At 37.7% G+C, this 124,955-nt stretch overlaps 11 protein-coding genes across 14 annotated transcripts in view; 7 read left to right on the top strand and 4 right to left on the bottom strand.

Annotated features, from left to right (window-relative positions):
* The first annotated feature begins 4,641 nt into the window (after nt 1-4,641).
* On the top strand, nt 4,642-8,550 carry limd1b (LIM domains containing 1b). Of its 4 annotated transcripts, XM_079259170.1 has the most exons (8): nt 4,642-4,764; nt 4,873-4,974; nt 5,723-5,774; nt 7,672-7,739; nt 7,827-7,889; nt 7,972-8,102; nt 8,249-8,300; nt 8,407-8,550. In XM_079259170.1, exons 2-8 carry the CDS (start codon nt 4,966-4,968, stop codon nt 8,488-8,490), a joined length of 459 nt encoding a protein of 152 aa, XP_079115296.1. In that variant the 5' UTR covers nt 4,642-4,764; nt 4,873-4,965; the 3' UTR covers nt 8,491-8,550. The 4 variants fall into 4 exon arrangements, with proteins under 4 accessions (XP_079115296.1, XP_079115295.1, XP_079115298.1 ...); XM_079259169.1 differs by lacking the exon at nt 5,723-5,774; XM_079259172.1 differs by lacking the exon at nt 7,672-7,739 and having other exon boundaries at nt 7,851-7,889; nt 8,031-8,102.
* A 462-nt stretch (nt 8,551-9,012) lies between these two features.
* On the top strand, nt 9,013-13,135 carry nrm (nurim; the record flags this gene model as incomplete). Its single annotated transcript, XM_079258452.1, has 4 exons — nt 9,013-9,163; nt 10,066-10,259; nt 11,031-11,207; nt 11,507-13,135. The coding sequence occupies 4 exons, from the start codon at nt 9,013-9,015 to the stop codon at nt 11,825-11,827; spliced, it is 843 nt and encodes a 280-aa protein (XP_079114578.1). The 3' UTR covers nt 11,828-13,135.
* A 1,152-nt stretch (nt 13,136-14,287) lies between these two features.
* Nucleotides 14,288-23,688, top strand: ppp1r18 (protein phosphatase 1, regulatory subunit 18; the record flags this gene model as incomplete). Its single annotated transcript, XM_079258691.1, has 3 exons — nt 14,288-18,160; nt 21,147-21,362; nt 22,903-23,688. 3 exons carry the CDS (start codon nt 14,288-14,290, stop codon nt 22,954-22,956), a joined length of 4,143 nt encoding a protein of 1,380 aa, XP_079114817.1. The 3' UTR covers nt 22,957-23,688.
* Nucleotides 23,689-25,328: 1,640 nt separating this feature from the next.
* On the top strand, nt 25,329-44,247 carry cratb (carnitine O-acetyltransferase b). The gene is made up of 15 exons (XM_079259146.1): nt 25,329-25,665; nt 26,052-26,276; nt 27,553-27,671; nt 28,234-28,287; nt 30,041-30,206; nt 32,779-32,953; nt 33,304-33,394; nt 33,566-33,653; nt 33,739-33,839; nt 35,609-35,728; nt 38,521-38,643; nt 41,045-41,180; nt 41,279-41,341; nt 41,448-41,585; nt 43,409-44,247. The coding sequence occupies exons 1-15, from the start codon at nt 25,615-25,617 to the stop codon at nt 43,610-43,612; spliced, it is 1,854 nt and encodes a 617-aa protein (XP_079115272.1). The 5' UTR covers nt 25,329-25,614; the 3' UTR covers nt 43,613-44,247.
* A 1,135-nt stretch (nt 44,248-45,382) lies between these two features.
* On the top strand, nt 45,383-53,183 carry ppt2b (palmitoyl-protein thioesterase 2b). Its single transcript, XM_079258438.1, has 8 exons — nt 45,383-45,774; nt 46,777-46,930; nt 48,086-48,181; nt 48,487-48,594; nt 48,783-48,866; nt 49,065-49,149; nt 49,570-49,624; nt 49,936-53,183. Exons 1-8 carry the CDS (start codon nt 45,592-45,594, stop codon nt 50,077-50,079), a joined length of 909 nt encoding a protein of 302 aa, XP_079114564.1. The 5' UTR covers nt 45,383-45,591; the 3' UTR covers nt 50,080-53,183.
* A 1,051-nt stretch (nt 53,184-54,234) lies between these two features.
* rps5 (ribosomal protein S5) lies at nt 54,235-57,468 on the top strand. The gene is made up of 6 exons (XM_079258270.1): nt 54,235-54,317; nt 55,034-55,137; nt 55,391-55,600; nt 56,543-56,671; nt 57,123-57,221; nt 57,354-57,468. Coding segments are annotated over exons 1-6 (612 nt in total). The 5' UTR covers nt 54,235-54,316; the 3' UTR covers nt 57,423-57,468.
* Nucleotides 57,469-57,576: 108 nt separating this feature from the next.
* On the bottom strand, nt 57,577-66,423 carry ddah2 (DDAH family member 2, ADMA-independent). The gene is made up of 6 exons (XM_079258269.1): nt 66,309-66,423; nt 64,920-65,479; nt 63,678-63,866; nt 62,454-62,573; nt 61,803-61,946; nt 57,577-58,446 (listed from the first exon to the last, which is right to left on the bottom strand). The coding sequence occupies exons 2-6, from the start codon at nt 65,217-65,219 to the stop codon at nt 58,327-58,329; spliced, it is 873 nt and encodes a 290-aa protein (XP_079114395.1). The 5' UTR covers nt 65,220-65,479; nt 66,309-66,423; the 3' UTR covers nt 57,577-58,326.
* Nucleotides 66,424-75,061: 8,638 nt separating this feature from the next.
* LOC306769923 (uncharacterized protein) lies at nt 75,062-77,260 on the top strand (the record flags this gene model as incomplete). The annotated part of the gene is made up of 3 exons (XM_079258690.1): nt 75,062-75,065; nt 75,612-75,731; nt 77,049-77,260. 3 exons carry the CDS (start codon nt 75,062-75,064, stop codon nt 77,258-77,260), a joined length of 336 nt encoding a protein of 111 aa, XP_079114816.1.
* Nucleotides 77,261-77,799: 539 nt separating this feature from the next.
* On the bottom strand, nt 77,800-89,329 carry clic1 (chloride intracellular channel 1). The gene is made up of 7 exons (XM_079258382.1): nt 89,076-89,329; nt 88,767-88,824; nt 84,505-84,614; nt 84,060-84,185; nt 83,496-83,602; nt 80,683-80,864; nt 77,800-80,597 (listed from the first exon to the last, which is right to left on the bottom strand). The coding sequence occupies exons 2-7, from the start codon at nt 88,806-88,808 to the stop codon at nt 80,436-80,438; spliced, it is 729 nt and encodes a 242-aa protein (XP_079114508.1). The 5' UTR covers nt 88,809-88,824; nt 89,076-89,329; the 3' UTR covers nt 77,800-80,435.
* Nucleotides 89,330-101,802: 12,473 nt separating this feature from the next.
* Nucleotides 101,803-103,592, bottom strand: LOC306769922 (uncharacterized protein; the record flags this gene model as incomplete). The annotated part of the gene is made up of 3 exons (XM_079258689.1): nt 101,803-102,026; nt 102,802-102,912; nt 103,541-103,592. The coding sequence occupies 3 exons, from the start codon at nt 103,590-103,592 to the stop codon at nt 101,803-101,805; spliced, it is 387 nt and encodes a 128-aa protein (XP_079114815.1).
* An 18,168-nt stretch (nt 103,593-121,760) lies between these two features.
* Nucleotides 121,761-124,955, bottom strand: part of LOC306769620 (prostate stem cell antigen-like) — a 12,278-nt gene continuing 9,083 nt past the window's right edge. Inside the window, exon 3 of the mRNA XM_079258292.1 lies at nt 121,761-122,621. Coding sequence (XP_079114418.1) covers nt 122,392-122,621 — 230 coding nt within the window. The 3' untranslated portion in view covers nt 121,761-122,391. The remainder of the gene's footprint in view (nt 122,622-124,955) is intronic.

The following is a 124,955-nucleotide window of genomic DNA, read 5'->3' as shown; positions in this document are numbered from 1 at the left end:
ATGACACTCCCAAAACAAATAGCAACATTGGCTTCAGCAACTGCCATAACTCCTCACTTCTCTTCCAGTCTTGACTGAAAACATCTTGATCAACTTAATTCATCTGTACAGGATGTGGAAATCTGAATGTGGAAAAGGTTTATTGCAACAAGAAGGATTAATGGCTTTTGCCCAACATGAAACAATGGGTTTGGAAAGGTTCCAAAAGAGCCACAGGTGAAATAAACACAAATTATGTTAAATAAAAATCTCATTAAATAAATCTACCACGTTCACGCAAACTGAGATCAAGTTGAAAATAAATTTAAATCTCGTGTAAATTGTGATAAAAATGCCCGCCATGTTGAAAGCTCAGCAGCAGATTGCTGGTCAATCATTAATGAAGTGGAGATGAATTCATGCCTCCAGGAAGCTCAATAAACGCCTCAGATCCATGTGAAAATGGAGGACTGGAAGTCAGAAATGATGGTTCGTTTAAGACTGACAATGAGCATCAGCCTCCATTTGTCCAATCAAATCAATCAGAATTAATATTTCCTTCCATTATCTTCTAAGACCCTCATACGACCATGTAAGCACGGTTCCTTGTGTGCATCTTTGCGTAAGTGTTCATATGAGGTCATCTTGCTGATTTCTGTGCAGACTGACCCACAACAGTCAAACAAACCCTCCTTACAAACTTGTTTCCAATCATTTTAAAATCTGTTCACCCCCGAAAAAGAGCCAGAAGGAGTGGAAAAAAGACAACAAACATAAGATAGTTTTATCCGACAGTAATTACTGACTTACCTGATGTGTCCAAAGCTGCCAAAAATATCAACTCCAGGAGCGCGCGTATCACCCAAACACGCAAATTCCCAACAAGTACCATTTTAAGTGATTTTGGAAAAAGGTTTTTTTTTTATTTAAAAAGTTCTAAAAGCCTAATTTATAGCGTTACTTTTTCTCTTTTAATACAGTCGGTTACATTTTCAGGGACTTTACGACACCAGCGTCGACGCTGACAGGCACTTCCTCCTTCCCATTACCTGTACGCAGCGCAGAGGGCGTGGACCATACTACCTGTTCCAACTTGAAACGGAATATCAAACTGTGCCGTTGTGCCTCTGAGCCAAAACGCCACCACAGCCACTGGTTTAATAAGATTGGAGTCGTTGTGTGACAACCCAAGCTGTGCGGCACAATGGGCGCCCTATTTATAAGCAGCCAAACATGCCAAAGATTGTTGGCATCGTGCTGTGTAAATCCAAAATGAAGCAGGAAAAGGGTGTGGAAAGAGCCGGGAGCGTACATTTCATTGCGTTTGAATGGTACACACAGAATTAATATAATGTTTATGTATAAATACAGAAAGCACAGGGGTGACAGGAATGGTAGGCTCTGATGGAAATAATAGTCAGAAAAGTATCTGGGTAAATCCACAGGGATGTGTGAGTCCTGATTTTAAAGAGCCTATAGGAAGTTATGACTAAAATAAGCAAGATATGTTTACAAAATCTAGTTGCTGCTAGCTGCATTTTTGAGCATTTTTTTAATATTAAATTAGCAGAGCAGATCTACATTGTGAAAGTGTTTCCCAGTGTTGCAGAGGCTCCCTCCTGCCACCACATGCCTCATGACGTAGACATTCCTGAACAAAACACACCTGAGAGCAAGTCCACTCACAAACACACACATTGCTGCTGTTACTTTATCTTTTTTTCCTCAGCTGCAAATGCTCTCCCACATATCAGTTCTCATTTATATCCAGATTTCACACAGATGAACCTAAAATGTAGTTAAAGTTTTAACCCAAGTCTGTTTCAGCCTCTCAACCGAAGTCCACTTTGTAGGAAAATACAGAATAATGTAGATGCATTTAAAAAAAAACTAAAAAAAAAAAAACTAAGAGAAATCATTTTAAAGAAAGTTTTGGGTCAAGAAATATCCAACAGACACACCTATAAAAATCAAACATACATCCATGTTTTTGTGAAACCAGTCAGACTGCGGGCAAAGTGGGCGGTGAACTGGGCTGAGACAGCTTCAGTGTATCCTCCTAAACAAGGGACCTCAGTGAAGAATCAGCAGCTGTCAGTCCTCCCCTCCCCTCCCATGTAACTGTAGATTCAAGACAGCCAAACATTTGCTGCAGGGGGTTTCACAGCCAAACCTTGTCGCCTGGATCCTTCATAGAGGAACGGAAATGAGACCTAACCTCTGAGTCGATGCATGCAGGGACATCCTAGACTTGTATGACAAAGATGGGGAACGTTTTTAATCAGACACTGAAAGTACTAAAGTAAATTCTTTTTTATTTCTGTCATGATCTAGCATATTCAGACATTTAACACTAGGTAGAGTTAGAAAGCAGTAACAAAACAAAGTGTAAATAACACATTTCAGTTTTGCACAGATGACCTTCTTTATATGGAAACATATGGGACTGTTCAGCTATAACTGATATGTTGCATGATATACTATCTTATGTTATATGGATGAGTCTGACTTTAGTTCATGACTAATAAGATGAAGAGCCTGAACAATCCACCAGGAGGCACATGAGAGGATCACAACAGGGTTTACCTTCCCCCATTCAGTGTTTTCTGACATTCACAGAGAAGCAGGAAAGCCTGTTCTGTGTGTGAACAGGGGATGACAAGACTAATTCCAGCACTTTAAATTAATTTAATTGGATAAAATTAATTTATATGTTTCTTTTATATTTGGCACTGTAGAGCTCATTTCCCAGGCATACCAGTAACATCTGGTGAAGTAATAAATAAATGAATGAATAGGTACACACTGATGACATGATTAAATATAACACAATGACTCATTAATGTGAATGTATTTTAGTTTAAGTTGAGTGATTCTCACGGTGTGCTGACAGAAAAATGAACCTGTTTTGTAATATTTATTTTTTTTATGATTCAAAGCTATTTTGTTGCAGAGCTTTCCATTGACCCACTGCTCCACTGCAGGAGAATCTCAATGTCATATTTAATGTTACCAAAGCTGATAAAGCGACTACATGTACACATGAAATGAAAGTCAAGAATAAACAGTCCATGTTTGAAGGTTAGTGATGATAATAAGGTATGAGCTGTCCTGTCCCTATACGACAGGTGTCAGAGCCTGGTCTGCATTGCCGGTAGTAACTCGGATTCGTTTCCGGTGAGGGTTGGACTCCGCCAAGGCTGCCCTTTATCACCGATTCTGTTCATAACTTATATGGACAGAATTTCTAGGCGCAGCCGAGGTGTTGAGGGGATCCGGTTTGGTGGCCTCAGGATTGGGGCTCTGATTTTTGCGGATAATGTGGTCCTGTTGGCTTCATCTGGCTGTGATCTCCAGGATCTCTGTGATCATTTGAGCGATTCGCAGCCGTGTGTGAAGTGGCTGGGATGGGAATCAGCACCTCCAAATCTGAGACCATGGTCCTCAGCTGGAGGGTGGATTTTCTTCTCTGTGTCGGGAGTCAGGTCCTGCCTCAAGTGCAGGAGTTAAAATATCTCGGGGTCTTGTTCACAAGCGAGGGAAGGATGGAGCGTGAGATCGACAGATGGATCAGTGCGGCGTCTGCAGTAATGCAGACTCTGTGCCGGTCTGTCGTGGTGAAGAAATAGATCAATTTACCAGTCGGTCTACGTTCCTACCCTCACCTATGGTCATGAGCTGTGGGTCGTGACCGAAAGAACGAGATCTCGTATACAGGCGGCTGAAATGAGTTTCCTCCGCAGGGTGACCGGGCTCACCCTTAGAGATAGGGTGAGGAGCTCGGTCATCCGGGAGGGGCTCAGAGTAGAGCCACTGCTTCTCCACATCGAGAGGAACCAGTTGAGGTGGCTCGGGCATCTGGTCAGTATGCCTCCTGGACGTCTCCCTGGGGAGGGGTACTGGGCATGTCCCTCTGGGAGGAGACCACAAGGAAGACCCTGGACACGCTGGAGGGATTATATGTCTCGACAGGCCTGGGAACGCCTTGGGATCCCCCCCTGCAGAGTTGACAAATGTGGCTGGGGAGAGGGAAGTCTGGACTTCCTGCTTAGCCTGCTGCCCCCGCGACCCGACCCCGGATAAGCTACAGAAGATGGATGGATGGATAATTCAAGCAAGAAAAAAGAAACAAAAACCAAATTAACTGTAAACTTAAAGTTAATATATAAAAAATCAGAAAATGTTTAATATACAGTTTGATTAAAGATATCCCACATGTGTTCTGCTTCTGGTTTGTTAACTATAGTTAGCTCACGTGTGTCCTAAACAAAAGAACAGAGTTTTGGCAGCATAAATTTGACACTTTTCAGACAAATATTTGACATAAAGATGCGATGATGAGTAAGTATTTAACCAGTTCTGTTTAACTGAGTAAATACTAGGAAATTCCAGTGGTGCATAAATTTATAAAACTCATAAAATAGTTGCAATCATTTATTTTTTTAAACTGAAGTTAGAATTAGAAACAGTTCTCCACAGATCCAGAGCTTCCCCCCAATGTAAAATTATAACTTTGTCGCTCTAATCCCAGCCGTATTTTAACACTGTTCTGACTTCATATCACTTGACAGTTGCCACCCACAGGGCAGCCACCGCGGAGGAGTCAGGAGGTCTCAACATTTTCTGCCCTCTAAGAAGAACTCTAAGAAGTAACACCCATAAACTCAGTAAGCAGCTCCCCTTACAGCTGTCTGCATGGAGCATAAAATTAGACCCTCAGATGGTTCTTCTGCTCCAGACAACTGAGGGAAAACTAGATGGATCCCAGTCCGAGTCTTTTCTTTGGTAAGAATGAGACAAAAGCAGGTTTTTATTCAGCCTGTAGATTTCAGAGACGGAAGGCCTTGCTGCTCTTTGTGTTTCTTCTTCATCTTGTGTATTGTTTGCTTTCAGGAATGTGCACAAGATGCAGTGAAGCGGTGTACGCCTCGGAAGGAGCCTGTCAGGCGATGGGACATATATTTCACAACACATGCTTCACCTGCAATGTTTGCAGTGAGTATCTCACAATATCTCAGTGGATGTTCGAGAAATCAATTTCATAAAGGTGCACCTTTCATAACAAATCCATTCTCAGGATGTTGTAATGTTGCAGAGCTTACTTCCTCATATACATATATATATATATATATATATATATATATATATATATATATATATATATATATATATATATATATATATATATATATATATATATATATATATATATATATATATATATATATATATATATATATATATATATATATATATATATATATATATATATGTACTTTGACTTGATTTTGTAGCTCAACTATTGTTTAACAGTATGTTTAGTAAAGACGCTTTAATTACTGAATAAAAGCAGATTTATCAGAAACAGATTTATATCCCTAAATGATCTTTTTACTTCACAATATGTTTTGTTTTCACTTGCTGTAACACAAACACCAATCTATGTTACACAACTACACTACTGTGTGTTCTTTGTTTGTTGTTGTTGTTGTCGTCAGATAATTGCAATACTTAAACGTCTCCATGTGTAAAACTTTGTTATCATTTAAGAAATGTTCACATTGCAAATATTAATATCAGTCATAAAATTCCATGTTAGTTTTGTAATGAATAGTATTATGATAAACTTTGCACAAAATGTAAGGACATTTGTGTTTGGTTGATTATTTCTCCCTGTTGATAATACAAATTGGTGTTGTGTCATATATGATTGGAAAGCCTGATTAGTTGCCTTTAAACCAAGGTATGTACTGCAACACTTGGGTTTCCAGAGAAAAAGCAACACAGCCAAACACGTGAGTAGTGTCTCCAAAAATGTGCAAAAATTCCCTGGAAAATTCTTCTGTTGGGGTTCACTCTTATTTTCATTTTCAAGTGCTGCCAGGAGTGCCAGATATGACTGGCCCGCAAAAGAGCCACATATCACAACACAATAACTGGAGCCAGAAGCAATACCATATCTCCATAAGCCGGGACCTCGCTCCATTCTCCAGGATTACAATTTTCTCCCCACAGAGCCGGGGTCATCACAGAGCATCAGAAAATAACAGATAGCTTTAGAAATTTAGAAGTGAATAAGCTGGAATAGTCTTCAGTGCATCCATACTTATACCCAAAATGATAACTGTTTCTTCATATCTGAGGGAAAATTCCACCATCCAATCCACCAAACATCCCAAAATAAGATTAAATAAAAATGGGACAGCACTACAGGGAATTTTGAATACCTATATTCTTTGCTATGTTGATCATTTTACCTCATTGTAAAGGTGATTTATCAAGGTTCCAACTATGTATAGCAGAACACATACTGGTATTTTTAAAGGAAAAAAAAAAGATCATTAAAACAAGAGATGGCCTTACTTTGTGCTAAGTTCTAAATTTGCTGGAACTACATGTAAATGCGATGTCTGCGATGGACTGGCAAGCTGTCCAGGGTGTACCCTGCCTGTCGCCCAAAGCCAGCTTCCCCGTGACCCTGAATTGGATTAAGCGGTTCAGTAAATGAATGAATGAATACATGTAAATGCTTGAAATTACAATGCAATCAGTAACATGAAGTTTGCTATTTTAGTGAACTTGCAAATTGACACGAAGATGTAAGTAAATTTGAAGATGCCAGGAAAAGTAAGTTTAATTTGACAATCGCTACACCAGGATATGCAGACTGTTTGAGATCTGTATCCCTTTCATGCATGGTCAATGGTGGACACCTATTTAAAAGCTTATTTCTTGCATATTTATAAATTTGTAAATGAACCACGTTGGTGGATGTTGGGGAGTCATCTAATACATCACCACTCAATGATGAATAGATACATATGTGATAGAAGAGAATATAAATGCATTACATAAGTTTGTCTTTATGATAAATAGGAAATGAAAATGATACAGCTGTATTTTATAAAATATTTACATCATAAAAATATGATATTATGTTATTTTATAAATATTTTATAGAATACTTTAAAATAAATCAAATAAGTTCAAAATATACTAGTAAACAAAGAAGTATAGTTGCATATGTCTGTAGAAGTAAAATACTGTATTAGAAAAATATTTTATTGTGCATGCATAAAAGAGATATTGCATAAACACTACATATGTTTTTCTGACAATTTCTGGTGGGAAAATGTTCTTATATTAGTTTGATACTAATGTCAGTATGGCAAGAAAAGATTGGTTCAAACTGACATATTGTTATAAAAACAGTTCGCTTGTATTCTCTTGAAGGCAAATTGTGTAATCTGTTAATCTACTGACATTTCTTCTTGCATCTGCTGCCATATAACACAGTCAGTACAGATATATCAGCTCATGTCAGCTGTTGCCTGATGTATTTATTATTACTCTCAAATAGAACTCTGTTTTATTAAGTCTAGATGTGTCATCTGACCGCTGCTAAGACACTAAACACACTGCAGATCATTGGACCTCAGGATATTATATGATGCAAAGATTACAGGCAGTTGGTAGTTACACTATAGATAGACACTGAAGAGGATCGGTTATGACTGTGTGTTTGGGTTTGTCGTCATGGCACCTATCAGACCCCTCCCTGATGGTGCAGTGTGATTGAATAAGAGTTTCAAAAGCTGATTAAGAACTTTATTTCATTTTTATATGGTGAAAAGAAACACTTACCTCACATATTTCCTCATATTTGTGCCTTTTTCATTCATTTTATGTCAGATAAACAACTCTGTGGGAAGCCATATTTTACTGTATCAGGACTAATCTATTGTGAGGATGACTTTTTGGTGAGTGTTTCTCCTCATAAGCACCATTGTAAAAGATAGGTTGTAATTGCATACATTTATGTGAAATTTGTTTGACATATTTTACAGTTCTCTGGTGTTCATCCATCTCAGGAAGTGTGTAACGGCTGTGGGAGTTCAATCTCTGACTATGTGAGTGTTTACTAAATTTTTATGTATGTCAATGAGGTCATATGTGTAATATCAGACAGAGAATCTCATGCTGCTTGATCAGGTTCTGCAGGCTTGTGGGAAATCATACCACCCGTCCTGCTTTCGCTGTGTTGTCTGCAGACAAGAGCTGGAAGGCCAAACATTCACTGTTGATTCAGACTCCAGGGTTTACTGTGTCAGCGACTACCACAGGTGAATTCACAACAATGGGCCAAGCCCTTTTACTTGCACTTGGGAAAATAAGGGGAAACCCTGCTGAACAGGCCACACAAGAGATAATCACACCTGAATGACTGACTCCATGTCTGAGTTTCACTGGGAATTCTTTGTGGTTTCAGAGTCCAGGCTCCCAGCTGTGCTGCCTGTAGCAAGCCAATACTTCCAACAGATGCAAGTTTGAGCTTGCAACATGCATCATTTCAGATTAAATTATTTCACGTTTTAATTTTATGAGGAACATGTCTAACCATTTCTTTCTCTTCTTTAATTGTTTCAGGGGTCTACAGAATCTATTCAAGTGGTTTCATCTAACAAGTATTACCACATAGAGTGCTACAGTGGTGAAGTCAATCTAATTTAAAGAAATTTGTTAAGGTTAAGTTTATTACTGGGACATTTTGCACAATATTTAATAAAGTCACTGCAGTTCTGAGAATAGTGTTTTTCTGTTCATTTAATCTTGATATTGCATCCTGTTACACATTATCATTGCCATGACCAGTTTGTTTGCATGCAGAACTGAACTTGGTCTGAAGAACTGTCATGATGAGGAAAACTATTTAGGAATGTGTGATGAATCTAAGAGCAGACGAGAGAAGGACAAGCCTTAAGAGTAATTTCTCAGTTTCACAACTTGAACTCTGGGAGATGCAACCAGCAGTAACACATCATAACATGATCTCTTCTTCTATACATTAAACACAGATGTTTAGTGTAAACATTTATCATTGTAGTGGATGGCCAAAGTTGGCGATCTCACTTGAAACACCACTATTCGACCGCTTTGAACGGACGACAGCGCCGCCATGTGTTAATAATTGGTACTACCAAAAAGTCCTGTCCCGGAACTGTGGAGATGAAATGAACCTCAACGCTGTTGGAAATGGCGTCAGTCACAGTACGGCGCTGGGTGCTTGGAACGGTGTCGCTGCTAAATTTATTTTTTGTGTTTGTATCAGGTGCAGACTTCATACGGTTTGTATCATTTAGAGCAATTTACCATAATATCACAGGAGAGACGTTACTCTGTCAAGGTAAGTTCTCGTAACTGTGAGTAGCTGGAGGAAAGTTTTAAGTGAACTTTAGGAGAGAAGTTTTCAATTACATTTATAAGTAACACTATATTTTAAAGAAAAGAGTAAGTTTTCGGTAACGTTCGGAAAATAGGAACTTATCGACAAAAGAACAGGAATCATTCATGTTTTTGATCTGACCGACATACTACTCACACTGGTGTCACCGCCCGGCTAGCTCAGTCGGTAGAGCATGAGACTCTTAATCTCAGGGTCGTGGGTTCGAGCCCCACGTTGGGCGCAAGATTCTTTTCTATTTTCTGTGATATTACCACAAGTTTTTTTTGTATATCTTTTGGATCTGGTGCGTAATTTGGCTCATAATTATATTGGGTATCAGGCGTAATGATGGAGTATGTATATTAGTAAGCACAGGTAATAATTGTGAATGATTTGTGTTGCGAAGAGGCGGCCTGGCGACGTGAGAACCGTATATTTCTTTATGGCTATTGCAATGAGTAAATTACATTTTTCAAAACCTTTTCCTTTGTGTGAAGCCCTTAAAGTTGTATTTGTGCTTCAAAGACACTATATGAATAAAGGAATGACTAAATTGCTTATTTGCTAAATTCTGGAGGACATTAAGGGACACGAGGAGTATAAACAACAGTTTTGTGTTCCCAGTGCTCCATGGAAGCTACTGGTTGTCTTTTAGTACTCTACGATGTGTAGCACAGCCTTTTTTTCTTTTCTTTTTTTAAATGTGGATTTAATGTAGGAGTCCCACTACCAACAAGATTACACTGTCAATGCAGTTTCAAAACTTAAAAAGTGCAATTTAATTTTGTTAGAAGCATAATTAAAATTAAAATGCTTATTTTTAAATTAACCTCTTAACTTCTTCCTCATTTGTCTTTATGTAGACTCCATACCGTGGTCAGTGGCCTTGAACGACACCTCTGTCCTCAAATCTCTTGCAGTAGATCTGTGCCTGTTGGGTCTCTTCATTACACAGCACAGTTTGCTGGCCTGGTCACCTGTCAAACAGGCCCTTCAGTCTGCGCTGGGGGCCCTCAACAGGACTGCGTACTGCTTCACTACTGCACTGGTCCTTCAGGTACAGCAGCTTGCACTCTCCAAGTATGTAAAATCTAGACTTTATTCTCACAGAACCATAAATAATTTAGATACAATCTTGGATGGATTATAAATTAATGGGCCCCTGGGCATAGACCTGTAAAACAGCTGTTCATCCTCTAACATAGAAGAGACACATTCAGAGTCAGAGACATTAACCTGACTACAAATGACTCAGCTATTTTGTGAGAGATTAATGTTTTGATAAATCTTTTTATTAGTTTGGGTCTAATTTATTTAATAGGTGTACCATGTCCATACACATGCACTCACTTGATAATTTGTAGTGTTTTTAGATTAGTTTAACTTATCTTTCAAGTTATTGATTAAAAAAAATAGTGATTTTGAGGTTATATGAAGTAGTTTAGAAATACTTTGTGACTACTATGTCTTGTTGTATTTGTTATGTGTGTCTTTGTCATTTCCAGTTGTAATTTTGTCTGTTGATTAGTTTTACAGCATATTGTAGTTGTTTTGAGTCATATAAGTGTTTTGTAGTATGAGTAATTTTTCCTGTCTTTGCAAATTTCTTTGCTCTTCGTCCTCTTCTCTCACTATATTTTCTTTCCGTTCTTTCGGTGATTTAATTACCTAACAAGATCAGTAAAGAGTAAGTAGTGACAGTAATCCTTTTAATGGGTGCAATTGTGATGTAAGCTGCTGCCCTTCAGGTGCTCCTCAAAAACTATTTTCCCCAAACACCTCACACAGTGTGTCTTAGTGTGCTATTGTCTTATTTTTCCTATGACAGATCTTGATGCGTTACTGGCAACCTGTGACCAGTGCCCCATGTCTGTGGTCTGTACGTCATGCCCCATGGAGTACCTGGTTTCCTTTGCTCTGTTTTGCACTGCACTTCCTCTGCTGGTCCATCATTTGCAGCATCCTCATGATATTTGATTATCCAGAACTACTGGGAATCAAGCAGGTAAGGAACAAGTGATGACATGCAGTTTTATTTTCGGAGATGGGAAAGCCCAGGGCTATTTAGCTAATCAAATGTGCGTACAAATATAGACACAGTTCTTGGTCAAGTATTGGGACTTTTCAATTATTACTTAATTATTACTTTAATTTGAATTCAAGACATAAGTCGTAAGTCTTCTTTGGATTTTGGGAATATTTTTCCCATTCTTCCCAGCCTCTTTTCAGTTTATTTTGAAGCAAATTAGTTTAAGTAGTCATATAACTTATAAAATAATTCTCTCCACCTGCATCTCCTCACAGGTGTATTATGAGTGTCTTGGTTTAGGAGACCCTCCGTGTCATAAGTCACCACATGGCCAGCGACTCCTGTCCCACCTTCGCCACCCAGTGTTCCTGGAGCTGGGTGTCGTCCTGTGGGTCCTGCCGGCCTTATCACTTGACAGGCTCCTGTTTGCAGGGACTATGTCGACCTACCTAGCGCTGGCGCACTCCCTGGACAAGCAGGATTTATCTTTCCTCTGTGTGCAGTTTAAAAGCAAGATGCAGCTCTTTGTTGAGCCACAGCAGGGCAGTACTGGCACCACAACTAACCAGGGAAACAGCAACCAGAAGGAGAACTGAGGTCAAGGTTTCCCCACTGCCACAATCTGAAGCCATCTAGTTATAAACAAGAAATATTGTTTCACGGTTGGTTGGTTGTTTTGGCATCTTTTAATGTGGTATTTTTTAAAAAGGGCTATTTTCATTGCAATTTTTTTTTCTTATCTTCTGGTTTTTATTGACACAAGATGACAGGAAATATACAATAACACCCTTTGAAATGTTCCTTTTTACACTGCAATATACACTGGAATATAAAGCTCCCTCACTGTTTGATATTTGACTTGCACCTAGAAAGCAGCTAAAATACCTCAGGAAATAATGACCACTGATAATTGCTGATAATTTTTTTTAAATCAATGTGATGAACAAAGATACACTACTCACAAATACTTCTAGTCAACCTTGGGGAATGTACAGGAAAAGTGGAAAGTTGATGACACACTGATGTTATATAATGATATTATAGACCTGCATTCAGAACTTTTGAGAAAATCAAATTAATTTGATCTATCAAGGTTATATGCTTGTTTTCAACAAGCTGAACATCCAGAATATTTGTATAAACAGTCAGTTGTCATTTATTAGATTCATGCAGTCTGTCCTTACAAAGCTTATGAAACTCAGTTTTTAGAGCCTCACTGATTTTGGATGAGTTTAAGTCCTTCAGCACCTCTGAACAGGAAGAGATATAAACAAACATTTCAGCACTTTAAAACAGATTTTTTTCTGAATAAGTACAGGAAAATACAGACATGTCCAAATTCATTTGAATTCAAGGTTGAAAATGTATGCTTTGTTAAACAGTAAGGTGTTGTCAATATATCTGGAATTTTTTTTCACAATCTGGGATTTGAAGTTTTGTTTTTATAAAAGTCTTGTATGTGATTAAAAACAATCTAGCATTAACAGAAACCCGTGAAAAATGTCTCACAAAACATTTTAAAAGATTTCAATTTAATTGAAGAAAGCACATTTTCAGCCTTACCACACATCCACACACTGAATCAAAGACAAAAAAAAACCATAAGGTAGAGCCGTTTGGTAGTGTTAGAATAAATTCTGTTAATAAGCAATCTAATGAGAAATTCATAAGAAAAAAGACCACCACCATAATTAAGCTTGGTGGGGTTTTATGTGGGACTGCTTTGCCTCTGCTACTGGATGCACCCAGTGTATCAAATAAAGGATTAAATCAGAAGATTAGCAGGGTTTAAAGTGCAATGTTATCCAGTGTCAGAAAACTGAAGGATCCCCCAGCAAGACAAGAAACACATTCAACATCTCAAAACAAGGCTTTCGTCTGACTGAAACCCTGACCTGGACTGTTGCCTATTCCCTAAATTTGTCTGACAGCAATAAATGTGTATAAGCAATTTATAAATTCATTTGTTTTGTATTAAGTACATGTCTAGTCATTGATCTGCTACATTAACATGTGACCACTCAATAACACTGCACATCCCACTTTGTTATACTTTTCTTTCTCAGTTGGGATCGTTTTAGTCCACACTGTAATATTTCTGTCTTAACTTCAGAAAGTATTTTAATCCACTTCCTTCAGCAGCTATAAAGAAAATAATTAAGACTGAGAAAATCAAGGTAGCCTATTTTTAAATGCATGGCACAGCAGTGAAGCTGATCACGCCCTGTCCTGCTGCAGCTTTGCGCGTTGGCAAATCTGGCACCGGCTTTATCGCCGCACCCCCTCCACCTACATCTCCACCCCCACCACCAATCAGCTCTGCTCGACAGAGAGATGGGCCGAGGGGGGGTTGGTAGTTGGGCAGACTGCTATGCACTTTAAACGCCTTTTCTTAGGTCCGACAATATGGTGTGTGCCACTAAACTCTCCTGACGGAATTGAATGTAATTATCGGATTACAGCCTTGCAGCCCTGAAAGCTGGAAATATTTACTACCACGCGGACGACAGAGAAGTTTTATGCCTTGATGCACAGTTAGGTCTTGGGAAATATCTGACTGAGTTGCATAGAGTTGTTAAACGTTCCGTTTTGCTTAGCATTTATTCTCACTATTGTTTTTATTGCTATTATTTTTGTTCATAGAGAAAATAGATTTTGCGTCTTTGAGAGGAGCATTACGCAACTGGAGATGTAACGCAGAGGATTTTCATTTTTTTTTTAAAAAGTTTGGTAAGTTTGGGGTTTTTTTCAGCCTATGGGGATAAATCTCAAAAACAGAGAATGAATTCATTTGAAGAAGATTTAGTTAACCAATTCATTTGTTTGGTTGTTAAACAAAAGTTAAACTTGACTTCAGATTTTCCAAGAGAGATTTAAAAGGTCTTTTTTTTTTAAAATAGGTGTATAATTTAGTTAAGTCTTTTCCATATTTCTGAGTGAAAACAGGCTTTATTCTCTGCCTCTTTTTTTTTTTCTTTCTGTTTTTGCAGGCTATTCTTGGAGGCTCAGAGGAGAAACGTTGACCATTTTGTCCAGAGACGAGCACATTTTCTGTTATGTCTATCTCCTCTCTGCCAGAATGGAAGCAACTCCTTCTGGAGAAGAAGAGGAGAGAGGAAGAGGAGCGAGAAAGGAGAGAAAAAGAAGAGGAAAAAAAGTTAGCCAGCATGCCTGCCTGGAAGCGGGGAATCATCCAGCGGAGGAAAGCAAAGCAGGAAAATTATGGGGACAGGGAGAAGGACATCTGCTTGCTGCAGCCAGATGTCAGATCACCTTTGGATTGCCTGAGTGACATGGATAGCTCTGTCACAGTCAATCTGGGAAGTGATGTGTCGCTCAGTCCAGATCCAGGGCAGTGGCTGGATGCAGAGCCCAAACTAGTAAGCCAGGTGTCCATGGAAACCATAGTTCCAGTGCATGAAAACCCATTTATCCGCACACAAAGTGCTTGGAGGAAGAGCAGAGATTCAGATGTAGGGAATGACCTAGAAGTTAAGGAGAGGGAGAGGCACAGTCCCAGGGGTCAAGATGTGGATTCAAGCAGAGGACGCGATATAGAGCTGAAGAGGTTTAGGGATATTAATGTAAAAGACAAGAGCAGAGACATGAGTCAAGTAAGAGAACGGGAGAACAGCAGGGAGTCATGTGAAAAAGACAAAAACCAGTTGAGAGAGTCTAATAAAGATGCAGTTAAGGAGCAGGAATTATTTCAAGTAAAAAAAGACGCAGAAGAAAAGGAAACCCATTCCCCATCGGGTCCATTTTCTCCTCTGATACCTTGTCTTCGGACAATTCGGGCTGACAACATCATCATTATTGAACAGGACAGGAAAGGGAGTGATGAGAGGAGGGGCAGATGGAGGGAGGTAGAGAGGGAGAGGCCTCAAGAGGACCAGCAAGGAAAAAGAGGGATGAAGATGGACCTTAGGGAGATCTTGGCTGGAGGAGGTTGCGTTACCGAGATCCGAGCCTCCGAAGTTCTGATCATAAAGCCTTTAGTCAGCCCTGAAGAGAGGAGTGCAGAAGGCATGGAGGATGGAGAGATGAAGAAGAGTGTGGATTTAAGGAGGGAGAGTATAGGCAGGGAGCTGAAAACAGACATGTCTTGGCTAAGAGAAAAGGAGAAAGAGAGGCCCTGGGGTCAGGCGACAGTTATAAATAAAGATGACAGGAAGGACAGTTTGGATGACAGTGTGTTTGTTGACAGGGGAGGAAGGGTCAGCCAGCTACTGAGTAAATTTGGGCAGCATCCTAAGCTTCCATCTCGATCCAAAAGCTCTGATAATTTTCTTCAGCCCGGGAGGAGAACATTTTCAGAAGATCAAGATGACCCACAGACTGAAGATAGGAAAGCGGATGGAAAAAATATGTTGGTGAAAAGTATACCAAAACGCTCCTTTAGTTTCTCAGATCGAGTCATCAGTGCTGAGGAGAATGGGCTAGGCAATGAAGGATGCTATGAAAGGGTACATTCAAACAGGAATGTGCCCCAGTGGGTTGATGTAACAAGCATGGGGAAGGAAACTACGTCAAAACTCAAGCTGGGGTGTGCAAGACTTTTAGATAAAGAGCGCTTTGGAAAGCATAGAGACGTAAAAAATGATGATGAAAAGGGGGGAACAGTGCAAAGGACATATGAGGCAGAAATGTGGAGAAAAAACAGGGGTGAAGTTAAGAGAGCTGAGTCCGTTGATCAGAGGATGGCAGAGAAAGTAGGTGATACAGATGGAGACAAAGGGTTCACAGTGGCATCAGTTAAAACCATAGAGGGAATATCGTTTGCTAGAAGAGTACCCATCAGACAGGACGGGAGAACAAGAGGTGAAAGAGAAGTGAAACAAATGACAGAGGAGAAGAGTCTAGAAAGTATGAACAAAGATCCTGAAGTAGGAGGGCAGACCGAGGAACAAGTTTGTGACAAAGACAATGTTCAGAGAGAAGATGGATTCAAAAACACAATCCAACCTGAAGCTAGCAAAGCCATTGCAGCTCCAGCTGAAGAGACGCTCAGTCAGTCCAGTTACAATTCAGCTTTTTCAGAGTGTTCCAGTCTGCTCTGCACAGTCACAGATAGGGCTGCTCATAGAGGGCCAGAGTGGAGTGGTACAGGACCACAAGGACCTTACCTCACCCATTCTGTTTTGTCGCCACAAACCGAGGATCTTATCAGCAAAATTGAAAAAGTAGGAGACACAACAGTTTATATGAATGAGAGAGGTGCAAAGGCTCACAGGGCACATGAAATGACCAAAGAGAACAAACTGGAGATGCAAACTGGAAGCAGCAGTGGATCAGAGAGTCTGATTTACGATACAACTCCCAAATCCCCAAAAAGGATCTCACCCATTGGGACTCCACCAGGCCCCCTCGAAATACAAATTCCTCGGACTGTGTTTTATGTAGCTGAAGAAATTTTGGGGAAAAAAAAGACTGAGAGTGGAAGTAGCGATGGACAAGCTTGGGAGGGAGGACGAGGGGTTGAAAGGAGGGATAGCTGGAGGATTGGAAAACCCTTGAGCCGTATTGAGTCCCTACGAGAGAAAATCAGACAGAGAGAGCTGGAAAAGCTGAGACAACAAGAAGCACAAGGTCGAGATGGCGGTGAAGCTGCAGAAACCAGTGATGGTCATGCAGGTGATGATAAGCAGGGAGAGAAAGGAAGTGAAAAAGAGAAAGATTGGGAAGCTCTGGCCCTTATGCAGAAGAGACCGGCTGAAGCTCAGAGGGGACAGGAAGAGGCAGCGCAGCAGATATCCATCACTGCATTTGACGTCACACGGGAAGTCGACATGATGAAAACCTGCCCACAGCTTCCTGTTTCTGTCCTCGACTCGAAAGCCGACATAGCAGAGGAAGTGACAAGCGAGTGCGCCACGGCTGCTACCGAAGTTATCTCTGATAGCTCCCAGATATCTGAGGACGAAGATGGCCCCCTTAAACATGTAGAGGAGAAGCTGAGGCGACCCAGGGGCCGTCACAGGAACAGAGAAGAGGAGGACGACGAGGAAGAAGAGGAGCTCTCTGAGGAAGAAGTGAAAGAATACTCATCTTCTGTTGACTCTGTCCAGTCTCTCTCCCCTTCACCGCCTCATCCAAACTCTCTTGCAGCCATGAGCCGGATCTACAACCTGGACACTGTGGGTTCAAGGTCGGGCTTATGTTTGAGGGAGAGGGCAGTAGATATTTCATCACCTGTGCACCTTGTTAAGGTGAAGCCTCTCATTTCAAGCTCGCAGCAGGGGGATAGCAAAGCCCTGTCAGGTGACAACAGCTGTGGGGTTCAGAAAGTACAGCGGCAGATAGAGCAGTTTCAGTTAAAAGAGCAGGAAGTGCAGAAGTCTTCCTCTTCACCAAATTCTTCTCTGAAGGACAGAGAGATAAAAGGCCAACAAAGCCCAAAAGGAGTATTAAAGCATCAGAGAAAGGATAATGACGAAAAGCAAGACCTGAACCCCAAAGTGTCCCCTCAGCGTATTAGCTCTCCAACATCTCAGCTCAAGAAAACTATCACCGTCACCCCCTCATTTCTCAGGAACCAATCTCCAGACAACTCTTTAAAAGCGTCAAATTGTGCCCCGACTCCAGCATCCTCCCCAAGCTCACCTTCTCCTTCCCTCTCCCCCTGCATCTCCCCTTCACCCACCCCATCGCCAACACCTTTCTCCATCAGGAGTGCCTCTGGTGGGCAAGTGAAAAGAGGGGCCACTATCACAATTACCCCCAAAAAGGCTGCCACTGGGGGACCAACAGGGTCTACAGCCCGGCCTGTGACAATTGGGTCTGCAAAGGCCCCATCAGAACAGACTACCCCCACAACGGCTGATCCAGTGAAGAAGAAGTACCCAACAGCGGAGGAAATCGAGGTGATAGGTGGATATCAAAATTTGGAGAAGTCCTGTCTGATCAAGAATAAAGGGACCCCGAAGAAGGTGAGTTGTTTTTGTCTTTCATGCACGTGAAAGTAACCCAAATGTGCAATGGTCCAAAGATGGTCCAAATCATGCCAAAACAGCGATGAAACTAACACAGATATCAGTGGAAGGTGAGTTTGCTGACTCCTGCATGTTCGCACCTGTATTTTTACCCGTTTCTCTGTCTGGCCGAATCCCCTTTCCTTTGGAGAACATCCCTTTTGATTGAGAAGTGCAATCAGAGAGAACGAGTTAAGCCTGTTAAAGCCTTATCAAGCACGACATCTTGATTCTTACCCATAAAATCCTGGCGTGAGCTTCTTTGCCATTTGCTCCCACACTAATTCTATGCAGACTTTTGACTTTTGCCCTGTGATGATGACCTACAGCACAGCTCTGTACATCTTTTAGTGGCATTCTTATAAAGAGACACACTAAACCACAAAAAGTCTGAAGCGTCTGCTTCTGTTGATAGGGCTTCATTGCGGTGGTTTGTTTGTTTAAGCTTCAGCGAAAGGAGGTAGTTAACAGTGATGTTAATGTTAGGCTTCTGTGGAGACAGAAGAGTTGTGTAGGAAAATACACTGATGGGCAGCCAACTTCTTCCTGCTTTTGTGCACATTTTGTCTGCCTACTTAACATCTCATGTTTGTCTGTGTGGAAACAAGCAGCACCACTCTGGTATTTACAGTAATTTTGTCTGAGCAAGCTCAATTTGTGCTGTTAACGAATCTCACTGGTGCCAAGGTTCATTTTACACTTTGTGTTTCTTATTTTTCCATTCCTTTTCAATCCAGTGTAGATGAGCTCTTATGTAATAAAAGACAAAGTTGCTCAGCACAGAAATACACTTTGTTCTTACATTTCCCATAAAGAAAAATGAAACACCATTTAGGACTTTCACTACCTCTCAGAAGAATCAAACTGCTGTTTTGAGAGGTTAACCTGCTTTTAATTTTCCCTCAGAGTGCATCTTTTTTCAGACTAGTTCCTCGTTCCCTTGTACCAATTCTCCTATTTCTGTTGACTCAGCCCCTACGCCTCTCAGACAAATCACTCTTTGTATCTTCTTGGCTCTCTATTGACAGGGTTTGGGTTGTTAGACCTCAGTTTTGGCAGACAGTTTCTGACCTTCAACTGAACATTACTGACAGCGGGGCCACCAGCTTTAGTCTGTTGTAGATGGGATGGAGAGACAGAAAGAAAAAGCACTTTAGTATCAGATCAGCAAACAGCTTGATGGCCGAGCAGAGGAGAAGAAAGGCAGACAAAAAAGTAGCAGTTTGTTGATAGTTAAACTGAGAGGATTAAAGACTTGTCATTTGGGCTGACAGAAAACTCCCTGTCACGCTGCATGTTTTTGCTCACTTCCTCTTTCAGAAGTCTGAGCTTCCTCCAAAAATATAGCTCAGTATAGACAGGGAAGTGACGTGGTGTCCACTTTTAAATCCATGAACACTTGTCTTACAGGACCATCTGTTGCTCAAGGCTCTGCATAAGAATAAAACTGGAACTTGTAAGAAAAAAAATCACAAAAGATGTCATGGAGCCACAAGCATTTCTTCCAATACCATTCTGCGAATGTTTTGCTACTTCCACAATCTTATTCATGCAATTCTGTCTAAAGGCAAGCTTATGTTTAGCAAGCAATGATCACAAAGCGATTCTCTAACCACCTGTTGCTCTCACGTTGACGCCCTTCAGACTGTTTGACGTCAGGCTGCCTCCTCCCCCCGATAAACCATTATGTCCCAGTAAGGGGATGACCTGATGTTTCTCCTCAAATACTCCATAATTTGACTTGACTTAGATGTATATAACAAAACAATGTGATGGTCTTTTCCACTTTTTTCAGAGTTTGCTCAACAGGTTTTGCAGTACATATGCTTTTTTCCTACTTTTTTTGCCCTGGAATCCTCTCCATATTCTATAAAGAATGTCTTTTTGTAAGAAAGGACCTAAAAGAGCATCTGTTATTTCTTGTTATTGCAGTTTTGATCTTCCGAAGGTGTGTGAGGTCAAATTTTACCGGTTCCCTCCATTTTACTCCTTTTCTTGTACTGCCCTTATGCCAATATCTCCCTGGGTCCTTCTGCTGTCCTGCAGTGTTAGCCAGGGTTAATCAGGGTCAGGCAGGCTGGGGATTAGTGTCCTGTGCCTTAGCATGGTTCTGCCAGCCTCTCTCGACCAAAGCTATTATCTGAACTCCTCCACAGACAGCGAGTTTAAAGTGAAGCAGACTCCACGCACTTCACGTCTGCACCTTCAAGTGTATTTACCACCTGTCTAAGTCTCGGAGATCAGCTGTTGTCATTACGAGACTGTAGATGTGAAGCTGCTTCCTGTCGCATTTAGGTTGTGTATTTACACCATGCTTACTGCTGGATAAACAACCTCCACAAGGCCTCGTTCTCTTTATTAACAGAATCAGAAATTGACTGTCTGCTTCTGAATACACATTCTAGTCTAAAGTTAATTCATGCATGAAGTGTACAACCGGTAATGCTTCTGGGAGTATTTCTGCTGTGTTAAGCCTCACACTGTCAGTCGACATTACAGTGACAGCATGCAACACCTCACAAATTCTGACTGAAACATGTTTGGGTCTTCCATCCTGTGTTTAGATGACCACATAAGCACTTTTAAGAAGAAGTAAATAGAATCCTTGACCCATAAAAATCATTTTATAGTGTGTATAATTCTCTGAATGAAAAGTGTGTTGAAACAGCTTCATGGTTCATCAGATTTTCAATGGCGAAACAGTCTATTTTTAGTAATATGGGTCTTTAACTTTGAATTTTAAATTAATTTAAAATGAGTTTTATTTATTTATATGACGTCACAAGATTTAATTATTTTGTCTGATTGACCTTTGGAGTCTTAACTAATGTTATCATCTATATTAAAATGGGACGCTTCAACCATGAAAGTCAAATCAAACTTAATATAAAAGCAAATGAAGATATTTCATTGCATGATATCTTTTTTTTTTTTAAATCAGCAGGTAAATGTATGCTTTGATGAGAACCAACTGGAGCAGGTGTGTGAGTACCCATCAGAGACCTGCATGCTGACATTAAGCGTCCTCCCTAATGACCTGGTGAAGATGGAGAGACTGCAGGGAGAGGATGCACAGGAGGATGAAGGTGAAGTAGAGGAAGGACCTGTCATTTTGAAGAGCACAAGGAGCCTGGGGATTGCTACGGGACCACGTTTAAGAGTGGGTCAGTGTCACCCCCTTCTGAGAAAACATAAAGTGTAGTGGGATCATTTCAGCACATTTGTTTTCTCTTCATACACTCTATAGCTTTTGATTTAAATTGGTTTGAAGAGGTTTCATTTTATTCAAAGCAAGGAACTTTTGCATGTAACTTTTTTTAAATCGATAAATCCAGTGAAGAGAACTAGTGTAGCCACTTCCTTATTTCTGACTTGTAATATGTCAGGCAGATAGTTGCATTGTGTGACATGTTTCTACATTATGAAGAAAATACATCTAGTTTTTCCTGGTTTAACTCCATGAATGGTGCTGCATGATGTGTACTAATCCACAGTATAGTAAACATAACATCAACTCAACCAGTAAATGTGACATCAACTCATTATAATAATGCATTTCTCAACTAATGTGCCATTACCTCTTTTAAGAAATTAGCATTTAATGTTGCATTTTAGGAATTTTTTGTGCATTTTTAAATATAACAGTAAATAAACATTTGGTTGTGTGTAGCTGTTAGCTAAATGCTACATTGATGCAGAAAGACCTGAGATGCCGGCTAAAGTTACATTGGTCACAACTCCTTCAGCACTATAAAGTGGCTCATTCCCTTCTGGAGTTGCTTTTTCTATGTAGTTCTTGTTTGGCTCAACAGGAACAACTCAAGTGACAGAAATATCTATTCATGCTAGCAAGAGAGCTGTCAGCTAGCATACTTACTGGCTTGGTTGCTTTTCATCTAAATTATTTCCCTTTAAACCAATTTGAATCAAACATGTAATGTTATATTATGGATTTTGGTGTAAAACAATGAACAAACTGGGATCTTACAAATTTTTTATTGTGCTCAGCAACAGTATCAACACTTTGCTTACTGATACAAAAACAACTGAATGTGCAAATATCCTGTGGGCAAAAGATATTTACTAGTCCTGCAGTTGCCTTAAAGTCTTTATAGCTATACATGACAGTTATTAAATTATGTTAATAGTTAAAGTATTTGACATCAATTTGGGAAAATTCCAGCTAATAATATTAACTAAAGATCTATTAATGTTTTTTCTTTGATTTTGACATTTTCTGCATGTTTTTTTCTCTTTTTATTTGATAGCAACTGTATTATGGTTTGAATGTCTGTTTAACAAGCTCATTTGACATAAAGTTATCATATTTATGACAAGACTACTTTATGCTTCACCACATTTTACAGAAATAACATCTGGAAACAAACTGTATAAGACATGTGAAGGGTTTGGCATTTTCCTGTGATTTTCAGAGATGAACTAAGGATATCCTTGTTATTAAGTTTTAAAATATATCAAATATTCACCATTTTATAGCAATTAATCAAAATGGGCAAGTTCAGTAAAATGATGAAGATTATAACTTAACCTGTGAAAACTTTAAATTTATTCCTGCTGGAGAGTAAATGGAAAGGTGTGGTTATATTTGTCACCACTGGTGAATGGGAAGATCCTTAAAATCAGATTAAAACTACTAAATTCACCATATTTAATTTCCACCTCCATTCTCTGTCTTCCAGATGAGTCTTGCCCTCGATAGACACCAGTCACCTTCGCCAAAATTGCCCATGTGATGAGATCATCGACCTTTTATTGCAAAATATTATGAATTTTAATATGTTTTGATTAATTTGTGTTTGTAATGTATAGTATTTTGTTTATTCTAGCATCAGGAGTTCATTTAGGTTTATGCACTTGATAAAAGGGAGATAACTGTGTTTACTGTGGAAGAAATATACCCAGTTTTTCTTTTTTCAGGGAACTGAGGGACAGCTATGAATGTATAAGTATGGTACATAAGTTAAAATGAAACTCAACTGTGCACTGCTGAGCAATTATGTATCACTTGTCTATGCAATATAAAGAAAGGGATAGGATTTTATTTTGTAGATAATATATCTTTTTGTGTCCTCTATGTTCATGTCTTTTGACATTTAAGTCCGCACTGCCTCAGCACAAAAGACAGACTTGTTGAAATGATTTTTATGTCATCTGGTTTCATGTGCCTGCTGGATTTGTCCACACAGATGACACAAAATCTTTTAACATAGTAACTTAGTCTGAAGCCTAATAGATACTGCAAACCTCCTCTCTTTCTTCATAAATGTTGTATTGTGTGCAACAGGTTTTTTGTGCAAAGTGTGATGCAAGTTGTTTCCTTTGGGGTTTAATGGAGCCTTACTGTTCACAGAAACAACTGCTAACTATTCAGATTATGAGCATTGATTTGAACAAAGGTTGTAGTCTTTGTCATTGTCATCACGTGGAAGTGGCGAGCTGATGGAAGTTCCTGAGAGGAAGAGGATTTTATCACAATTCTCTTAATCAATTTACATAGAACTTTGGCATAATAAAGCTGATGCTGGACTTTTAGCTACGTTGATAATATTATACAGGAGTTGTTTTTGAACTAATATTTTAATTGGTAAAATCCAATGCAGATTCTGTGCATATAACAAAATTTTCTATGACAGTTTGAAGAAGCTGGCTTCACGAAAAAAGTAAATAAAGAGTTTCAAAAACAATTTTGTATCCCCTTTTCCTTGGTTAACCTGAAATGTTCTTTTGTATCTTTGAGCAAAAAAATTTCTTCAGAAAATGTCATTTTTAATTATAAGATATTGTAAGACTGTAGTTTAACTGCAGAGAATCTCTCCACACGGAAAACATTAAGTTTATTCTTGTGATCCAAATTCACATTATGCATACACAGCTCCACATTTTTGTTTGTTTGGAAATTCTAAACACATGCAATATCACTTTTTGTATGCTAGATATGTGCTTTATAATATATGCTTGCCAACTACTAATCCATTTTTGTATTGCAAGACAAACATATATGTAATGTTTTAGCATTTTCTCTGAGACAGCAAGTGAAATAATTATTTTTGGCTAATGCCAACATATTACAATAATTTGCCATGGGTCTATTAAATTAATTTGACATATTTAATGAAAAATCACACAGGAAACCCTTGAAACCAAGTAGATATGATGAGCACTAATAGGGAGCAACTACTAGGTCATATGCTGAAGTTTTTTCACTGAAGTGAGGGAAGAGGTGTGAGTAGTTAGAAACAAGTGTAACATTTCTAGGACAGAATACTTTAAAAAAAAAAAACAGAAATTAGTAACAAATTGTAAAGTATGTAAGTATTCATGCAACTTAAACTTCTTTATGAAGCTAAAATAAGTTAAATTAATTATATGACACCTTCAAAAGTAACTTGTAGTTTTAGAAAAACATTTTATTTACTTAAATTATGTAACACCCCCCCCCCCCACACACACACACACACACACACACACACACACAAAAAACAAAAAAAAAACATGAAGACGTCCCTTAATTATAATTAAGATTTTTTTAAATTTATTTATTTATTTATTTTAATGTTTTGGTCACTCGATCACCAAACAATTCATATTGACACGATTTAGAAAGCCTTCTCCACATGTAAAGGATTTTTCTTTAATTACCATTTTCTCAGATGTATTCAGTTTGCTCTAACGCAGCTGACTCAAATGAATGAGTTTTTGTACAGAACCTAATAGGCTGTTAGATCCATTTAATTTGATTCAGATGTGGCTCTCGTAGGACAGAATTCAACAGACTACTCATGTTAAATATTACCTGTGATGGACTGGCGACCTATCTGGGGTTTACACTGCTTCTCGCTCAGTGATTACTGGTTTAGGCTCCAACTTCTTCGCGACCCTTCATTTGCCTATAGGGGGTTAAAAAAAATGGACGGAAGGATGGATGTTTGGATGTAAATGTTACATTTAAAAAACGTCCCTCTCTCTATATTAATGCACTCTTCACGAATAATAGCGACACCCTGCGGGTAAATGGGGCACTGCATGCTGAGTCCGCTTCTCCATCACGTCGCTGTTTACGGAAACACTTTACGTCAGCACGTGTGCAGCAGTGCTGTAGCTACTGTCCTGTACGTGAGTTAATGCATGCTCGCTGTCCAAAGGAGCACACCTCTAAGGGGGCGGCGTGTTGTTTTTCTGCATTTCGCTCCAGAGTATTTCTTATTTCAAACTTTTCTTTGTCGAGCGATGAGGGCCCTGCTGGGCGTCCATCGTGGAGAAGTAGGAGGAGGTCAGGGCTTCATTTTGGCGATCTGACGCTAAGTAGAGGGCAAAACTTCTCGGATCATAAAGGCGAAGGTGCCTTTTGTGCCACACATTCAACACGGAGCGGATTTTTTAATTGAGAAAACATGATTTTCTGGAGTCTTCACTCGAGAACCTGCAGAGCATGGCTGTCTCGGGTGAGTCTTTTGTTTGTAGCTTCTTTTTTTTTTTTTTTTTTTTTGACACGCCTGAAAAAAGCTGCAAGTGTTGACCCACTGGCCTCCTTTCTCGCTCACAAACAGCGTGTTTCCTACAGCAAAGAGGCTCTTGTTGAACAGGAAAAAGCGGATCTAATATCCACCATCGCATCCTCTTCACTTCCTATTTTTATATGCCCCGTGGTCTCGTCCTGTTTTTTTTTTTTTGTTTTTTTTGTTTTGTTTTGTTTTTTTTAATTGACGTTTGGTCAAACTCCATTAGGAGTAAATGGAGCACAAACAGTTGGATTTAGTCATGTCTGTTGTCGACTTTCCAGAGCCATTTCACTCTGCAGACATCTCTCATCTGTCCCTTCCTGTTGCAGGTTTCTTTGAGGCAGGAGCCTTGTTTCTTCTCCTCAGTGCCACCTCAGCCAGTGCCCCCTTTGGCCCAGACCCTACAAGGCTATCTGAGGGCCCTGGAGCCCCTGCTGCCCCCAGAGGAGCTCAACCACACCCGGAGGATGGTGCATGAGTTCGGAAGGCCTGGTGGTCTGGGACCAAAGTTACAAGAAGGATTGGAGAGGAGAGCCAGACACACCAGGAACTGGGTGTGTGTCTGTTGTCAGTGTGTGAAAGACACAGATGTTTGAGGTGGATATGGCTGCCGTTGGTGGACATACAGTAATAGTACAGTTGATAATACACAAAGTGTTTCCCCCTCAAAAGAAGACTTTTTTTTATTATTTTGAAAAAGCAAAATATTAAAAATGAATCCACTGTTTTATAGCAGATTATCATACTATACTGTAAGTCTGAAAAAAGATGATTGATCTGTTTTATTTGTATGAACATGTAACAAAAAATGCTCTTAAAACTTTGATATCAAATCCTAATGGCTTGGGTGTTTTGGCCATCAGGGATGATAATAAACTTTAGGAAGAACATGTTTTTCTACTCATCCACAATGTAAAAAAAAAAACAAAAAAAAAACTTTAGGCTTTAATGTGCAACAGTTTACAATTTCAGCATTCAACAGACTGAGGAATAAAGAAACAAACAAAAAAAACCAATTTGATTCTTAAAACTAGTTGAGTGTTATTACTTGTAAGTTTGTAAAATGTAAATTATTCTTAGTTCTGTTGAATTTTATTCAAGAAAATCCCAAAAATAATAAATTGCCTTTATTTATTAAATTTTAATCAGAAGTATGAAAAAACAATATCACTGGTTAAATAATGGCGTGTTCAGGTAGGATTTCTTTTTTTTAATCACCCATTTAAATTGAATTCAACCTTCAAAAAACCTAAACCTGTGCCTTTATGTATATGAAGAGTTTTAAAGGTTAAGATGGATGTAGCGAAAATGTAGATCTGCATGTGTTGCGACAGGTTTGAAAGGTAAAACGAGGCATTTTTCCCTTCAGGTCACAAAGTTAAATAGACCTTGTGATGTTTTAAAGTTAAAGTGACTGAAAATCAGATTAACAATATTATTTGCTTTTGGTTTAAGATTCCAGTTTGTAATTTGTTAAATGATTTAATGTACATTTTATTTTAATAACAACCTTATTTAACCTGTGTGAAGTGCTTTACATGGCAACAAAGGCATAAAGAATCAAGTAAAAAGATTTTTTGCTGGAGAAGCCAAGAAACAAAGCAGTGTAAACATTAAATATAATCACTACAACAGAGGGGGAAAAAGATAAACCCAAGACCAAAGATAAGTCATATCTTACTTTTTCTTAGTTTTACTTTTCTGCAAGATTTCTCAGATATTTTAGTAAAACAAAAAAGCTGGACTTTAGTGGTGCATTTATTAAACATAATAGCACTTGTGTGTCTTAGAAGTTCAGAACTGATTTGTACGTCTCTGTGTCTCCTGCAGATCACAGACTGGTGGGTTCAGTGGGCGTACCTAGAGAGCAGACAGCCTCTGCCCGTGCACTCCAGCCCGGCCATCTCTCTGCCCAGGAGAGATTATAACGACTGGAAGAGCCAGTTGGTGTGAGTCCACGTGCTCTGATACTGAAACAGAGGAGACAATGTTACATTGTGAAATGATGTGGAAGTTGAGTTGCAATAGCATCAAGATAACACTTTGACTTTCTGTTTGAGAACAGCTGATGATTGGTGATTTTGTTTGGATAAAACAGATGAGATGTCCATCACAACTTCAAACTTTCTGATCACCTCCATTCAGAACCCTCCCAACTCAATAATCCTATAAATTTATTATCTTTGTTGAATTTACAGCTGTCAGTAAAGATTTGTTTTGTTCTGGAAAAAAGCGTCAGTTCATGACAGTGATGCATCAGTGGCCACATGCTGACTGATAAAAACAGTGATGTCATGGTCCGAACATCAACATCATCGTCCAGTCCAGATGTTTTCCAATAAAGACTAGTGGGTGGTAGTGGGTCTGCCCACTGAGCATAAATGATTAAAGCTCAATTTCACACATTTTTTCATTTGGATGTCAAACTCGGAGTGTGAAATTTTAGATTTTATTGATCCTTGAAAGAAGAAATCTTTCCATGTTAACAAAAATATGTTTGTTTCTTCCCAGGTTTGCTTCTAGACTGATAGCAGCAGTTCTGGACTTTAAGGACAGAATGCACCAGTGAGTTTATTTTATTTTATTAAGAAGTAATAAAATAAAAAAAACTTTTTTTTTTTTAAATTGAATTCTTACAACTTAATTTTCCATTTCATTATTTATTAATGAAAAACTGTTTACAAAAGAACAGATATTTAGACACTGCTTGGCCACCACACTCACACCCCAAACCTGTATGCATATTTGATAAAAGGCACATATTTATCTTATTTTCTTTTTGTCAAATAGCCACTATTTTATAATTTTCTCCACCTAACAACTGAAATGACAGCCTGGCTTGTCAGACATACTCAATTTAGTATGTTTTGTCCGCTTTCGTTGATGGTGCATTCGTAGTCTTCCAGTGTGACGCAGCCTGGAGAATAACAGAAGCTCAGTCTGCTCCTGTTTTGGTGTGAACTTTTACATTTATATTCTGAGCACACAGTAGCGTCCAGTGTTGTGGCACACAGGAACGATGGCAGCACCATGCCATTTGTTCAGATGCATAATTTCTCCTCCAGAAGCGTTTCTGCAACTTGCTGCTATTTTTGTGTTGTTGAATTTCACCCAGCTGGTGTCACTTGGTGTTTCTCTGCAGCATTAGGTTAATCTGAGTCTAAATATATTTTCTCCGATGGTAACAGTATCTGCAGCTGACTACTGGGACCTGATCAGGAATTTTTTTTAGGGGGGGGTTTGGTGTCAGACATGAACATACTGGAGAATAATACTACATCAGGTTTTATAATGGTTTGTTAAACTACTTCTATGAAGTGTTTTGGCCTGAGTTTCACTCCTGCATCAAAGACTTTCATTCTCTACTTTTGTTGTTGTTTCTCTGTTTAGTTTCTTACTGTACTGAACTAAATAATGTTTTATATGCAGGGGGATTACTTGTGATTAAACATTTTGGTAGACAGAGGAGATTTTAATCAGCAGACAGCAGTGCAGTTATAGAAGGAGAAGTGTAACAGATAGGTTTTAGGACTTTTTATAGATAAAAAACAACAAACTTTTATTGATTTATATTTTTATCTAGTATCAAATGTTTTTTTCTCTTTCCAGTAAAAGGCCAATATCTTTCCACACACCTCAGAATGAAATGCTTGTACAAACAGCTGTTGCACTAATAATTTAACCCTCAAACACCATGTTTGTCGTGTCATTTAAGACTGTCCATAGAAATACAGATTCAGTTCTCGGTGTTGCCCCCTTTTTAAATGTCCCCTCTGTCTGAGGCCTTATTTCAGACCAACTGCAAGAATACTAAACTGAAATTTTTGGAAAAACTGTTATAACAGCCTGAAGTCATGGTTCAATGAATGTTTTTCTTGATTTTAACATTTTTTAACCCTTTGTTGCATTATGTCCACTACAGTGGAAACCTATTTAAAGTCTGTTTTCTCGTATATTCGTGAGAATGGAGAGTCGCTCAACACACCGAAGAATTAAGTTGCAGCTTAAACCGTCACCTTTTAATGTTTTTTAAATTATGGAGTCATTAGCTTTTACCACTGCTGTGTACAGCACTTCGGTCGACATGGTTGTTTTACAAATAAAATATGGTTTGATTGGATAATGTTAATGATACATATTTTTTTTTACAAATTAGACACTTTTTAGGAGCTGTGATTAACATATTTTTGTATTAATATGAGATTAGATATGATTAACAGGTCTCATCTTTTTTTCTTCTTCATTAAAGGACTTTCTTTTGTAAAAGTCATGTAAATATTAACAAGGATGGATGTTTTCCTCTCTTTGGTTCTGTCAGCGGGCAGCTGCAGGTTGAGTATATGCGAGGGAAGCCTCTGTGTATGGAGCTCTACCCGCTCCTCTTCTCCTCCTGCAGGATCCCCGGTCCCAAACATGACTATGTTGCCCACTATGGCAACTCGCGCCGCTCGCCAACACACATCACAGTGGTCCGGAACTACCAGGTGGGTTGGGCTGTCAGCAGACAGCCTTTGTTTTTTCCCTTTTCTTTATTTTAATGATTTTATTTTACCAAATATTCATAGATTTTTTTTTCATTAGTTTTTAGCCCACAGATCAAAATTTAAATATATGAAATATTAGTTGATGCTTTGTATGAATAGGCTTTAATCAGCTGATGTCTAAGGATGCATTTCTTAAACAAACTGGACCTTTTTAAAAATGTGTTTCATTCTCCAACAGACGGAAAATAAATGGAGCTGCATCACATCATAGTGGGCTGGTTGATCAGATTTCTATCAGAATTTTGACCAAATATTGCATGTTTTCCCTGCGAGTTATTTTTCATGTCCAGAGCCACCTATTATCCCAAACGCGCAAGTTTTGGTTGTGTTTACCCACGTTTCTGTGCTCTGAACCCACAGTGCTCTTTGTTTTATAGTTCACTTCCTGTATTTAGTCCTCTTGAAACAGACAGAGACCTAAGATAATTCTTCCATTGTATCACTCACCCAAAACTTAATGTAAGTGGAACTAGTGGGCAGGAGATTTTTGTTATATTTGCATTGTTATGATGCAAACTCTACTCTTTACAAAGAGACTATATGGGGAATCCTTAATGTTTGTTTTTAGACAGAGCATCCTTGACCCAGTGGGCAAGGGATGAAGAAGCATGTTGCTTCTGTTTCAGGATCAAATGTCTTGCCTGGAGTGTAATGAACTCTGACAGCTTCGGTTTTATTTGCTAAGAGAGAATGAGGTTTCTTTGATGTAAAAAAAAAAAAAAAAAAAAAAAAAAAAAAAAGGAGGTCACCAACAGGGTCAGGGGCGAATTGAATTCCAGACATCTCACTCAGAGCTTTAAAAATACTTATTCGGAAGGTGGAGATACTGCTGCACCACTGGGACATTAATGCTCTTGACTTGCCTCTGTGCTCAGCGCTTTGCTGGCCGCTAAGCGTCCGGGTGAATCTTTGCCAGTCGGACTTTAGTGAAGTGAACTCAGTGCCCCAGTGTCATCCATGTTAAGCCATGTTGAGAGGATAAAGATGAAGCACGTACAAAGTAGTCAGTGCCGTTGGTTATCTGTCCAAACTATCCTAAGGTCAGACTGCTCGTATTTCCAGTGGTGTTTATATTGACATTAGTAATAAGCTCCTATTGGAGGATATGATGACATGATTTTCTAAGTTTATCAGGACAGGAACTAAATACATTCTTGCATCTCAGTGGTCAATGTCTTTATTTTTTTTTTTATAAATACAGTGTATGTATATGTGTGTGTTTGTGTATATATATATATATATATATATATATATATATATATAAATAAAATTATTAGGCAAGTCATAGATTTGTAATGATTGAGGGACCACAATGCTGAAATCGTTTGTGCATACATTGAAAGGTGGTTGTGTTGCTATGAACATATAGTAATATTGTCTCACATTGAAATACCTCTACTTCATTTTTGTTAGGTGTGACAAATAATAAAAATAAAAAGCTAATAATAAAAATGATTTTAACATATAATCCTTATTAGATGCCTCCTAGTGATCTGGTGACAATCTGATAAAGGGCAGTTACACACTACAGGATAATTGAGACGGTTTTTGTCCTGATCTCTCCTTTCCGATCAAAGCTTGCAAATCCTTGATTGTCAGATGCTTGCAAACATCATGTCTGGTTTTCCTGAGGTGTGTGAAGTGTTTAATATTTACGGCTAGAAGGCTGGAGAATGTGGTGCTCCTAGTGAAGCAGAGCACACACGGTGTGTAATGTAATAAACACTGGTAGTTTGCAATAATTGCGGTAACATTACAAGTATTTTTAACATGCATTTAGCACATTCATTTCCCAAAGACTGGTCCCAACCCACAGGAAGGACATTTTATGTGGGTTGCCAAATAAAGTACTTTCCCTTCAGTCCACTGTACTGATCAAGATTTGAACGTGGCGTTAACCTATAAGCCACACAAGAAAGCGTATTCATTTTTCACTACCCTCGGTTTCCGATTTTCTTCAAGTTTCATCCCCAAATGTTTTGAGTCTGACCCCAGCAGGATGGAGAGTCGGATCCACACAAGTTACTGGGTGTCAGGTTAAAGCAGGCTTTCCCAAACTGGGGAGTCCCAGTTCTCACGGTAACCCCCAAGATCATTGTGGGGTGTTCCCAGTTCAGTGTAAAATAAAATATAGCCTACATTTATCAAATAGATTTGCGTTTTTAATCAAAACTGTCAAACTGTCAAATGCAAAAATGAATCTGTGGAATAAATGCTATAATTTTTTTTCTTTAAACACAAAGTTAGTACTCCCGCCATAATAAAATCTGTATTTGGCATAATTTTGGCAAAAGAAGCTGATTTTGAGCAACAAGAACAACAAAAAAAAAAACTTATTTATGAAGATTCTTAGTACTTTCAAGCTTCTCACTACAAAAAGTTACTAAACACAACAATGATTAGACGGTGGTTTTACTGTTCATATTCACCTTAAAAACTTTTCTTTCAAACTTTTTTCCACTTGTTTGTTCTGCTGATATCTCATCCTCGAACCCTTTTCCCCCGCTTCTAGTTCTTCCAGCTGGAAGTCTATAACAGCGACGGCTCGCGGATGACAGAGAGTCAGATTCACGGGCAGCTGCTGAGGATCAGGTCTCAGTCCTGGAAGACTGACAAGGAGCCGATGGGCATTCTGACCAGCGAGCACCGCCATACCTGGGGAGAGGCTTACAACCGCCTGCTAAGAGGTAAATCGCAACCACACATTCACCTACAAAATTTGTTGATGTGGGATTTAATGTTGTTTTGGTTTTTTGGAATATTAGCTTTACATGGTTTTCGCCATTGATTACAAGCAAGCAATTACAGGTAAAGCAGAGAAGCTTTGTCTGTGAGGGCGAGGTTGTGCACACGTCAAATCCGATGGTTGATGTGTTTTTTACAAATGTCCTTTGCAGTCAAATATGTACATATTGATAAAGTTGTTTAATATTCATGGTGCTTTCCTGAAGAAAGAGCTGTGTTGGTGCCTTGAGTGTGAACTTATGAACACTTGTTTTTTTTTATTGCCTTTTTGTTTCTTTCCATTTCTCCGTAGACAAGCTCAACCAGGAGTCAGTGCGGATGATAGAGACGGGACTTTTCTCCTTGTGTCTGGACTCTCCAGTCATGAGGATATCAGATGAGAAGTACATACACTCACACACACATACACACCCTCAGGTATTTCTGTGTTTGCTAAATTTGTTGAGCAACACTCCCTCTGTAGATATCATTGTGTCATCTGTTGACATTTGACAGCAGTGAACGATTGCCACTTCCTGTATTTGAGCAGTGACGACAGTATCTGTGATTGACAGGTATGCCAGCCGGAAGGCAGCCCAGGTGCTTCATGGGGGCGGGACTTTCTCCAACAGTGGAAACCGCTGGTTTGACAAAACGCTGCAGGTGGGAATAATTGCATTTGATAAGCTTTGGTTCGACTGGCGGATGCAGCATTCGCAGTGATCTGACTAATGTGTTTATTGAACAGTTTGTGGTGGGCGAGGATGGTTCATGGGGACTCCTGTATGAACAGGCCACAGCTGAGGGTCCGCCCATCACAAACCTGCTACATCACATCCTGGAGTATTGGTAAGATTAAAAAGTCAGTCTTTGGGTGATTATATGCTGAACAAGCACTGATGTTAGTGGGATTTGTGTTTTCGGAAAACCAACATCAGTTGGAGCTAATTAGGAAGTTAGATCATTAGTTACATAATGTTTGTTCAAATTGTAGTAATGGAGAAAACTCTTCCTTTTTACAATATAAAAGCATATTATAGACAATTTCACTGATCAGAAATTGACCAGTTTGCCAGAAAGCCACAAAAGTTCTTTTCACATGACAACTAAGGTCAGTGATGATGCGAACACAGACTGAAGGCCTTCACATACCGGGACCGATGTGAATAAACAACACAAATTTGCGAATAACAGAGGTAAATTATGAACGTTCCTGTCTATGCAAACTAAGAGCGATGCAAAATTGTGACTAAATTATGAAAATTTTAAAACAAACTTGCATGGTGGCAAGGTGGATTCTGCATAAAGCCCCAACAATAGTGCACTACTGCTTCATCTCATTAAGGAAAAGACAGTAGAACTTGGAGTTTCATTGTTTAATCCAGAAGCTGAAGCTGGAGCACGATCGCGTCAGGACCGACTTTAGGAGGGACAGTAGCTTTAGCCGCTTGCTCCTTGCTTTAAGACGCAGAGAAGAAATGATAAATGCTCGGTCATGATGATACAAAGTTTGAATGAAATAGCAGCGACAAAGTGACACCTTCATAGCTCACAACTAACAATCTAACAGTCAATATGCCTTCTCTGATTGGTTGATTTATATATCTGTTGGATGCGAATATTAAGAAAATCTACACTAGTTTAAGAAAAAAAAAAAAAAACTTGAAAAATCTCTGTACGGAATTTCGTCACTTATGTGAATGTTCACATTAACTTGACACTGATCGGATAAAAAAAACAACTGAATTATTCAGACAAAATATTCAGAGTAGGTGTGTAAAGGCCTCATGTTAGGTTATTTTTACAGTCAGAGAGAAAAGTTAATTAAAAACACAAAACACTTGTACTGCTACAAGTGATTAAATGACTCTGCTTGTTGATCAGCTTTTATTGAAGCTGGATCTTTCATTTGTTTGCTGCCTTGGTTGTGTATAGTCTCTAGAATTAACGCCATGTCTGCGCTGGATGCAACATGAATACAACCAGGAAACTTTACCAGTCTTGGTTTATTGGCCTTATACACATATACATTAGCACAGCTTTTACAATGAGACAGTTCAGTTGTTTTATTTCCATCAATAATAAAACTTGCTAATTTAAGAAGTTCTGTATGGTCTGCTGCCTACTGGTATCCTCAGGCAACAATATTGGTACACAAACAAGTATCACTCTTGAAATGAAAAGAAATGAACCATTTTGACAACAACAAAGCCGGTTGTTAGATCTGCAGCTAAACGTCTCATTGCAAAGCAGTTGTAAACAGATTTGGCTAAATCACAGTGCTCTTTGAGAGACACGGTGGAATAGTGGTTAGCGCTGTGGCTTCACAGCAAGAAGGTTGTTGGTACAAGCCTTGGCTAAGGGGAGGTTTGAATAGTGCCCTTTCTGTGTGGAGTTTGCATGTTCTCCCTTCGTGTATGTGTGGGTTCTCTCCGGGTACTCCGGCTTCCTCCCACACCACATGACTTTGGATAAAAGCGTTTGTGTTCTATTCTACAGTCATTTGTCAAAGGGCTTGTTAAAATTGCAATAATATAGATATAGAAAATAGTCTCCACTTGGACACAATTTCTGATTAATCCCGCCTATTAATATTTATGTTTTTCTCTGGACCACAGTGAAAAACCAGACCCAAAAAGAGCACCGATGGTTCCTCTACCAATGCCGAAGAAGCTTTACTTCCACATAGACAGAGAGATCAAGCGGGACATAGAGCAAGCCAAGCAGAACCTGGACATGTAAGGCTTCTGTTTACTCACTCTGTACATGTTTTGGCATGATGAGGGTGGGGCAAATGTTTAACACTGACCTCAATGCACCACTTCAGCTTGCTTTAAAATGAGAAAATATGGCAAGAACTCTCTGTGAGGTAAAGCCCTTAGACTGTAAACACATCCATCCTGTCTTTGTCTCTGTTTAACGTCATATCTTTATTCATTCAGTGTGTTCATGACCACAACCTAAACAAAAATGTTCATACAATTCTGTATAATCTTGTGGGGCTCAAATCATTCAGCTGCTCACTTTTAAGTGTGTTTAAGCTTTTTTCTCTGTGGACATAAACAAACATGGACTCTGCTTCCAGAATTAAGTTGAACACAGCAATGTAGCTGTAAACAGACAATTACTTATTAGTATATTTCTTGTATGAAATAAAATAATCTGTTGTTTTTAGTAAAAGGTATTGCGATGTCAATACATAAAAAAAAAAATCTATTTGCTTACAACTGCATTTAAACTTGTGCAGAAACCTGTACACGCTTCTCATTATTGTTCCGGTTGTTCTACTGAAAGGAAATGTCATAATTAGACCCTAGAAATGATACTTTTGTTCAATCTACTTTAAAGTTTACTCAATCACTCCAGCTGCTTGCAATTCATCTAAAATCTCTATAATTTTGTACTTTAATAAATAAAATGTACCTGAAGTGAAGCATGTTGTGTGGGTTTCCGCAGGACATGACAAGTTAAAATCATCATAATCAGATGATTTAAAGACACAGCAAGCAAGCACCTTTTGTGGTAAAGATAATATCAAATATAGCTGTGAATGGATGGTAGCCATCAGTGGCCAAAATTATTCCAGAGAAAAACTTTTCATCTTTGAATGGATCCAGTTGCCTCAGATGCAGAAACTTCTTGAAAAGAGTACTTATGTACACAATTTTCATCTATGCACCTTTCAAAGCATCACTTATTTCAAATGGTTTTTTTATATATATATATATATATGTATACACTACTCACAAAAAGTTAGGGATATTTGGCTTTCAGGTGAAATTTATGGAAAATGCAATATGTTCATGCTACAGTGATATAATATCATAAAAGTAAGACATTTAAGTAGAAGGATGCACTACTGATTTCCTCATCTCAAAAAATTCATTCAACACAAAAGGTAACAACAATGGTAGTTACACCACAACAAAAATTTGAACGTCTCAATATCTCGTCATGTGACCTTGAGCATCAATTACAGCTTGACAATGACGTCTCATGCTGTTCACAAGGCAACTTATTGCCTGCTGAGGCATGGCATCCCACTCTTCTTGAAGGGCAGCCCTCAGGTCATTGAGGTTCTGGGGTGCAGGGTTTCGAGCCTCTACACGATGGCTCAGCTGATCCCACAGGTTTTCAATGGGATTCAGGTCTGGAGAGAGTGCAGGCCATTCCATTTGAGGTACACCAGTCTCCAACAGCCATTCCCTGATGATGCGGCCTCGATGAGCAGGAGCATTGTCGTCCATGAAGATGAAATTAGGCCTGTGCTGTTCATGTAGGGGCACAATCACTGGATTAATGATGTTATTCAGGTAGTATGGGCTTGTCACTGTACCATTCACAAAGTATAGGGCAGTTCTGTACCAAGTGGACACCCCTGCCCACACTGTAACACCGCCACCACCAAAAGCTCGCCTGGTGACAACAGTGGCTGATGCATAGCGCTCTCCCTGACGTCTCCAACATCGTTGCCGGCCATCATTTCTGCTCAGTTTGAATCGACTATCATCAGAGAACAGCACTGAGGCCCACTGGTTCCTCGTCCAGCGTAAATGCTCCCTGGCCCATGCAAGACGATGATGCCTGTGCCTGGTGGTGTGGTCAGGTACCCGTGCAGGTCGTCTAGCACGCAGACCACGCTGATGGAAACGGTTTCGAATGGTCTGACGTGACACTTGGGTGCCTCTCACCTCTCTTAAACGTGCCTGGAGTTGAGTGGCATTCATCATCCGGTTTCTCAGGGCAGTGTTCACAATGTAGCGGTCATCAGCACGGGATGTGGCCAAAGGACGTCCACTTCTAGGCCTTTCTGTGACTCTTCCAGTCTCTCCATATCTCTGTTGCAACCTGCTGATGACACTCTGTGACACTCCAAGCTCAGTGGCCACTTCTGTCTGAGAACGTCCTGTTTGAAGCATCGCAATGGCAAGGGACTGTTGTTCCATTGTTAGGTGTCGTCTTGGTCTCATGATGTCAAAATGTGAACAGCATGATGAGGACAACTGTTTAAACACCAGCTCTAATTGAACCAGGACATTTATTAGTCAATTCAAGGATCACACACCTGCCGTGATTTTTGCCGTTAAGCTCCTTGTTAGAGAACAGCAACTTGTGCAAAATTTATTGAAGCATTTAACAGTTGGACATGTGCATTTAAAAGCTTAGAGAAGATCACATTAAGTTCACCTGTACAGGTTTGAATGCATTTTAGGCTTGTTGTAAAATTTCACCCAAAAGCTGAATATCCCTAACTTTTTGTGAATAGTGTATATATATATATATATATATATATATATATATATATATATATATATATATATATATGTATGTATGTATGAGAGAGCAGCTGCCGTGTAGTATATGAATTCATGGCAAGTAAAGGTGTATAACTCGTTAATTTAGTCAAGTGATTTAGATGTCAATAGAAACCTAGATTTGAATTATGTATTCATTATTTTCTATTTTTATGAACTATGACTCTAGAATTATGAAATCATAAATCCACATGTATGTTTGACATTTCTTGCAGACTGATTAATGACCTTGATGTCAATGTCTTCAACTTCAAGAGGTTTGGCAAAGAGCTTCCCAAGAAGCACAACATGAGTCCAAACTCCTTCATCCAGGTCGCCCTGCAGCTTGCCTACTACAGGTCAGGACCAGGACATGTCTAGAACAAACCCAAACAGGTTTAAAATCTGAAGTCATTTTAAGAAGAAAATGAGCTATAATGTGCATTTTGAGGGTTATCCTAAATTATATTCATTTCGTTAGAAACTTTTAATAATTTTTTTTTTTTTCCTGTTTTTGGTCTTTTGTTTTTTTTAACTGTACATATTTTGTTTGTGTATTAGGGTTCAGATCTATATAACAAATAAGAACATAGGGCTTTTCTTTTGTAGTATTTATTACTTACTTGTTCTCATAGTCCATCCCTCTTGTTAGGGTAGTTGGTTCTTTCCAGCGGTAGTGCTGCTAACTGCTCAGCTAACACTTAGCTGAGCGCAGCCAGCCAAAGGTCAGCTATGAAATTGCTGCTAATTTTGATGTTGATTGCCATGTAAGGTATTATTTGGTTTCAGATACTATATTGAAAACATGGTGGTAGTTTATTTTTTAAAACACAAAGAATTGTAGAATTTCTGGATTTTATATTTCTTCACTGGTTATTAAAGTAAAGGACATAAATTGTTCTCCCACTCTTGACTTTTTGTTCTTCACAATATCATTATAGAATGAAACTGAGTCCTTCTCATTACATGTAACATGAAATCCCCTTCAGTTATATCCTTCTTTCTTCAGTCTGTCTCTTTAGATTGGGATTTCCTCAAGCGGCGACCTCCAGCTTTTAAAAGTGAAACTGATGCAAAAGTGACAAAAATAGCAGTTCATCCTTCATCCGACTTTCTTTTATAGATTAGCCGTTTAGATGTTTTTTAATCTCAAAATTTGGCATACCGGTAATTATGGTTGTGTACTTTGACAGGTATCCAATGTCAAGAGGACAAATTGTAGCACAACTATGGTTTTTAGCTTTTCTACCACTGTTAGCTCATGTTAGCTCCCATTAGCTCCAGGTTAGCTTGGCTGACTCTTAGCTACAGGCAGCTCAGAATTCGATAGGTGTCAGTCATCCAACCCCACACTCACAGCCCCCCTAAGCTCCTCCTCTTTGCCCATTTTTTTATTTCCTAGAGTGACGATACCAAGCGGCAACCTCCAGCAGTTAGAAGTGAAGCCGATGCGGAAGTGCATAAAACTGCAGTTCCCCCTTCATCCACGAGGGGCTGGCTGCAAAACAGAGCAAATCCCCATAGACTCCCATGTCAAAAAGGCCAACTTCACAGCAGAAAAAAACAAGTTTAAAGCCTGGTTGAAAAATCCATTTTTGGTTTATAGGTCAGGTTTACTTTCATGACAACTGTGGGGGGAGTGGATTCTTTTCTAACTTGCCCATTTAAAAGTAATTTAATCTCAAAGTTCGGCATATTTAGGGGCGTGTCCTTTTGATCGACAGGTACCCGATCTCCCGCTTCAAGTAAGTAGAACGTAAAACAACCGCGATTTTTAGCCGATCAACAACGTGACTTAGCATTAGCCCGCTTATCTCCGTTAGCTGGTTATTTCCTGTTATCTCCAGGTTAGCTCGGTTAGCTCTTAGCTACAGAAAGCTCGGAGTTTGCTCGATGTCAATCATCCACCATGACACTCACAGCCCCCCTCTCAGCTCCACCTCTGCCCATATTTGTATTTTCCGGGTGAGATGACGTGCATGCCCATGCCAAGATGGCAATGGTAGGAACCGCCCACCGAGCTTCAATTCAGCCCTTCAGAAACCTATGGGTGATGTCATGGAGGCTACGTCCATCTCTATATACAGTCTATGGATGATACGCGGGTTGCTGCCAAAATGGTAACAGTAGGAACTGCCCACCGAGCCCACGTGATTCAGCTCTTCGGAAACCTGCGGGTGAAATCATGGAGGCTCTCTCCATCTTTTTCTATACAGTCTACAAATTTCCTACACTTCCCAGAATGAACTTAAATTTAGCACAGAGCTATGTAACTTTTTTGTTGACAAGAGAGCTCAGCAGATTTTTGTACATATAAATGTGTTCCTCTGGTCTGGAAATTGTCATTCATTTTTTCCTTCACATTGCACACAGCACTCTTGTTTGAACATTCATATTTTTTTCCTGCTCATTCATGCGGACGTTGTATTGGCTCCGCATCCAGCCACTTACTGGACACGCTTAGAAAACTCTAGTGGAAGTCCAATCCTGTAAAGTATCTTTTTATCCAATCTCCCTCTCTGTGTCTGAGCTCCTCTAACGTTAAACCGTGACTCCTTGTAGTTGTTCGTATTTGTAAGCTCATTCTTTACTTCACTGCTCCAAATTAAAGGTGCAGGTTAGAATGTAGGTTGAGGGGTCAGAAACATTGCCTTCAGGCTCGGCTACTGAAAACCCACAACTGTCCTGTCTTGTTTTTCTATAACATGACCATTAAGATGTGGTTGAATCTCTTTTGAACCTTTTAATTTAATCTTGCAGAGTTCACAATGAGGTCTGTCCAGCCTGTGATATTGCCTCCCAGAGGATGTTTCGTGCAGGAAGGACAGAGTACATCCGCTCGCCCACAAGTCAGACGCTGAAATTCATCCTGGCCTTTGATAATCCGTCTGTATCGGTGAGGCTTTGTAGTCATTAAACACGTTTTATCGCTTGTTCATGTTATACAGGTGTGAGATGTGGTCATTGTGCTTTGGTTTTATTTTTGTGTTGCAGCGGGAAGCAAAACTCCAGCTGTTCAGGGAAGCTGTGGATGCCTATACAACTCTGACTGCACAGGTAAGCAGCAAATGAACCTTAATGAACTGCTTTTGTCTGCTGTTTTTTTTTTTTTTTTTCATGATAAACAATCATTTTGCATTTTTCACTTTGTGTTGCTGCCCAGGCACTAAATGGATGCGGCATTGATCGCCATCTGCTGGGGCTCAAGCTGCAGGCCATTGAGGAGGGACTCAGCATACCTAAAATCTTCATGGACACGGCTTACGGTCTGGCAACGCACTGGAAGCTGCGAACAGGACAGGTGCGTTTGCATATTTGTTGGACAACTTTCATACAAGCGATATCTACACTGCGTTTAAAAAGGAAGGGGGAATTTTCTTTAGTTATTTTATGAAGTAGTAAATATAACTATGGAAATTCTCTTATCTGATGTTTTGTTCCTGTGATGTTCTCCAAATGTGGCACATTTACTGCAAGTACGTTCATGTGGGGTATTTCCATTCGTCGTTCAGGTGACGTCGATTGGACTTGATGTTTATTTGGACTTGATGTTTATTAAAGTCCTGATTTAGCTTCCCTAGTTCTCATGTGATTTTTATGACACACTCCCAGAGTTTGTTGCTGAAAACACTTTTTACAATGTAGTTAAATACTTGTGAGCTTTTCTTAATCTAACGAGTCACTCTTGTTTGAACTTGGCACTTCTCCTTGCACTTTTTTACATATTCATATTGAAACCATGTCAAGGTACTAATTCTGTTGATCTTGGTGAAATAGGACAAGATATCAGCCAAATAGAGGTAAACCTTTACACAAAACTGATGGCTGCTTCCTCAGGAGAAAAATTTGACAAGAAGTCGCCATTTGTGTTTACAAATTATGCTGTCAGTCTTGATTTTCTTCTTCAAGCGCAAGAGCAGCAGTTATGCTGAAACTGTCAAATATATTTAACTTTTTTACTTAGAGAAGTATTCTTATATTTCTGTCTACAGTTTTTAACTCCAATCCATGTGAACTTGGACTTCATGGATTGAACTATTTTTAAGTGCTTTTTACAAAGGAGGTTACAAACTTAAAAGGTGTTTACGTCTCTCAAAGTTGCACAGAATTTTTAATAAACTTTTTTGATATGGGAAAAATAGATAGCAATCTTAAAATAGCTCAACTGTTTGGCTGTGGGAGCCAGACAAATGTTTGTTTTTGAGTTGTTGGCAGGATTTCCACAGACACAAGGCTGGCAAAGGTACTTATTAAACTAGTAGGATTGCACTTTGCATGGCTCCACACAGTTTATTTTGGTTTTGTTTTGGGGTTTCCACAGTAAGAAAAACTTTCAAACTAATTCTACTTTCAGTTCAGTCAAAACTATCAAGTGTGATGGAAATGTATAGGGTTGTTAGAATAATCTCTTTATCACTAAAAATTCCATGAGCATATTGGAAGTTTTTATTAACATTGATCGTGTTGTCCTTTGTAGCGCACAATTGGGATTCCCTAAAGATACTGAAACTCCTCTGTACTTTAAGACTTTCGGAAAACTCGCTGGTTTTGGTAGTTCTTTGTCATTGTAGTTCAATAAAAAGAGTGATGATTTAGCCGACTGTTTGCAGTGGAAAAGAAGGCAAGTAAGAGTCATGTTGTGTTAACCTGTGCTGTGCAATGGAAAATGCCATAATGAATACATGGCACTGTTTGGCCCCTGAGATGTCAACATGGAGGGGAGGGTTCTGGTATGAGCTCTTATCACGAGCTGGTTGTGCCTTTTCTCTAAATCAGCCCATTTACCGATGCTAGTGTATCTCTCATAAGACAAAAATGTTTGGGGTTTTTTTTTGTGTGTGTTGCTAATTTGTTACACTTGTATAAAATGAGGATGGGTTGGATTGGGGGAATACACACACACACACACACACACACACACACACACACACACACACACACACACACACACACACACACACACACACACACACACACACACAGAGCTTGACATAAAATTTCCTGTCCAAACTCAAGAGTAGAATTTGTTTGAAACTGTAACTTTGATTTTATCTTCCTTACAAAAGTTTTTATATTTTCATTTCTTCTTTTCATTCATCAATATTCTCCTTTTCCCTCCTCCAGGTGCCTGCAAACACTGACAGCGTGATGTGTTTTGGGCCACTCGTTCCCGACGGTTACGCTGTGTGTTACAACCCCCAGGCAGATCATGTCCACTTTTCTGTCACCGCCTTCAACTGCTGCGAGGACACTAATGCAGAGACGTTAGCCCGCACTCTGAAGGACACCCTGTGTGATCTGCAGGAGATGCTGCAGCCTACCGTGTAGAGCTCCAGCATCATCTTCATCTTGAAGGGGAAAAAAAGTTTGTGTAAAAACATTTTGTACAGCTTTTGTTGAGGCTTGTTGTCATGTACACTTCTCAATATGCCTCATTAGAGCTTTTGACTGAACTCAGTGGGTCTGAGGTGCTTTTGATACTCTTCTTAAAGGTTTTCATAAAGTAGTAAATCTTTCTGCATGATGAAGTTGTTTAATGGCTGTCTGAGTAGATTCATGTGGAGGTGTTTCAGATTAAAGTGAAAGCAAAAACAAGGTTCAAGTTAACCTGACACTCCAGCATTAATCAGCCAAAGGACTAATAGCACTCCTTGTACACCTCAGGACATCACCATCAGCCTTCTGGTACCTTCCACTGAGAATAAATGTTTGATATTTTACTCAGTTAATCGACTAATTTTGGATAATTTGATTTTGTAGATTAACAAGTGTTTAAATTGGACCAAAGGACATAGAGCAGGTGCTTGTGTGTTGGTGTTAGCCAAAAGAAATTACAGGGGTTTTTGTCTCTCTGAGCTCATACCTCCTGAATTTCAAGACATATTTTCAGTACAGGTTTGGCTCCTCAGAGCGATGTGTAGTTTTTCTGTCAAACCTGCAGGACTGGTTAATAAAGCCTGTGATCACAAGTCCATGTATCAGAGCTTTTTGTGGGGGTGGGGGTCGGGGTGGGGGTGGGGCATTCCTTGTTTTTGCTCATCTGGCTCTTTATTTGGTTAAGATGTTAGAGGGCTGGAGCATCTATTAGACATAAAGGAGGGACACAGATGATGTTCAAAACCCCCAAAAAATATATTGGACATCCCGAAGCATAAATCCATTATTAATGACGATATGAATACATTTTCAGCAACTTTATTTGGCATGGTATTTTATATTAAAGTACATCTGCATTTCAGAGAAGCCAAATGCTGAAGTGTTTGTCACTTCTTTAATTTATTCAGAAGAGCTAACCTTTTCAGCTTTATTATTTTTCTTTGCAATTCTGTTGCTTAATTCACTTTAGTTTGCGTGTGGTAATCTTGCATCATCCAAACTCTCATAAGCTTCAGAAAATTTTCTGCTACCTAAGAATGACCTGTGAAATATGGATAAGATTTTCACTTTTTGTCATTGATTAGATGCCGTTTTTAAGCTCTTGTTAAAGTTGTAATTAAGTTTAGTTCACATCAATATGCTATTTAGTCATTAAACCCTATCAATCTCATTTTATACTTTTTTATATATAATGAAGTTAATTGCCTTTTTTGTCAAGAAACCCAAACAGTAAATTTAAAAGATTTACTGATAGCCCTACTCCAAAAAATAGAGCAACTGTTACAAATTTGTAATTACATTTTTTTGTCCTTTTTTTTTTTTAATCGTTTTACCTGTCTGGCTCTGATTTATGTGGTAAAACCTGTATTAACTTTAATGACACGTTTGATTTTTAAATATCCATGGTTACATGTGTTTTTTAAATATTCTAAACAAATGTACTGAAAATAAACTAATGAAAAGAAGTTAAATATGGAAAAATTGGACAACTGAGAAGTGAGTTATGAAAATGTTTCTTTAATGTTTATTTCTTCATATGTCACATCGACTCCACATTTTGCGGTGAAAGAGGAGGGAGCGTGCTGCGCCACCCTGATTGGACGCGCGGACACCGGAAGTAGCGTCACCAGCGGTCGTTTCACCTCTAATTTAAAACCGGAACAAACAAAAGCAGAAAGTGGAGCAGCTGTAAGGTGTATTATCAGGATAGTTGGTGGGAGAAAAACACACAAGGACTGCGGTGTGTGTGAGACAGAAATATTGAAGGGACGCTGACGAACTGTTCACCTGTATTGCAGCTGGAAGCTGAAATTCAGCTGAAGATGATACCACAATATTAGCAAAGCATATTTTTTTGTTAATTTATTTGTTTTAAGTGTATTTTTGTATTTAAAAAGTTTCATTTAGGGTTTAAATACTTCTAAGGTAAGATGAGGGAGTTACACTCTCCCTGTCGGGGGAGGAGTAGAAGCAGCGGGGCGGCTGGGCTGCTGTGTCCGCTGCTTGCTGCGTGTCTTTGGGCTGCGGTGGTCGCTTACAAGCCGGTGATCATTGTCCATGGCTTGTTCGACAGCTCTGGGGATTTTAAGAATTTACAGCGTTTCATCAATGAGGTGAGTGTAGATGTAAAATAACCATAGTAATTGTTTATAGATTTATTCAGCGCAGGAAGTTAACATAAATCTAATGTAATATCCCACAGGCCTTCCAACTTACATCACCATGTGTTATCAACAAAACACGGATTTCAACCATGTAATATGTACTGTACTGCATTGGTCAGCTGATATCAGCATGATAGGAGTCTGTAAATAACATTTTAGAGTGACATGAACTTGCTCCTGGATTATTCCTTCAGAAATACACTATAATATAGAAAAACACATATGTGTGGTTACTGTGGTATTAATATGCTATTTTGGTTTAATACAACAATATTAACAAAGCATCTGTTTTTTGTTAATTTATTTTTGTTTTACTAAGTGTATTTTTATATTTAAAAGTTTTATTTAGAGTTTTAAATACTTCTAAGGTAAAAATGAGGGAGGGAGTATTGCATTATTCTTAGTCACTTGTATCTAGAACATAAACTATTTATCAAGCGCTGCTATTGATGTTAACAGGCTTTTTGTGTTATCAATAAAGTGATGATAGTTTACACTGTTAAGGCAGTGCAGCGTGCGTAGTGCTGCTCATCCTGTTCTTCAGTCTGTTTACATACCTTTTAGAAATATTCACACTATGCTGAATATGTGGTACAAAAAGGGAAGCTTTGGTGGGGTCTCGAGAGAGATTGATGAGGTTAACCAAATGCAGTATTAGGAAGTTTTAGATTGAAACTTTATATTTCTGGAAGGGAAGAAGTGAAACTGCAATCTAAGCTTTGGATTTTTCTGTTTCAGTTAGTTTGAGCTCATAACAGCTGAATAAATCATTGATGTTTAAAGCCCATCTGGAGCAATTAGATGCCAAATGCTCCGGAGGATCTTTAAGAAGGCATTCATCTGAACTCAGCTTCTCAGATTTTATCATGTTGATTCTTGTAGCTGTTATTGCAGCAATGTTTGTGCGTTGTCTTTTAAAGAGGTTGAACCATTTCCTGCTCTCTTTTGCAGTCACATCCAGGGACAAATGTCACCATCATCGACCTGTTTGACAGAAGTGCCAGCTTGCAGCCTATGTGGAAACAGGTGGAGGGCTTTAAGGCAGCTATTTACCCAATAATGCAAAATGCAGCAGACGGGGTCCACTTTATCTGCTACTCTCAAGGTCAGTGAGTGCATGACTGTGAGTGAGATAATTTGGATATAAATGTGGTATTTGCTTAAGATTACAAAGTCTTGGTATGTTTCTTGAGCAGGAGTATAATTTTTCTATGTGCTGACAGTGGAAATCATACTGTCCAATGCAAATCATAAATGTTCGTCAGGTCGAAACATCAGCAGTTGTTTTATTTTACTGCTAAATAAAGTTTTTATGATGTTTGGGATTCCTGCTTAAGTCAGTCATTGGAAACTCCCAGTGATCAACTTTCAATCAGCATTTTCTCACTGTAAATACCAACATAAAGATTATAATTATATCTCAGAAATTTCAATAACTTCTTGTTTGGGTGAACTTTAGAATTCAGATTATTTTCTTATCTTGTATCTTATGTTTTTATAGAGTAAAAGTAAATCAGATATATTCTGAAAAACATTTCTAGGAACATAAAAGTGTACAAATAAAAATTTGATGAACCGATCTAGTAATTTTGATACAAAAATGTCTCATAACTATCTTTTCTCTGGTCAACTATTTTCAATATCAAGCCTTTTTGGAATAAACAAGCCATTTAAAGACATCACTTATAATTGATAAAAACAGTAACAGGCAGTTCTCACATTTTTCTTATATTTTACAGACCAGTGATTTAAAACTGCAATCTGCAGCTTAACCCTTTGATGTTCACACTAAGAAAAAGGCCGGAGAAATATGTTTATCAGTGTTTTTTCATTTGTTTTGGACAAGAACAATCAGAATAAATATTTTTTAGCAAATGGTTACGAATGAAGTTAAAAACATAACAGTGAAAATGTCGAAATTTGAAACAGTAGTGTTATAATCAACACTTAGTTTGGATTTTACATACCCAAACCAATTGGTAGAGGTGGCTTGAGCAAGTTTATTTCCACATTTTTTTTATAAAGGAATTCATTAAAGTCACTGCACATTTACCTGTCCCAAATCGGAGACCAGGACCTTAAAGGGTTAACTAGCATTGCGTATCATAGCTTTAAACCCTTATTAGTAAGTTTGTAAGTTTTTTCATGTGGTTAAAAGAAACCAACCAACTCTGACCTTGTTGGTCGCACAATATTTAATGTAAAAGTTTGAAAACCACATAAAACGTGATAAATCATAGTTTTGTTTGTTTAATTTTAGGTGGACTGGTTTGCAGGGGGATCCTCTCCACTCTGTCTGACCACAACGTTCACTCCTTTATTTCTTTGTCATCGCCTCAGGCTGGGCAGTATGGAGGTGGGTCCAAATGTGAAAGCTGGTGATTATTATATTTATCGTAGCAATGAATCAAATGTGAGTGAAGTGGAGAAGTATTTCAGGAAATGTAATCTTAGGAAGCTTAAAGAAGATTCTTTGTAAGATGTAAGAGTAGAGTTGCTTAACTGCAGTTTTAGCTGATCTCTTTAAGGTGATTGTCACTGTTTGTTTTCAGCCATGACTAAAAATGAATAATTACTTAATATGTATATTTATTGTGTGGTGGACTGCTTTCTTCTCGGTTACTTGTTGTTTTATCTTTTCTGTCTTTTCATTCAACTCAGACACAGACTACTTAAAGTACCTTTTCCCTCAGTTTGTGAAGTCAAACCTATACCACCTCTGTTACACTGCAGTTGGTCAGCGGGTATCCATCTGCAACTACTGGAATGGTGAGAAGCCATAAATAACATCCTCTCAGTGAACTTTGTGAAGTCTGACAATTATGTTGCATCCTTTAAGACAAGCATGTCGACCTCAATGACCAATTGCAATGAATTTTTGTGCTTGTTAAACTATCGAAATGTTTTGATGAGGTGTTTGCCTTTGCAGTTGCATTTTCATCTGTCTTTTTCTGCAGACCCCCACCACAGAGACCTATACGTTAACAGCAGTGACTATTTAGCTTTGCTCAACAGCGAGAGGCTGAATCCAAATTCAACAGGTCAGCAAACTCATTCTGGGAAAAGCTCACCTGCAGCCTTAAGAAACACAACTGCTTTATAAATATTCAAGAATCTTACAAAGAATTGACAATTGATCAAATATACTAAATATACATTGTGGCTCACACTAATCAAGTTTTAGAACAGACCATTAGGTGTTGTGTGTGTGTGTAATGACTCAAAGCTTAAACCTGCAGAATGGAAGCAGAACTTCCTCAAAATCCAAAAGCTGGTGTTGATCGGAGGACCAGACGATGGAGTCATCACTCCCTGGCAGTCGAGGTGAGTCTGACCTCTGTTTATCTGAAGTGATTTCAGGCTAACGTTTTGATATTGAGAAGTCAGATGTCAAATTAGATATTTATGACTTTAGGATTGAGAAATTGAATCCAATTGATTAGACAGTTCAAAGCAATCCAGTTGTTGACTTCTCAGTCAGCTGCTGGATCAATGTCAGCCGTTACTCCAGCTTGTTACCATTTGTATCAGATTCATCTAAGAGGCTGCAACAGTCGTCCTCTTTTAAGTCAATTTTTGCTGTTGCAATGTCATTTATTACAGTATCATAAAACCTTTTCTATGCTCAGTTCCCACATTTCACATGGTTTTCAAAGAAGTTTTTCTTCTTTCCTTCTGTGGATGATCTGATGACTCATGTGATGCTCACACTTTTCATCACTCTGTCTTGTTCATGGTTCACAGTCAGTTTGGATTTTATGATGACAACGAGACTGTTGTTGAGATGCAGCATCAAGATGTGAGTAGAAATCAGACAGAAAACAGAAAATTTTCAGTGTTTGAATTTATGTATAATTTCTCATTTGTGTTGTTGAAAATGTATCATTTCATCAACAAAGCTCTAAAGATTCAGCTCTTTGAGTTAACATTTAGGTCCAAGACCTAAAGAATGATTATGAGCAAATATATCATTAACAAAATACTCAGAAATGCCAAAATCCTTTGAAAATGCACATATGTCATTGTATTTCAAGGCACAGACTTTTGAAGTCTTTTGAAACCCCTGCAGTAGATAAAGTATGTGCTAACCTGTTTGTTTGCCTCCTCCAGTTGTATTTAAGCGATGTCTTCGGCCTGAAGACTCTGGCGGCTCGCGGAGATCTGATCCTCTGTTCTGTTCCCGGCGTCCAACATGTCTGGTGGCACTCGAATGAGACCGTCTTCCACACATGCATAGAGAAGTGGCTGGTGTAGAACAAAACAGACACACAAAGTAAAGTTTTAGCAAATTCTTACATTCAAATCTTTAGGAATCTCTTCTTCCAAAATCACTGCATAACTAAGTGATACCAGGATTTATTTTCCTTGTACCGTACTCTCTGTGGATGAGGCGTTTTGTGCCCTTGTTTATATTCATCATACATTATTAACCTTTACATTTAACACATAAAAGTCTAGTTTTACTTTTAGGGTACCAGTATGTGTTTCTTTGCTCTCTTGCTAAGACTTAGAAGAGAACTTGGACATCTCTCTAAAGTCTGTACAATGAATATGAAGCTACAGCCATCAGCTTTATTCTGCAGGAGAAAGATCTTCCTACCAGCAGCTCTAAACAAACCGATCAACACAAAAACTGAGAGTCTGCTGTATATTTTTAGTTGTTGGACTTTTTTTTTTATTTTTTTTTTAGCTGGATAAAGTTACATTTTGTGGACCTGTCAACTTTCTTATAAGACTACACAAGGGGACAGCAAGCTTTTTTATATTTATACCCTTTGTCACAGTAAGGTTCACAGCTTTCCTGTTTCCAGTCTTCATGCACCTTCAGACTTTGTATAGAGACCTGAGTGGTTGTGATCATCCCATTAAGTTCACGCTTCTCCTTTAAGAATTTATTTTAAACTGTATTGTCTCTGGAAATTAAATCTAACAAACCACTACATCCCACAAAAATCTTTAGCCCCTGAATCTTCAAAAAAAGATAACTGGTCTTATGTATGAAAGGATAAATGTTGCTGATGTGTTGGCATCTTAAAATAGTTTAAACCCACTGTATAAAAATGGTTTGAAAGCATGAAGCCCAGAGCTTTCAACCCATGTAGTGTCTGAGCCGTGATTTAGAGCTGGCTTATAGGATTGAAAGTAGAGTTTTGAGTCTTGAAAGGATAAATTATGTTATGTTATTTGCACTCTGCAACAGAAATGCAAGTCAGGTTACAGACGATAACTGGATCTTCAGGTCTAGTAAAGATTGACTGACAATGAAAAATATAAAATCATAACAGCAGACAGAGGATGAGATATTCTCATTTAACTCATGAGCTGAATTCAAATCCCACCAAGTGAGTATTATGAGAAGACCTGTTATGTTCTTATATATGTTTGTGATTAAAAGGGAAAAGAGAATTAAATTATGTAAAAATTGTGGGAATAGAACATCTTTACTAGATGTAGGCAACCTGCTAACAAACTTTTACGTTCTGTCTTCTCAAACTTTGGCTCAGATTTGTCAAAGTAACAGGTTCATTTAAATTGATGATTAAAAAATAGTGTGTTAAATAATAGCTGCTTAATTGCACTGTGAAGTGCCCTTTGACTTCCTGCTGTCATGTGCACGGTAGTAAATTTGTAAGATATGGAGGCCCGTTTTTATAAAGGGCCTATTTGTAAATGTGGACAGGAGCAGCTTCCCTTGCAAGTTCTGTAGTAAAGAAGTCAAAAGTATTTGAAGCATGAAATATCACCTCAGTGCAAAAGCATTTTGAAGCCAATGTGAGCAGCTTTACTGACTCCCTTGAGAAGCTTTTTAAAGAGATGGAAAGGGAAACGGTTTACTTCAGAAAGTGGATGAACTAAACTGTGAAATTTTACTTTTTTGGAATCCACTATATAGATGCAAAGTAACTTAATTGCTCCCACTGAACTTGTCCTTCCATTATAACTGAATTCTCACAGCTTTACATTGTTGAAACCAGGCTAAGCCAGTTTTCCTATTAGTGTTTTGTATCACAGCATCCATCTCAGCCCTTGTTTTTCTACACTGCAAGTGTGTTGGGAGTCCCAGGAGTAATCAGGAATAGTAACTTAAAGACTCAAACCAGCTGCAGAACAAAGTTATTTATGTTCTAAAGCACAAATAACACAGTCACAGACATATATATATATATATATATATATATATTAGTGGATTTTAGGTGAAAATAACCACTTGTTGAATGCGGATGCAGAGGGAGGAGACTGCATTTTAAACTGATCGTTACATTATATTGTCCTCGTGTCTACATACTGTTAGCAAAGAGCAGTGCCTCTGCAGAGAAATCCATCACATACTTCTAGTGGAATGCAAAAGATAACTGAGCTGTACTGCTTTTGTATGACCTATTTTGTTGTTTTTATATGAATATCCTTAGTCTGCCTTTAAAGATTTATGTTCTTAATCCTATTGCTGTGATAACCCTGATCATTAGAGCTTACACTCAATGTCTCTGAAATGTTATTTATTGATACTGACAGTTATACATAAGATGTATTTATTTGTGTCTGTCCAACATGCCTACAAAAAACAACCCACATCACGACTGTGCCTGAGCGACTTTGTCGACTTGTCTTCATGTACAGACTTACTGCCCTGCTCATCTAATGATGCAGCCATTTTTACATTTTAATCCCTCTATTTTGAACAATAAGGAGTTTGTTTTTAATTGTGTGCATCCCAAATATCATGTTTATTAACAGCATCATGCAGTGCTTTAGAGCTGCAGTCCTTTGCTTTAGTAGATCAAGCCTTAACTTTTCCCCATATGCCTGAGTGTTTCATGTTCATTACCAAAGTGCTATGACACGCTGCCTTTAGTGACGGTGCTAAAATTAATGATAGGAAGATAGGGAGGGGCGGCAACTAGTGCAGAGTAAGTTGGGCTGACCTATAATCAGTGTTTACTGGTCCACCAAACTGTTGTTCGTGGCACTCTTTACCTCTCATCTCATTTAGATATCTCAGGCATTTTTAGCAACCCTCATACTCATTTAGAAAAGGGAATATTTTTTTCTGAATTGTTTGCAATTTGTTGACTTATTTTTCTGCCTGTTGTATATGTTTCTTTTAAAAAAAAAGGAGGAAAATGAAAATGTCTTCTGTGTGATGAAATTAGAAATATTAGATGAACGAAGTACAGATTGCACATAATGGGAAGGAAACTTAAAGAGATTGCATTTTATTTTAATATCAATTTGTTCTTTGTTTCGTATGGGCTTGTACAAGATATAGTTGTTTTATAACTGACATATTTGCTTACATTATGGATTTAAGGGATGTCCTTCTCTGTTCAGTTTTCTTGTTCTAAAAAACATCTAACATTGATAAGGAATGCTTTTCTTAGAACTTAAAATGCTATTTTGACCATTTATACAGTGTCCTATAAAATGAAAGATGTAAAATATCATTTCATTAATAAAAGCCTATTTGGACATCAAGTTCTGTTTGAATAAAATGGTTTTGTGTTTATAGTGTTGCTTAGCAAAACAAATAGAAAATCAGACAAAACTTGATTCTAAGGATTAGCATGATAAAATAACATGATTCTGGCAATCTAAAGTGAGACTAACTATTCAACGGTGTATAAGATGCACTAAAAACGGCATTGTAGTTTTGTTTAATTTCAAACTGGTTCCTCGGTTGTGATTCATGTGATGCTGCCTTTTTGTTGCGTTAGATGAATGTGAAATTTTTGTAGTTTTTCTTGACTATTTTTCTTAAATATTTAAAACTTTTAAATTTGAATATCATTTGTTGCACTGGGTTGCTTTTTAAGGCATTTACCGAAGTGTACAATGGTTGATTAATCAACCATTAATCAATGGAAATCAGAAAATCTTTCATCTCCAAATTATATAATTAATCAACCATCAACGGTTGATTATTTATATAATTTGGAGACGGAAGATATTCTGACTTCCACTCTAATACAATCTGATCTTGTGTTAATTGCATAAGAGATCAGAGTATGAATTTGGTATTCTTTAGTGCATAACTAGTGTCATCTAAGAAGTTATTGTTTAATGATGAAAACGTCAGTCTTAATGTAATTTTTTTTTGTTGGCAGAACTCAGTTATGGTATGAAAGCTGTAATATGTGTTTTACAATGATAGATTAAAATGTGAGTTACGGTTGATTCCTCCAGTAAAAATCCCTTTTGTGATTTCAGTAAAAGTTTAAAAAAGAAAGTGCTATTACAAACTTATTTAGACCTTTTTGTCGCCATTGACAATGTCAAGGGGGTGTATGAATTCATATAGACTGTGTATAAAAATATACAAATATACGCTCTGTGATTCATAGCTAAGGATTTTAAAGAGAAGACAAGAAAACAACATATCCCATGATCCTTTGCGCCACCGGAAGAACTCAGCCAGCTCACCGGATATCTGGACGCGGCGCCTGAAGAGGCCCTTTTCCGTCTCAGACAAGTGTGGTATAGGACGGCAGACACAAGTGAGTGAAAAATGTCTGTTTTTAATTGCTTTATATACCATAAAAATAAGAAGAAGCGGATATTTTAAAGCGCAAAAACGCTCTTTTCTCGATAAATTCTATCAAAACATGTAAATCTCTCCAAACAATGGTTTTATTCCTTCGAAACGTGACGGTATGCGCACAACAGTAGAAGCGTTAGCATCTAGCTAGCCTGCTAGCACGTGTGGATTCGGCATGTTGAGAAGATGTGACGTCCAGCACAGTTTTATTTAAAGTCTACTTTTTTCTGCCCCTTTACTCCAGAAAATGACTCCACGGATCAGAAATTTTAGGCAGTGTCAGTTTGCAGATGTTAGGTGACGTGGTTTAAATTTACTGATGTTAACAGTAAATAGGCTTTTAGTACGGCCTTGCCTCCGAAGCGAGGCTACTATAGCTTTAGCCAGGTGCATTTGTGATATTGGTCTAAGTTAAAATCTGCTGTAGCAACAGTAGGTTGTGAATGTACATATGAAGGTTCCCGTTTTTTCTCTGCATTTAACGGGAGAAGTCACATCTACTCTTGTCGAATAAAAGCCCATAGAACTGGCAGATAAATAAGTCGTATTTATGACACTTAAGCATTTAAACAGTGATCATGAGCTCCGTTTACTTTAATTAAATATATCAACGAATCAGCTATAAATCACTTAATCATTCGCTTTGAATTTTAACATTGTCCATTGGTTCCTCAGTGACTGAGTGGGAGACTGCCCCAGCGGTGGCTGAGACCCCGGAGATCAAGCTCTTTGGGAAGTGGAGCACAGACGACGTCCAAATCAATGACATCTCCCTGCAGGTTGAAGGCATATCAAACCTCTTGAGTTATTGTCAATTTAAGCGAGGCTAGAGTCACGTCTGGACACTCAACTGTTGTCCTGATGTGCTAGAGTGCTCGCAGAGGAAAATATCTTTGCTTATTCGTTGGCTGTTGCCTGATGTGACCCAGTCAATCACCAGCTCAGATACACCACCTTTGTGAATAGCAGTGTTTGTGATGTGTTTTAGTGTTTTTTTTTCCCCCCTAATAAAAGTGCCATTTTTGCACACAGGATTACATTGCTGTAAAAGAGAAGTACGCCAAGTACCTGCCACACTCTGGAGGACGTTATGCTGCCAAGCGTTTCAGGAAGGCCCAGTGCCCTATCGTAGAGCGTCTGACCAACTCTATGATGATGCATGGCCGCAACAATGGCAAGAAACTGATGACTGTGCGCATTGTCAAGCATGCCTTTGAGATCATCCACCTGCTGACTGGAGAGGTACTATTTTATGTTCACTTGACAGTTTGGTCATAATCACAAGTCTCCTGCATCTCATTACAATTTGAACTGCTGCCTGAGAGTGTACTTACGCCTAGTTAGTGCAGTTATTTTTTGTTTTTTTGAGAACTTTAGAGAGATTAAACTCCGTCAAACAATTCTGAAATGTATACTTATGAAATAATCTGGAAGCTTACATGGAGCCCTAGGTCAGGGTGGGCAACTCTGGTCCTCGAGATCCAAAGTCCTTCAAGTGTTTGGAGTTTCCCTTCTGCCACACACCTGACTCATATCAATAGCCAATTAGCAGATTTGTGGTTAATTTGATCCCAAACTCAGGCGAGGAAACTCCAAACACTTGCAGGACTCAAGGACCAGTCACTCATTGTGCAGAACTTCATTGGCTGTTGGATCCATTTAATGGAAGCTAGGTGTGTTGGAACAGGGATATATTGACAACCCGCAGGACAGCGGCCCCAAAGGGCCGACTTTGGGCACTCCTGATCTATATAAACATCGAAAAATCCTGTTTTAAAATAAGTAAACTAGTTTGGGCTTTTGTCCTTGAATTATTACCTCAATTTATTAACCAAGTTCAGCCGATGTGTAAAAAAGTTTAATGCTAAGCATCTTCAGTCATGTCACATAGGACAGTAGTCCTATCTAGAGGACATACTGATGTGATAATCTAATCTGAAGGATCTGATTTGACCATTGGATTTTTAATATCACTGGGATCAAAAATGAAAAACTAATTTGACCTAATTTTAAGTCTTTGTTTACACCAACTGGGGTCAGCTACAAGTGTACTGGTAAAGTGAAATACTAAATTTTATTGATTGATGAAAGTTGTAAAGAGTGACATGGTCTACTTAAGTTGAGTCACTCTGAACTTATGTATCTCTAAGACCAGAAATGTTAATATGCCAACATTTTCCCCAGAACCCTCTTCAGGTTTTGGTCAACGCCATCATCAACAGTGGACCCCGTGAAGACTCCACCCGTATTGGTCGTGCTGGTACTGTCAGGAGGCAAGCTGTGGATGTGTCACCCCTCCGCAGAGTCAACCAGGTAACATGAGAACATCTTTTATCAAATTTTGCTGATGCTGTCTGTATAAATGGTTGATCTTTATTTAAAGAAAAATACAAAATGGGTTAATTGAATGCTTGTCAAATATTTTTCAGGTTTTATTTTATTCAAACATCATGAATTATTAAAAAAGGCTGTAATGTTTTTTTTTTTTTTTTTTTTGGTAAATCACCAGCTATTGTTGCTGTGCTCCTCTTTAGGCCAAAAATGGATTTCATGTCATGCGAGGCTAGAGTCACGCCTGGATATTGACCGTTGTCTTGGTGTGCTAGAGTGCTCGCAGAGGAAATGTCTTTGCTTATTCATTGGCTGTAGTCTGTTGTGACCCAGTCAATCACCAACTCAGACACATTGTATTCTGGTCTGTGTTTAAACAGCTAAAATTCATTTGTTAGTGTCACACACTTCTATAACATGTTTTGGTTTGTAGGCCATCTGGCTGCTTTGCACAGGAGCAAGAGAAGCTGCTTTCAGGAACATCAAGACCATTGCTGAGTGCCTGGCTGATGAACTGATCAATGCAGCCAAGGTAACTATTTACCAGGAAGAATTATCACAGAAATCCCACATTGATTTAATGTTCGAGTTGAAAACAGTTGATAGTAAGAGGTTTCAGCCTGTTGTGGTCGGTTTGAATTAAAAGATTTTCCCATTTCTCCAGGGTTCATCTAACTCTTACGCCATCAAGAAGAAAGACGAGTTGGAGAGAGTTGCCAAGTCCAACCGTTAAACATGTTCACTTTCTAGCAAAACAAATAAAAACATGACGAAATTCATTTTGACTGTTTTTAATGTACATGAACATGTTCAAACACTTGAATAAGTTGTGTCATGAACTGGGATGTGAAGTCTTATTCCAGTAAAATAAAGCAAGCTTTGAGAGATACTGAAGTTCTGTCAAAAGCAGATTTATTATTACCTCTACAAACTGTACAGATGAAAGCTACATTCAGCATCTAGATATCCTGCAACTACAAAAGCTAGATACTATACATAAACACCACAGGATATATGCATGTCTGCATTATTCCTTCAAAAAGGTCACTGCAATTAACAGAAGTCCATTGAGTATTCTAATAAGTTCTTCCATATATTTTTCTTTGTCTAGTTTTCATTGAGCGATACAACTACTACAACAGGGGTCCTCAATCCTGGTGCTTGAGGACTGGTGTCTTACAGGTTTTCCAAGTGTCTCTGCTGCAACATACTTGATTCAAATCAGTGTATTTAGCAGAGATAGTCAGGTGTGTTTTTGCAGGACAAGAGCCCTAGAGGACCAGGATTGAGGATCCCTGTACTAGGTTATATTGCTGTTGGGTTTGCTTTTGTATAATATGCAAGAATGAATGTAAAGGATAAAACCTGCAGAAACTAACTAGTTCTGTTCATTTCTTTACTTCAGTGGGCAGAAAAACTGGCAAAGCTTTCACAAACCAAAGTGTATATTACAGCTGATCTTAGTGGCTTCATGTAGAGTTGTGACACCATTTTCCCAGCAGGGGGAGCAACTGTGCCACAGTATAGCTGGATCATAGTTTCAAACAAAACCTTTTTTTTTTTCTTAAAACAATTACAGCTTTACTAGGTAGCGAGAGATTTACATACCAAATAAATGCTGTATGTCTTATTTGTTTTCAGAAATAAGTGTGTTTTCTGTTGATGAGGAGACAGAGTGATGACAGAGAAGCTCCCAGTTTGGAGGCTTCGCTGCTGGCTGTTGGGAGGAGGGTGTAGTCTGGCAGCTTCTGGAAGGCCTGCAGAGTTGAGAGGAAACAGTTTACTCATCACTCGAACAAGCTGCACTGGACACAGAGCTAAGAGGAGGGAGGGGAAGGGAAAAACTGCTTTGATGGTTGGAAATCAGAACTACAGTTCGTTAAATGAGTCAAGGCTGGCACTGGCTAAGAATGATCCAATCTGGATAGAAAATCAGGATTATTATTCTCCATTCAGATAGAAAATAATGCATATGTTTAACACTGTTTTGTAGGATAGATAAACAACATCCTAAATCACATAAAGTACTACACATCTTTCAGAATAAACTGAAATATTTTACAGAATCAGTATAAAAACATCTTATTTTACAAGTTCGGATGAATCCTAAAAATAGTACTGTAATAGAAAATAAAGCTGATATCTCCTTTAACTTCATTATAGTGGAACAACAAACTGAAGCGCATATTCCAGAAAACCCATCTTCACTCTTGCTTTCAGTTTTCAGCAGTGAACAGCTTAAAAGAGAGAGAACTTCTTAAGACAGTCGAGTTTCTCAAGTCTGAGAGGCAACAGTCACCTTATAACAAACCCCACCCAAATATTTCTTTTAGGATACCTGTCTGGATTTGAACAGTTTGTTCATCTGAGATGTAGCTGTAAATCCAGAAAACTGCTGCAACCACTATTATTACTGGTTAGTGAAAATATTTTTAAATAAATGTAGCTCAGCCCTTTCAATCCCTTCAAGAATATCAATAATCACATCTATGTTCAGTAATAACACTTAAAACAGTTTTATGTTCTATAATATAGTTCATGTGAATGGTTCATGTTTTGGTAAAGAGAGAAGTAAAGAAACACTTTCTGGCAGCAGACCAGAAGATGTGAAGGAAGCTTTCTGTGTGGCAGAGTCAGCATTAAGATGCCTGCATCAGCTAAATAAACAGGAGTTACTTTATGATTGACAGGTGAGGAAATCATAAGAGTAACTTGCTGCCCTACACAAGTCAGTAGGATCTTTTGTTGTTTTAATGAATTGTTGGACAGAATAGTAATAGTAAAGTTTCCTGATAAAGTCTTGTGATTCTTTGGTCTTGTTACCATAGAATGATCCATAATGAAGTGTTTTCAGTTTAAAATGTTTAATAAAAATGAGTGACTTAATAGAACATCAAAGAGTTAATCTTTTTCTAAATCTTTTTTTTTAATCTCTTTAGGGTAGAACTAATCATAGTAATGTCTAAGTTAGCAGCAACATTAGCAGGTTAAGGCTAATGAAGATATAAATTGGAATCAGATCCATGGATTAAACACATTGACATTGTCCAACTCATCATGGATTAACATGTCACCTGTAATGTCTGCATAACTGAGTTTATGTCACTGGTTGAGTAATGTCTAATTAACATTATCTCAAGTCTTTAAATGTTATCTGTTCAATTTGAACATTTAAAAGCTTAAAAACCACGGTGGTCTTCCACAGCAGGTCTGTAGAGGTCAGGGGTCTTCTCAAGCTCTAATTTAAAAAATACAAAATGTCAGCTTTTTGGTTGCTGAAATAAAAACTTGTGAAATTTGCTTAAAAATTCTTAAATAAAACTGAAGATTTCTGTTTTTCATATAAACAACAAACAAAAAAGGAAATACAGGACTCAATTTTAACCCTTTAAAGGCTTGAACCATGAAAAAGATGGAAAGTCCTGTCAAAAATAAGGAAGTTTTTAATAAAATGTAAAATATAAATAAAAAAATATTTTTAGGGGGACATTTACCATTGACTACTACCAAGGTTTTGTCCACACACAAACACGGAGATTAGAGAAAAATCAAAACTAACTAAACAGAAGTTCTTAATAAAAGCCAACTGTATATACAGATGGTTCACAACAATAGCATACAATTAGAGGGGCACTTTTTTTCCCCAACAATTAGCATTAATTTCTGTCCAAAGTTACATTGATTCTTCACAAAGACCTTGTATTGATGACTGGAGAGTTGTACTGCTGTGTAAAGTCCTCTCAAGCACACCTCAACAATTCTCAATAGGGTTTAAATATCGATTCTGGAGGCTGATGTGTGAAAATGTGTCGCGCTGCTTGAGCAATTCACCAAATTAGCACAATGAAACCAGGCATTATCTTACCTGTGTCATCAGGAGGGGGGGGGGGGGGGGGGGGGGGGCATGGTCAAATAGATTGAAGAAGTTAGTGGATCTCTATTTCTGAATACAAACTTAAATCTGAGGCTCTGCAATGCAAGCTGTCCAGGGTGTACCCTGCCTTTCGCCCAAAGACTGCTGGGATAAGCTCCAGCTTCCCTACGACCCTTCCTCGGACTAAGCCGTTAGGGTAATGAATGAATGAACCTAAAGCTGACTATGAATCTATTCCAGATTTCAATAATGCCTCCACAGGCTGGAATAACGAGTTCTTAGTACAGGGGTGGCAACTCCGGTCCTCACTGGCCGCAGTCCTGCAATTGTTAGGAGTTTCCCAGTTAAAACACACTTGACACTGATCAGACTTAATTAGCAGACTGGTGCAGAGCTTGAAGTTCAAGTCTGCAGTTTGCTAGTTATTCACTGATTAGGGTCAAGTGTGTTGCAGCAGAGAAACTCCGGAGACTTGCAGGACTGCAGCCCTGAACGACTGGAGTTGCTCACCCCTGACTTAGCATGATGGATGCAACTCTCCCAATAATGCTCTTGTCCTGATGTGTCCATAAACTAACATGGCACCAAGTGCTTGATACCTCTGTCCATAATTATAGTTACTGAATAACTGCACATTAACGTGTAAAAAGGTTTTGTTAACGAGGTTAGTCCTAATAGAACTAACTTGCTGATTTTGCCATGTCACCTGGACTTTTTAGCTTTGTTTCTGTCAAGAGGTCCAACTTGGGATGTGACAGTTTAATAAGGTAAATCTTGATCTGAGTTATATTTCAACAGCCAACTGTACTCTTAACTGTAAGGTGAATTGAAAAGTCAGATAGCAATACATGTCTCAGCTACGTAACAGTATGACATTGCGGTGCAATGTCTTCCTCAAGTTAGAAGAAGAATGTGACAGAACTGAAGGACGAGAACAGTGGACATCCAGCAGTTTGTGCTTTCTCTTTATATTTAGCTTAAAAAAACTAAAAAAAACTCAACAGTATATCTAAACATGGTACCATTTCTACTCTGTTCTTATTGCCAAGTTGAGTCATAATGGAAATAGTGATTCTTTGAAATCATCAATGGTCAAAAACAGAAGCCCCACCCAAAAAAAAAAAAAAAAAAAGTAGGATAGTTTGGATCACATATTGTGGCACTCTGACTAATTTACCAATGCAAATGCAAGAAAGAAAAACAACACACTGCAATAAAGAAATAACTAGTGGTACTCACAGAAAGACTATCAGGACATTCTTCTGCAGGCCTGTGTAGCAGAAAGTCCCGTTTAGACGGTCCTTTAATGTAGATGCAGTTTGCTGCAGATTCGTCTGGGACTGTGAGCACTTCGTAGTGGTGATCAGTCAGCTGTTCCATCATCTGAAACAAACAGACACACCCAGCAGTGCACACAGGCTCAGACGGAGCACTAATGCTATTAATATGACATCAAGTTGTGTTCTATGTGTGCAGTTCATGTAAGGACAGAAATGAAAGACATGCCAGTATTACTGGGACCAGATCTATGTTATTTTCAACAAGAAGAGAAAAGGAAGACAAATCAGAAGCATGTACAAATAAACAATGGGCTTTAATTTGAACAACTGGTACATATTTACACATAAAGATACAAGTTGCCAGAAAACAGACTGCTACATGTGACTAATTTTTAATGTCTGCTTATAGTCAGAACTGAAAAATCTTAAATTATATGGGTAAATATTCTTTAAAAAGGTGCAGGGAGCCTTTTTCAAATATATCTTGTTCTAACTAAATTATAGCAGATGCTCATAGTACCCCAAACTACACCTGTTTGGTCCAAACCAAAATCATTAGATTATGCAGTATTTACATTGAAGGAAACCACACACACATAAACACTCTTACCCGAAGCGTCTTCTTGGCCCCCTCACTCTTGCCAATGATAATTGTGTCCGGACCTCCCATGGAGCAGATATTTTTCAGTCGCGCTCCACCACAAACAGGGACGGTGGACACGGCGAAGTCCTGAACAGATGGACATTGACACAGAAAAAAAAAAAAGTTCCCTAATGCAGTTTTCTTTTTCGGACATATAAGACCACGTGTGAATTATTACTGTAATGTTGGCTTTTAAACCATTCCAGTACGCTGTGTGCACTGACTATCCAAACACCTCATTTTTTATACAGCAATTTCTTAAAATAGTCTCATGACTCCCAATTTACTTTACATGAAATTGTAAAGTCCTGAATATTCAAAGTGTTTTGTAAATAAAAAGTGAAGAAACTATGAAAACTTATCACAGTTCCTGTAAAACAAAACACCAGGATGTCGGACAAAAATGGTATGCTGGTCTTATTTCATCCTCCACCCTGACCACATAAGCCTTACTCTCTCACCCACACATACACACACACACACACACACACACACACACACAAAGAAGAAGCATTCACAAACACATTCAACATGAGCAAATATGTGTGTGCACGCGCGTGTCAGTGTGTGCGTACAATGCACTTAAGACAAGTGAGGGCATCAATACTAATGGGTGGGGTCTGGATGGCTTGGATGGAGCATGCCATGTGGTCTTCATTATTTGGAAACTAGAATGACCTCATCCATCACTGTTTACAGACAAGAAATTCCCAAAATGTAACACAGCAAGCGGCCACCTGCTCACTTTGGCAGCTGGGTTCTATCATCAAAAATAATCTTCGCTGCACTGACTAAATATGTAAACTCATGCCATAAATACTTTGTGTGCCTGTAAAAAAATTCAGAAGATTCGGCTGTAGTTGTGACTGCCTGATTCTGAAAACCATGTAATATCAAGAATATTCTTTCTGGATGATAAACATTATCAACTAATGAAAAAAGAAAATACTTTCAATCACAAAACACAAGGAGCACCATCTTATAATGCGTTGGCTCGGCATTGGAATAATGTGTGAAGTTTTAGTGGATGAACAGGTTGTTTCACATGTAAAAAGCAGCCGTAGCCAGCAGGATCTGGAGAGAAAGGTGGTCCTGCTGCCAGAGGCTAAGTTGCCAACCTTCACCAAAGTACATTACCCCCCTGTTAAATACCAATCCAAGCATGAATAAAGTACTCTGCTGCAACCTTACCCTGAAAGTGTCTGCCAGCACCTCTGCCCCTCTATGGTTGGTGTGCGACGAGATGCCGACAAAGAACTCCCTCCCAGTAAAAAGGACGTCGCTGCCCTCGAGTGTGGCCCCTCCAGAGTCTCCATGCTCACCATCCATCTCCACAACAGTCAGGTTGAGCTCTGACATTACCCTTCTCACTGCATCCACCTGAGAGAAAATAGGACAGACAGAAAATGTAGATTTAATTGGCTTAAATGGGCGTTACACCATAATGGTTGGGAGGAGTGGGTGCATAAATGTGTAAGGATAGTTACAATAGTTTCCAAATTAGCGTAGACCAGTGTTTTTCAACCATTTTTGAGCCAAGGCACACTTTTTTCACTGAAAACTCAAAAGGCACAGTGGTTGAAAAACACTGGTGTAGGTGGCGTAGACATATGAAGATAGGGGCAACTTCTGTTATCTTGAAATAATCTATTTACACCTTATTTACCATGTACAGTGGCCCAGAAAGGACAAACACCTGTTTGCAGGCTGCCGTCAGCATTTTTAACATTAGATTTCATTAACTGCATATTGCTGCTTTAAAGATCAAATAATGCAACTTAAATATGTTTTAAAATGGCCTTGAAGTATTTAAAAACCTAAAAAGTACCCATATCTGAATACACCGTCTTGAATACAAAGTTGGTTTTTCCCCTCAATTGACAGTTTTAAGTCAGAGGCTACATTTAACATGCCAAGAGGTATGCAAACAATTTAATACATGCAAGCAATAAACTTTGTCATAATAAATTGATCCATTTTCATATATTTTAATTGAGTGATTTCTCTGTAGTTACAATCAGATTGTTAAATGTTTTCTGTGAAATTACTGAATAACTTTGAAGAATGTTGACTATTAATTGCACGAAAAGTTCAAGTCAAATATGCAGCCACACTCACTCGTTTCCCCAAGTCTTGGCTTTATCAGATGAACTTCTTAATATTCAACCATTAGCATCTTTACAACTTTTACAAACTACAACATATCATCCACAGGTCAGCTACTAAAATTGATCAAATTTAATTGCAAAAGACAAAAACAGAACTTGGGGACTGTGACATCATCAATATTTCACACAAATGAATGGATGAAGTATTTTCTGCAACTTCATTTTGATGTAATTTCAGGCTAAACACAAGATTAAACGTAGTATCAAAAGGATTATGGGAGCAAAGAATGAGGTCCCAAAGGCATTTTCTGCTCTGTTGTGTTACCTCACTGCGTCTCTGCTGTTTGAAGGGCCTGGTGATGAGCGCTGTGTCTCCTTGGATGACTGCCACATCCTCTATCCTCCAGCTCTCTGGCAGCTCAGGGTCAGGGGGGATTTCAATCAGCTGCAAGCCAACCTTCTGCCTCAACGCTCCTGTCAGACAACCGAACTGACGTTGAGCTTTGGCCAGGTCTACAGAGACCTCCCCGTTCTCATGACCGTCTCCCACAGTTTTCCCAAAGGTCTCTGGGATGCCCCGCACCACAGCGTGGGTGAAATAGCCATAAGAACACATGTTTGCCATGTTTATAGTAATTTAGCGAACACTGCTACTCTGCCAAAATGTCAATAAGTTTGCCCTGCCAAGACACAAGCAAGGGGCAATAAATTTGTGTGTGGTCTTGTAAAAACACAAACAGAAAAGACTAAAGAAAACTAAGGGTGTGACTTGTGAGATCCAGTAAAATAACAGGGAGCATCTTCATCCCTCTTCACTTAATAAGGCAGTCCATCATATAATCTTCCATGGGAGTGCAGCAAGAAGAAGACGCAGACTATCCAAACCTGTTGACAAAAGAAAAAGTAACACAAATTCCAAGGTCAGGACTTTAAAAAAAATACCAAAATATCAGTTTAGACCTCCAGTCAAATCCAAACATCTCAGGAGCATGTCTCATAAGGTTTGAGTGAGGAAAATGCTTTTGTTTTCCATCTGGAGCCACACTAACAAGCCACAAATAGCCTTATTTATTAGACCTGCAGATTGTTTAGTTGGAAAAAAAACCACACAGATGTCCAGCTGAAATAACATGCAGAGACAGGACATCAGACAAAGTAGCATTGTTCCAAGTTAGGTTGCTCAATAACCCTGAAATATGCTGCAGTCTTTGAGATTTGGGCAGTGGAACAGCTCTGAGACAATTGTCCTTTTATCAGCTTCCATGTAACTTAGAGAAGTCGCCCACAGAGAGGGGGGACGTGGTTTCCCTCCACACAGGATGATTCCTTCAGAACGCAACACGTGCTGGGCTTTGATGTGCACATTATATTCATATAGGTGCACATTAAACATTTAACTAAAAGCATTGAGTTATGATAAAGTTTGTCAGAATAGAAATACTTCTACTACATTCTGAGTCACTGCTGGCTTTTAAAAACAACAGCATTTTCTAAAGACCCCTTTTCGTCATTTTAAGCTGCTTTTGTTTGAGTTTATCCAGCTGCAGTAATCGGGATAAATCCCAGCCAAACGAGCGCCGCCCAGCAGCTCAATGCTCTTCCCAAATATTTCATTATGATGTTCCACAGCTTTCCAGCGAGTATCTCCAACAACTATTACCAACACGCCCAAAAGCTCATAGAAATAAGTAATAAAACTGTAAAACCTGCCTACCTGGTTTAAGTTTCGTATAATCAACCTCAGACCAGTTTTCCGGTGTTTAATTTAATATCCAAACCAGCTTGGTTCCCGTTACTCTCGCTCCTCTTTTATTCTGCGAACAAATGTTGAATCAAGATAGCGTTAGTGTTATATAGGCGTTTCCGGTCAGGCTTTTCAAAATAATACCGAAGCTGTTATTTGAGCTGGGATGTGCCACGTTACACGACATGATGGTTTCACATCTAATTTAGTTTCAAGTACCTGCTTTATGTGGAAAATTATTTCGCACAGAAGAGAAATAGAACAATAAACAGTAAAAATGCATGATCTAAAACAGTCCAGATTCACAACTGTTATGCTTTAATTAATTAAAGCTGTAACAACAAACTTCCGGTATTTTCAGGTATGCATATTGAATTTGACATCTAGCCCCCCCCATCCCATCCCCCCACACGTCATGCCCAGATTCAATCAGTGTTGATTTAGATGTCTACTTTGACAGAAGACTCTAGCATGTATAACCATATTCGCAAGAGTTTTCATTTCTCATAACTGATAGCTAAAGCAGCTAACAATTATTGATCATTACATTTGAAGGTATTTAGTTTAACAAAACTTATTTTTAACATTAAAAATGTTTTTAACAATAAAAATCAGTTAACATTAACTTGGTTACCACTAAATAAGTCATACTTCTCTTAAAAGTTAAAGAGTAAACACGAAAAATACCTTATAATAAGCATTAATATATAACTGAATTAGTCAAACAGGCAAAAAACCACGAGTCCTGGAGGTAAAAGTGTCTTTTCACTCCTTCCTTCTTAAAAAAAATAAGTAAATAAAATAAAAACTATTTAAAAGAAGAAAAAATAATAAGGTGAGTTTAAACAAATACACATAAATTGTGCAAATTCATTATAAATACATGTCAAAAAAACAAAACAAAGAATAGACATTAACAAGAGATCAAGATTTACTAGGCACACAATAGCCTCAAGAACAATAAAGCACTTAAACTGTGACCAAATCTGGAAGCAAATCTATCAAAGTAAATGTGAATGAAGAAAGAAAAATTAAAAGATCTTGAATAAAACCTGACCAGAATGGGAAATGAAAAGGATACCATGACTGCAGTGCTATCCAAATGAGCCACAAGATCAAAATGCAATTACAATGAAACAAGAAAAAGTAATTATAAATTCATTAAAAGGTTGCTACACAGAACTATGGACACATAATTCTGCAAAATGACCAAAATGGGGCTTAAGCCTGTTATAAATGGTTGCATAATGACCAGATGTGTATAAAGAAAGAAAAACAAATGCAAATAAACAATTTAAAGGTGCAAAATAGCCACAAAAAGACAAACTCAAATAAAAAATGTATGCCTACTGGTGTGGCGGTTCGCTCCATTTCCTCATAAAAAGAAGATTTATAGTTTGTACCTTAGCTAGTGCCTCTCTGTTAGGAGTTTCTCTCTAAGTAATCCAGCTTCCAAAAACATACTTGTTTTATTTAAATGTCTCTAAATTCTCCTGTGGAGTGAACAAATATGGTCTTTCTCTCTGTGTGTGTTCCTGCGGAACTGGCAACTTGTCCAGGGATATGCCCTGCCTTTCACTTTGTACTGGGATAGACTCCATTGTGCATTGTTGTAAACAGGTATAAGAAATAAATTCACAATGACCAACACGAGGAAGACACTGTACTTCCAAAAAAAACACAACTATAAAAGAGATGAAAGCCATAAATGAAATGCTTGTTTAAGAGAAGAGAGGGAAAAATTGTCAAAAAGGGACAAATAATGACCATAAATTGATCCAAAATGACCACAAATGACATAAACTGATATCAAACATATCCCAGACACAAAGTCTGAAGGAAAACAATTACAAATAATTAGTGGCTGTTTTATGTTAGTTTCAGCTGGCCTACTGATGCCTTGCAGGTTATATTACAAGTTTGGCATCCTCTCAGAAAATCTCTACTTGAGCATAACTCAAACCCCTCCTTTGTTGAAAGACACAAGCAGATTTGGGTTTTTCAAGGATTAAGGACGCTTCTTTAACACCCATTCCTGTAATCCAAATGAACTGATTCTGTTGGGACGTCAACAGACATGTCTGTGTCTTATATATTGTAAACGTAGACTGTCTGCAATAAATCAAGTCACTATAGATTAAGAGATGTGATGTACAGAGCCATCTTTGTTTTTGTGTGGTAAAAAAATAATCTGGCTTTTCTTGAAAAGTGGGTCAAATGATGTAGAGACAGATCAATGAACATATTCTTTTGCTCAAGATTATATAAATATTGTTGAATTCTTCAATATGATTCATATAATATATTTTTCCACTAACATTTGAATATTTTGATGTAAACATGCTCCATCTTGCTGTAAACATAAAGCTGCACAACATTCCCTTCTAGTGATTTGACCGGGTTACTGCAGCTTGAAAGAGTCAGATGCTACTGATGAATTAGGAGAAAGCAGAACTATGATGTAGAAAAGAGTTAGACAAAACTGTGAGGTGGATGTAACAGCAGAGGGATATGTGGAAGGATGGAGGATGGGAGGCAAAGGGCACAGACAGGATTAAAGAACACCATCTGCCCACTGAGATCCTGCAACCAGGACACAAAACATCCCAGTTGAACACAGCATATGTCAAGGAACACAATCTATCTCAGTTCAAATAATCTAATTAAAAACATTTGTATACTTGACTTCAACTTAATTATGATTTTGTTCAGATTGTAGTCTTCACAGTCAAAAAAACAAAACAAAAAAACAAGTAGAATCACATTTTGCTGTGAGTCTTTTTGTGTATTTCTAAGTGATTAGATTAAACCCTGTTTCATAAGCTTATGCTTATGAAACTAAAAACAGGCAGTAGTGCTGAGCTCATGCAGGAGATACAGACATATTAACTGTCATCTCATAATTTCTTAAAGACAGGTTAATAGGCCACAAACACTAATGGAGTAACTTCTATTGCTTGCATTGTTTATTTACAAGAGAGCAGCAAGTGCACACACCAAACTCTACTCAAATATCTGTGACTTTAACATAGTATGATGTTGAGTATGAGTATGATGAGTAATAAGTTCATAACATTTCCAAAGAAAGTTGGGATGTTGCATGAAATGCAAATAAAATACAATGCAGTTGATGTTGAATTTCATTATTTTGATATTCTAAATCTGATCAGACCTTAGAAGAGTTTTACACTTTGACTCATTAACTCATTATTTATACTGCTTAGTCCACTTAATTTCAGTTGTTTTCAATCAATGCTATCTTAAACTTATTTTAAGTTCAAATCTGCATGTTTCTTTAAAGCTGGAATTGATTATGATTTTAATACTCTTTATTTAGTGTTATTTCCTTTTCCTTGCTTTTTTTGTTTCAATTTGAACTTATGTTTCTTATTTTCTAATATTTTAATTGTGCTCTGTAAAGCACTTTGAATTGCCCTGCTATTGAATTGTGCTATATGAATAAAGTTGCCTAAGGGTCACGGGGAAGCTGGAACCTATCCCAACATCACTGAGTAAGAGGCAGGGTACAGGTCACCAGTCCATTGAGGCCAACACAGATGGACAAACAACCATTCATGCTCACATTCACTATGGGAGAATTTAGAGAAATCAATTAACATTCTTGTCTTTGGACGAAGAAAGCCAGAGTAACAAACAAACCTCCCCCAGGCAAGGCCTGAACCAGTGACCTTCTTGCTGTGAGGCAAGTGAGGCACTATGAGGCAGTGCTAACCAATACACCACCATGCAGCCCCAGTTTGATTCAGACCATTTTAAATGAACTCTGGTCATGAGGAGATGGCAGCATCTCTCCATTATTTGTTATATTAAAGCTCCAACCTGCATTTGCTTATTGCATGGTAATCTGTGCTTACAGACTTGATTTGTAGAAGTGTTTCCAAGCCAAAGAAGGAATTCCCAGTTGTGAAACATGTCTGTTTTTGATGCCACCTCTTCACTCCAAAGACAACAAGTACTGTATATAGTTGATCTTCAGCTTGGTCCTCCTGAAGTATTTTGATGGTGGGATCTTCAAAGTCTTTGCAGAGGAACATTTTCCTGAAACTGCTGAAGAATTTGACAGAGATTATTGCAGATTGGTGAGAAACTCTGACTCTCTAAAACGCACCAATCTTGCCACTGACTTGTTGTCATTAGCCTAATTAGTTTGCACTTGCTCATCCAGTTGGTTTTTACTCATGCAAACTACTTTACAGCCTTTTGTTTGCCCTGCTCCAAACTTTTTAAAAAGGGGTTGGTATAATTTAATTCAGAATGAGCAAATACTTTCCACAAAATAGGAAAACATCTCAATATGATATGTTGTTTACGTTGTGCTGGTAATTGGGGTTTATGAGACTGGAGAATCAGTGCATTCTCTATTTATTTACATTTAACAGTGTTCCAACTTTTGTGGAGCCGGGGTAAATCACTTTTGTATACAGCAATTAATTAAGAAGAAGAAAAAAGAACAACTTACTGTAAAGAGTTGACATAAAACCTGTCTGTCAGGAGTCTGTCAACGTTTCCAGGGAGTAGTTTGGTGGGGTTTGTGATTAATCAGCTTGTAAAGAGCTTATTCAGTCTGAGCCTGCTTGGCTCACTCTATCACAAGACTTCTGTCAGCAGACCGACCTGCATGCTGCCCTCACGTCTCCCATTACATCTTGATGGGTAATTCAGTTAAACTGGCTCACTGACCCTCTGTCTCCATCATGCTGACTTTCTCTCTCTCTATTTAGCTGCTGACTCTTTCTGCACCGTGCTGACTTTACCGCTGCACATCTTTTCTGAATATTTTGCATCTCAGAGATGAAAACGATATACTTTAATGTGCAAATACCACATAAAAAAATGTGCAAATACCACATAAGTTCATTAGTTCAAATTTATAAATGACATGTATAAGAACTCAGCGCTAATGCTGAGATCCTGCCATAAATACACCCAATAATACTTTAAACAAAGCACTTTTTAGTACATTTTTAGAAAAAACTAAATATATCAGTCTCTTTGGCTTAAATCTGTATATTTCATCAACTTTGTATTCACATCTGTAATATATCAGTGTCAAACGTCATTCTTTAATTTGTCCTCGTCTCATTTCCTCTGTAAGAACATGTCTGTTCAGTCACTGATTCAGTGATTAAAATGATGTTGTTGTCATGGTTTGTGAAGCAACAGCTAAACATAAACACCAACTAGATACATGGCTATAAAATCCACATTTCTGTCCTGCAGTGGTCATGCCAGCTGTGCACAATTACATTTCTAAATTAAATTACAAATCCCAGGGAGGAGGTGCTGACTGCCGTCCTGAATATCATGACAATACAAAGGGGCCCAGAGTGAAAAATCCTCAGGTGATCTGTGAGTGCTGATGATATAAACCACTCAGAAAAAAGTCACCTTTTATCAGATTAATGAAAAGATAGAAAGAAGTCAGCTAGAAACGAGGAGAAATTTAATTAAGGAATGAGCTGGAGTACGTTCCAGATCAACTAGTTAGAGCATTGTCAAGTGTGAGAAGGGATTTCTGTGGAGCTGTTTTGCCTTGAAAAGCTGATCCAAGGAACTTTAAAGGACTTTTAAAGAAGCATCATGCCTCGTTTGTACCTTTTAATCGGACTCCTGTGTTGTTTTCCTTTGGCAGGTATGACTCTTCCCTTTGTTGGTGAAATTTTAAAAAGATTATGAAAGAATTTGTAAAATGATACCTTAAAAATCTTAATTTTCCTGTTTTTTTGTTTTTTTTAAAAGCTTTGTTTGATTCTGTCTGATAACGCTGAGATGCTCACAAGACCCATCAAACTGGCTCAGAACTGCTAGATTTAAACTGGACAGCAAAAATACACAAAGCTGGTTCTGGCAGATTAACCAACAAAGTTTATGTAAAGTTTACCTGAAGGCAAGACAAGGCAAGTTTATTTGTATAGCACCTTTCATGCACAAGACAATTCACAGTGCTTTACATGAAACATTAAAAGCATTACAGAAAAAAAAGCATGAAAGAAAATACAAATAACAAAATCATAATAAAATCATAGATTATATTAAAATAAATTAAAGCAGAATTAAGTAAAAGTTACTGTGCAGATGTCATGCATAGGCGCACGAGAAAATAAATGTTTTTAACCTGGATTTAAAGGTTTCTACATTTGGTGAAAGTTTAATCTCCACTGGCAGATTATTCCACATGTTTGCAGCTTAACAGCTAAATGCTGCTTCCCCATGTTTAGTCTGGACTCTGGTCTGGACTAGTTGACCAGAGTCTTTGGATCGAAGAGCTCTGCTTGGTTCATATTCTCTGAACATATCACAGATGTATTCTGGTCCAGAACCATTCTGGGATTTGTAAAGAATCAGCAGGGTTTTGAAATCTATCCTGTGATTGACTGGAAACCAGTGTAAAGATTTTAAAACTGGTGTGATGTGTTCAGACCTCTTAGTTCTAGTTAAAGCTCAAGCAGCAGCATCTGGATGAGCTGCAGATGTTTAATGCTCTTTTTAGGAAGTCCTGTTAAAAGACCGTTACAGTAATCCAGTCTGCTGGAGATGAATGGATGGATGAGTTTCTCCTGATCTTTCTGGGAGACTAAACTTTTAATTCTGTTGATGTTTCTCAGTTGGTAAAAAGCTGTCTTAGTGACAGCTTTGATGCGGCTACTGAAGCTCTTGGCATTTTCTTTCTTACAGATGCAGCCTTTTAGTAGAAAAAAACTTTATATTCAGTTCATCTCAGTGCTAGCCAGCTAACTGACAGGGGTCATTCAATTCAATTCAATTCAACTTTATTTATATAGCGTCAAATCACGGCAATGCCATCTCAAGACGCTTTACAGACAGAGGGGAAAACATAATGAAGGCCAATTCATAACAGCCTATATAAGGAAACCAACAGATTGAGTTGAGTCCAACTCAATCTCCCATCCTGAGCAAGCACACTGGCAACAGTGGGAAGGAAAAAACTCCCTTTTAACAGGAAGGAAACCTCCGGCAGAACCCGGCTCAGGACAGGCAGCCATCTGCCTCTGCTGTGTGGGGGGAAGAGGACAGAAAGACAACAGACAACAGGAACTGCTACTCCCGGCCAGGGAGACCTGCTGAGACAGGAGACATACATGTTAATGATGCAACACTGTTATGGGGGGGGGGGGGGTGGTAAAAGAAAGAGATAAAGAGAAAAAGAAAGAAGCTCGGTGTATCAGGAAATGTCCCTCAGCAGTCTAAACCTATAGCAGCATAACTAAGGGATGCTAACCATCCCTAGCTATAGGACTTATCAAAAAGATAAGTCTTCAGTCTAGTCTTAAAGGTGGGGAGGGTGTCTGCTTCCCTAACACTAACTGGGAGCTTATTCCATAAGAGAGGGGCCTGATAACCAAAGGCTCTGCCTCCTGCTCGGCTCTTTGAGACTCTAGGAACCACAAGTAAGCCTGCAGTCTGCGAACGAAGTACTCTACTTGGTATATAAGGAACAATGAGGTCTTTGATATATAGTGGTGCCTGGCTGTGGAGGGCTTTATATGTAAGGAGAAGGATTTTAAATTCTATTCTAGATTCAACAGGCAGCCAATGAAGAGAGGCTAAAACTGGAGAAATATGATCTCTCATGCTGGTTCTGGTCAGGACTCTGGCTGCAGAATTCTGGATCAGCTGAAGGCTTTTCAGGGCATATTTAGGACAGCCCAGTAATAGAGAGTTACAGTAATCTAGTCTCGAAGTAACAAAAGCGTGAACCAGTTTTTCTGCATCACTCCGAGACAGAATGTCCCTAATTTTGGCTATATTACGTAAATGAAAGAAGGCTGTTTTAGTAACCTGCTTAATATGTGGGCCAAAGGACAGGTCAGGGTCAAATATTACTCCAAGGTTTCTCACTGTAGCACTGGAAGCTAAAGTAATGCCATCCAGGTTCATTACAAAACCGGAAAATTTAGCTCTGAGTTTTTCAGATCCAACGAGAATTACTTCAGTCTTATCTGAGTTTAAGAGGAGAAAATTTCTAGACATCCAAGTTTTGTGTCATTGAACACAAAATTTAACCCTGAAATTCACACCTAGGAATACATTTTTGCACAGAAGGAGAATTGTAGATTTCAACCCTCATCATTTGGAAAGTCATTAGGAAGGAAACTCTGCACACCAGGAAGACTAATGCAGAGTAAATGTGTTGTTCACTTGTAGATCACCTTTTCAGATGTCTGCATTGGAGTATTCATTGCAAAATTCTGTTTTTAAGAAAGTTTATTTTTAGTGACAACGTGCATCAGGAATAGCCTCTGTCAGCAGACAGAATGGCAGATCATTAAGACTCAGCTGACAGTCACCTGATTTTTCTTTTCACTACAATTCATATCTGTGCCTCAAAGATAAATGAGTCAGAATCAGATCATTTTATAACTTTCTAACATATGCAAGTTTTCTTGAATAAGACAGAAATTCTATCCATTGTTTGGATCGATACGTAATTGTAGAATTGGTAGGATCTCTTTCTTTCTTTTTTTGGCATCTTTTAAACAATTTCACCGTATGACCACCAGGAGGAGTTAAAATAGCCTACATCTATTCACAAAGTCATGGTTTTTGCATTGGAAATGATTAATGTGGCTGGAATAAATGTTGAAGCTGTTTGTGATGTGACCACCATACCGCATTTAATAAAAAGACTGAAAAAGTTATTACAGGAAAATCTTTCATAATTCATGTCAAAATGAGAAACAATGAGTATCAGATGAGCCTCTACTGACAATTCAGGAAGTGAGATCATGTTTCAGGAACATTTTTATATATGTAAGATTTTAATTTTAGGAATATCTGTTGCTAAACACCTAATTTCTTACATAAGTACTTTTACACACAAATGGATCTGACTACATCTTCCAGTGTTACTATTATTTTTCTTTGTGGAACTGAGAAAATGCCTTTTTAGACCAAAACCAGCTTTAATAGATTTATACATTTCCAATAAAACAGAAAACAACCAAACAAAACATTTTGTCTCACACAGAACCCCTAAAACCCCAGTATTTAAAAAAAAAAAAAAAAAAGTATACATAAATTGTGAATTCTCCTTGTAAATTATAATACTTATAAATTCATAATAAGGTTTGTCCTTGAAATTTAGCAATCATTTAAGTATTTATTTGTTTTTACAGAATCTGTAGTGTGTGTGTGTGTGTGTGTAAATTTGAATCCTTTTCCATGAGATAGATGACTTGTTTTTATTGAAATCATGACTTTTAGTTATTTAAAACGCCTTCTTTCCTCCAGGTTGTTTGCGGTGTTACACCTGCGTTTTTCCAGCCATCTCTCCTCTGGATTGCTTGAAGTTTCCACTGGAGTGTCCAGCCGGGCAACACTGCCTCTCGAGTGAGGCGACTGGAAAAAGTGGTGAGATCCAGATGTGGATGTCAGGGCTCTACTACTGAGTCTGCACACGTGATACCTCATGCATGTTGGTCAGAATTTTGGCTGAAGTAACATCTCATTCAGAAGATCATTTTGTAGCAGATGTGAGAAATACGCAGCTCGGCTTGTATTCAGTCCTTTTATCCATCTGATTACTGAGCCAGCATGAAGAGGCATGAACACTGATGCAAATATAACTGTATAAGTGAAGAATGTTAACTAAATTTCTCAGTGAGGCATCTTCTTTTAGAGCTGTAGCATGATAATATTAAACCCATTATACTGCCTCGTGCTTTTTACAGATACTAAAACCTAAAGAAAGAATGTACCAGCAGATCAGAACTCAGCTCTGCTTCTTCTCAGGTCGATTATTAGTTCACTAATGGACAAGATGCAATTAGTTATCACTAAAAAATAACTCAAGAGATCTACAGTTACAGTGTTAAACTGTTTTTATACAATCATCCAACAGCCCCATCACAATTTGGTTACTTCATGTGATCTTCTAAAAGGTAATGTTACATCTGATTTAGTAAAACCCTGCACAATGCCTGTCTTTAACTTTAAATTATTTTCATTCCAACAAGCAGTATAACAATTATTCAACTTGTATAACTCATTTATTTTCTATCTTTTTTTATTCTTTTAATGGAGCAATAATAAGAACCAATGAGTGTTTTTTCCAACAAATATTTAAAATTTTAATTCATATTTTGTATGTTAAACTAAGAAAATACAAGTGAATTTCAGCATTACATATCTAAACTGAGCTAGAGATGACTCTGGCAGGTGTACATTTATGTTTTAGATCAAATTAAATAAATGCTTAACCAAACAGTGGAGCTGCATATCAAACTGGTTTATCATTGCAGCCTAAACAGACTTTAATAGACAAATGAAACAGACATAATAATTATAGGTTATTTTAATGCCCTGCTGTGAGAGTAGTTCAACATCATGGTTTATAGTATGATTTAACCCATAAAGACGCAACCCATGAAAAACATGACTCGATAAGTTAAATGATTTGAATATGAGATCTATCTTTGTCCCTTTGACAGATTGTGAAAAAAATAAAATCCTGTGTTTTTAGGGATATTCAGCGTTTATTGAAATGTGAAATGTAAGAAACTTTAAAGTGAAATCTTTTGCTTTCTCGTGTCCATTAAGAGGCAAAAGATGAAAATCAGATTGTGTTGCACGTGATTTGTGCAACTGTATGTATCATATATATTTTGTCACACTGGGTTTTCATGGGTTAAAAGCATCAACACTGCTCTCCTTTCTCTGCTCTCACAGGTGGCATACAACTGACTATATATGAGAAGAGCTGTGCCATCACCACCCAGTGTGGCGTGAGTGGACAGAAATACTCTGCAGGCATCTACTTCAACTACACCAACGAGTGCTGTGACACAGACCTTTGCAACGGGGCGGTGCCTTCTGCTGCCCTCAGCTGGGGAGGAGCGGTGTTCTGCTTCATGTCTGCAATCACCCTGCTGCTGGCCTGAGCAGAGAAGGCGATGGCATGATGACCAGAAGGAAAGATGTCTTGAAATGCACACTCCAAGGCACATGGAGCAGTTTTTTTGGCTTCACTTTAACCTTGCGGTTTTTTTTTTTATTTGGTTTTTAGAAACAAACAGGCTAAAAAAATATTTTTAAGAAATATAGTTAAAATCTGGGGATGCGTCAAAGTTCTATATCATGCTAGGATATAAAATAATGTAATAAAACTGATAATTTAATTAATATAATCCCCCACTTTTAACAAGCTATTTGTCATTTCCGACCAAAGAGATGATGTCTGTTTTATATGTTTCAGTGGTGCTCTAAATTATCTGTATTTGCTATGTATATTGTGTTTGCAGCAACTACATTTGACAATTTTAAGAAAAAGATTTAAGATTTCCTGCTTCAGTTACAAAAGTAATCCCATGGCTTTGTACGTTTTTTTATGTTTCCATTTCAATTAAATAATCAATAAAGTAAAAAAAAAAAAAAAGTACTGTTGTCACCAATGGATTTATTTAAGACATTTTATTTGGGACAATAACATATGACAGAAGTAAAAAACAGTTATCAGCTGTGGAAAACATTTGATTGTCCTCATTGCTAATTTAATCCTGCTGGTTTAGTGTCCACACTGCTGCTTTGATCCTGTGGACTTTTATGTGCGGCTGCCTTTAACTACTCGAAGACAACAGCACACAGTGAAAAGTACAGTTCATTCATGGCAATTTGGAAAATAAGAATTAAAAAAAAGTTGTGCCTAAAAAATTAAATGACTAACATGTTAAAATTGTCCCTGAACTTCTTTCAAATCAACAATAAAAGTGAAAACCTACAATCAACTTTGAGGAGAAATATATACACTGCTATAAATGAGCAGAGTGAATTTATTAAGATTAAATCCCTTTTAACATTAGTTTACTTCAAGAAAAATTGATGAAATACATTTAAGTTCAGCAAAGTAAAATACAAAATCTCTTCATTAACACCAAAATCTCATATAGGAGGGGGTTTGCTGGTGTGATCTGATTAACTAAAGAATATTCTTTTATGTTTAAATTTGTTTTAAATTGCACTTCGGTTCAGTTTTCTAACAAGCTTCCTTCTAATCAAAGGGAAATAGCAAAGCTTCTCATCCCTACAGCCTCTGTAAATGCCTGTTTGCACGGTGCCTCACAATTAATAAAATCCTTCACATAAGCTGCAGCTACAACCAGACAAAGCATGTTATTAGTTCCAGTTCCTGACAAAGTTCGTTTCAAACTATTTGGGAGCGGACTAATGCAACAGATAACAAGGAAGTGTTACTCTGATATTTCTAAAGATAACAGATTCGAATAAAAAGGCTTGTGGTAACATATTTTTACAATCAGAAAATTCCATGAAATCACAAAAATCAACAAGGCATTCATCCTTCTATTGATCATTTGTAATGTGATGAGACCAGATACTTGGTTTACAATTATCAGCTGCTTTTCAATGTGGACATAGATGCTACTGAAGATACTGACAGTAACAACATTAACAGTAGGTGTTAAAACAGGGTCACTCTGACTTGTGAGGAAAACAGTAGCACTTGTGCATAGAGATGAAACCTAAAATCTAGGTCTTTCTAACATGGTTAACACTGTGACAGGATGCATTTTTTAAACAAAGAGTGTGAGACAACAAAGCTTGTATTCACAAGAAACAGACAAATGACGCTGCTACAAGGAACCTGCATGTATTTGACTTGGCTTAGTAACTAACTCCAATCTACTTCCACCGACTTGATAGCGCTTTTTCCAAACCAATACTAGCATAATTTCAGCTACTTTTAAATGTCTAGTCATTGAAATAGCCGTCTTTCGCCAACATGGTGTCAGGAGCTTAATAAAAGTCAGATCAACTGAGAAGCATGTACTCGTCTTGAAAAAATCCACTCCAATGCTTCAAATGACTGATGGGATATTTCAGGCAACCAAACTTAAATAATTCTGTCTTACTACAAGACCAAATTTAGTCACCACAAAATAAAATAGTTACTCCTGATTCAGTGGTGTCTAAAAACTGTAAAGCCCAGCTCTAATAGTCACGTAATTTCATGATCAGATATATTGTGTTCAACTGAGTGCAGATCAGTAGTGTCAGGAAGTACGGAGTATTTTCACTTAATGACCGAGTAGCCAATGTTCACTAAGCTACTTGCATTTTTTTTTCTCTTTTTCTAAAAGTACTTTGAAAACTTAAAACACATCCACAGCCTTCTTTCATTGAGGAAGAGAAAAACAGCTTTAGAGGCCTTCAAAGCAATTCAGAATTTCTTTTTTACATTTTAATAATGCTTCACACCTGCAGTAGAAGCACAAAAAGGGGAAGCTGCATCTATTGAAACCATTTCCTGTTCAACTGTTTACAGTGTTGCTTCTCTTTAAAGAGACCTGCTGTGCTCCCTCGTTCTCTGTGAGGTGCACCATGAAGACTACGTTTACAGAGAGGTTAAAAATGTGCTCTGTCTAACACCAAAAGACTGTGTTCCCTCAGTGAAGAAGTCAATGTGAAACATCTGTGATTACAGATAAACCACAAAAGACTCTTTGGCAGGTGAGCTGGTGCTGCTATGCAAATGTCACTTCCTTAACCGTGACAAAGAAAAAGAGGTTCATCCACTGATTAGAGGCTTGCAAGGTACAAGTGAAAGTCTGATCTGATAGGCAGCTTTGTGTCTGTTCAGATTATTCCCAAAATGAAAAAAAAGACATACGGAAGCAAATATCAGGAAAAAGTGAAACAGAAAAAAACATCAGTGTGTCTGCTGATGAGAAATCTGTACACAAGAAAGACTGGAAAAAAAAAGAAGTGAAATGTTCATGTGAGTGTATTCCTGCAAACAACATGATTGACAAAGTAATTCTTCTGATATGTGGACGGTCATTAACCCTTCTGAGTCTTGTGCTTCCTTCTGTTCCTCTGGTGTAAACGGACACTGGAGAAAAGACTAAAAAACAAATCTAAAAACTAAAATACACCTGTGGATGCAGTCTGACAATGTTTCACTAGCAACTCTGCAGACATAAAGAAAAATTCAGGTCTAATCGCCAGGGAAACGGATCAATCATGCTGTTTGCAGAATAGTTGTGTGTTTTTTGTGTTGCTCTGTTGACATCTTCAGGATATGTTCCCCTCATTCTCCTCCTACTTGAGAGCTTTAGCTACAGAGGAGTAAGCAATGTGGATCTCATCGTCGATGGGGCAGGTGGAGGCAAACTCCTCCCTGGCATACGCTGCGTTTAAGTACCTCCAGAGGTTTGTCAGAGACTGAGGGATGCTGAAGTTTCTGTATTTCAAACAAACCACCTGAAAGAAAATTGGAAAAAAAACAGCTTGAGAGACTTTCTAAAAAGGCCGACACAAAATTAAACACTCAAACTCAGGTGATTACCTTCACAATGTGGAGCTTGGGAAGCAGGTTGCAGTCAGCCAGAGTAAGCTCTTGACCATCCAGGAAGGGGCGTGATGAGGAAGTAGCCTCGTCGGCGCTATTCTCGTCAATCTCATCAGGAAGTGGGGAGCCGAGGTAGTCGTCTAGCTTCTTCAGAGCCTTGAACAGGCCTTTCTCTAGATCTGAGCATGTTAATGGAAAACAATCACACATATGAGTCACAGAAACAGTTTGTAGAACTGAAATTAGGAAAGAAAATGAAGAAAGGCAGCAGATTAAGAGCAGACAGGCCGCTCACTGTGGGGCAGAAGTGCTAAAACTGTAACGTCATTAACAGACACACCCTGCTGGTTTTTGTCACTATGAGAATTAACAGAAAGGGATCTGCAGCAGGAAAGATCAAGACTATGTTATAAGTATACACATCATCATTAAAACAGACTTCATAAGGACTCGCAGTATTGTGAAAAAGTCTTGATCCATCACCCATGTCTTCATACTATTCCAGGACACAGGTGCACTGACTGCTTAAACATAATAGGAAATAAAGATATAAACCAAAAACAGTTTGTACAATTCAAAGAATCACGTTTTCAGGAAGAGTTTTCCAGGTTTTTGGAAGATTTTCCAAAGTGGTTCATTTGTGCTGTTCTCTGTCCTTTGCTTTTGAGGTCCAGTCTGGGGAGGAGCCATCGCTCCGTAAGACCTGTTGTCACTGATATCGTCAGTGCAGTTCATGTTTTTGGCACACTCCTCCCTATTTTCCTTGCCTTTACTTTGGCTTCTTGACAGCAACTCTTCCATGGAGCCCATTTCTCAGAAGGCTTCAGTAAACAGTGGACAGATCAGCTAAAGATCCAAATTCATATGGTGTTAATTCTGGTCTACGTAGTATTTAAGCCTGTCACTTATTTTGTTCTTTACTTCTTCAATTTTCTCTGTTAATTTTAAGGACACACCGCACATTGTGTTAAAGCTCTTTAGGAATCGCCTTGTTTATGTAAAAATAAGTCCTTAATGTCGCCCTTATTTGTCGATGGAGCTAAACAAATGGGAACAAATGATCCGTGTTTGCTAAAGGCCGATAGTAAGTCCCTACAGATACTATTCACAAAGTCTTTTGTGTTAAGCTGTCTGTTATGTGTGCACACAACACTGGTTCATTGCTTGAGTTAGATCCTTGTTTTGTTTGAATGACTCACAGACCATTAAGTGGCCTAAACAACTTTGCTCCTTTAACACTAGACAGGTATGGCAACTGAACTGAAAAGGAGTGAAAATGAAAAGAAATACTTGGAAAGATTTCCAGAAAGTCTGGTGAACCACCGCACACAACCACTTTAAAGGATTACAACAAAGTCTAGCTTAATGGTAGGGCTGAGCGATATATTGAATATACTCGAGATATCCTGGCTAGTCCCCTGTGCGATATAGAAAATGCCTATATTCGTCATATTCAAGTATCCTGTTGTCTTGCAGTTGTTTTTAGCTGTGGGCGGGGTTTCCTCCCTCCTCCTCGACTCTGCACCGCTTTGCACAGAGAGTTAAAGCAAGTGCACCTAGTTACGTACATAATGTGAGCTATGTGCTATGTCATGAGAGGCAGCGTGTAGCCACTGTTGCCCACTTGGCGACTTTCTCGCTAAATCTGGCGACTTTTTTTGTGAAAAGCGACAAATTTAGCGACTCCTTTACTTGAGTTATTGGAGACTTTCCTGGTGTTTTGGCGACTGACTTTAAAGCGCATATTGTAAAGTTATTGTTTCGAACGAGAGTCTCTCCCCGTCCTAAAGCACTCAGTTGGCTCCGCCTGCAGCTGCAGCCAGTCAGAGGAGCAGAGAGGACACCTGCACGACTCCACCTACAGTCACAATGAACTGCCATATCCGCCACTGATCCCGCTCCGGATTACAGAGTGGAACGTAAATTACAAAGTTTTTCACGTCACGCAAAAATAATTAATTCTATTTGATTACATTCATAGCCTCTGTCACTTACTCACCTCGTCCACTGTGTGTGTGACACAAGCATATTTATCTAGCTCGTCATGTCTCTAGAAAGTACAGAAAGGAGTGGGAATCAAATCCTGAATTAAAAACTGGCTGAAGCCGTTTATTGGAAACGATACGAGGACATTCTGCCTGTATTATAAGACTGATTTCTACGCTAAACTCTGCAATTAAAAAAATACATGACAACTCAAAAACGTATCCATAAAGCAAAGCCTTATAATAGTTCATCATTTGAAAATTCACCCCCTAGAGCCCCTTTTTTCATACGTTGCATTTATTACATCATACAAAGTCACTTTATTTTGTTTTAAAATGAAATGTTTCTGCCACTGCTTTAACTGTTCAATAAATGCAGTTTTGATCAGTTTGCTTGGTTACAATTTCATCCTTTTGGCATGAATGTTTAAAATCAGCATATCTTAATGCAGTATGAACATTCATTCATTCATTCATTTTCTGAACCGCTTATTCCAATTCAGGGTCGCGGGGAAGCTGGAGCCTATCCCAGCTGGCTTTGGGTGACAGGCAGGGTACACCCTGGACAGCTCGCCAGTCCATCGCAGGGCGCAGTATGAACAATTATGTTTTAATGTAGACACAAAATCATCTTACTGATGTGATTGTATACACCAAAGCATTCATTCAAGGCTGAGGTAAATATCGAGATATATATCGTATATCGTGACATGCCATAAAAATATCGGGATATTGCTAAAAGGTCATATTGCCCAGCCCTACTTAATGGAAACAAAATATTAAAGAAATAAAAGATAGACCAACTTCTGTTGCAAGCTTGCTTACTTTCATTAGTCTGGGGGTTGGAGTTCTTGACGTAAGCAGAAAACTTGGAGAAGACATCCAGGCCTGCAGTGTTAGACTCTGGGTTACGGGCAGCCAGACGGGGATATCTAACAGAGAGACAGATGCTTAGTTACATGAACAATCCCAAATCTGAAATTAAATTATAAAATGTCTTTATTCAAAGTAGACGTCACATAAACAGAAAAAGTAAAAACAAAAGGCAATAAAGACTTAAAGATAGAGTATGTAAGATTTTCAATATTTTCAAAATAAATTAACAAAAAAAATAACTACAATCATAATTAGATAGTTTTTTAAACATGTAGGTTCCAGTCTGTCCATATTTGATGCGTTATTAAATTACAATTTTAATTAATGACAAAAACCCTTCTTGAATGTTTTCTGACATTCATTCAAATTAATGAAGACAAAAGTAAATCAAAGAACTAAAGAAACCAAACACTTCTATGATTTAATTGAAATATCATGATAATAAGAGAAAGTATTTTCAGCTTTATAAGATAACCAATAAAATGGATTTGGAGAATAGAAATGAATGATTACTTGGGAGGGCAGAGATTTTCCTCCAGGAACTCCTCAATTTTGTTGGTGTCAGTTTTCACCTCACTGCCGTACAGCAGGAAGGGAGGCTGAGCACCCGGTGCCAAGTCCTTCAAGATCTCTGGTTTCCTGAAGGGAGGGGTGGAGGAGTCAGAAGGGGAGCAGGTCAGCCAGTAAGAAAATGGGAGGAAAAGGGAAGGAGAAGGAAAAAAAAGTCAAACAACAGGAAATTACTTATACAATGTGCTGAACTCTCTAACGCCTACAGTCTGAATGAACTGCCCAGTTGTGTTACGGCAAGCGACTCTGGGAGCCTTAAAACAGAAGGCGGACATTCCTCTGTTATACCAGGAGGCATAAGTCTGCCGCACTGCATAAGGAAAATACAACAAACTTCAAAAGCAAATGCACACACACACACACACACATTAGAGACCTGTGTTTTCACCTCTTCATATCCACAGTGGTAACATCAAAGGTGACTCCTTTCAGCCACAGCACCATGAAGAGACGCTGAGAGAAGGGACAGTTGCCGATGCTCTGCCCATCGCTTCCTGCCTGGGAAACAAAAACACAGTAAATCTCTTTTAAAAAATGTTTTACTACTGCAAAAACATGAAAGAAGTACAAATAACCATCACATTCATGACAAAACAATCTGCCAAAAACATTTTTCATGATGTGGTTGTATTTCCCACATGGTTTATTAACCTATTTTTTTATTTATTTATAAATTAAAAATGCAAACATATTCTGTTTTAGGTCATTATGTGAGAGTTTCTTCAGTGTCCCCTCTCCAACCTGACATTACGCCAGAGCCGAAAGGCCCATGTATGCTCAATGGAGACGGATACGCAGATGGTTTCCTGTGTCGGCCACATGCATGTTGGTCCTTTTATAAGGAGGTTAGCTATCTGTCACTTGAAACAGAAAATGGAGCAATTCGATGGAAAACGGTGTCAAAATATGGAATTGAACACTGTATTCAGCACTGCCCGTTAGTGGATGAACTGACTTAAGACGTATGGAGACAAGATTGGTATGAAAATGTTTGAAACTGACGTCCCCACTGACGCATGTAAAGGAGAATATGTGTGCCTTAAGGCTTCACAATACATCAAAATTAATATCTTAATATTACAAATAAATTTTTACATGAAAGAAAGATGTGATAACAAGGGTTGCATTTCTTCTAGAGGACATCAGGCTTCTGTGCATGTTCTGCAATGAAACATGTATAGGTGCAGAGGTGGAATGCAGCTGAGATTAGCACTGAAGCATTCATTTATATACCACATGGCTAATTATTATTAAAAAAAACTTAACATTACTATTATAAATATTGCAGCCTTGGGAATGAGAAGCTCATAAGAAGTCCTACATTTGTACATATTAACTAAACAAGCACATAAAAGTGCAAAAGACCTATACCCTTGTGAAAACACCCGAGAGTAACACCATATATATATAAACACAAGTATTTATTTATATAGAACCTTTTTGTTTCATGCCAACATTCTGCTATGAGACCATGTTTTCTTAATATCTTAAGCCCCACTTTGGATATCATATTACATGGCAGGCTCACACAACCCCTTTACATCCCTTTTGGTGGTCAATTCTGTCAACAATCCAGCCAAGTCAGACGTCTTCAGATTAGGCATTGTGCTTTAACACTTGGGACTTTGTCCTCACTTCTTTGTGATTTTTATAGACAGGACTTTAAGGTGTAACTAAGGTGAGAATTGTATCTAGAAAAGACATTAGGAGGTCACATCTTGACCTTTAGCAGATCTTGTCCTTGTGGGACCAGTGCAGAAGTACTTTTAGTTTTATCTCACATAGTTGGGACATATTTGGAGCAACCAGATTTAAAGGTTCTCCGAGGCAAAGCAAGGCAAGGCAAATGCTATAACATCTGAGAGCTAAGAGAACTGGAATCAAGCACAGTGCCGAGAGCTTTTCCTATAACTGCATTTGCATCTGACATGAACACTGAAATGAAGAAAACAGCCTCTTAGAGAGTAATGAGTAAACCAAACTTAGATCATCATCCTCAGTCAACGGCAGGCTCGATAAATCATATTTTAGTGGCTGACATTAGAGAACAGTCCTTTCAGTAGTGTTAAGAATTTGGCTGGTTCTGTTTCTGCATTTATACATGAATCAACTAAGCATACATGTCGTCACACCATCTTGACCACTCCCTGCTCTGAAATAGGTGCTAAAAGCATGCTACACTAGCAGTTCTACAAACTACAATCTGCTGCTGCTGTTGTATTATAGACATAGAAATAAAGACAACATCCCACTGTGAAAAAGGACTTGTGGACTGCAATGTTCCCTTCAAGTGAAAGTGGAAAGACTTTCTCAGAAAAAGACCTTGAAATAAGAGGGGGAAAAAATCTCTGACATCACCTGTAATCTGGAAGCAGCTTCAGCAGTTTTACAGTAGCTATCCTGCACTTTAACAACCCAGTTCATACCCATCCCTAATAGTCGTGGTTTTTGGAGCCAGCAATAATAGATCTAAGGGTTGGAAAGCTCAGAAATCTGAGATAAAGAAATTATTAAATCAAAGCTGCTTAGATTCACTGTTCCACCATAATTTGAATGTTTGTACGACATGGCCACCTAAGCAAAGCCCTCTGGATTTACCAACGGACTGATATCTCCAAGTTAGCCTGGGGATCTGTAGATTCACCTGAATGAGATGGAGGAAGTTGCTGCAGACAGGAGCCCTTTTCACACAAGTTATTTTACATTGCTTACATTTCATTAGTTCTCACTGGTGTATAGAGTGGGAAACCCCTTTGTGTTCACATCCTGAGCAGACTGTGAGAAAAAAAGGCAAAGGCTACCTTGGCGTCTGCTTTCTCTGTTTCCACAATTACACATGGACTAACCTCTAGATTGGGTGCATGGGTCAAAGTTAAAATGAAACATCAATTCCTCACATTTCAAGCAAAAAAATCTTTACAGTCTGTGTTATGCATTGCTTCACTTCTCTGGATAGATGCACAGGTAGCTGTAAAACAGAAACTGAAACATTCTGCTTTGTTTTGCAGAGTTTTCTTTACCAAACTGCAAACTCAGCAATCAGGATGTTTGTTTCATATCAACCAACAAGCTTTAAGTCTGTAGAAAACTCATGCATAGCGTAAACCTTCTTCACAAGTAAAACTGAACAAAAGAACACATTAAGGAAACAGTCTAAAAAAAAAAACTGGTTAAAAAGAAAAGATCAGTTACTTTTTCTTTTTTTTTTTTTACTGTTTTATTTGATAATGTTGAACTAAAACTATTTAGCTGATCACTGCAACTGATGCCACTGGATCCACTTGCAGATTAAAACAGGTTTATAGCTGTAAGAATTTTGTCCATTCAAAACCGTGTTTGGCATTGAAAGTATTTTCTATACCAGTCATTACTGGTAAATGTCAGCAATTCTTACACTCTGTACCTTTAAAGACAACTTCTCAACAACCAGCAGGATTATTCATAATGAAAAGAGCTGCAGCCAAAGACAAGGTTCATTCATGAACTCTAACTAAAGCTGCAGGCTGCCCAGGAAACCACCACACAGCTTGAAAATATGCCTTCTGCTATTTCATTTTAAGTAATTATTAGCATTTACAGAAGACCAAGAGTAAAACGCTCAACAAAATAATAAATAATAATTCATTTTTGTGTTTAATGATTAAAATGGTTAATGATAAAAATGACTGAGTTCAATGAATGACTCATTTATTTATTTTTTTTTTATCTATTCTTCAATGTAGACTACATGTTAAGTTTAATTTTTATTTCTTTATTGTATATAAATAATTTGGAGACTTCTAACCTGGCTCTAAAGCATGACCGGTAACAAGTGAGAATCAAGGTGCCTATGTAGTATTAAATAAAAATGTAGAAACATAAAAATGGATGGATGACTTAATAAGTAAATAAATAATTTGTGTTTTTAGTATTTAATTCATTATTGCATGTACTGTCATTCAATTATTATTATTATTTTATTTTTTTTTAGTAATTATTGTCTTGTCTCGTCATATTAAGTTTTGGACAGCTTAATTTCTCTATTTTATTGCAGTATATTCATTACTTTAGGCTTCTAATCTAGGTTTAAACCTTGCAACCATTATTCTCATGTATGTATTTATCGTACATAGTTCTCCATGTGAAATTATAGCTCAAAGGCTGAACTGAAACTTGGGTTTAGAGAAGTTACAACACCATCTTTCAACTCTGGAAAAAAAAGGTGGAGGGTGGCGCACATGTTCACACAGAGGATTCGTTATATTCGAGGAAAAGCAAGGACTTATAGACTACTGGTTAGGTTAGCGTGTTTTTTTTATTTTGGCTCCATTAAATGGGATTACCTTGCCTGACCAATAATCTAAATATAGATTAAAGTCCGCCGCCCATTCTTTTAATGTGCCTTTAATTAGATTACAGTGGTTTATAAGCCCGGTGAGACAGCAGAGGTGGTCCGTATGACATCATTATTGTAATACAGGCCCTGAATGTTATTCAAAACGTGACATTAAAACCTATTTAAAGCCGCTAACTCGGTCACAGATGTGTTATAACGCTGGTGAAACAATGTGGCTGAAACGCGAGCGGGTCTAAATGAACTCATGTCACACAACGTCGTCGTCACTTTCTGGGTGTGATGGTTTTCTTTTCTGTCACCGTTCAGTCGCTTACCTTCACAAAAAGTTCAACTCTGGGCTGGCTTGCGTCGCTCATTTTTCACCAAAAGCCTCTGCAGAAGAAGAAAGTTGCAAACAAGTTAGAATATTTAAGCTCGAATAAGCAGAAAAGTTCCATTTGAGATAACCGAGCGACGCGGCAGCCAAGCCCATCTTCCGCTACAAATCCTAGATCTACGGACAAACGACACTGTTGCGGCGACGCACGCAACACAAACGCTTCATACGCGCAAACTCTGCGTCTTAAAACCTCCTTACCGCCAATTCTGCTTACTTTGCGAGGGTTTATAACCTTTAAACTTACAGTGCTGATAGTTGTCGGAGTTGCAGGTCTCTCTCCTCCCAGTTCTGCTGCCTGCCCGTTGCGTCTACAGCCACACACACATCACCATCATCATCCTCACACCCATTTCCTGGTGGCGCGTGAAGGCTGTGTTCTCAGCAAATATAAGCGGGTTCAGTGTTTGCCACGAGAAGAGTGATGCGTCACAGGAGAAAGAAGAGATGCTGGGATAAAGGAGGAAAGGTGTTTCACAGCAGAAAGTCGGTCAGTTTTCTTGGATAAAGCCATATGGCTGTTTGTGAGCAGCGGATTATGTAACACGTAGGCTGCTGCACACAGTGAAAGGATCATCGCCTGCACGTTGTGATCTTTGTGAGTTTTTATCCCATTCTGGTATTATGACTCAGATATTCCAATTTTACATAATTAGACACAATCGTGTTTTGTCTTCTTCTTTTTTTAAATTTTATTTTACGGTAGTCTTTTGAAATGGTCATGAAGAATGGATCTCCAGGCTTCATCTTTCAAGCTTGTTCTTTGGGCATTGGCTGCTTATTCCAACCACATGTCCTCATTTTCATTTCTAAAACCCATTCTCAGTCATTAAATGTTTTGTGTTTAGATTTAGGTTTGAAAATGTTTCAGTAAGTTATTGCACATGTTCTCAATTTTCATGAACATGTGTTGGATCAAGACTATAGCAGACAGTAAAATATGTCTTTACTTTTATTAGAGTTTGATTTGGAGCATGTCCACTGATCTTTATATACTCTATGTGAAAGCAAAGATGTGCATGCATCTGCTCAGATAGCAATGGGTCCATCGCGATTTGTTTAAGATGATTTGTGATCAAATATTGTAGATGTTGGTGCAGCTGATAAATTCCTAAATTTACCAGGCAATCAGTATTTCTACCACCAAATAATACTTTTTGTCATGTTTCCTGCCATGTCCCGATGGCACTCAGTAGAACTACAGTAATTACCTCCGCCATGTTCCCTACTCTTTATTGTCTGTGCTCATCGGTGTGATTCAGTCTACCTGTTTTTTTGCCCATTGCTACTTGGATTGTCATGATTCACAGCACTACTTAAACTCTCCCCAGTCTCTTCCTCTCTGCCAGATTATCATCAGCTCCATGTCTTGTTGTAGGCTAGTGTAACGTAAATCTTCTCAACTTGCTGATACCCACTCATTTCACTGGTTAACTCTCCTTGCTCTGCCCATGATGGATTCTTCTTGTCTCTCGCATATTCTGGATACAGACCTTCGTCTTGCGTTTTGGACCCCTGAGCCTCGCCTATCGTCCGTGCTAAGTACCTCATTTGTTCTCTGAGTTTTGTCTTCTTGCCTCCCCCTAACCTTGTTTCTGGAATCTGGACTCTCTCAACCTCTTCATTCCCCAGGATCATACCACTGCCCCTTTACCATCACCTCCTTGCTCCTCATTTTCAATAAAACTGGTTTTTGTTTTTGACGTGTGTGCATAATACGTTTTCAGGGAAGATAAACTCGATTATAAGTACATCTTTCATTCATTAATTTTCTGAACTTCTTAGTCTGATTAAGAGTCACGGAGAAGCTGGAGCCTATCCAAGCAATCATTGGGCGAGAGGCAGGGTACTCCCTGGACAGGTCGCCAGTCCATCACAGGGCCAACACAAAAGACAAACCACTCACACTCACTCCTAGGGACAATTTGAAGTAACCAATTAACCTGACATACATGTCTTTGGACATTTAGAGGAAGCCGGTGTAGTGGAGAGAACCCACGCATACACAGGGAGAACATGTAAACTCTACACAGAAGGTCACTGTTTAGATCAAATCCTAGCAGTCCTGGGTGGAAAATGTTTCAGAGCCCAGAGTTCTTCCATATCTGACCATGTGCCATTTTTCTTGGCCATAGGCATCTATCATCCCACTCGTACATTTATTTTGGTCACGTTTACTACCAGTGACCTTTTGCTCTGTAGTCCATTCCTGTATTTGGTTTGCTTGAAGCAGACTGAGATCCATATTTGTTGGTGGACCACAGTCTGCTTCTTTGACTCAAATCAGTTTGTACATTAACATTTCCCCAAATGAAGCAGACTTTCTGTGCAAACAAACTACAACTCTAGTCAAAAGGGCTGGGATAAACGTGCCTTAAATGGGACTCTATATCAGGGGTAACTCTGGTTGCAGTCTTGTAAGTGTTGGGAGTTTCCCTGCTGTAACACACCTGACACACATCAGGCTTAATTAGAAGACTTGAGAAGACATTAAACTCTGCGCTATTCTGCTAATTACTCATTGATCTGAGTCAGGTGTGTTGGAGCAGGGAAACTCCCAACACTGGAGGACCAGAGTTACCCACCCCTACTCTAAATAAACAGACAATCTGCCAATTGCAGGTTTAAATTTAATTTGGCCAATAAATAAAAACTTACTGGTAACTTTAGAAGTTCATGAACTGGTGATTCCCAAGGAAGGACTTTAGTTTGATTGAATACAATAAGGCCAAACTAATGCAAGAACAGACTAGAGCAGCACTAGGGGTGTAAATCACCAGTTTGATCACAATACAATATCATGTCAATTAAATGGATAGCCATTTGATGTCTGCATTCAGGCATCTCAAATTCAGTCACATTAAAATTGTGATTCGGTTCAATTTGAGATCAACCAGCTGATATAAATGGTTATCACAGGTAATTAAACACAGTCAGTTCCTTTATAAACAAAATCACAAAAAGCAACTAGATTAGCATTTAAAATTTTTATTCCTGAGCTCCAATATTTACATTATTAAATTAGAAATTTTTAAAGAAATATGACCAATTAAGTATTAAACACAAATTTTAAATTTAAATGTTTTGATGACTGCTGCAGAGACACAATTCATGTGTGTCCACCAGGAACAGATGCCACACTGCGCCAGTGAAGAAAAACAACAATAAAACACATTAGATAGATAGATGGGTAGGCCCTGATAGAGGCACATTATTGACCCCAAACTGGGAAATAAGGGGTTTTAGAAGTGATAAAATATACAAAAAACAAAATAAAGAAAATATAAAAATCAAGATACAACATCTGAAAATCAGTACAATAAAAACTAAACATATAGTCATAATAATCCATGAAGTTTCGAGGTATAAAGTAAAGTGCAAGTCAACCTACAAAAATATAGAAATGTCAATAATCTGCAAAACTTTAAAAAAGGAAAAAAAAAAAAAGTAATGAACAGAAACAACAATTAAAAGCAACATGTTAAGTCCAATTTCTATCCAGTCTGTTTCATTTCTGCCAAACATTAATTATTAAAAAGTGTGATGGCGTTTGGTCAGTGACTTACTCTCCTTCATGACTTAAAAACTGTCTAAACTTCGTCCGATGACAGAAGACATGACCGATGACATTAGTTTGTTGAGTCAAACTAACCAAGACGAGCTTCTCCAGCACCTTCATCACGTGATTACTAACTTTATCCAACTCAAGAAAACGTTGTCATTGACAGAAAATCCTCTTACGTGTGACTCAAATACTACAAAAAAGCTGCAGTGTTAGTACATTTTCATACACTTCATTTGTATTTTTAAACAAATTTGACTTAAGCTGCAGTAATACAAGATATATTTGAGCAATGATTGCAAAAAGAAATAGGAAAACCTATCTCTGAAGGTTTCTCAGTGTGGTGATGACACTGATTATTAGTCTGAGTGTGGTCAGTTCAGGCACATGCAAAGTTTTGCAATTTTCTGTGCTGCACTTGTACGTTTATCAGGGCTATGCTGTTCAAATGAGTATGTGGAAACGTAAAGACACTATATTTGGTCAGCAGGAAATAGAAGAAAAGTTTTTTTCCCAAAAATGTAGAGGTCCAAGCTTTGGAGGTTGTTTTGCAAAAGGTTAATTATCAGCTCAGCTGCTAATAAATGTTCAGTTGAAAGTTAATATTTTCATGAGATATAAATCTGTTTTCTAAATAATGACAAAAAGTGACTGCAAATATTGCAGATGTATTAGTTAAATAAAACCTGTGTGGTTGGTCCTTTGACTTTCTGTGTCCTTTGCAATATAAGTCTTGTTGAAAGTCTTCTCTGTGAGAAAAGTATTTGAATTAGAGTGTGTTTAAAGGCCACTTACATTTCGACTTATTTGTGCAAAAAAAAAGGTCAAAACTATTTGAAACTCTTAAGAATTATGCAAAATAGGCATGTAAATAGATTTTGATTTGACATTAGAAAGTGCTCAAAGTTGTAATCAAAAAGTTTCCTGACACCCCAAAAATCCCTGTATGTGACACAATAATTTTACCCAAAGTTCACAACAATTAGGTGGGAAGGAGCGAGCCTGTCCAGGCAAAGATTCAGATTATCTAAAGTAATTGAATTGTCCACTTTTAACTAGCAGTCATCTGAAATGAGATAAAATAGTCCATGGAAAAAAGGCTTGGGTATCCTATGGTGTCTTCTTTAGTTCAATACAACAATAAAGTATAATCTCCCATTAGGAGTATGTTTAATTTCATTTCACGAATCTGACATATTTTGTTGGTCATTGAAGAGTTCAACTTAGGCCTGATACTCCCTTTTTTCAAAGTACACAGTGCATACTTTTCTGTGCTATCTAGACTTAACGTGACAGTGTCCTGACTATGTTTTTATATAGTGATTTAACATGTGTGCGGGGGGGGGGGGGGGGGGGGGGGGGGGGGGGGTGTGACTGTCTTACCTGGGTGACTCAAAGTTAGAACATCAAGAGACCAGAAAAGCAGAGCTGTAGAAGTTACTGATTTGTGGTCCTCTAGGCCTATCACAGTTAACCATTACACAGTAAAGGGCAGTTATAAGCAGACATTGACTTAGCAGTCCATCAGAGTCAGCATTAAACAACTGAAAAGGAAAAGAAAAAAACTCAACTGTCTTTAAATGATAATTACCATAATTCTCTCCTGGGACAGCTGCGTTATTAAAATTTTTTTGTGTTGTGTTTTCGCTTTAGCTGGATTATTAAAGTCTTTCTTACCCCCTTAATGGTGAGTTTGTAGCCTGGGTAGGAAACACAAGCTATAGAATTACTCCCTTTATCTTCAGCGCTTCACAAAAGCTTTGCCATTCTGTGGTGTTGCTGAAAATCTGCTGACCTCTATGTTCCAGATTAAATACTTTGCTAAATCTCTGTACTGTCTGCCAGTCTGCAGAATCTTCTCTTTCGCATGTGTAAGATGAACCTTAGCTGGCAAGGTCTGGAACTGCTGGGTGGTTTTGGCTACACTATATGGCGTGCCCTCCTGGTCTTCTCCCTGGAGTTTGGGGGATTAAGATGGAGACTAATCTGCCAATCTGCTTTTCTACTGGTCTTTGTAGTCAAAATCCTGCTGTGTGGCAGTGTGTGTGGGTGCTTGTAGTCTCTGGAGTACTTTTAAATCTCATAGTATAATTTAATTTAATCTCTTTCTGGTGTTCCTTTTAGTTATAATGCATCTTTTTTTGTTGCTATGCAACAATCTTTTAAGTTGTTTTCATTATTTACTTTGGGAAATTTTCTACCATTTGTGTTACATGGGTCACTTTGAGCCACTTTGTTTAAAGGTTCAGTCTACAACAATGTCAGAAAAATGTAAAATATCATCAAGACCAGTGTTTCTATTGGTATCTGATTGTGTTGCTAAAATAACTGTTTTGTTTTTAATCTCTTAGAACGAACCATTTATAGACCATTCTCAGCTTTCGCCAATGATCATGTGACTTGCATGTCGGCAACGTTTGCGCATGGCACAAAGATAAATAAAGAAAATGTGCTGCTTCTGACTCGGCTGCTACAGTTATCTTTTTGTCTTGAAAAAAAGCATAATGGTATAATGATGCTGTGTCTTTGGATGTTCCAGATGACGTCCCACTGATGAGATCCATTTTGCAGAGCTTCTGCTGACCCTGAACAACAGGCTGCATGGGTTGCTGCCATCAAATGTAATAAGTGGAAGCCCTCGGAGAAGTCTTGGCTGTGTACAAGCATGTTGTTGGTGTTAAGAAGAAAATTACCAAAAAAAAAAAAAGTTTATCAATGCAAATGCAACTCTGGCTATTTGATAAATTCAACCTTCAACCTTGTAAATGTGACAACAGTTTCTTAGTTAACGAAAAGATGCAGACTTTTATTTTCCTTCGTGATGTCAACAGTCATGAAATTGAAATCTTTTCCTCACAGTAAATGTAACTTTTAAATTTATCGCCAAGACGTCCCTGTTTTTTTTTTGTTTTTTTTTACATTGCAGTGTTATCTACATCTGCTGCATTGTGTTCCAAGTGCCCCAAACTGTGTTACCGATACCCATCCTGCTACAAAATATTCATAAGCCTCTTAAAACGTGTATGCTTTTAATTTTGGTCCTATGCAGTGTAACTATCAGTTGAGTTGGTATGTATAAATATTGTGGTAAGCCAAACTGGGTAGCAATATCTCCATAAGTTGGCAGTTTCTGAGGTTTGTACACCTACATTTTGGGAATAAAATCATACAGGTCTTCAACAGCAAACTTTCAAAAAATTATTACTGTCTGACCACATAAGTGCTGAACTGGTTTGGAAATATGAAGTATGCTGGCACCATTCTGGATTAGAAACAGTTAACAGTCCCTCCATAAAGGCAGCCAGCTTTTTGCCACCCGACACGATGGCACAACAAACAATGTGACATCACTGAGAACAGTCTGTATCCCGTTCCAACCTTTACCACTCAATATCAGTAATTGTCAAACAGCTGTTGTAACTTTGATAATCATGTTGTCGAGAACAGGGATCCCCAATCTTGGTATTCGAGGACTGGTGTCCTGCAGGTTTTCCAGTGGTCCCAGCTGCAACAAACCCAATTCAAATCAATGTGTACTTAGCAGACATGTGCAGAGCTTATCTGATTCTGAATCAGGTGTGCTCCAGCAGGAAAACCTGCAGGACATCAGTCCTTGAGGACCAGGGTTGGGGATCCCTTGTCTAGAGTACCTGTTTTATTTCCAGTATTGTAATTGGTGTTTGTTTTGTAATGAGTGAAAATGATATTTAAGTTTCATTTATCACTAGTTGAAGAGGGGGAACGTATTTGTGCTTTTATTTTGACAAACCCCACGTTACATCCTGTCGGGCTGCTCTCCTGAGAGTTTAAATGAAGCAATAAGCAGGTACCTGGTCCAGAAGAGATGCTGCAGGATGAAAGGTTCTGATATAGATATGACCTAAGGACAGAAAAATTTCTTTGCAAAGAGCACAAACACTATGAGGTATTTGTTTGTTTTGCCTGTACATTACCCGAGTACAAGGTTATTTTCCTAGCTGAGCATGCTATTTTTGATGTCAAACTGACACGTTTTTCCTCATTTTTCACAGGAAAAGTTGGGGAGAAGTCTTCAAATAAAGCAGTTGCAAGAAAACCACGCGTGTCTGCTTGTGCTTCAAGGGAATTACTTCTGCTGATTACCAGATGTTTCATGTTCAGTGTTTTAGCTCATCCTGTTTCTATGTTATTCAAGGGGAGGCTGTGTTTTATGCAGAAAAAGAGAAGAAAACATTTGGCCTTGAATCAGTTCAGTAATAATAATGAATTTGTATGGATCCCTGGAGGAACTCCGGAGAGCAGATTGAGTTTTAACAGAGTTAAATTCCCCTTTGTGATCTGCCTTTACTTCCAAAATGAAGGGAATTTATTACAGAAAAAAACATGGACTGTAATCATCTTCAAATGGATACCTGAATTTCTTGTTATTATATATTAGCAGCTAATTAAGACAAATCATGTACATGAAATAAAAAACACCTAGCATAATGTAGTTTTAGTGTATTGGTAACCATCTGTGTAGCTACAAACAAAACACTAGAGGGAGTCATTGGTTTATTTTTCCAAATGTTTTACAGGACATGAAACAGGATTCGCCAAAGAAAACAACAGAGTGCAGCTGTCAAATGTTGATAGCACAACATATCATGACACAGATCCTGCTTACGAAGCAGATTTAGAGCAAACAAACCATCTTTGTGTCTACGTAAAGAATGTGATTGTAAAGCTGATTAAGGTATTTGTCAGTTAACAAGTGATTAAAGTTATTTGACAAGAGTGACAACAGACCTTATCAGTGTGTTTGCCACTCCCCAAAGTCAAGCTGTTTTTTGTTTAGTCGAGGATGTTATGATATATTTGTGTTTTTTGGGGCACTGAAGCTTCTTTTTAAGCAAGAGAGAAAAGGTAATTTAATATAAATGAAGTATTATGTATTTATCAAACCAAACACACACAAACAAAAAAAGATAAAAGTCAGGATCAGATTTTTCTTCTCATTCATTATCAAAGATGTCATTACAAATAAAAATAGATGACATGGTGTACATAGCAGCCATCAGTCTAGAAATCTCAGGGATGTTTTCATCATTTCTGTTTTTCAGTATAATTTATTCTTGATTGGTTTAATTTATAAACTTGCAACATAACCAGCTAAATTTAATCTAAAATGGTACTTTGGTGCATTTGTTACTTTGTTGTCTGTGGAAATATTACAATTTTATCATCTTAGGGGTCTATAAGAAGCTCTAATATGTCTAATATGAGAAAAACTGAAGTGCCAGCTGTATTGGTCATTTCGTTAGCCTAAAAGTTGAAACATTTAAATTAGGCATCACCAACACTGTTCCTTGTAAAGTCATGTACAAGTCTGTTAATAACCTATTAATCTGAATCAAGTGTGCTACTACAGGAGCACATCTAATACCTGCAGGACACAAACGTTCAAGGACCAGAGTTGTTAATCCCCGATTAAATAAACTGACTGTGAATATCATAACATATGTGAGTCATGGGCTCAAATAAATAAAAGCTCATGAAATTTGGTCATTTAATTAATGTATTTCAGTATGATTAGAGTGAACAAAGGTAAAGAGTCAAGCTAAAATCACAGCTACAATCGGCTACTATGCAATGATGTATACTACAGTTCCCAGAAGTCTCACTGTGCAGCACAAGAGTACTGTAGTGAATGGCAGCTGTACAGAAGTGGCTCTGTTGCACCAATCTGTGTTGCAGCACGTGAAGCTGGTGAAACATGAAACCAAGGAAACTCCCTGCCCAGTTTGTTGTTAACCAGTCCCGAGTCCAAGCAACTGAGAGTGAGCACATTCAGTGTGTTCCTCGTGTTGGACCACAAAGTGTTATTACACTTCAGAGAATGCTTTCTGCTTACACTTTGTCACTTCATGATCTGGAGGTAGATGAGGTTGGAAGAACAGAACTACGAAGCCTGAAAAGCACTGCAAAAGCAGATTGGCCAAAAGTAAACATGACAATTCACAAAAATCCAAAAGTCAGGTGAGAACAGGTATCATGTAGACTGGCAGACAAAAAGGAAAAAGCAGCAAAGTTAAACTAAACCAGGTTGTAAAAAGAGCAAAATAACCTGGGAGAAGCTAATTACAATGAAACAGTTGTTTTAATAAATAACTGAAGGCGCAACATAAACTACATAACTGAATACAAAGTGGGTCCTCAAGCATCACGGCTCTGCATGTTTTAAAGGGATCCCTTCTTTAACACACCTGTATTAAATGAGTATCTTAATCGTGGGCTTGCACAGAACCTGGACAGGAGGGTCATTAATGTGAACCAGGTGTGTTGGAGCAGGAACATGTCTGAGACACAGCCGTGGTACTTTCTGTTTGAAAATCCAACTCAAGATGCACCATTATTATTTTTATTTGAAATTTGTTTTTATCACTGTATGATATTGATGAAATTCCCACCTTCTTCATGTCGTTTTCCCAAGTCCCCCTTTTCTTGATAGAATAAAATATATTTAGTAGATTTCTATTTAAAAGCTTGACTTGAGCTTTTAATTTTTTTCTCAAAGGTCTCTTGTTTGTGCGCTTATACATACATCATGCAATATGATATTGTAATTTTGTCTGTATAATTTATTTATTTTTCATTTATAAATACTTTATTATGTCATATTTTACACGGTGTTAACTGTTACAATGCTAGTGGATTTGATGTAACTATTGGATACAAATTAAACCCACATGTGAGATCAATGAAACCAATACAGTGTTAATATTTCAATGGGAGTGAAGATAAAGGTTCTTGACGAGTGAATTAAATTAGTTCAAATTGATCTTTTATACAAAATTAATAGGATCCAGACACCTCCAGTATCAGTACATCAAGGAAGACCTCCAGAAAGCAGATCTAGGGGTCTAATCAAGATTGAATCCATCAACAGGTTTTAATACCTACTTGTGATTTGCCTTCTCTTCCAAAATTACAGAAACTTGTCTATAATATTTGTTATATTTATTATTCATAAAATTACAGACAAAACATGGATCATAACCACCTGAGAAATTATAACAGACTTGAATGGTTTTTTATTTATGTGTTAGCAGCCAAATAAGACAAAGGAATAATGTAAAAAAAACAAAAACAAACATAATAATACGGAATTAATCTGGTTGTGGTGTAATCATCCGTCCATACGAAACACGACAAGGAACCATCTGTTTAAACTGGCTAATTGGCTGGAAATGAACCAGGATCCCTGTGATGGACTGGCGAGCTGTCCAGGGTGTACCCTTCCTTTCACCCCAAAGACTGCTGGGATAGGCTCCAGCTTCCCTGGACCCTGAATTGGATTAAGTAGTTAGGATAATACATGAATGAATGAATGAATGAATGAACAAGGGTTCATTAGATGACCTGGAAAAAACAACAGACTGCAGGTGGTTAATCCTGACGTTACAACATATCACAACAAAGACACGTGAATGACATGTGAATGTAAATATGACTGAAATATTTGTCAGTCGTCGAATGAGTTTAGATACTAAATAATATTTTACATATGTTGTCATTTTACTGTCAAAAATTAAACCATGCAGTTCCATGCAGATAAATGTTGCTCATGTTGTAATTAAAAATCAAACAATATGCAATTTTTTTCCATTTCACCATGAGGATTTTTATATAAGGGACTCAGAAAACCCACTCTGGTGAAGTTTGTTTTGTGGTTTTCCATTATGCCAACAGCCAATTTATGTAACCATAGTGACCAATAATCCTGTCTACTGAAGGCAGATTTTCTGTCCAAACAGGTTGCATGTTTGTTGTACTGCAATGATTACACACCATGAACATACCTGTGTTAAAATGTCATTAAAAGGCAAGGCATGTTTTTTTTGTTTGTTTTTTTGTATAGCACATTCAATGCGCAAGACTAATAAAGGTGTTTTATATGAGCATTACACTTTAATGCTGCTTCTCCGTATTTAGTCTGGATTCTGGTCTGGACTAGCTAACCCGAGTTCTTGGATCTAAGATCTCTGCTAGGATTATATTCAGGATGTATTCTGGGTCTAAACCATTTTGGGATTTTGAAAAATTACCGGACGTTGCACGGTGGCATGGTGGTTAGCACTGTAGCCTCACAGCAAGAAGGTTACTGGTTTGATCCTTGGCTGGGGAGGGGTTTGGTCAGTGGCCTTTCTGTGTGGAGTTTGCATGTTCTCCCTGTGTATGCGTGGGTTCTCTCCGGGTACTCCGGCTTCATGTGTTTACCAGTGCTCTTCTCTTTTTGACCAAAAAGAACAATCTCAGTTTTATCGTCATTTATTGTGGAAATAAATTCTTTCTTATCTACTTGTGTATTTTCTCCAAACACTGACGCAACAAGTAGATTGGACCAGTGACAAGCACACGTAAAGCTGTGTATCATTGTTCTATGTGGATTTATTGTTGTACACAAATGCAACAGTTAAGAGCAAAGTGGTACAACTAATACAATACATTCACAGAAGTGATTCTCATCTTTTTCCAACGTCTTACTGCATTAATCAGATGGTTTTATCTAGATCCTAATGGTTTCATCTGCATCCTAAATTCATGAAATCTTTGCTTTGTTGTGGATTTAGGTTTTTTTTCTGCTAAGTGAAACTATGTTCACTTTTGTTTGTTTACTTTCTGATGAATAAGTAAATATAAGTATCAAATATTCTTCAAATTGCACTGAAATATAAAGTCAAGATAAACAAAAATTTAAGAAGCAGATGTATTCTACTACCATATGTATTTGTGACATTTTTATTCAACTTTTAAGCTGACCATATGTCCATAATAGACATCTGTGGAATCAAAGCATATTATATATTCAATACTCTCTTAATTTAATTGTTTTTCCTAATTCATTACACCAAAAAATAAACACAGTAAAATAAATAAATGGATGAATAAAATGGCAGTACACATTATCAGGGGAGTTGTTATTTCCCTTCGTGATGTCACAAAAGGGACATTTTCCAGACTCACCCATTTGAACATATGTCTGCTAAAAAGTGGAGTAAACAAGTTAGAGAGGTGACAAAACTTTCTAATTTTTAGGCTTCATACACAAGCTGGACACACATGACGATAGAAAACCTTTAGGAAGTGAATTTTGCATCATATGGGACATTTAAATGCCAGCTGAAGTAAGCAGTAAGTAAATATACTGTGATAATATGATATCATTGGATTCATCAAAAATACAGTTTTGATATCTGAAATCTGAGAAAACCTCTTAAAAGGAATGTGTCAAAAATCCACATTTCTTTAATTACTTAAAGACAAACAACAAAGACAAACAGAATAAAACTCATTTATTTAGGATTATCATTTCTGTTTCAAATAGCTCATTGTTAGGAGTGAGAATAAATCAAGAATCAACTGTAAATGATCGAGTGGGATACTTTCTGAACTACAACTCCCAGAAGCCCCACAGAGAGGACAGGATGGCAGCGCCGAGGGCCACAGTCAGAGGCAGCTGGACGGAAGTGGCTCCATTGCACAGATTTGCTGTGCAGCACTTGAAGCTGCTGGTGAAACCTGCCTTGAGGAGGGTACCAGTCAGCGTACGGTTGCACAGGTCCAAGTCCAGGCAGCCACGGGTGTGCAGGCTGATCGCCCCAGTGGCGTTAAACTCTGGAAGAACCAGAAAAAGTGAATAAACTAAACATAAAAGGAAAAATAAATCCCAACACACCTTTATTTTTAAACACGCAATATTTTTTCCAATATATCATGAGGACAAAAATTTACAACACGAGAAATAAATATTCATACTTCTTTATAAACATGAATATTATGTGAGGCCGTAAAATATATAGAAGAATTAATGTTATCACTGTATTACCATGTGTGATATCCATGGTCTAGCATAAAGACTACTGCAATACTGACTTAAAATTATATTAATGGAGGCTTAATTCCATATAGATGAGGTATGATATATAACCTAAAAAACATGCACAGGTGCAGAAGTAGAGTCCACCCTTTAGAAATACAACTGGAATTTATATTGTGACTATTGCAGTGTGACTATTGCAGTGTTTGTATATGAATAAAGGCAGTACGTTATGACAAAACCCAACAATGATATAGCATATTACATATTTTCCCTAAGATCTTACAGCACTCACATGTTGTGCTTTTTCTTTCTTGTTTCTTTTCTTCTAGTAACAGTTGTTTTACAGCCTGTGAAAACTTTATTTTTGTTTTATTATTCTACAATATTTCAAGGCTGCTGGTTTCCCTGTTTGCTTTCATGATTTTTGAGTGGTAAACATAATCACAATCGTGTACAATAACTTTTATTTTATTTTCTTTTTGACGATTTATTGGATGTCTATGTGAGTTTTACACTACCCCTCAGGGTTGAGATAACTGTTCATCTCTAGTTTTTGAGAACATTCCTTACGTGCTTCTCCGGTGTAGCAGCTCTCTGTTGCATTATTACACGTAACATCGCTTGAGAAAAGGCACTTCCCCAATATCCCAATAGGACATTGACGGCAGGTCAGAGAGTGTGCTGTTCAATGGGGAAAAAAAGAGAGATGAAGTTTTAGTCTGTATCCTTCTCTCAGGCTCTATCTGCTGTTCACTGCCAGCAGTTGTGGATATACTCAGACATAAATAGAAATAAAAATATACAAATACAAATGCTCCACTCTAAGTTAAAGTCACAGCTGTGAATCTTAAGGGCATTGAAAAAAAGAACAAAATGCAAACATCTGGAACGCTTCTTTGATTTTTCTTCAGAAGTTGTAAGTTTAAAATATATGAACAGCAAGAGGAAAGGTCAAACAGTAATAGCACAAAAGAACAATTTCAGACAAAGTACAGTACTTGCGTAAATAAACTTTACTTTCCACCACTGGTTTGTTGGGGGACATCAGCTGGAAATGTTTTCTTTTACTGCCACATCCTTCATCTCACATGGAGACTCACTATGTAATTATATGTTGTTCATTACATATGTATAAATAATGTAAACCATTTTTAGGTCTCTATGTGAGAAGAACGATTTAGTCCTACTACTGTACCAGTCAAAGGTTTTGACACACTGTAATACAGGATGAATATGCCAGATGGTTTAGCTGAGCTTAACTCTTTTACATCAAACGCTACGTTCTCATCCAACATCTTTCTTTACTCACCTGCAGCAATGGAGGCACACAGGACAACTACTCCTTTCCAGAAGTTATTCATTGCTCGTGAAGCTCTTTATTTAAGAACAAAAAGCTCTTTGTGGTCTAGATACTCTACTGTCTCAGTCAAATTATCTTTTAAAGACACAGTGATGACAGTCTGGTGAAGTGGAATGCAAGAGACAGGTAGACCAGGTTTTATATCCTTGTGGTCTAATAAGGAAGTATGAGAGTTGTTTTTTTTTGTTTTTTTTTTAGAAAACTCACTCCCCCAAAAATTTCCAGCTGGTTCTGAGTTGATTACTTTTTTCTTTGCTCAACAAATGAATGTTGTTAAAAGTAATCTTCCTTAACTAAAGACATTTACTTACTACTTTCACATTGTGTCAAAAGCATCACAGCACAAACACATTCAAGATTCATCAAAATTTGATAAAGAAAGGAAGAAAAACAGGATAAAAACAAACAAAAGGGATGGTTAACTTTTAAAGGGTCACTGGGCTCAAAGCTTCGAGGCAAATAGCAACAGTGAGACAGAGCTGCAGGAATGTGTAAGTATTAATACACATTCTGGTGATGGTGTGCCTGGCAATCAGGAGGGTACTGCTCATCAAACTACTGACGTTAAAGGTTAAATGGATATAATAATAAAAAGTACTTATCAATTACCCAACAATGACCGAAGTTATTTTTATGTCTTAAAAAAGCAAATGATGTAAATGATGATATATTTGATCAAATCTGCCAGTTTTTCTGTAAGTTAAACTATCAAAATTGCACTTATAAATCTAATGTAAGACAACCTCACAAATTAAGCTTTCAGTATATTCTATATACTTTATGCATATTTAGCTGATTTGAAAGTTTTATTGTATAAGAAGAAATTGTGAAGTACAAGTAAGGAAACAATCAAAATATTTTTTCAGAAATGTAGTAGAGATGAAGAATAAAGCAGCATGAAATATAAACATAGAACGAGAAGTACTGAAGATTAAGAACAATGCTTAAAGAAATTATCTTTATTTCACATCACTGGTGCTCTGTCAAAGAACATAACTGGAAATGCTTCATTGCTTTAAAAATTGAGGCTTTGATACTTCTGTATTTTTTTTACATAAAATAAACAAAGACTACTTATGATTTTTATTTGATTTAGAAACAATATACTAATGTACCTGTTTATTTTCTTTTATCTGTATCAAGTGTTGTTAAGCTGCTGATCCATTAAAATACTTTTTTTTTGTAGTAATGAGCACTTACGGTAACTTTGGCCCCCCATCACAATATTCGTCACCGAAAAGAGTCATTACAATCCCACTTTGATGCCATTTCAAAATAAAGATTTCTTCAAATTTAATTATTTAACGTCAAAGTAGGGGCTGATCAACAGGGGGGCATTGGGGGCCATCTGCCCCCTTCTGCCTTGCACTTTTATGTTCTTAAAGTTATACTTGTAAAAACAAATTTCTTGTTGGTTAAAAACCCGCTCACAGCAAGATAGATTTATGAAAAAAAAAAAAAAAAAAAAAAAAAAAAAAAAAAAAAAAATATATATATATATATATATATATATATATATATATACATATATATATATATATATATATATATATCTTAGGCACCTTAATGAACTTAGCGTCAGCCCTTTATCAAACACAATAATGTTTTAAATCCTGCAACCACATGCACTGGTGATTCACAGATGTGCAGGAGACAGTCTGTCTGCAAACCCAGCAGGGTGGTGGGTTTGGTGAGAGAACCGCCTAGTTCTCTCCAGATGAAGGCAAATCTTTTTACCCAGAAAGTCAGAGCCAAGAATCAGATGAAAGGTGATGGACCATCAAGTATCAGTATGTCCTGTTGTGACCAAACTTCACAGGACAATCACTACTGTAGAGAAATCATTAATAATGTTCAGAATTATTCTGGTTAGTCAAGCCCTCTAATAGCACACAAATCTTAAATGTCCAAATGGTTAATATCTCAGGAAAGTCCTCTTTAAATGAACTATTGACAAGTTTATTTTGCAAATCAAAATGCAAGCTGTTTTGTGGCCCAGTTGTACACAAGTCTCCTGTCATTTCTACAAACCCTGAAGTCATGTTTAACTCCAGCCATACTTCTGAAATTCAATGTTTCCTTGTGAATAAAACCAAAAATTGTTAGATCTAAAAATATATTCTCTTCGTAATTTTTGTCCAAAGATTAAATAATCAAGAGCTAAACAAATATTAGAAGTGCAGACTTGTGTGATTTGTTTTTCATCTCTGCATGACACTTCCAGAACATTGATGTGTTTGGTCTTCTGCCAAATGTGTTTATTAGAAATAATTCAGGTGTGGCAATAATGACTGCAGCAGCCGGTCAGTTGCACCTATTATGTGTGAGAAAGACAATGTGAAAAAATTTGTTCTTAAGTACTTTTTTCTCCATATTCATACTTTTAACACATGGATAGACATTTAAATTTCAAGGTTGCGAGTTTTTCTGTTAGCTTGCACCAAAAGGCGAGATTACTTGATACTTGAGAGTTGTCCTCACATGCCTCACAGCTCTCTGTTGCTTTCAGGATATAAAAATGCCAATACGACACCAATAGCAGCTTAGGAATGGCTTGTTTGTTTTTTTTAGGAAAAGAGGTGTAGTTTTTTTTCTCATGTTTACCCAGACCTACAAATAAGAATCTATGCCAATATATTTTTCTAGGTGTGGAACTTTAAGAGGAAGTTTTCTATATTTGTTTAGCTGTGCCAAGCATGACTAAGCAGCTAGCTGTAAAATCTCACTTACTGCCCATTTTATCAAGGATTTTTGTTCCACATTAGAGTCTTGGTTGTTTCTTAATGAAGAATAAATTTCCCAGAAAATTTATTCCTGTTGATTTATTCTCCATAACATCACACGCAATTAATATTACAACATCATAGATCGGACATTTTTATTAACTCACCTGCAGAAAAGGGGGCACACAGAACAATCCAGAAGTTGTCTGTTGTTCTGAAAGTTGTTTTTCCAGCAACACAAAGCTCTAAATGGCTAAATTGGCTGTGTCAGTCAAGTGATTGTCTGAACAAACAATAGAGTGACTGTCTGGTGATGCAGAATGCAGGAGTGAGGCTGGTCAGGCTTTATGAATATCTGTGGTCTAATAAGGAAGTTCAAGATTTTTAAAAATGTTTTTTCAAACTCAGCCCCCCCCTGTAATTCTCAGCATCAAGAAGAGGCAGACTCCTGGTTAGTCAATGTTTATTTGTTCAGCACACATGCAGCTGAATGTTATTCATCTTCATATTATAGGCCATATGAGAACATACAAGATAAATCAAGTTTAAAGCATCAAGAAAAGATATTTTTTGTTGTTTTTACTGGAAGATTGGGCTCCAAACAGCTGTTGTAGCAGCGGCCAAAGCAGCAAAGAGAGTTAGCTTCACAGATGTAGCTCCATTGCACAAGTCGGTGCTGCAGCAGGTTCTGGTGATGGTGTATCCGACAGTCAGGAGGGTGCCGTTTTCCGTCTGGTTGCATTTAGATGAAGACATACAGCCTCCACTCTGCAGGCTCATCAAACTACTGACATTAAAAACTGAGAAAAGAAAGAGACGAAGAAGAGAAAACAATGATACAATTTGTCTATTTTTAAAAGCAGAATTACCACAGAACATCCTAACTATGATGTATTAGACAGACTTAAGAGATTAATCAATTTGGATTTATTTAACTAAAAGCAAAGTCTTTAAACTTTGTAATGAACTCATTGTTCAAATAAAGGATGTTGTGGAAAAATTAGTTTAGATGAGTAGAAAAAAAGATTTTCAAAGTTCATCATAATAAGACAAGTAAATAAAATGGGTGAATATAAGAACTAAGTAGATAGCGATTGTGACGAGAAGTCACGGAGAAGATTGTATCTGACTGCAGTTCTGATTGTAGGAGGAGATAAGAACTTCTTTTAAACCTCAATGAGGAAGATGTCAATGGTGATGGTAATTCTGCTGTTTCCCTGAACACTAGAGAAATGATCTTATCCAGAGACTTGTATCACAGACTGTCTGGCACCTTTCATCTGACAAGGTCTAGCTCTAGGTCTTCATCAGGTTTAAAATTCCTCTGGATAAACAATAAATATCCTGATGCTTTACCACTATGTTTTTATTATCCGAAGGGCACTGCAGATGGTTCATGTCAAGCAGAAGGATTACACAAATACCTGTGGACAAAGTGTCCTGCTAAGAAGAAACTCAGGTCTAACTGACCTCAAACCTCGGGAATGTCTTAAGAGTAATACATGAGTATCAAAGGTAACATATGGGGTTAATTTATAACATATGAAATTAATGTAAGTAAGGTGTAACTACAGCGATGCTCAGCTCACAAAAAAAAAGTAAACAACATAGAGCAAACTGGATTTGATGGAATTAGACGTTGCTTAATATAAAAAAAAAAGCATCACTGACTTATCAAACGCTTCACAAACATTTAGCTGTGAAAACACAACTAGACAGCTTAAAACTTCAAACACCAGCAGACTGTACATTGTGTCCGAAGTTATCGAGTTGACTGATGTTTATCTGTTTGTTTGTCTGTTTGTTTATTTGTTTGCATGTTTGTGATCAAGATAACTCAAAAAGTTATGGACGGATTTTCATTAAATTTTTAGGAGTTGTTGGAAATACGAAAAGGAAGAACTGATTTAATTTAGGCGGTGATCCACCGTTTGGATTCAGGAATTTTTTTAGAACTTTGGCCCTTGACAGAGGTTTGTGCTCTCCAAATATTTTTCTAGTTTGTTCATGTTTCCTGTCCCACTTATTCCAGGTAAGGGTAATGGGGAAACTGGAAACTATCCCCGCAATCAGCAGTCTACACTATGGACACTCCGCCAGTCCATCACAGAGCCAACACAAAGAAAGAACCACTCATGCTCACTCTTAGAGAGAATTTAGAGCCACAATTTAACTCAACAAGCATGTCTTTGGAAAGTGGGAGGAAGGAAGAGAACCTATAGAGACACCATGCATAAACTGTGAGAACATGCAAACTCCACAGATAAAGACACCATACACATCAAACACCTTCCCAGCTGACGTTCGAACCAGGCTTTGCTATGAGGCTGCAGTGCAAACCATCATATTGTGCATGTTTAACTAAAACAATGTAACTAAAACAGCTGTTTTAGTTACAATTTTAGTTTGTCTGAGTTAGGAAATTGGACATCACTGCTTGAAGCTGCTAATAGTTGACATATCACTCATATTAAACCTTAACTCATAACATGTTTTCATTTCAGTAAAAATATCTACAGAACTTTGGCATCCATATTTGGCATCCATAACCTATGTTAAAGGACTCTGAATGCCAAAACACAAAGAAAAGTGGGTGAGAAAGTTCTGTGGCATGTTTTAATGTATTTTTGAACAGAATCCAGTTTCCTGTTTCCTCCACTTTTTATGGTACAACTAAACATGTTTTCTGTTTTTCTTTTTAACAAGGAAACAAAGAGGCATTTCAGTAACATGTTATTATATTGCAATGTTCTGATGTCAGCACAACAATAACAAGATGAAGGAAGTCTTTCGGTCTTGAAATTTATTACATTTAACAAAAAAGACAGTCTGTGGTAAGTGGTTGATAATGGAGCCATGCATGAATGTCAAGCAAAAGAGATTAATCTTGGGTCGTTCAAAACAAAATGGTGTGTGTGATAATGCTGCAGTCTGGGGTTTTTAGTCTTTTGTCCTCAGGCATTGACTTCTAATTTTGTTTAATGGTTTTGTCTCTGCTTTATAAGTTGAGCTACTTTCACTTTTAACTGCAGAACGCATGAAAAAAGTGAAGCAATCGGCTCAAAATTAAATTATATAGAAAAAAACATGAATCCCATTTTCAGTCAATGAGAGACAGGATAGGTGAGGCTTGAAAAGCATTGGTAACTCCTGATTCACAGATATGCTGCAGGCTGAAGACAGATTTGAAATGTCAGTTTATAACTAGTTGGATGAGAGAAATTGCTGGGTGTGTCTCTTCTGTTTGGCTTCCAGCCACACCTCAGTCCGGATATAAAGGCCAGGTTTCGTGTTAAACTCCTTTAGCTAATCTGTTCGTGGAAGACTGATAAACTTAACAAGAATGCACAACATTTTGACACACTCTTGCGTTATGTTTGTGTCTGGATGCTGTCTTTTAGTTTCTGAACAGAACAATGATCAGTATTTCTAATTTGATTCCTGTTATTTTTTCTAAATGTTTTGCTCTTTTGCTCGTTCATCACTGTAACATCTCTTTTGTAAAATATCACCCTTACTTTCCAATGTGTGTGCAACTTGGATACATATCGGCTCAAGACACTCAAAGCTGTCACATGCATGCAGAAAAACCCCCCCACAAACCTAACACATAATGTTTGTCTGGACACCGAGTAAAACTTACTCAGATTTCCGCTGTAGCAGTTTGGCTGGGAGTCGCTGCAGACCTCATCGGAGCTGAAAAAGCATCTGCCTCTGAAACCTACTCTGCAGTTCTTACAGGTCAGAGTTTCACCTGTACATAAGAGAGGAAGACAGATTTAAGGAGAATCATCATTACCTGATGGAGCATTTTAAATTGTTGAATTATTAAACAAGCTCACCTTTTAAAAAAAAAAAAAGTTTAAATAGACACAGATATTTGTAGACATAAATAAATCTGCAAACATAAAAAATTTGTAACTGTAATTAATCTAAAAGACTGAACATTGATGACAAACACTGGTCAGTGAAAGCATCTTACATTTTCATTTCCCTTTTTTCCATAATGTATTATGCTAATGATAAGAATCTTATTAAGAGATCTAAACAAAATACAGTTTAATGTTGGAAGTGATCTGGCAAAATTCACTCATATTTCATAGATGTTCTCATACATTGATAAATAAGCATTTTGTCAATCCAACAGGTTTCAGATTTCTATGACTAAACTGCAAAAGTGTAGCTTATAAAAGTTCTCATCTTTGATTTGCATCAGAACAAATGTATCGTACAGCAGCATCCAAAAATAAAACCTTTATTTACTTAAAGCGGTCATAAAATTGAACTTCAAAGCTGTATTTTTTTTGTAGATTGACATGTAAAAGAATTGTATTTAGATGATGCACCAGTGCAGATTCAGACTGTATAATCAGATAAATCCTTTGGGATCAAAAGTCAAGTCTCACAAGTATTTTGTTTGTCTGATAACATCCATGCCCTACTGTCGATATATTATTAAAATGTATTAAAAAGAGTGTGTTTGCCACACAACATTCTATTTTTCTAGCACATTGTGTCTTTATTTGACTAGTCTTAATGAAAACTGTCCCTTTAGAACAGAAACATCTCTTCTTTGTGCATCTTACCTGTCATTACCATTGCCATCAAAGCTGTGCTGATCAACAGGAGACTTTTCATCTCGGATGGAGGAGATGGAGGTGGTTAAAGGAGATTAAAGATCTAGAGGCTCTGATAAGGGTTTGAAATGGAAAAGACATTCATGAGCTCAGGTGAAGTACTTTTGTATACCGTCAGAGACACTGACCACTGATTTTTATTTGCCATCTGCAAACACTCCAGGTTTGCCTGACAAAGAATGAAGCAAAGCCCATTACAAAGCAGAGCAAAGAGAAAAGGAGCCGGCAAATGTTTGAACCTTGTGAACTTTGTTTTCCGAAAAAACTCAAATTTTCTGTTCAATTTACTTTCATTGAAAAAAACAAGCTTCGGGCAGAGTAATTGCTTCAATTGTCATGGCAACAAAGAGATATTCCTGTGTTTGTCATGGGATGGCGCTGCATTAAACACACAATATGCTCAAGTCTCTTCTTCATCTCAAAGAGTGCATCACCATGCTGTAATGAGATCACACGCACTTATTACAACATCAGGAATAATCTCCTACATTCATTTTTATTTCAAACATTTCCCAGCCAAGTTTTGTGCAGTATGTTTTGTGCAAATCAGCAAACAACCTGATTATAACCTATACTAACATCCACTAAATTCACCTTAGTTGTTATATAAGCAGCAGTAAATGTCCGCAGGACCTGTGTCTAAAATGTTCCGGGGGATTTTCAGGTGAGAAAACTGTTTTGGCATTACTGACAAAAAGGCTGCCTAACCAGGGTAAATGCAAGTATATTACCAATAAACCCACAATTTGAATGTCTTGTCAATGGTTATTAGACAGGTTAAATACATTCACTGGTGGGCTTTGTGGGCTGAAATGAAGAGATCTTATATTCAGTGCAGATGTGGGAAAAATGAACAGAAAGTTACAGGCTGGATCACTTTTAAACTTTAAACTCTTTGGGTTACTGTGTCCTGTGTCCTGTGAGTGACATTTAATTACATTTTTTGCTGCTTTATGTCAGGAATATCTTTTTCCAGTGGGTATATGTTTCCCGTTCGCTAGCTTGGGTTGCAGTTTTACACACACGTTTAAAAGGCAAAGTCATGCAACAACATGAGTTTGTCGCTCTGTGTGATAAAAGAGGATGCAACTGGGTGAACTCAAGAAGGAGTTAATGCCATGATCAAAAGTTAAGCTTTAATAATAACCAAACAGGAGGAACAAAGGTATGTTACAGGTGTGGAGGGGAAAAAAGACAAAAAGAAAGAGTAAACAGGACTGACGATAAGAACCAGGAACCGGGACTGGCAAACACAATAATATGGCATGAACAAAGAGAGCTAAGCATCTTTTGCTTGGTGAAAGAGTAAAGAGAAATGAACATGTGACCAGAGATATTCAGCAGAAAAGAGAGAGGTAAAAAAGAAAGTGTTCACAGACGAACTTTTCCCCCAAAACCCACAAGAACCTCCCTATCCATTGTTTCAAAAACTATTACTTTTCTGGTTGTTTGACGTCATATATCTCAACCCTTCGTTTGTTTATTTCCAATTTTAAAAGACTTGGAAAGGACATAGAAAATGTACTTGTTTAATTAAAGAGAATATATGTCCTTACACTGGTATTGAGTGAAGAAACAGTTATTAAATACAGTGATATCATACATTTTTAAGACATTTTTTCTGTTTATGTGACATTTACAAAGTTTTAAAATATATTAAACTCACAGAGGAAACAAAGATAAGGTTCTTCCTTTGACTTCAGATGATGATGAGACACATTGCCCCCCAGTATCCTCCTACCAAAATCCTTTCCCATGAAAGCCCATTCCCATAAAGAAAAAATTTTCCCTTTTATTCCACCTCCCTGCCTTCAGAGGCACCACTGACTCCAAACTGCTACCAGCGCAGCAGACAGAGTGGCTGTCAGTGGCAGCTGAACAGAAGCGGCTCCGTTGCACAAGTCGGCGGCGCAGCAGGTCCTGGTGATGGTGTAGTTAACCGTCAGGATGGAGCTTGTCACATTAGTACAGTCGGTCAGCTTTATGCAGCCTCGAGCATAAATACCTGGCAGGTCAGCGTTCAATTCTGGAAGCAAGAAAAGCAAACAAGGAAATGATTAAACATTTACAGTTTGAGTAAATAGTTTGTTGTACATTTAAACTTGACAGAATGTTTAAACTCAATCATTTTCAGCCAATAATGATAAATTGTCACCATTTCTGCCAAGTTTAGAGTACAAAAAATGTAAAGCTGGAATAATCTGATGTTCTGAATCTGTGTATACACACAATGCATCCAGTGCATGTTCTTTGACAAATATGTGCCAACTTAAAGTCCAAACTTTAAAACTTGCTCATAAAATGGCACAGTTTTGTTTGTGTAGCCATGGAAGTATGAACTTTGTTTGAGTTCATTCATATTTTTCATTGGTATTTATTTATGTGTTCATCTTACTGGCAACTGCAGTGTAGCATCTGTCCTCATTTGCAGCACAGTTTACAGAAGCCCCACTGCGGCAATAGCCAAGGCTTGCCACATCACAGGTGCCGCAGGTGAGACATTCAACTGTTGGGAATTGAGAAGAAAAATATATCATGCAATATCAGTGAAGCCTAAAGAAAAGGATGCATTGCATCAGACTTCTTAGTCAAGCCTTAAACAACAAAATAAAGTAAAACATTTTTTTCAGAAGTACAAAAGTACAAAAGTTTGTTTTGTCATTTTCTGTGTTTTTGTTCAATAATTATTTCATTTGTTATTTTAAAGTCATTATTTCGATAGCATTTCTCTAAACAATGTTATGAATTGCTTACAGCAGAAAGGTAAAATGTGAGACGACAAAATGAAACAGAAATTCTAAAGCTGAATTAGCTTTAATTAACAAATAACAGACGGTAAAAATGACTATTTGATAAGGTTTACAGTAACAATACTGACAACAAAAATAATAACAAGAATAATAAGAAGAAGCAGATTAAGATGAAGACAAAGAGAAAAAAAAGACGAAGAAGAGGATAATAAGACAGCCAAATTAGCTGCTGCAGAATGTGCATATATCAGTCAAGCAATACAAATGTCCTCTGAAAAGATCAAGTTCTGATGGCAGGGGGCAAGGAGGGGGTAGTTCTGTAGGTTTCAGGTTATATACCAGAACAGTAAGTAGTAAACTCCTTTTCTCTCTCACTATCTATCTATCTATCTATCTATCTATCTATCTGTATATATATATATATATATATATATATATATATATATATATATATATATATATATATATATATATATATGTATATATATATATATATATATATATATATATATATATATATATATATATATATATATATATATATATATATATACATATATATATATATATATGAAAGGCTTAACCAGTGAAAATGTCATTGGCCTCTGTTGGACAAATAGGTAGCCCACAGAACATGACTGAACATTGAAATTTAAACATTGAAACATTGAAAGATTACTTTTTATCACACATCGATATGAAATGACTGCTATGAATGAGTTATTTAGCTATTTGAAATCCATATCTACAACACATAGTAAACCTTCCTACCTGTAACAAACAGAACCAGCAGTGCTGCACAGCTCCACAGGAATCTCTTCATTGTGGTGATGAAAACTGCACCAGGAGCATTCGTTGGCCTCTAATTCTTCAGGTCTTGCCACTTCAGGAGTCAGAACTTGGTTTAAGAAAAAAACAGCTACGATGGATATATCTATACAAGGGGAGTTATATTAATGAACCATGAATTGAGTTGATAAGAAAGTTTACAAAGGGTGATGCACTTCTGTAAAATGAATAGAATCTGTGACACAGCATACACTCCTTTCGAAAAGTGACTCCAAGCCTCCATTTTGTCTAAAAACCCAGCCCTGATAAATCTATAATTGATGTCAAATAGTTTCTTTCAATATATTTTCTTTAACCCTTTAAGGTCCTGTCGTACCATGTGGAACAGCAAATTTTCACATTTTATCTAATTAATAATTTGTTTTTAGTTAACCTGCTCAGCCATATGCACACTCAAAAATAGCTTGTACCTAAAAATGTACAAATGCTTGTCGCGGGGGGTGTACTCTTTTGAGAGACATTTCTGTACCCTTCAGTTCTGGTCTATTTTTGTACCTTATCAAGTTCAACCTCACCTTATCAAGTTATGTTTTTTATGTTTTTCACAGCATTAGGCCTGGTCCATGCAACTTAGCAATATTATCTTATCTTTAATCTTGAAATAATCTTCAAAAACTCAAAACACTGACATTGTGGGTTACAGCAAGTGTTGTGCGTCTAAACCGGACTTAACAATACATTTCTTTTGAGGCGACTTTTTGAAAATTAAAAATAAAAAATAAAATCATCAAATATCAGTTGTAATATGTGGTGAAGTCGTAGGGGGTGGTATACTGATTGCTGAAGAAAAGCTGGTAAAAGTCCCAGTATGTACTATACACTGTAAAAAATAGTTCCGGTATGCAAAAGGATAGAATTTAAAAGTGCCGGTACTGCGTACCGCTGCGTACCGGCCCACTTAAAGCACTGCTGCTAACAATAGTTTTTGTCACGACAAAACATTTTTCAATGCCGCAGGTATCCTTATGGTTAAAATGGTGCAAATTTGTACTTTATGTCACTTTGAACCCTTTTTCGTACTCTGAAGGTGTGCTTCTGGTCTCTTTAAGACCAGTATTGTACTTTTGAGAGAACATTTCTTTAAAATGTACCTATAGGTACAGAAATGTCCTTATCTTGTACCTCTATTTTTGAGAGTGTGTATGTCAACCTGTTTATGTGTAATATGAAAATTGAGGGCTGCACAGTGGTGGAGTGGTTAGCACTGTGGCCTCACAGTAAGAAGCTTGTTGGTTTGATCCTCGGCTGAGAGGGAGGTCCAAATGGTGGCCTTTCTGTGTGGAGTTTGTATGTTCTCCCTTGTGTATGCGTGGGTTCTCTCCGGGTACTCCAGTTTCCTCCCACCGTCCAAAGATGTGCATGTTAGGCTAAGTAGTTGCTCTAAATTGTCCCTAGGAGGGAGTGTGCGTGTGAATGGTTGTTTGTCTCTCTGTGTGGCCCTGTGATGGACTGGTGATCTGTCCAGGGTGTACCCTGCCTCTCGCCCAATGATTCCTGGGATAGGCTCCAGCTTCCTCGCAACCCCTTTTTAATGAATTAGAAGACATATAAATAATGAACAAAGAAAACTTTTATCTTAATCTCCCCCTCCTGTTTTAATATTTAAAAATAGAAGGCCGGTAAATATTCAGACACAAGATTTACCCAAATTACTCTACAAATTGATCAAATCTTGTGTTCATTCCTCATTAGCCTGAGCCTGCCCATTGTAAAAACTAGGCCGCTAGCGCTCTCAGCACACTGAATCTAGCTTTACTGAATGTCAAATCTTTGGCAAGAAAAAATTAATTATTTTATGGCAATGTAAAAACTTGATTTCTTGTTTTTAAACTTGGTTAGACATAGAAAATTATTCAGCTTTTCTTATTGAAGCAGCCCCTCCAACCTTCAGCTCTGTGAATGAAAGCCTCCTTTCCTTTTGAGTAATTACTGCTCTATATGTCCTGTGACAAACGTTAAATTGGTTAATAGCTTTTCAAACCTACATCTACAATATAATATGAATATACTTTACAATTTAACAACATTTGCTCTTCAAAATGGATTTTCTGGTCTGTTGTGTGGTCCATTTCATCAAAAATAACCTATAAGTCCCATAATGTGTGGAAATAGAGGTGAAAAGTTGGAAAGATAATGATGAGATATAGGTATAAAACATTTTCATTTTCAGCTTGTCTGACTTCTTAGATCAGAAAAACAAAGAGAAAAAAAACCCAACTTGAACAGATTCAAAGATGTCCTGCGTTTTTCACTAACTAGCTGAACTTTCACCTATTCCAGCAAGCTGTTTTAAAAATGTGCTTGCTACTTTTTTCTAGCTAACATTTTACTTGCTGAACTTGTACTAACTAGACCTATTTTGCTCACTTTAAGTAAACAAACCATTAATCTCTTAACTTTAGTTGAACAACTGCCTATATGTAAAGCAGGGCTGTTAAATCACTTGCGTTTCAGACGATACTGGCACATTTCTTTTACTCTTATGGTAGAAATATATTTCACACACAATGACATACAAGTGAAAATGGATCAACTCACAGCAGAAAATAGAGACTGTTGAACAGAACAAACTACAGACAAAAAAAAAAAAACTGGACAGCAGCAGTGAGGTTTTCCTGACCTGTCTGATAAAAAGAGAATATTTCTACAGATTCCCATTGAGTCTGCTTGGAAAAAAGCCGTTGGAAAAAAAAAAAAAAAAAGAGGAGTTAGTGGCTCCTCTTTTGCCTCTCTTGCTTATTTTGCAAGAGTTTAGTAGCTTGCAGTTACAACCACATTTGCTAAAAAATAATTTCATGAAATAACATAAAACCTCCTGTTTAGATTCAGCTGTTTTAGGAAGTACATTGGTTGATGATGCTCATAAAGCTCAAAGCACCCTCAATCTCACCAATCTAGGAAAATGTCCTTGGATGTTCTTGATTTACCAACAATTCTTTCTTACTATTTTTTTTTATTTTACCTTGAAGTTTAATTTGTGTTAAGACCTATGAAAGTGTTAAAACTTGATTTAGAAATATTCACAGAGGCAAAAGAGATTTGAGATTTTCTTTATTTTCACATTAATATTTCATTAAGTAAGATATAAATCAGTTACAATGATTTTTAAAAAAAACAAACAATAAAGTAAAACAGCATCGTGAAAGATTTACGAGCTCAATGTTTCACTGAAACATTCCATTGATCTACTTCCACAGTTTGGACACCTGAGTTTTATTTTCAGTTTAACCCTTAAAAGATATGATCAGATCTTAGCATAGTTTTTCATTTTCAGTTAAATAAGAGTGCTTTATTGCTGAAAGTTTTATCGATGAATAGTGATTTTTATTATATGAAGACGACTTAATTTAACTGTCGTGATTTTTATGAGCAGGTTGTTTGCTTGACTTTACTGCAGCATGCTTCCCCACACACAGGCCAGGATAGCTGCACTAATGGTGGCACTGAGGGTCATCTTGGCTGATGGGGCACCGCTGGTGATTGTCACAGGGTTACACTTGTTTGTGGAACAGCAAGTGACTGTGCTCTGATAGGTAATGCCCAAAAGGGTGCTGTTTGTGGTGGAATTGCAGCCCGTGGTGCTGTCCGTGCAACCCTGAGAGTTGAAGCCCGAGAAGGATGAGAGGGTTGGGAAAGCTGAGAAGAAAAGGGTGTAAGATTAGTAAGTAGGGTGAGAGAACAACTTTTATCACAGTTCTGAAATGCACATAATTCAATTAGCTTTCATCCATTTACTTCAGTTAACCTGAGACCACCCTAAACCCCATGAATGCCAATACCTGATTTACTACACTGTGTACTTAATACTGAAATTGTAAATGTTTTTTGTTTTTTTCCAGTGTTTAGACACAAAAGTCTTAAAGTGATTTCTGTTTTTAGTTGGTATTTAGAAAAAAGCACAAAACAGTCACATGGGATACTGTTCCGGCAGCTCATGACCCAAAGGTGTGTTTGTTGATCAATTTGTAAATGAGTGCCAAAGTACTCACAATGACTTAAGTGACGCATCAACATGCCTGAATTGTTAGGTAATTGTTGAGGGGACAATGTGTGAGGGATTGGGATGATTATGAGACTTACTTGCTCTTCCAGTGAAGCAGATACTGGAATTGGTTTTGCAGACTTCTTCGGCTTGGTTTAGGCATACACCCAGCACGCCAAAGGTGCATTTGTTGCATGTCAGAGACTCCACTGAAACAGATGAAAGCGCAAATGTTAAAACTACAAATCACTGTATGAAGAGTGAAGCATTTGCACTTTGGATATTAAATGAAACATGCAATATGTGGAGGAATGTAATTAAACCAAGTTCATAAAAACAAATGACTAGACTTTTCCAAGTTTTAACTTTTGTTAATTAAATAGTTTTGTTTTGTTTTGGTTTTTTTTAAGGACTTTTCCCCCTCCTGTTTAGTTTTGCCTTGTATTATTGCAGCAGAGGGAGATTTGTACTGGAATTCATGATCCACCCCACCCAGCACTGCAGGAGCAACCCAACAAACAATGCTGCTGAAGTTGATACAAAATAAGTTACATCATAAGTGCAATAGTGAGTTTCATAAAATTATCATCACTGAGGTGTAAATGGACAGAACACAGGATAGTACAATAGCAAACTAACTAATTGACAAATGAAAACTTTAGTCAGTTTTTACTTAATCTTCTGATTTAAAAAGTGATGATTGGCTCTGATTTTACTTTGTTTTCCTGCAAGTTAATATAATGCCCTATATTTTTAAAACCAGTTGTTTGCCTTTTTAAAAATAGTTCCTGTTGTGTAATGCTGAATGTATGCTGAATAATGTCTTTCTTCTCTTTCATAAGACATTGAAGAAAAAATTAGATTTAAATGATGTGTTTTTATTTGTGACATCAGAATATGATATCTTTTGCAGTACGATGGTAATAAGGTGATTTCATAGCAATTCCCTATGTCATTTTTCAAATTTAATTAATAATTTTGATTAAATTCTGCCTTTTTAAAGATGAATTTAAATACTGATTATATCATAACAACCTAATACCTTTCATCTTTAGTCACTTAAAAACTTAAATAATGAGGTATCAACCTGAAAAATAACTTTTCTTGTAGCGTTTTAATTAAATTAATCAAGTCTTTGTATCATTATGATACATGTTTTTTTTCCATTTTTTTTCCCTTATAACTCTTTTGTGATCTTTAACCGACATAGATAAGCAATACTCATGAGTTAATCTTACCCAGAATCAAAGATGCAACGGATGCAACGATCGCAAAGAGGACCTTTCCCATCTCAGTGTTGATTTGGTTCTTTGTTTTGTCTAAAATAAAAATCCTTTCACACAAGGCCTGAGAGTCCTTGTCTCCTGGTCAGATGCTTGAAGATTTTAAAATTGGTGAGCCCTGTTTTGAGAGAGCACATTTATATAGTTGGACCAGTGAAGGGAGGGGAAAGTTAAAACACAAAGAGTTTTTTTCAGTTATTTTGGGTTGACATGTACCTGTAGGAGTTAGAGTTTTTAAAAGAGGTATGTCAAGAATGAATGCAGCCTAGACACATTCAAATTAAAGGTTACACAAAAGAACTATGCATGTTGCGACAGTGAAATCAGTTTTTCCATTACATCAATTTTTCATAAAACTAAAAATTATATGCACTTATGCTGAAAATAAAGTGACATATTCACACAAATGTGAATGTTTTATGACACAGCTATGGTTATTTTTTTTTAAATTATATTCAAGATTATTTTCCATTCAAACTTTAAAAAAAAAAAAAAAAATCAATGAGAAGTACCGTATTAGTATCTGTCAATAAACTATTGCATTTATACACAATCTTTTAGCTCTGAAGCATGTTGTTGCAGAGAGGTGAAATGTTAAACATTGAAAGATTTATATTTACAAGAATATACTTTATTGCATATGTTCAAGAGAAAATATAACAAAAAACAGCAGTTACAAATACTTTGATTTCATATAGTACTTTATTTTTCTCCAAATTATTCAATAAGCCAGTATTGCAGTAAAAGCTGATGTAGGCCTCATGCTAATCAGTATAATCCTGCATGGGCTGCGGCTGAAACCAGCTAGTCCTGCAAAGTGACTTCTCCTTTATTGTTGGAAGCAATCAAACAACCCCAATACCACCAAACAAGATTCTTTCTCTGTTTGGATATTTATTCATCATTAGCAATTTCACAAGTAAACACTTTATCTAGTTAAGTATATATATATATATATATATATATATATATATATATATATATATTTGGAGGTGAAAAATACCAGAAGGAAAAACACATTGCCATTTGGTGCCATTTTGAGTCAGATAAATAGAAATTGACTTATTTATCTGTCTTACATCTCAGCCCCTGCAAAAAGTACAATTTAATCACAACCACTCCCATATAGGTCTATGGTGAATTTATACGGATATTCAAATCTTAACAAAAGCTTTCACCATATAGATTTTGAGTAATATACAGAGTAGATTTGACACCAATATAGAAAACTGAAGTAGAATTATTTAAGATTAAACAAGCAAATATACTAAGAAACTATATGACACAACCCATAGAGAAGGAATATTTCTAGTTATATCTTCCAAATAAACATTTTAAGACATGAAAAGAGGTAAAAAAAAAAAAAAATTTTTTTAAAGATTTGTGTGAAAATCAGGACTTTATAATGATTATAAATCAAAAGTTGTAATCAAAAGGTAAAGTTGGATCATTTGGGAAATAGTAAATATAACTCTGTTTGGTTTTGCTAGCTAACAGACTGGGAATGAGGAGAACCCGTTAGACTTGCTTTGTCTGAAACTGAATAAGTTAGGTTGCCAAAGAACAGATTTAATTGTTGAAAAGATTAAATGTTTTAAGTGAGCTAAAGATGTAGAAATTTTTTAAACTTTTCAGACACAGACTAGCAGTTTCCTGTCTTTATGCTGAACTAAGCTAGCTAAATGCCAACATTTGCTCACATACAGTATTTCAACAGATTTTCATGTCTTTATCCAACTCTTGACAGGATTAATTTCTGAACTACTTTTCCATTAGAAACATATCCTAAATGTGAATTAACTGTTGCCAGAGTTTCACACTCTTTTTGGCTTTATCTATTTGCGGCATATCAGTATAACTCCTTGCCAACCACTGAATAAGTTGATGTCATGTGGTAATTCATCAATCATTCCTCATTCATTACTTTATCATGTGTGGTGGCAGTCTGACAAATTTGGAGATATGAACATACATCACTGCTGTATTGGATACAGCAGTGATGTATTGGATATACAGTATTGGATATGTAATTTGGCTACAACTCAGCTAGAACTGAAAAAAATTGCATTATTAAGTTGAAAACAGTGCAATGTTTACTACTCCAGGGAGGATTTTAAAAACATTTAATGTTTTTAAGCTGATACTTACAATGTTTTCAACATCTTAAAGTTTTTGTTTACTTTCTTTTTTTTTTTTTGTCGTAATTTTACATGTGTTTATATTTGTCTAAAGAGATGATAAATCTGTAATTTAGAAAGGTCAGAAATGTCTAAATAACTGAATTACATAACGTGAAATCTACTGAGTGAGGGATAAATCCACCATAACATTTCTCATGTCTGACAAAAAATTACAAAGCTAAAACAGGTAACAGCATAAACATTCAAGGCTAATTTGAATTCGACTGCAATGAAATCTTGTGAAAATATAAATATACTAAACATTAAACAAAACCCAGGTGGGAAAAGGGAAGATGTTTTAGTTAAAGCTCATATATAAGACCAGTATTTTATTTAAATTCTTGAAGTGAGGATGAGAGTGCACTTGACATCAATCTTTTGCTGATGCATTTTCTGTCACACCAACACATTGGTTGCAATCAGAGCAGATATGCCAAAGAATGCCAGGCTCAACACAGAGGTCCCAGGCAGGCCGGGTGCAGCATTGCACAGGTCAGTGTTGCAGCACGTCTTGGTCATCTTGTAGAGAGTTTTGTTGGAGTTGCTGTTAGGGAATTCAACATTTTCGGTCTTGTTGCATTTGTCCACGTCCAGACAGCCTTTCATTTTAACATCCACGAAGCCTCCTGTGGAATGACACAGGCAGTGTGAGTGTATTGTTCATGCTGAAGTGTAAGCATTGCAGTGATTGCTGCTGGACATTTTCAGGTTTTAGCAACAATTAGTTACAACAAAATGTTTTCCAAGTTTGAATTTGACACATAAACTTTGTCAATTCATCTGAACTCCAAATGTTTATGTCATTTTAATCTAATAAAAACAAGTTATCACAGCTGATTGGTACATTTTGAAGATGAAACGAAGCATTAAATAGTGTAGAATACTTATTTTTAATAACTTCTAAAAAGCTGTATGCAGGTATGTTGCGCTTTTATAAATTCAGTTTAAACCTATTATTAGAAAGCAAAAAATTTAATATGCAAATTATTAATAATGTCCAGATGCATTCAAAACGGAAATTACAGCTTTACAAGCAAAACTTTATTGACAAGAATAAACACAAGTCCATCAAATGTAAAACTATCCTCACTGATATTAAATCAGTTTGGTTGGTGATCTCAGTTTTGAAATCATCCACAGAAAAAAACTGTAAAAAAAACGAGCAAAGAAATCAGCTTGGAGCAATTAGCTGCAAAAGCCAAAACGAAATGGCTGAATTTAAATGAGACGCAAAGACAACTATCAGATCACACAACAATCAGGGCTATGGGGGTAAAATATAAACTCATCTTTTATCTACAACATATGAAAACAGCCTGTATATTACACAGCTTTAAACAACACTGGGAGCCTTTATAGGTTATGAACCAGTCTTGTGTTAAAATATCAGTGACCTTTAATGAATGATTCTCTTTGTTATGCCTCAGTAAAAACTCCCCCACAACAATTTAATGAACACATTTCACAATCTGGCTCAGCTCCTTCTTCACCACGACAGACCGGCGCAGAGCCCGCATTACTGCAGACGCCGCACCGCAGTAATGCGGGCTCTGCGCCGGTCTGTCGTGGTGAAGAAGGACCGAAAGAACGTGACCGAAAGAACGAAATCTCGTATACAGGCGGCTGAAATGAGTTTCCTCCGCAGGGTGGCCGGGCTCTCCCTTAGAGATAGGGTGAGGAGCTCGGTCATCCGGGAGGGGCTCAGAGTAGAGCCGCTGCTCCTTCGCATCGAGAGGAACCAGTTGAGGTGGCTCGGGCATCTGGTCAGGATGCCTCCTGGACGCCTCCCTGGTGAGGTGTTCCAGGCACGTCCCTCTGGGAGGAGACCCCGGGGAAGACCCAGGACACGCTGGAGGGATTATATCTCTCGGCTGGCCTGGGAACGCCTCGGGATCCCCCCCGCAGAGTTGGCAAATGTGGCTGGGGAGAGGGAAGTCTGGGCTTCCCTGCTTAGGCTGCTGCCCCCGCGACCCAACCCCGGATAAGCGGCAGAAGATGGATGGATGGATGGACATTTCACAATCAAAATAAACAATAATCACATTAGACAAGCTTTACCTCAGCTTGTAACATTCTCTGCTGCTTGTTCATTGCACTCTACCATCAGAATTTTTTAAAATTTCTTTATTTTTTTATTTTTTTTCTCCAAATCTAAGAAAACTAATGGTTGTTTTGGGCTCCCTTTTGCAGATTGGGTTGTTTGTCTGGCTTAAAACCTGCCTGCCTCTCTTACTCCAGTAGACTTAACCCGACATAACATGTTGGCTGTAGTACATAAAAAATAAAAATTTGAGCTGAGAGAAACCTGATTAAAGCTTCTTGTCTTGTATATGAGTATACAGCTTCAGTAATGGCAAAGAACATGATGTCGACATCAATAAAAAAATGCTCTGTAGCATGGAACATAAATTAACTATCTTGTCTGAAGCCTGAGTAAACTTTCTTTATGTACATATCTATGTGCATACGTCTTTAACAGATTTTACATTAACTTAAAATTTGCTCTGTTGAGACTTTAAATGAATGAATTATCTCATTTGAAATAATTATTTAAAGTAAACAAGTTCAAAAGAGAGCGTGAACATGCAAGTTAAAGCACTTTTAAGGTGAGCGACATTTATAGTCGCTGTCATCATTTCTAAAACACTTCAATAAATCTCTCACACTGATAAGGCACATGTGTAATCCATCACAGTTGACATATCAGTCATGAAACATAAAGAAGAGTAAGTGCTGCAGGTGACGATGCACTGATAATCAGGCTTTGTACTTTTCACATAACTTACCCCTCATGTCACATGTACAGCTTTGAGGAACGGGAGGATATAATGTTTGGAGATACATATCAGTCATTTCCACAGTTCCTGATCACGTTAAAAATCCATTTTGTGGGAGAAGACGTTAAAAACTTTAATTTGTAACATGTAATTAAGTTAATGTGACTGTTCCAGGTGATATTA

This window comes from Telmatherina bonti, assembly GCF_933228915.1.
Source record: "Telmatherina bonti genome assembly, chromosome: 19".
NCBI classification, from domain to species: Eukaryota; Metazoa; Chordata; class Actinopteri; order Atheriniformes; family Telmatherinidae; genus Telmatherina; species Telmatherina bonti.
Note: the sequence above shows the minus strand (reverse complement) of the source record. Positions and strands in the feature narration are given on the sequence as shown.

Excerpts from the sequence above, each read along its gene's own strand:
- limd1b (XM_079259169.1), top strand. The coding sequence starts at position 4,737 with ATGGATCCCAGTCCGAGTCTTTTCTTTG. Across the intron at positions 7,890-7,971 it reads GGAGTTCAATCTCTGACTAT|GTTCTGCAGGCTTGTGGGAA; the intron begins GTGAGTGTTTAC and ends CTGCTTGATCAG. Across the intron at positions 8,103-8,248 it reads TGTGTCAGCGACTACCACAG|AGTCCAGGCTCCCAGCTGTG; the intron begins GTGAATTCACAA and ends TTGTGGTTTCAG.
- cratb (XM_079259146.1), top strand. The coding sequence starts at position 25,615 with ATGATTTTCTGGAGTCTTCACTCGAGAACCTGCAGAGCATGGCTGTCT. Across the intron at positions 33,840-35,608 it reads CATCACATCCTGGAGTATTG|TGAAAAACCAGACCCAAAAA; the intron begins GTAAGATTAAAA and ends TCTGGACCACAG. Across the intron at positions 41,181-41,278 it reads TTGATAATCCGTCTGTATCG|CGGGAAGCAAAACTCCAGCT; the intron begins GTGAGGCTTTGT and ends TTTGTGTTGCAG.
- ppt2b (XM_079258438.1), top strand. The coding sequence starts at position 45,592 with ATGAGGGAGTTACACTCTCCCTGTCGGGGGAGGAGTAGAAGCAGCGGG. Across the intron at positions 48,182-48,486 it reads TCAGGCTGGGCAGTATGGAG|ACACAGACTACTTAAAGTAC; the intron begins GTGGGTCCAAAT and ends CATTCAACTCAG. Across the intron at positions 49,150-49,569 it reads ATCACTCCCTGGCAGTCGAG|TCAGTTTGGATTTTATGATG; the intron begins GTGAGTCTGACC and ends CATGGTTCACAG.
- rps5 (XM_079258270.1), top strand. Across the intron at positions 55,601-56,542 it reads TCCACCTGCTGACTGGAGAG|AACCCTCTTCAGGTTTTGGT; the intron begins GTACTATTTTAT and ends CATTTTCCCCAG. Across the intron at positions 56,672-57,122 it reads CCCTCCGCAGAGTCAACCAG|GCCATCTGGCTGCTTTGCAC; the intron begins GTAACATGAGAA and ends TTTGGTTTGTAG.
- ddah2 (XM_079258269.1), bottom strand. The coding sequence starts at position 65,219 with ATGGCAAACATGTGTTCTTATGGCTATTTCACCCACGCTGTGGTGCGG. Across the intron at positions 63,867-64,919 it reads AACAGCAGAGACGCAGTGAG|GTGGATGCAGTGAGAAGGGT; the intron begins GTAACACAACAG and ends ATTTTCTCTCAG. Across the intron at positions 62,574-63,677 it reads TGCTGGCAGACACTTTCAGG|GACTTCGCCGTGTCCACCGT; the intron begins GTAAGGTTGCAG and ends CCATCTGTTCAG.
- clic1 (XM_079258382.1), bottom strand. The coding sequence starts at position 88,808 with ATGAGCGACGCAAGCCAGCCCAGAGTTGAACTTTTTGTGAAG. Across the intron at positions 84,186-84,504 it reads ACCACTGTGGATATGAAGAG|GAAACCAGAGATCTTGAAGG; the intron begins GTGAAAACACAG and ends CCCTCCCTTCAG. Across the intron at positions 83,603-84,059 it reads GAAAATCTCTGCCCTCCCAA|ATATCCCCGTCTGGCTGCCC; the intron begins GTAATCATTCAT and ends TCTCTCTGTTAG.